Genomic DNA, 103,500 nt, shown 5'->3' on the forward strand with positions numbered 1-103,500 from the left:
TAACTAATCACTGTGTTTCATTAATTGCTCTATTAAATCAACTTTGCTACCCATGGTAATAGAGAATAAGAATGTACAAAATCCAGAATTTCACTTCAGGTAATAGTCTAACTTCCTTTAGGAAAAGAAGCTAATGAAAATAAAAAGAGAAAAAAATTTTCATTTCTGCTCACTTTGTCTCTGGTAAAGTTGAAATGTACCAAATATTAAATAAGGGGGGGGGGGGGGACTACATATTTTATGAGCTGTTGGTTCATCAACTCTCACTTAAATTGTTGGTTGTTGTAGATAAATGAGAAACAAGAATTCCTAAGCTTGCTCTTTTTTTTTTTTTTAAGATATTTTTATTGATTTCAGAGAGAAAGAGAGAGGGAGAGATAGAAACATCAATGATGAGAGGGAGTCATTGATCAGCTGCCTCTTGCATGCCCCACACTGGGGATCAAGCCTGCAACCCGGACATGTGCCCTTGACCAGAATCAAACCCAGGACCCTTCAGTCCGCAGGCTGATGCTCTATCTACTGAGCCAAACCGACTAGGGCCTAAGCTTGCTCTTTACATAAACTTTGGTTAACTCATTACCTCAATGTCTTGATCTGTAAGTGTACATATTTGGCCTATTGGAAGGGAGGTGTATGTGAGTTTTTAAAAAATATATATGTTTTTATTGATTTTAGAGAGAGAGGAAGGGAGAGGGAGAGAAACATCAATTGGTTGCCTCCTGTATGCACCCCAACCAGGGATTGAACCTGAAACCTGAGTGGGTTCCCTCACCTGGAATTGAACCAGCGGCCTTTCAGTGCACCAGACAATGCTCAACCAACTGAGCCACACCAGCCAGGGCTATGTGAACCTTCTGAAATGATTTTTCACTCCTTCAATATCACAACTTTTTAGGTCTTCCCTGCTGTAATAGTCAAGAAAAACTAACTCCAAGTGTGATGTGTATAGAATACCTTTGATGACCAACTTCAGGGAATCTTTAGACTAAATAATTAATTATTATTAATTTTTCCCCAGAAGTGATTTTTATAAAAAATACTGTATCTGAATATTGTCTTGACTTCATAGCACCTACTTAAGAGATCAAGCTTTTAGAAGTAGGTAATCTATTAATTGCTTTTATGATTTGCCAAGTAGAAAGCTGCTCTCAATCCTGTCCTTACAGGATAGTTTAGGGAAGTGAAGTCTACAGATATTACTTCAAGTTGCCTGACTTCTCAACTAGCATTTAGATATTAGATACTAACCCACTACTAAGAATAGTCCTTCTTAGAGTTCCTGCTTGCTTTTCTATCTTATAAATGACTAGAGGCCCAGTGCACAAATTCATGCATATTGAAAGGAAATTAATTAGAAGAAATATTTTAATATTGCTATTTGCCCTTTCTCTATAATATAAGTGTCAACCAAATTCACAATCAACAATGACAGATGGAAACACATGCGTGCGATTGGCACCAGCAAGAGCTTTATATATACAGATAAAGTTGCTTAATTAGACATGCTTTCTGATGTAGCTAAACTTTTTCCAGCCCAGTGAAGCACTCCAACTTCTCTTTCAGGTAATTGTCAGCAACACAGCAGTAAATATCAACACGAAGCAGATTACTATTGTAGATCATGCATGGAGAATAAAGAGTAAAATATTTAACTGCAGCAGTGTTTGACTATATTCTGTGCAGTGAGAAAACCTGAAGTCATTTTCAAGGTCCACCATTTCTTTCTTCTTTTCAGTCGGGTCAAGTTTCTAAGCTTTCTAAATCTCCATTTTCCACCTAATGAAAAGAAAATAGGATTCCATTGAGTCTCCTATCTACCTACTCCAGGACTTCTGTGAGGATTAAATGATATGAGGCCTGGGAAAATGCTTCACAGACATTTGGTTACAGTGTAAAATGTTCCCAAGTTGTGTTCCTGGGCTGAAGAAACTGCAAAGAGGCTAGTCGCTAGGGAGAGGAAGATGGGCATTGCTATGTGATGCCATTACCCAGCGCCCACAGCAACTGTTTCCAGGTGGGCTGGGCTGTGGGCCGCATTTTGTGCCATGGGCTCTGGGCAGCTTAGGCTGCAATTTGGTGGACTGTCGCTCTGGGGTGGTGGTGGGGACTGTGTCCCACTCAGGGGAAGCTGAGTGTTGCTTTGTGGGCACCAGATCCACAGTGCCGTTTCTCTGTGTGTGTCACGGCAGCTCCTGTGTTGAGTGTCTGCCCCCTGGTGGTCAGTGTGTGTCATAGCGACTGGTCAGATGGTCGGACACTTAGCATATTAGCCATATATATATACTTTCTGTGAGTGCTTTGGAAAAGTAAAAGTTATAGCAATTCTAAGGCAGTAGTCTGATACTTCTTTTCACAATTTGTCTCTGCTCATATCTTTTGGATTATAAAATGGTTTCGGCTACATCCATGTTTTTTGTTTCTCATGAGTTAATTTTAAAAGAAAATTTGTGCCTGACCAGTGTGGCTCAGTAACTGAGCATTGACCTATGAATCAGGAGGTCACGGTTCGATTCCTAGTCAGGGCATATGCCCAGGTTGTGGGCTCGATTCCCAGTGGGGAACATGCAGGAGGCAGCCGATCAATGATTCTCTCTCATCATTGATGTTTCTATCTTTCTCCCTCTTCCTTCCTCTCTGAAATCAAGAAAAATATTTTAAAAAATAAAAAGAAAAGAAAATTTGTACAAATAAATAAGGATAGTTGGGAATTAATAAAGAATTCTTTAAATATCTGTGCTAAAGTATATTCCATAACTAATATTTACTTTCAGACTATTAACAGTTTATATGAGTTTTATAAATTCTGGTGGCATGGTTAATTTTTAAAACACTGATTCTCAAATGTCATGTGCATATGAGTCACCTGGCCATCTTGTCAAAATACACTTTCTGACTGAGTAGGCCTGGCACAGAAAGAGATCCTTTATTTTAACAAGCTGCCAGGGACTGTAAGTAGCAAGGGGCCAAAAGACACCATTTAAAGTCAGTTGGTTGTGGCTTTGGCCCAGTAGCTCAGTTGATTAGAGTGTTACCCCAACATGTCAAGGTTTGGGGTTCCATCCCTGGTCAGGGCACATACAAGAATCAACCAATGACTGCATAAGTAAGTGGAACAACAAACTGATCTCTCCCTTTCTCTCTAAAATAAATAACTTTAAAAAATTTTAAAGTATTCAAGCTGGGTTGGTTGTACCTTTCTGCTGGTGGAGTGACCTATACATTAGGGTTGTTAACATGTTAATTAGTAGAATGCTCTTGAAAAGTCTTAATAAGGTAGGGTCTGATAAATTCAAGCATTCTCTACAATTGCTTTTAAAAAATAGAAGCTTGGTATTCAGTGTAAGCAAATTGAATTTTGCAAACATTATAGTTTTACATATCTTGTGACCTTAATGATGAGTCCAATTTTCTAATGCAACTGATGAGTTGTATTAAGAAAAATAAACTAAGCCAACAGATTTATTGTATGGGATGAATTCATAGCATGTGCAGAATTTTGGGGGTGAATTATCAGTGTTAAGTGGTTAATAGAGCATAATACAGTAAACTTTAAGTGAATTCAGTAACATGGTAAAATATTATGTACAATTGGGCAGAAGTTGTTTTATTGTTACTAGAGGCCCTATGCACGAAAATTCATGCAAGAGTAGGCCTTCCTTCCCCTGGCTGCTGGCACTAGCTTCCCTCTGGCACCCAGGACCCAGGCTTCCCTTCTTCAGCTGCCGGCAGGCACCTGGGACCCAGGCTTTGCTGTGGCCGACCTGGGACCTGGGCTTCGCTCTGACCCTGGCTTCATCCGGATGGACATCTGTTCTAATTAGCATATTACCCTTTTATTATAGATACACTGACATATACTAAATGCTCAGATTACATAGTACCTTATCAATAATTTCTTTTAATGTTAAGATTATGTTTATAAATAGTTTAAAAATATCCCCATCCTCCTTTAGCCTTGATCCCAATTGTTCATGTTTATTCTACTTCATATTTGGCCTATAGGCCAAAATATTTAATCCTAGTTGATTCAATAACAATCTTTTATTAAAAATTTTTATTTATTGATTTTAAAGAGAGAGGGAGGGGGGAGGTGGAGAGTGGGGGAGAGAGAGAGGGGGGAGAGAGAGATAGAGAGAGAGAGAGAGAGATCAATTTGTTGTTCCACTTATTTATGCATTCATTGGTTGATGCTTCTTGTATGTGCCCTGGGCTGGGGATCGAACCTGCAACCTTGGTGTATAGGGACAACACTCTAACCAACTGAACTGACCAGGGCTTCGTTAACTATCTTAATGTTTGGCTGAGACTGGTCTTCTTGAATTTGGTTATTATTTCATCCAATGAAACTGAATTTCCATTTAGAATTGATGAGTTTAAAATATGCCTAGACCTATAATTGAATGTACATAAACATATATATCAGACAAAGGTTAGTATGCATTCACATATGTAGTCGGGAAGAGGAAAAATCTTATATGGCATCTTGAAATTAAGTAATATATGTAGATAATCAAAATGTGATCATATTAGTTAATTCATTTAGTCTTTTTTTTTTTTTGACGGTCCCCCATTATTTATTTATTTATTTTTTAAATTAAATCTTTATTGTTCAGATTATTACATTTGTTCCTCTTTTTTCCCACCATAACTCCCCTCCACCCAGTTCCCACCCCTCCCTCCGCCCTCACTCCCCACCCACTGTCCTCATCCATAGGTGCACAATTATTGTCCAATCTCTTCCCGCATCCCCACACCCCTTTCCCCCGCCCCCCAAGAATAGTCAGTCCATTCCCTTTCTATGTCCCTGATTCTATTATAATCACCAGTTCATACTGTTCATCAGATTATTTATTCACTTGATTCTTAGATTCACTTGTTGATAGATGTGTATTTGTTGTTCATAATTTGTATCTTTACCTTTTTCTTCTTCTTCCTCTTCTTAAAGGATACCTTTCAGCATTTCATATAATACTGGTTTGGTGGTGATGAACTCCTTTAGCTTTTCCTTATCTGTGAAGCTCTTTATCTGACCTTCAATTCTGAATGATAGCTTTGCTGGATAAAGTACTCTTGGTTGTAGGTTCTTGGTATTCATCACTTTGAATATTTCTTGCCACTCCCTTCTGGCCTGCAAAGTTTCTGTTGAGAAATCAGCTGACAGTCGTATGGGTACTCCCTTGTAGGTAACTGACTTTCTTTCTCTTGCTGCTTTTAGGATACTCTCTTTGTCTTTTGCTCTTGGCATTTTAATTATGATGTGTCTTGGTGTGGTCCTCTTTGGATTCCTTTTGTTTGGGATTCTATGTGCTTCCTGGACTTGTAAGTCTATTTCTTTCACCAGGTAGGGGAAGTTTTCTGTCATTATTTCTTCAAATAGGTTTTCAATATCTTGCTCTCTCTCTTCTTCTGGCACCCCTATAATTCTGATGTTGGTGCGCTTGAAGCTGTCCCAGAGGCTCCTTACACTATCTTCGTATTTTTGGATTCTTTTTTCATTTTGCTTTTCTGGTTGGGTGTTTTTTGCTTCTTCGTATTTCAAATCTTTGACTTGCTTCTTGCAATCCTCTGGTCTGCTGTTGGGAGTCTGTATAATATTCTTTATTTCAGTCAGTGTATGCTTAATTTCTAGTTGGTTCTTTATCACAACATCGAGGGTCTCACTAGATTTCTTGAGGATCTCACTATATTTATCAGCGGCTTCTAGACAGTTCTTTAAAGACCTTAAAAGTGTGTGTTTTTTTAATATATTTTTTAATTGATTTTTTACAGAGAGGAAGGGAGAGAGATAGAGAGTCAGAAACATCGATGAGAGAGAAACATCGATCAGCTGCCTCCTGCACATCTCCCACGGGGGATGTGCCCGCAACCCAGGTACATGCCCTTTGACCGGAATCAAACCTGGGACCTTTCAGTCCGCAGGCCGATGCTCTATCCACTGAGCCAAACCAGTTTCGGCAAAAGTGTGGTTTTGAATTCTATATCCAGCCATTTGCTTTCCTCCATTTCTTTAGTTTGTGTCCTGTTTCTTTGTCTCGGCATTTTTTATGCTTCCCTGTGTTGAAAAAATGGTTTTCTGTGCTGAGTGTCCTCTAGGGCCCAGTGGTTCCGCCTCCCCAATTACCTGAGGAGGACACTCTTGGTGCACCCCCTTGTGGTCTTTGTGCACAGTCTTGTTGTAGTTAAGCCTTGATTGTTGTAGTTATCACTGGGAGGAATTGACCTCCAGGCCAATCGGCTGTGAGAATCAGCTGTATCTGCAGTGGGAGAACTTCTGGGCTGGAGACACCCCTCTGGGGCAAGACTTACTTCAATGGGGCGTTGGTGCTCACTGAGTCTGCCCCCTGAGTGTGTCCTTTATGTTTCCAGGGAGCTGAAAACTGGATGGTCCCACTCTGACCTCTGGGCTTCCTGGCTCCTGGGTCTCTAGGGAGGTGCTGATCTAGCCTTTGCCTGCGGCTATCCAGCAAAAGCCTCCCTGTAGGGCTTGGGCTGGGTGGGTCCCACAGGATCAACAGGGTGGGGCTAGCAATTATGGCTGCTCTCAGACTTGCCCTCAGAGGCTCTGCTTCTCAGTGTCCGGGTAATCGCTGCAAGCCCCTCGGAGCGAAAGCTGCCCTCGGGTTCCGACCGATGCCAGACAGTCCCGCTTCTCCAGTATGAGTCTAGGTCCCTAGAGACTTGCCCGGAACTGGAGCTCAGAGCCTGAGACTCCCTCCGATTGAAAAGGACAACCGTGCCCTCAGCGCCAGCCCGCTCCACATGCACCTCCGCACCTCAGTATTTTACTTCCGAACTGCGCCTCCTCTGAGTCTCGGTATGCTTTTCTCTTTCCTTCTAGTTGTAGAATTTCCACTCAGCCAGCCTTCCTGTGGTTCTGGCTGATGTCTGTTCCGTCTTTTAGTTGTATTTTTGAAGTGGTTATTCGAGGCAGCAAACTCCGGTGTTTACCTATGCCGCCATCTTGGTTTCTCTCTCATTTAGTCTTAAGTATTACTTTATTTGCAAAAGACAGAGAACATAGTAAGTTAAGGAGAGTATAATGATGTACATCTTTAAATATCTTCTCAATGCTATGGCCCCACTTCCTCTAAAATACAAACAGACAAAAAAACACAATAACTTTCTAGAATCTCAACCCCAATTTGCATTTTTCCAGTTGAGATTGAAGTGTGTAATTTAATGAATTTTTTAAAAATACCACTCATTTCACCTTACATTCCTATCTAATTAAATGTTTGGTAATAACTGTCATATGAAAAAGGTGTGTGGAAGAACATGGAAATCTTTATAAAACTACTCTCAATAAAATAATAATTTGCTTCAATAGCATCATAGCAGATTCCTCATTTATGTTGGTAGGGTAAAATACATAATTTTCTAACTTACTGCAATTGTTACCTCTAAATACTGCTTTGGCAAGAATTGTCTTATCTTTGAAGAATATATAAAAACTGTTATTTAATCCAGGCTGGGATTAGACTAAATTTTATTTGTAATTAGAGGAAGGTCAGCAGCCTCTCTATTTGCTAATTTATAATTTATAATTAGCAAATGGTTACTATATTTTATGGGGGGAAATAAGGTTTTGTTCCTTAGCAGTAATAGGCTTTTCATAAGTTGAGATCTTTCCCAGTACACCATTTGTTTGGCTGAAAAAACTGGACTCTGGTTTAAGAAAAGTGAAGTTGGGCCAATCTTTGTTTTGGTTAATAAGAAAGAATTTCTGTCCTTCTGTGCTGTGTGTCATGAGCTAGCACTTTGAATATGAAAAGGTGTTTTTTCTCTTCATCCTTCACCATATTCTTTTGTTTCTATGGTATGTGTAGAATTCTATTGATGTTAGTAATGTGGCTTCTGACTTGGAGTTCTAATGTACAATACTCCTTATACTCAAATACCCCTGCTGATGTACTCTTCACTCCCATCTTACACTACAACCTCATCTCCCCATGCCATGGTCCTTGCCTTCCCAGTGATCCAAAGCCAGCTATTTGAGTCTAGTCTTTCCAATAGCTAGCACATCATAGAGTTGGCAATGTCCATTTTCATTATGCAATATTAGAGGCCTGATGCATGAAAATTCATGCAAGAGTAGGCCTTCCTTCCCCCAGCTGCCAGCACTGGCTTTCCTCTGGCACCTGGGACCTGGGCTTTCCTCCTCCAGCTGCCCACAGGCACCTGGGACCCAGGTTGGCTCCCCCTGGCTTTGTCAGGAAGGATGTCCGGAATGACAGCTGGAAGATGACTGAGCTAATTAGCATATTACCCTTTTATTATTATAGATGATAGATCAGAATCTAAACATATTAATCAGTGTAGAGGTAATTAGAGGGAGAGAGGTTTCTAAAGTAGGGAGTTTTCCATTGAGCTAGAAAAAAGATCTTTTCAAAGAAAAAATGTTTTGAGTGGTAGGCAAGTTCCTAAATTGGCTATAAAAATAGCAGAGTGATGGCAAAGCAAGGCCATGGGCTTTGGAGTAAGGAGGAGGAGAAATCATTTCAACTACTTAGTCTATCATTCTTTTTAAAATTATTATTTTTTATTTTCTCAGTGTCCCTCAAATGTAAGGTTCCCTCATTTGTAAAATGAGGATAATAATTCCCCTCAGAATTGTGAGGATTGTGTGACAACCTCTGTATAACATTATTATAGGGATTTGTTCATGATACTCATGAACAAATTATGAATAAATGAATTAAAGAAACATTAATTTGTTATGCAGTGTAGAAAACAAATACACATAACTTAGGAAAGGTAATATAAAGAAGTTTAGTTGTAGTCCTCATTGTATTATTTATTACTAGAGGCCCGGTGCACAAATTGGTGCACCAGTGGGGTCCCTCGCCCTGGCCTACAGGATCAGGCCAAAACCGGCTTTCTGACATCCCCTTAGGGGTCCTGGATTGCGAGAGGGTGCAGGCCAGGCTGAGGGACCCCGCCAGTGTATGATTGGGGCCAGGGAGGGACACGGGAGGTTGGCCAGCTGGGGAGGGACTGAGGGATGGCTCCAGGGTGTCTCCAGCCCATCTTACTCAGTCCTGATCGGCCAGATGCCAGCAGTAAGCTAACCTACCGGTTGGAGCATTTGCCCCCTGGTGGTCAGTGCACATCACAGCGAATGATTGAGCGGCCTTAGCATATCATCAGCATATTACACTTTGGTTGAATGGCCGACTGGATGACCAGACACTTAGCATATTAAGCTTTTATTATATAGGTTAATAACCTGAAAACACTTGACCTTGATAGCAATTGGATATTAGAGAAATGAGCTATAGTATGTATAGAGCGACTCTATCTGTCAACAGTGTTCTATGTGTTCAAGATATTGCAGTGAAAAAATTTCTTATCTTCTTCGAGCTTAAAAACTAGTAGAGAATGAATGAGTTTCTATTAAAATACCCTAAATGAAGCAACCCAAAACATAAGATCACTTCTCAGAGCCATTTCAATTTTGTCTAGGCCTAAACACTGATGGGAACAGAGAAAAATAATAAAAAGGAAAGGATGAATAAGAAGATTACTAGCTTATAATATAAAATTTACAAGTGGTAGCTTCCAATTCTGTGAATTACAGAATCTCATAGGGTTTCTAGGGATTATATTTCATCACTTATAGAAATTGCTTAGTTATAAGTAGTGAATATTCCCTTCCTAAACAAACAAACAAACAAACAAAACCCCCCTACAACTATTACCTCTTAATATGGCTGGAAGGTTTTCAAGAATTCCTATTGTTGTTCCATGACATTTGATATTTTTTCCAATTTATATGTAGTATCTCTTAGAGAAATGTTCAATAATTATTTGTATGTTTGAATGCAGGGTTATATATGGGTTATATATAACTTATTATAACCCATTCTACTACTACTAATTCCTAACTGAAGAATGAGTTTTGTACCAAAAAATGTGTGAGGAACTCTAGGTTTGATGATTTGTAACTCCAAACTGAATGCATAGAAACACTGTTATCTTAGAATCCCAAACTATGCACAAGAAGTCACCTTGTCTCCTACTGAGGCTAAATGCTACTAGTATTTAAGGGTAGGGTTAAGCAGTGCAAGTTTTGAATGCAGATTTCTTCTTGCCTCATTACTTCTCTGCTGGCAACCCTGACAGTTTTCAATAATTCAATCACATTAATGTGGGACTAATATATTATTGTTCCCTCAACAATTATTTTACTTCAAAGAAATAACCGCACAGTGTGTTAAAATATTGAAATCAAAGCTAAAGGGGGTTGCAGATTTTTCCACATTTCCAAAAATCCTACTAATTTTCTATTCTGAAGTTTTGTCTTGTTCGACCCAGCTCTTTTCCATGTCTCTTCCATTCAAAGCTTAGAGATGAAGTCTGTCCCACACATCAATTCAGAGCCTCCAAGAAAGAGATGATTTTTGAGTCCCAGTCCGTTTGGTAGGGCGCTGAGAGGGAAAATGGGACTTGCTACAGTTCAATCTCTTATATAAATATAGACTAGTTAAAGATTCAGGTAATAGATCTTTCCTGTGAGTAAGCTAAATAGGAATTACTTTACTTGGCTTGTGAAAGATAAATAATTGTATTTAAGAAGGATGAGGTGCTTCGGGAGGAAGAGGGGAGTTAGTGGTGGAGGTGGCCGTGAAGCTAGGACAAGAAGCAGAAGAGTAAGTAGATTAATGTTGTCCAGCACATTTGATAACTTTTTTTTAGTCTTGGTAGTTTTGGTCAGAAGTGCCACTGAAAGGTGTCTGCTCTGCAAACCTATGCCTCATACAGCATAATTACGTAGGAGCTGAAAGGTATTATAAATACTAAGGTACTACAAGTTTGGTTTCACAACTTGACATATGATTTATATCCTGATTTAAATTGTTCAGTTCAGTGGCAGAGATGTATAAAAGTCTTGGAGTTAATTATTTGTATATGATATCTGGATGATACTAGATGCTTTTTTATCTAATCAATTATTATGAGCTATATTTACAGTAATCCTATCATTAGAACCACCCTTTTGATTTACAGATGAAGAAACTGAAGCTTAGGAAGAAGATCAATAACTTTCCCAAGGCTACATAGATTTGAAATTGAGTCTATTTATAAGCTTTAAAGTTAATTAGCTCAAATGGAATATTAAGCCTATGTTTTTTCACAGATTTTTTTCTCCCTAATTAGTTGGTTATTGATCTCAAATCTTATAGAATAGTTGGGTTATATCCTGGCTTTGACTGCCCAATTCAGTTAAACATGCAATTTGAGTTCTTTTTTTTTTAAATATATTTTTTTATTGATTTCAGAGATGAAGGGAGAGAGAGAGATAGAAACATCAATGATGAGAGAGAAGCATTGATTATCTGCCTCCTGCACATCAAAGGTGGCCTCCTGGCTCATAGGTTGAACCTATGACCACTGAGCCCCACTTGTAGGGCTATCTGAATTCTTTAGACTGGTTTTGACCATGAATGGAGTGCTGGGCCACATGGTCACCAAGATGTTTCTAATCCTCAACTCCTAAAAATCCCTATATTTTGTAGATTCAGTGTTTGAGCCTAGCTCACTTACTCTTTCCTAAATATAATGCCTTGTATTTGTTGTTAATATATGTATACTGTTATTAATGGTAATATACCACTTACCTCTAATGTGAGTTGACTGTGTAGCTAGTAATTGTAACCATTTATTGCATTTCTTGTACACCAGGAAATATATATATATATATATATATTTTTTAAATCTTTATTGTTCAGATTATTACATTTGTTCCTCTTTTTTCCCCCCATAACTCCCCTCCTTCCAGCTCCCACCCCACCCTCCACCCTCACTCCCCACCCACTGAGTTCATCCATAGGTGCATGATTTTTGTCCAGTCTCTTCCCGAATCTCCCATTCCCCTTTCCCCCCCCAAGAATAGTCAGTCCATTCCCTTTCTATGTCCCTGATTCATTATAGTCACCAGTTCATTCTGTACATCAGGTTATTTATTCACTTGATTCTTAGATTCATTTGTTGATAGATGCATATTTGTTGTTCATAATTTGTATCTTTACCTTTTTCTTCTTCTTCCTCTTCTTAAAGGATACCTTTCAGCATTTCATATAATACTGGTTTGGCGGTGATGAACTCCTTTAGTTTTTCCTTATCTGTGAAGCTCTTTATCTGACCTTCAATTCTGAATGATAGCTTTGCTGGATAAAGTAATCTTGGTTGTAGGTTCTTGGTATTCAGCACTTTGAATATTTCTTGCCATTCCCTTCTGGCCTGCAAAGTTTCTGTTGAGAAATCAGCTGACAGTCGTATGGGTATTCCCTTGTAGGTAATTGAGCCTCTTTCTCTTGCTGCTTTTAAGATTTTCTCTTTGTCTTTTGCTCTTGGCATTTTAATGATGATGTGTCTTGGTGTGGTCCTCTTTGGAATCCTTTTGTTTGGGGTTCTCTGCGCTTCTTGGACCTGTAAGTCCATTTCTTTCTCCAGGTGGGGGAAGTTTTCTGCCATTATTTCTTGAAATAGGTTTTCAATATCTTGCTGTCTCTCATCTTCTGGCACTCCAATGACTCTGATATTAGTCCGCTTAAAGCTGTCCCAGAGGCTCCTTACACTGTCTTCACACTTTCGGATTCTTTTTTCATTATGCTTTTCCAATTGGGTGTTTTTTGTCGAATCTTTGGTTTGATTCTTGCACTCCTCTGGTCTGCTATTGGGTATAATATTCTTTATTTCAGTCCGTGTATGCTTACTTTCTAATTTCTTTATCGTAGCATCGAGGGTCTTATTAGTTTTCGTGAGGCTCTGCACAAATTTATGGCAAGCCCTCAAAATTGCGATTCTTAGCTCCATATCCTCCATTTCTGTCATGTTTTTTTGTCTCCGCATCTTTTATGCTTTCTTGGTGCACCCCCTTGTGGTCTCTGTGCGCAGTCTTGTTCTAGCGAAGCCTTAATTGTTGTAGTTAACACTAGAGGGATTTGACCACCAGGCCGACTGGCGGTGGAAATCAGCTGTGGGAAAACTTCAGTCCTCAGGGGAGGTGCTAGTCCAGCCCTTGCCTGAGGCGATCGGCAAATGGCTCTGCGCAGGGTTTGGGCGGGGCGGGCTCAACAGGGCGGGGGGGAGGGAGCAGCTATGGCCGCTCTCAGTCCGTCCCCAGGGGCTCTGCCTCTCTGTCCCAGCAATCGCTGCAAACCTCGGAGGGGCCGTAGCCAGATAGTCCCGCTTCTCCCGTTTGAGTCTGGGTCCCTAGAGACTCGCCCGGATCTGTAGCCCAGAGTCTGAGACTCGCTCCTGAGTGAAAACGACAATCGCGCCCTCAGCCGCCAGCCCGCTTTGCGCGCGCACCCTCACCACCGCACCGCCGTACCTTTAAATTTTCCACACTGCGCCTCCGCTGAGCGTCGGAATGCTGTTGTTTTTGCTTCTAGTTGAAGAGACTCTCCTCAGCCAGCCTTCCCGTGGTTCTGGTTGATGTCCGCTCCGACTTTTAGTTGTATTTTTGAAGTGGTTGTCCACGGCGGCAGTCTCCGGTGTTTACCTATGCCGCCATCTTCGATTCTCGGTCTCCACCAGGAAATATATTAAGTGCATTGCATAGATGATCACAACAGCTCCATAAGGTGTATTTTAAAGTTCCCATTTCATGGAGGAGGAAGCTAAGGCTCAGGTTTTGACTTATCCAAGATCAAGCTATAGAGTGGCAGAGTCAGAATTCCAGTCCTTGTATGTTAGACAACAAAGCCATTATTATTATTATTATATTATTATTATTATATTATTATGTTAATCCTCACCCAAGGATTTTTTTTCCATTAATTTTTAGAGACTAGGACGAAGGAAGGGAGGGAGGGAATAGGGGAGAGAGAGAGAGAGAGAGAACATTAACATAGATTGGTTGCCTCTCCCACCTGAAACTGGTTACGTGCCCCAGACTAGGAATCAAACCCGCTACCCTTCGGTGCGCGGGACGACGCTCTAACACCACCGTCCAGGCCCCCTTGTATGTTTAGTGGAATATTAATGAAACTGTGTTTATTTTCTAATTCTGGTTTAAGCTTAAATATCATGAATATTGTTTTTTCAACCAGTTTTTTTTAGATTTATTAGTTGCTGTCTGATTTTACTAACTGCTTACTTCTTTCTGCCCGCTTTACCGAAGGGGAGAAAGTAGAGTGGGAAAGAGGTTAGATGCCTTTTTCAAAGTCCAACTTTGCAGCTAAGCGTAGTAAGAGGACTGAAGCTCTTGGCTTTGTGCCTCTGCAGTGATCCGCAGGTCTCCTTCCGCGTCTTCCCCACCCCCTCAGTTCAGCGGTTGTGCCGCTGAACTACGTTTCCCGGCGTGCCGCGCGCCAGCGAGCGCGGGCTTGACCAGCCCTTCCTTCTTTCTCGCCAATCATCCAGTCGCGGCGTGATGATGCAACTGCGTCGGGCGCTGGCGATGACGGTGTCCTGGCTCGCGACCGCGGCGGCGTGGTTAGCAGCAGCTAAATAGGCGCAACAACGGCGGCGACTGCAGGGACGGCGACGCCGGGGCGGGCGCTGTGCGCAAAGGGGAGTGGTAGGCGGGCGGCGCCGGAGGCTTCAACTGCGGCAGCCACGGCTAGGGCGGCGGAAGGAGGATCCCCATCAGCCGGCGGTCGAGTGAGGCCTAAGCAGCGCGTAGAGGCGCCCGCCGTGTCCTCGGCGGGGGATCTCCATAGAGACCGTGACACATACAGAGGAGGGGGCCTGCGAGTGTCTACCGGACCCGAGCCAGCGACTCGGCCTCTGTCGCCGCCGCCGCCTTCCCTGCTGCCCGCGCACATTTTCTCTCCACTCTGCTCGCCGCCTCGCGTTTCCTGGTGTGCCCGTACCCTCCAGTGTGGGCCGCGGGGACGGACTTGTGGGCTGGGGGTGGGCCGGGGGAGGCTCTAAGGCGGCCGCCTCTGCCTCTCCCGCCCCCTTACTTGCCCCGGAGCGGGAAGCAGCGGAGGCTCCGCCATGGCCTCAGAAGCCGGAGGAATAGGAGGGGGCGGTGGCGGCAAGATCCGGACGCGGCGTTGCCACCAGGGGCCAATTAAGCCTTACCAGCAGGGGCGACCAAAGCAGCAGGTACGGGACCCCCGACCCCCGAATGGTTCTGCGGGTCGGGAACTTGGCCGGAGGGAACCGGCGGTGAGGGGCCCTGGCGCCCCACGTGGGGCGGACCGGCGGGCCCGAGGAAAGGCCCGGGCGAGGCAGCGGCAGCGGCAGCCCGGGCCCCTGGGGTGGCGGCGGGAAGTGGGTTGAGACAGGCCGATCCTCGCCGCGCACACGTGTGGTTAGGGCCGCCTCTTCCCAACCCTCCCGGGCAGGGGCTTCCCCGGCCGGCGCATGGCGGGAAGAGACATTCTAGGCCTGCGGGGCGCGCTTCTTTCGGTTTTGGCGGGGACGGGAGTTGGAGGGTATTGCTCACGGAAAGGAAGGAGATGTGGCTGGAGGCCCCTACGCGAGTTGTTTTTTAGTCTCCTGCGTTTCAATGCTCGTGGGGAGGGAGCTGCCCCGAGGAAATTTGTCTCCGGGGCGCTGGGGATTGGCGGGGGCGCCGTTACTCAGAAAGTGGACTCACCTAGACTCGACCTAGTAGTGAGTTCCTCCTCTCCCCTGCCCGTGTACCCTCCCCAGTCTAAGAGCATTGGTTTAGATTTTTTTTTTTCCTTAACCGGGTTACAGTTACCTTGGCACTGGGGCATTTTGAAAGTCCCTCTCTACCCTTAACGTCTTTTATCCGCTTCGAGAGTCTTCCCTCTCCTTATCTGTCCCCGACCCCATCTGCCCCCCACCCCCTGTTATTTTGGAGGTTAGGATTGGCCATTATGCGTCGTTGACCGGGATGCCACTTCTGATCTCATGCACAAAATATTTTAATATTACGGGGTGTATTCCAGAACTTTTGACACCCAGGAATGTTGGTGGTGGTATATTATTTAACCACCGTGTGTGCTCTCGGGTGTTGGAAATTATGAAAAGGAATTTATCCTAATTGTAAATGAGATATTTGATTCTGAGGAAATTCCATTTTTAAGTGTTACTTGTTTGTTATGGGGATTGTGTAGGGAAATGCTAACTTATTTTAATAAAATCATTTATAAAACTTGGTGATACTAAGGTGGGAAGTGTGTGTTTCAAACTTGTTGAAAAGCAAAAATATATCAGAAGAGTCTGATAACTTGTTGCATGCTCTTAAAGGTAGACTTCCTAGATTGCTTTATGCTGGGTGATGATGAATATTGAACACTTTAATGTTTGCTGGTGGTGTTAAGTTGTGTCATTAAACAATTTTAAAAGTAAAGGCTTGAAGGAAATTTTTAATAGCAAAAATTGTGGTTTATAATATTTGGTAGCCCTCTACTAACGGTTAGAAGTCTAGGCATTAGTATTATTCCAACCACTTTTTCCCCAGATATGTAAAGGAAGTGCTTAGTATTCAGATTTCTTTGTGAGAACAGGGGTATATGCAGGCAGATTTAAGATTAGAATTCAGGTCACAAGCCTGGCCATTTAACCTAATCCTTTTGTAGAATGGAAGTTAGACACATGCTTTCTGTTTCTCCTGAAGAATAAATGTCTCTGAGTACTTTCTTAGATCTCCTTAAAAGAAAATTAGAACATAAAAAAATGAAACATTTTAAATACAGGTCATTGTCTGCACAGAGTTTAGAAAGGAGCTAATATATTTCAGGTGGCAAAAGTTAATCATAGCTTATTTTAAAATGTACATAGATTAAAATCTAAATTTGGGTAAATGATGCCTTAACAGCATAACACCTATCATCCAATCTGTCTTAGAGCTGATATAATTTTAGGTTGTGTAGTTTGTTTGAGAGCTTGATTACTAATTTCCCAATCTAAAATACTTTTAGCTTCTTGCCTCAGCCATTTAATTGAAAAAATAGATTTTTAGCTTTTGAATTGGTATTAAAGATGTTTGGGGATTTGTTGATCAACATTGTAGGTGTAACTTAATATTGTCCGAAATTACCAAAGAAAAGTATCCAGGAATATCCAAAATAATAAAATAAGGTGTTTGTTTACTCCTTACTGGAACTTTTGTGGACTTGGTGTCTACTATCCTAGGCTGTCACCTCTGTTTTGCAGCAGTGCTGAGTCATCATGAGCACCAAGCAACTTCATGACATGGCATGTTTTATATTAATGTTATTTGATTAAGTGTCCAAGGGTTTCTGAGCAAAAATGACATTTTTGGTTACGTAGTAGAGGGTTGGAATAAGAATGAGAGCTCTGGCACTTCTAGTTAATGGATGTTTGCCATTGCCTGTCAGGCCAACTGGCTTGTGCAGTCACGCAGTACCTGGGACTTTTGCATGTGTTCAACTGACTTGTAATTTCCTCTTTTGACTTTTCTGGGTTAACTCTGCTGAAATATATCTAAAGTTTGCATTTTTACTTTTAACTTCTGCTCTTTAAAATGCCATCTTGCTTGAAGTTGTGGAGACAGAAATCCATTGTCTTACTCAACTAACTGAAGTGTAGTAAGATTGTAGAATCATAAGTGAAGAACATCCCTTGAATAATGTAAGTTGATCATTCTCACTCGCCTTCTCGGCCTACTCCCTAATTCTTAGCCCATATGCGTTTAGGAAATGGTGTCATTTTTCTAGTTGGGAGTGAACAGGTCGCTTAAGAGGATGTGGTTAGTTCTTGTCACCTGTTCAGTCTCCTTTCCAATTTCCTTTTTATGCAGATTATCAGGTCCAGAAAGTGAGCTCTGGAAGGTCAAGCTGCTTTTCTTAATAACCACCACAAAACCCTTGAGCCCATTGGCAAACCAGAACCTTGCCTCTGGAAGAATCTACTGCCACCTCCTGGTGAGAGGGAACTACTTATTTTTGCCCTTTTGGGGGATGTGCTTCAGAGGTTTTGTCTTCTGGTTTGGAGCTAAGGGAATCAATCCACTTATTTTATCTTCCTACTAGAGGCCCAGTGCACAAAATTTGTGCACTGGTAGGATCTTAATGGCTGCTGGCTGGGTACTCCCTCCCCTTCCCCTGGCCAGCCCCGCCCCCTGGTCGAACTCCCTGACGAACTCCCAATTTTGTGTACTACATTTTCTATAGGAGGATATGTAGTGTTTGTCTAACAAGTCACTTCGTGCATTTAGCTATTTCAGAAATAGGGGGAGGAAACCCCTTTATTAAGTAGCTTTGATCAGGAGTCTGGGCAAACTTTCTGTAAGGAACTAGATAGTATTTTAGGTTTGTTGCTGCAAGTTCTTTGTTTTGTTTTTTTATAACTCTTTAAAAATGTAAATACCATTCTTAGCGTGGGGACTGTATAAAAACAGACCAAGAGCTGAATTTGGCCTATAGACCATAGTTTGCCTAACCTGGCTTTATATAACTAGAGGCCTGGTGCACGAAATTCGTGCATGGGGCGGGGCTGCCCTCAGCCCAGCCTGCACCCTCTCCAATCTGGGATCCTTCTCACAATCCAGGACCGCTGGCTCCTAACTGCTCACCTGCCAGCCTGCCTGCCTGATTGCCCCTAACTGCACCTTCCCTGCCCCCCGCCAGCCTGATCACCCCTAACCGCCTTTGCCTGCTGGCCTGGTCGCCCCCAACTGTCCCCCTCTGCTGACCTGGTTGCCCCTCACTGCCCCCCCTACTGGCCTTGTTGCCCCACGTAGCCTGCTGTTCGGTCATTCTGTCTGGTTGTTTGGTCTTGACACCCCCTGGCTTTTTATATATTAGGATGTGTTTGTTGGTTTGTTTTAGTACCTTCCACATGATACTTTGTTCCAAATAAGTATGTTATGCTTGGTATCTGTAGGCCAAAGCATGTTCTTAGTTTTGAAAAGGAGGGATATTTATTTATTTATTTATTATTTATTACTTTTTTTAATCCTCACCTGAGGATATTTTCCCATTGATTTTTAGAGAGAGTGGAAGAGAGAGGGAAGACAGAGAAATAATGATGTGAGAGAAGTACATAGATCGGTTGCCTCCTCTATGAATGCAGACCAGGGCCCGGGCAGAGGAGGAGCCTACAACCAAGGTACATGCCCTTGAGTGGAATCAAACCTGGGACCCTTTGGTCTGCAGGCCGATGCTCTATCCCAGTGGTTCTCAACCTTCCTAATGCTGCGACCCTTTATTACAGTTCCTCATGTTGTGGTGACCCCCAGCCATAAAATTATTTTCGTTGCTACTTCATAACTGTAGTTTTGCTACTGTTATGAATCGTAATGTAAATATCTGATATGCTATATGTGTTTTCTGATGGTCGTGACCCACAGGTTGAAAACCGCTGCTTATCCACTGAGCCAAACTGGCTAGGGTGAAAAGGAGGGATATTTAGAGGTTGAATATCTAACTCATTCCTGAAGTCACTAAGTAATTTTGATTTTTACTTTATCTTTATTTTCTTTATCTTAGATATTTAATTCTATTCACAGAAATAATAGAAATGGAAATAGTTGATTAGGGAAAAGTGCTATAATGGAGTCAGAGTATTTGGGTTGGGTCCATGTTCTGTCAGGACTTGGAATAAACTTGTAAATAAATACAAGTTATTTAAGTTCTTTGTGCTTAATTTACTCATCTGTAAAGTGGAAATTGTTGTGAGGGTTAAATGAGATAAGTAAAGCTCTTTGACCAGAGCTTGGCATATAAAGTAAGGACTCATTTGAAATTGTTGTGATTAAATAGAACCTTTTGGTTTATTTTATTTTATTTAAAAAAATATATCTTTATTGATTTCAGAGAGGAAGGGAGAGGGAGAGATAGAAACATCAATGATGAGAGAAAATCGTTGATTGGCTGCCTCCTGCACACCCCTTACTGGGGATTGAGCCCGCAACCCAGGCCTATGCCCTTGACCAGAATCGAATCCAGGACACTTCAGTCTGCAGGCCAGCGCTCTATCTACTGAGCCAAATTGGCTAGGGCTATTTTATTTATTTTTATGTTAATCCTCACCCAAGGATATATTTTCCATTGATTTTTAGAGAGAGTGGAAGGGAGGAAATGGGGAGGGAGGAGAGAAAAAGAAACTCACCTCAACTGACCAACGGGGCCTGGATTGAACCCAGGTACTTGCCCTTAACTGGGAATGGAATCCTCGATCTTTCCAGGCAAGGGCTGATGCTCTAACCACTGAGTACAGGAACCAGGGCAGAACTTTTTGATTTAAATGTTATTATTGTCTCTGAATGTTGCTGCCTCTTTGTAAAGGTTTTTTTTCTTTTATGTGCTCAAGCTCAATCTCTTATAGGTTCATATTGGACTTAAGGACTGGTTTGTTGAGTGATGAGGCCAAACCATAAACTATTACTACTCTCTTAAGTACTTTTAAAGTGTTTTGCTTATAGAAATGCCAGTCATTTAAGTGTATAGGAAAATAAATTCAGGTATTAAGTTGTTTCAAGCAGTTGTGATGAGAGGCTCTTATGTGTGATATTGTATCAGTTTACTTACTAATTTTTCTAATAAGATACATGACCATAAAGCCCACATGTTGTCTCCATTTCCTGGAAAGTGTCCTGAGGAGGCAGTTATTAGTTTGAAGTAAAGTGAACACTTTGATCTGGTTTGGCTCAGTGGATAGAGCGTCACTAATTAAAACATTTTCATTAGGTACAGCATATTGGAAAGATGTAATGGTCATGGTTGTAATATATTTTTAAAAGATTCTTCTGTTTTGGGAAGCACATACACAATTAATGTTTTGCCACCAGATACAATTTACTGTGTTTACTGTCAGAAACAGGATAGTACAATGCCTTTTCTGTCTATAGATATTTCAGTTTGTCAGTTTGTTAGATTTCACTTATCTTTTTCATTGTGTTATTTAAGAAATAAAATCTTATAGATGTGTAAAAGCGGCAATGTCTTACAGGCAACTGTGAGTGAATTAAGCTAAATTGCATTAGCTTTTTATTGGGTCTCCTATATTGCTGGCTTGAAGGTCCTTTTAGGGACACCTTTTCTTATCCTTGTTTGATTACTGTTAATTTTCAATACCACCTCTATTATATGGATAACTAAAAATAAGACTAAGCCAGGTCATGTTTCTCCTTACTGAAATAGTGATAGAGTTTTGAAGGAATTGGAAATGTGTAGCCAATTGTAGTTTTTAAAATTTTTTAGCAAGAATAATTTTTATGCTCATGTTTTTTGACTTGATCTCTTAAAGTTTAGAAGAGAAATGAAAAGTTTGGATTTCAAGCAGCTAGAAAGATTTGGATTAGTTTATAACAATTAATAGTTTAGATTTGTAGGTTAAATTCAGATCATTATAACTGCATTAGAATTGGAATACTTGATTACTTTAGAATGGCATCTATGTTTTTGCTATTTAGTGTTTTTATAATTAGTGTCATGTGAAGTCTTGGGTTGTTAGCTCTTGTTCTTCACTTGGGCTTGGACAGAGCAAGGGGGAACACCAATTAGTCAGATTATCTATCTATATTTATCTCTCTCTCTCTCTATCTATATATATATAAAAGCCTAAGCTAACATTCAGCCATTCAACTGGTAGCTATGATGAGTACTGACCACCAGGGGCAGACGTTCAACACACAGGCATGGGAATGTGGAACAGATTCAGAGGGAAGTGGAGCATGTGAAGAGATTAACCAAAGATCGTATATGCATACTTGAGGCCCGGTGCACTGATTCAAGCACCAGTGGGGTCCCTCGGCCTGGCCTGTGGGGATTGGCCCAAAACTGGCAGTCCGACATCGCCCAAGGGGTCCTGAATTGCAAGAGGGTGCAGGCCAGGCCAAGAGACCCCACTGGTGCACAAATCTGTGCACTGGGCCTCTAGTATATATATAAAAGCCTAAGGGACCATCTGACTGTTCTACCAGTAGCTATGCCGAGTAATGACCACTGGGGGGCAGACGCTCAGTGCACAGCCATGGAAACATGGAACAGACTGATGAATCTCAGAGGGGAGGGGGGGTTGGGGGAGGGCGGTTAGAGATTAACCAAAGATCTTATATGCATACTAGAGGCCCGGTGCATGCATTTGTGCACTGGTGGGGTCCCTCGGCTGGCCTGCGGGGATCGGGCCAAAACTGGCAGTCGACATCCCCGAGGGGTCCCGGATTGTGAGAGGGCGCAGGCCAGGCAGAGGGACTGCACCAGGCCTCGAGGCCTTTTATATATAAAAGCCTAAGCGACCGTCCTACCAGTAGCTATGACATGCACTGACCACCAGGGGGCAGACGCTCAACACAGGAGCTGTTGAGCTGCGGTGACTTGGCAGCTGTGGTTCTCGGGTGATGCACCTGGAACCAGAGAGGAGGGAGCCCGATTCCAGGGTGCGTCACCCGAGAACTGCCCTTTCGCAATCCGGGACCCTTGGGGGATGTCGGAGAGCCAGTTTGGGCCCGATCCCCGCAGGCCAGGCCGAGGGACCCCAATCTGTGCACCGGGCCTCTAGTATGAAATAGGACTTTTAAAAAGTTTGGAAAGGAGAGCCTGGTGGCATGGGAGTTCAGTGGGTAAGGAGAATGTACACAGAAACTTGAAAGAGAACTAAGTTAGTTACAGGCCTCAACAAAATAAAGGTACCTGAAAGACCAGACAGAAATCAGAACAGCTGTGTATTCTGGTGGAATGGAGCTCTAGAACCTGAAAACTGAAGATGGATTGTATTTGATATTTACAGTAGAGATCCAGTGAAGTTATTTGAGAAAGGATAGTCTATAATCTGGATTCTACTATTTAATAGAGGATCATGTGAAGAAAAAAGTTGAAAAAAATATATTTTCATTACAAATGAGTTCTGAGTTAGGATTGTAGAAGAGCCTTGCCCCTTCTCACCCTTCTTTCATCCTTGAACTCAGGTTAAATGTAATTTGAAAAACTAATATATTCACAGTCCATATACATTGAATATGTTTAATATGTGTGTAGTATTGAATTGAATTTATTTCTGATCCCAAATTGAGTGCTTATTATAAATCTCAGTGGCATTTTTAATGTGTTGTGCCACATGCAGAACCCTTAGTTCTTGGAAAGAAAACACCCAGTCAGTTTAACCAGCCCGAGTTTAAACATTTACTCCTTTATCCTTGAATCCAACTTCATTAGTTATGATTATCTAGTGTAAGACTTTGCTTTAGAATTATAAGGAGTATTTTTAAGATTTTAATACACCATTTATTTTGTTGATTTTTCTAAGACCTTCATTAATTTTGCTTTTTTTAGTTACTTTTCTGTTTTCTTTTATTTAGTTGGCTTTGTGTTATTTGTCATTCCAGAGGATGGTTCAATTTTCCTGTGCTCTTGGATAGCTTCACTTTTTTTTTTTGAGGAAGGGTTATTAGTGTAGCAATAAAAATAATATTTGCTTAAGGTGAAACTATTACACCATGCAAATGTATTATTTATTTTTAAATTCTAGAATTACTGATGTCCTTTTTAGAGTAGAGATGCATTGTTTAGAAACTTGTCATGGAATATTCATATGTGGGAACAAGAGGGTGGTTGAGTAGTGCAGTTGTAGATAAATTAAAACCATCTACCAACTGATCTGTGCCTTGTACATACCTGGTGCCTGCCCTCCCAGAACTGATGCTCTAGTGGAGGTGATGGACAGACTGTAATTGCCATCCTGCTTGACAGATTGCCATGGTGTAGAAAGTACAGGGCACTGTTGGCACATGTAAGGGAGTGACTGTCCCAGACTTGGAGAAACGTACAAGTTATAAATGTGCTTATCGCTGAAGCCTCTGAAAGTAGGGAGAAAGCTAATCTGGTACAGCAGGATTGAGTATTCAGGTCTTACTAGACTTTTACTCTATTTTTCCTTCAAGTTTTTGTTTGCTTTAAATATCATAAAGCATTTTTTGTTCAGGTTCTCATAGGAAACTGATTTGCCCTGATGAATCTTGTCTCAAGAACTCCTGAAAAGAGAGACTTTTTTTGGTAATATCATCAAAGGAACCTTTTCTTCAATAAGAAAACGATTCTTCTCCTTTTCTAACTCCCTTTACTCTTTCTCAGTTTTCCATTAGTGGCTGAAGTCTATCTTCAGTACTTCAAAACTCTTTAAAAAATTGCCAGTCAGGGAAGTAGTTCTCCAAATTTACTTCATAGACAGGGTCTCTTACCTCTTTATACTCTCCTGCCCAGTTCTGTGTGTAACGAGATTTCTTTTTCTTAGCAGCTTTAAAATTCTAATATCTGGTTGTTGGTTATTTACTGTAAGTGTAAAGTCTTTAACTGAAAAACAATAGTTTCAGAGGTATGACCTTTATGTCTACATTTGGTTTGATTTTCAGAGTAGATATTCATAAAAATTGGTGTAATATAATTTGATAGATAATGAGATAATCATGGAAATAGGATGGTCTTTTACGTAAAACTTTGTTGTATAAATCTTATACTCAGGGTTATGTTTACTATGGCCTTAATTGGGATAATAGTCATTGAGCTTTTAGAGAATTTTAGTACAGTGGTTCTCAAACTTTAATTGGCATAAGATTTGCCGCAGAAGCTTTAGAAAACAAGTTTCCATTTCTAACATGCTCGGGTAACACCAAAGCTGCTGGTCTGAATACTTCTATTTGAGGACCACTGTGTTAGTCTTTTTATAGTGACTAGATATGTAAGCTACAGAACAAAAGGTCCCACATAGATTCTCTAATACACACACATGATTAAAGGGGAATTTTGAGGAATAGTTATTTAAAGTTTATTAGGTTTTGCATTAATTAAAAAAGGTTACTGAAAGCTTGGTCAGCATGTACCAAGGACACTCCTATATTTGAGTCTTCGCACTTTTTGTTCCCTCAGTTTATATAATATTTCTCCACTAGAAATTTGCATGTCTCATTCCTCACTTTTTTTCGGTCTTTCCTTAAATAAAATACCTATGCCATTTTGCTTCCCTGCCTTATTTTTGTCCATAGCACCAAATCATCATATTATGTTACATCTATTTACTAGTTTGTTCATTTGTCTAACTTAGAATATAAGTTCTCAGAAGGCAGGAATTTGTTCCTTGCTGTTGCCTCAGTGTTTTGTGGCTGACATAGTATGCAACCAGTAAGTATTGATTGAATGAATTGAATGAAGAAAAGCAGTGTCTGCCTTTACAGCTGTGAGTTAGATAAGATTCTAAGCCAGCGGTTCTCAACCTGTGGGTCACGACCCCTTTGGAGGTCGAATGACCCTTTCACAGGGGTTGCCTAAGACCATCGGAAAACACATATAATTACATATTGTTTTTGTGATTAATCACTATGCTTTAATTATGTTCAATTTGTAACAATGAAAATACATCCTGCATATCAGATATTTACATTACAATTCATAACAGTAGCAAAATTACAGTTATGAAGTAGCAACGAAAATAATTTTATGGTTTGGGGTCACCACAACATAAGGAACTGTATTAAAGGGTCACGGCATTAGAAAGGTTGAGAACCACTGTTCTAAACTATTCACCAAAATTTACTCTTTTCTTGCCTATTTGTGTATTTTTGCAGAGATAAAAGTTGGATGTAACTTTCGGGTATAATAATATTTTTCCAAGTGTGGCACATGTGTTCATTGCTGATAAAGAAGATGCATCTGACAACATGGATAACTTTTTAGTTTTCATGTTAATTAGACCAAAAAAATTTTAGCAAGTAGGATAGGAACCCACCAAGAAACAGTTCACTCTGGATGGTGCAAGTGGAGTATCTTTAAGAGAGTCTACTTAGAGATATGCTGGTGGTTTAAAGGAATAAATACAGGATAGCAGGAGTCACAGAGACTAACAGTAGCAGAAGCTGCTACCATCCCTAGTACTGGAAGGTTAAAGGGAAGAAATGGTGTAATGAGTGGAGAAGGAGCCACCTTGCTGGAACTGTAGTTTTGGAGAGGGAGCACTTAAGCAGAGAGGGAGCACAGGAAGAAAGACTTCTCTTTTCTCCCCTCCTCTAATATCTGGTGTCCTCTACTATCTCTTGTAGGCCAGTTCTTCCAGAAGCCAGTTTTGTGGGACAGCCTATCAAGAATGGAGTGAGGGAAGGGCAAGTGAAGACCAGCATAGCATCAAGTCTGTGAATTGATTTTATTGTGTAGGAAAAGCTAAATTTATTAAGAGAAATTAATAGATAGAAAATCCTATATAATAAAAGCCTAATATGCTAAGTGTCCGACCATTCATTCGACTGGTCACTGTGATGTGCACTAAGCACCAGGGGGCAGGTGCTCCAACTGGTAGGTTAGCTTGCAGCTGGAGTTTGGCCGATTGGGACTGGGCGAGACTGGTTGGACACACCCTGGAGCCCTCCCGTGGTTCCTCCCTGGCCCCGATCGTGCACCGGTGGGGGTCCCTCAGCCTGGCCTGTGCCCCCTCGCAATCTGGGACCCCTTGGGAGATGTCGGAGAGCTTGTTTCAGCCCGATCCCTGCAGGCCAGGCCGAGGGACCCTCCCACCAGTGCATGAATCTATGCACTGGGCCTCTAGTCATTAGTGCAGGTAAAAAATCATGGCTAATCTGGGAAACACTGGGGAAATAGTACTATAAGCTGCATTGTATTCTGCAGTCCACTATACAATTTGTTTTTCTCATTCATTTTAGTACTAGAGGCCCGGTGCACAAAAATTTGTGCAGTGGCAGGGGAAGGGGGGTGGCGGGGGTGTCCCTCAGCCCCACTTGTGCTCTCTCACAGTCTGGGACCCCCCGGGAGATAACCACCTGCTGGCTTAGGCCTGCTCCCCGGGTGGCAGATGGCAGGCCCGATCCCTCGGTGCCTGCCCCACCTCCCCAGGTCGTGCACACGGCAGGGCCGATCCGGGGGTTGGGGCACCGGGTCGGGTTGCACATGGGATGCCCGGGCAGGCCGGCGGATCGCTGCTTCCCTGCCCGGCCGCCCTGGGTTGGGTCGCACACGGGATGCCTGGATGGAGGCCGGGCAGGCTGGCCGATCGCTGCTGCACCGCCCGGCTGCCCCGGGTCGGGTCACACACGGACGCCCGCCGCCCTGTGTCTCAAATAGCAGGCCCAGATGGCTCCGGGGCAGGCGGGATGGTGTTGTCCCGCCCTGCCTGCAGTATGCAAATTAGCCGCCATCTTTGTTGGCGGTTAATTTGCATATTGTGCTGATTAGCCAATGGGAGGTTTAGCGAAGGTACAGTCAATTACCATGTTTGTCTATTATTAGATAGGATATTTTATTATGATATACAGGGTGGGGCAAAAGTAGGCTTACAGTTCATATGGAAAAGAATACAATACTTAATAAATAATAATGGAAGAATAAACTTTTTAGTACTCAAAACTATAAACCTACATTTCCCCCACCCTGTGTTTTATTTATTTTATTATTTTAAAAATATTTTTATTGATTTCAGAGAGGAAGGGAGAGGGAGAGAGAGAGAAACATCAATAATGGGAGAGAATCATTGATTGGCTGCTTCCTGCATGCCCAACACTGGGAATGGAGCCCCACAACCAGGGCATGTGCCCTGACCTGGAATCCGAACCGTGACTCATGGTTCATAGGTTGACACTCGACCACTGAGCCACACCAGGCAGGCCCCACCCTGTATTTTATTGATTTTTTTTTTTTTTACAGTGAGGAAGGGAGAGGGATAGAGAGTTAGAAACATCGATGAGAGAGAAACATTGATCAGCTGCCTCCTGCACACCCCCTACTAGGGATGTGCCTGCAACCAAGGTACATGCCCTTTACCGGAATCGAACCCAGGACCCTTTGGTCCGCAGGCTGACGCTCTATCCACTGAGCCACACTGGTCAGGGCCCACCCTGTATTTTAATTGACTAGTGCTCCACATTATGTTTTCCAGATAACAATCTTAAGACTAAGTATACATAATTTTATTACCTCTAATAGAGGGACTTTCCCCTAAAATGTATTGTAATTGTGTTAAATGTATCTAATTTCCTACTCTCTTTAACTAGAAGGGTGATTCTCAAATTTTAGCATACATCAAAGACATTTGGGAGTGTTTGCTAAAGCAGGTGAGCCCTCTCTCCTGACTTTTGTAGAGCTAGGATAGAGCCTGAGATGGTGTTGATATTACTGGTAAAGGGACCACTAGTACTAGAGTATACTGAGCTTAATTTAACTTTTCTTGATTACTTAAGGTCACTTATCATACAAATATATACTGAAGTACAGTCATGTTTTTTCTTATAATGGTTCCAGGTCAGTTTTATCGTCTGTATTTCTTTTTACTGTCAAGTTCTTTGTGCTCTTACTGTAATTTTCTTGTTCTAAGTTGCTGTGGGCTGAGATAGATAAATTGGTTAGATTTTAGTTTAGAAAAGAGAAGGTCTCCAAGCAAAGTTCTTAGCTTTAGTTAATGAGCTTTATTATATCAATTTTGACTGTTTAGTTTTGATTACTGATTATTTTCCACAACATCTAATGCTGCCACAGATGTGATCTTTGGTTAAGTATGATATTAATTTAAGTTCTGTACTTGCCTCAGGTGAGTAGGGATCACAGGAATCTCTAATACTTTTAGTAGCTAAACACCTTAGAGGATGTCCACAAAAGGCTTATTTTACTAAATTCTTGCTGTGTAGTGCTTTAGCTAATTTATCATTTCATATCAAATATGTGTCTTACATTTTTCAGGTCTTATTTGAATTGTTGTAGCTTGATAGCACTTTCAAGTCTTTTGAAATATGAGGGGGGTAATTAAATATTAAGTATAAGTAATATGTAAAAACAATATATATGTATGTTTTTTATAAATATTACATTTGGATGTAGGTTTATAATCTGTTTCCAAAGTAATTAATACTATGTAACATTAGCGTAGAAAAAGGGAACAGTGCAGTTGTGTTTGTAGTAGTGAGTATTCTAGGGCTGCTGGCTTCTTGTGTTACTAGAGAGCTTACATTGTAGATCTGTTTAAAATTTTTGTTTGTAGAATACATTGAAAAATAATTACATATTTCCCAGTTGTTCCCTACCCTTTTTTAATCAATAAGGAAAATACGAGTCAAATTCCTGTATCAGGTGTCTTCCATCTTTTCTGTTGACAGGATTTTTCAAGGCCTCTTTGTCTTGGGTTTGCTTTCATGGTTGGTTTATGTATTCTGCCTTGACTTCATTGTTTTTTGTACCTGCCAACTCATTTTTCCCCTTGCTTGACTTTTTCTCTGAAATTCTACTAATGCTACTTCATTTAGGTCATTGTTGCCTAAAATTGGTTTTCTCACCCCAGTTTGTTTCTGATAGTTTTTTCCCATCATTAGTGATCAAATTATCAGTATATGTTTGTTATATTTTGTAAATTGCAAAGTGCTTTCACATAATTTCATTGGATTTTTATTATAATTCATATCAGGTAATAGCAGGAGGGGGTGTTACTCTTATTTTACCTAGAGTTAATAAAAATGCAGGAAGGTAGTACTGAAGCTTTATAGGTCCTGCCAATCTCCACCTATGCTTTTACTCTATCCTAGATATACCATAGTAGTTGTACTTGTATCTGGGGCAAGTTATTCAACTTCAATGTCCCTTCATCCATAAAGTGGCACTATTAATACCAACTTCAAAAAGTATTGTGAGGATTAAATTGAATAATATGTATAAATTGCTTAGAATAGTCCCTAGCACATAGCAAAGCAACACTGAATATTAATACTGATAAACATTTTTTCTCCCTTTAAAAGTTACCATAATAAAATTCTTCAGATTTTCAGGCAATATTTGGTATGAAAGTTTACCATCAAAAAGTATCTTATATTATTTCTTGAGTTTGTTATGATAGATTAGTTCTCTTATTGTCTGTCTTTAAAAAAAAGTCTAATTTTTATTTGTCTAAATTTTTGTTCTTTTTTTAAAGATTGTGCAATAAAGTAATTGCTTGAGGAAGCTGTTGACGGTATTGTTTATATTGCTTCCTTTAATATGCTGAGATCAAAATGGATGCCTTTTCTCAGATTTTAATATTTTAATGCATATCTTATTACTAAGTGTAAAACTTTTTGCTTATTCGGTGGCCTATTGGAGTTTCTTGAAGATTCTAGTATGGCCATTTGGGGTAATTATTGACTCACGGTTATACGCATATGGGAGAAAGAAAAAGTAGGAATTTGTCTATAGAATTTGTAAAATACCATTATTTCAGCATTAGCCCAAGTAACTGAATTTTAGGAAACTTTGTTGGAAGGAAATACTTGTGTTTTTCTTGGTATGGCTCTTTGTAAATTGGTACCTAAAAAGATAAATTACTAAAACTATCTCACATGTTTTTCCCCCAACAGGGCATTCTTAGCAGGGTTACAGAATCTGTTAAGAATATTGTGCCAGGATGGCTACAGAGATACTTCAACAAGAATGAAGATGTATGCAGCTGCTCAGCAGACACCAGAGAGGTACCACAGTGGCCAGAAAATAGAGAAGATGATCATCTGATATATGCTGATGAGGAGAGTGCTAATATTCATGATGGGAGAATCACTCCTGAGCCAACAGTCAGTAATACAGAAGGTAAATAGAACATGAATATTTTTTTATAAATGATAGGCTTTCATGTCCGTGAAAGCCGCAACCTGCACGGCTAGGTTTCAGGATCTAGAAAAGGGCTGCACACAAATGAATACACTAGACAAGAAATATGAATTTGGAAATCACGGGGCACCAGGCGGAGACCCTCTCTTTAGTGGACAGGCTTCACTGGGGCCCAGACCCTGTTAGCTTTTATTCAATTTTAGAATACACATCTTGCCCTTAGGTAGGCAGAAAATTCTGGTAGCATCAGACTATCTTAAAGGTCAGTAAATATTAGTAAAGATTTACTTTGAGCCTATTAGGTCAGGAAATTGCTTTAGCCACCATTGTCTTGACAGAACAATTGGTGCATAGCTTTTAGCCCTTGCCAAAGCTCAAGGTCCATCAGCCTTCTGGGTTCCCTGTTTGCACTTTCATGATAGTGTAGGTAATGGATAGCTTCTAGTACATGTCCTAAATATAAATATTTTTATATTATCTGGCTGTGGTAAATTTGGGTAATACATAATCAATGTAGGAGGAGGGTGGTTATCAGGTTCAAATTAGGTATCTTTTTTTGTCCGCTTTGTTTATTAAACTAAGGCTGACATACAGCTAAGAGTGCAAGTTCTGATTTAGACTTTGGTTTTGAATTTTCATGCCATCAGTTGTTAGCCTTGTGGCTTTGGGCAAGGTAATCTATTTTCTCCTCTGTAACCTCATAAATTCTTTTAAAAATAAACGTGAAGCCCTTAGAATAGGTCCTGGGACTAAGGGAGAACTGTATAAATGTTAACTATTATAATGAAACTAATAATGCCTCCCGCAGCACATGAATTTAGGTATGGTATAACTGCAGTTGGCTCCTGTCTTCTCTGCAGCAAGCTCAACTGGGTCATCTCATTAATCTTAAAATTAAGTGACTACATTTTAAAGGCTTGAACTTTTTAGGATCCACATACAGCATTAAGGTAGGGTTTACAAATATTAAAATTACCCATGAAAAGAATATGGCATCTTTTGGAAATAGTACTCTGTCATTTCACTTTAGATATTTTTTACAGCTTTATTGAGGTATAATTTATGTATCATAGAACTAACCCATTTAAAGTGTACAGTCCAGTGGTGTTTGTATGTTCACAGAGTTGTTCAGCCATCACTCTACTCAGTTTGAGAACATTGGGTGTCTAGATTATTTTCTGCTAGGTGAGTGGAATGAGTTGATGAGGAGAAATCATACAGTCTTTGTCCTTTTGTGACTGGCTTTATTTCACTTAGCTTAATGTCTTTGAGGTTCATTCATGTTGTAGTGTATACCAGAATTTATTTCCTTTTAAGGTCTGATTAATATTCCATTGCATATATGTAGCACATTTATTCATCTGTCACTGACACTTTGTTTCTACCTTTTGGCTATTCTGAATAATGTTGTTAGGAACATGGTTCAACAGATCTCTTTGAGACCATGTTTTCAGTTCTTTTGGTTGTATACCCGGAAGTGGAATTGCTTAGGTCATATGGTAATTCTATTTTAAATTTTGAGAACAGAGTCTGCACCATTTCATATTTCCTACCAACAGTGCACAAGGATTTCTCCACCTCCTTGCCCAAATGTATTTTCTGCCTTGCTGATGGTAGCTGTCCTAATGGATATAAGGTGGTATCTCTTCTTGGGTTTGATTTGTATTTCTCTAATGATGAGTGATGTTGAGCATCTTTTCATATGCTTGTTGGTCATTTGTATATCACCTTTGGAGAAATGTCTTGTTCAAATTTTTAATCATATTATTTAACTTCTTTGTTTTGTGGTTTTTTATATAATCTGGATATTGGCACCTTATCAGATATATGACTTGCAAATACTTTCTACCATTCTGTGAGTTGCCTTTTCACTCTATGGATTGTCTTTTAGGGCACAAAAGTGTTTGAGTTTTATATAGTTCCATATATCTGGTTTTCTTTGGTTGCCTCTCATGTCTAAGAAATCATTGTCACCACCAACATCATGAAGCTTTTCCACTCTGTTTTCTTCTAGGAATTTTATAAAAGTTTTTGGTGTTATGTTTAGGTCTTTAATCCATTTTGAGTTAATTTTTGTTTATTGTTTAAGATAAGTGTCCAATTTCATTCTTTTGCATGTGGATATTCAGTTTTCCCAACACCATTTGTTGAAGAGACTGTTCTTCCTCCATTGAGTGGTGGTCTTGGTACCCCGGTCAAAGATTATTTGACCATATATGCAAGGGTTTATTTTTGAGCTCTGTATTCCATTTAATCTATAAAAGTGCTAATTTATATTAACAATTTCCTAATGATGAATGATTGCTTGTGTCCCTTGATTAACTCTCCCCAGTGAATGTGATCCTAGGCAGATAATTTTAACAGGTCTGTTAAGAACTTTGGACATATTGAAATAACTATTTTAAAGCCTTTGTCTGTTAAGTATAACCCTGGCTATCTTGGGTTCAATTTCTTTTGACTATTTTTTCTCCCCACTGTGGGTAACAGTTTTCTTTTTTTGTGTGTATATCAAGTAATTTTTTACTAAATATTGTCATTTTGAATAATACATGTGGAGATTCCAGATTCTATTATCTTCCTCTGAAGAGTATTTTTTATCCTCAACTGAGGACATGTTTTTATTGATTTGAGAGAGAGAAAAACATTGATGTGAAAGAGAAACATCTATCGGCTGCATGTTGCACACACCCCAACCAGGGACCAAACCTGCAACCTAGGTATGTGCCCTGATGGGGAATCTAACCCACGACCTTTGGGTGTACAGGGTGATACTCCTACCAACTGAGCCACCTGGCCAGGGCAAAAATGCATTTTAATACACCTAATCTACCAAACATCATAGCTTAGCCTAGCCTACCTTTAAGATGCTCAGAACACAACATCCCCCCCAAAAGCTGGCAACACAGTATACTGTAGAGCAGGGGTCTTCAAACTTTTTAAACAGGGGGCCAGTTCACTGTCCCTCATACCGTTGGAGGGCCGGGACTATAGTTTAAAAACAAACTATGAACAAATTTCTGTGCACACTGCACATATCTTATTTTGAAGTAAAAGAACAAAACGGGAACAAATACAATATTTGTATTTGCATGTGGCCCGCGGGTCGTAGTTTGAGGACCCCTGCTGTAGAGTATCAGTATCAGTTGTTTACCCTTGTGATCTAATGCCTGACTGGGAGCCGCATCAGGAGAGGATCTTATCGCACATTGCTATCTCAAAAAAAAAAAAAGATAAAAATTCAAAGTAGTTTCTACTTAATACATATTGCTTTCTCACCATCATAAGATCAAAAAATCTTAAGTTGAATGATTTTTAGTTAAGTCAGAGACCATCTGCACTAAATTCCAAAAGACTTCCCCCAATGACATATCTATATTTTTGTACCAGTGCTATAATGTTTTAAATATGATAGCTTTAGAATACACTTAATGGCTCTAAAAGTATTTCAGCCTACCCCACATTCATTCCCCTTATTCTTTTTTAGAATTTCTATATTCATCTTCAAGTGTATTTTCAAAAACTTTAGAATCCTTTGTCAAATTTCCAAAAGACTCTTCCAGTTAGGTTGGAATAACAGGTTTCCCAGATTAGCAAATAACTATAAAGTTGGATAAAATACAAGAAACAACAACTTTCAGACAATAGAAAGTAGCGCGCGCGCGCACACACACACACACACACACACACAACTTCACAAAGTCAACCTTATCTCTATCTAGCTCTCTGGGAACATTTTCAAACTTGGCAGAGCACTGAAGTCCAAGCAAAAACACATCAGGCAGAAATGAGAATTAAGGGCATTGAACAGTAGAAAACGGTGCAGACCTCCATAAGTCCACATGGGAGTATCCAGAGAGGATGAGCCCACCTAAGGCTTACCAAATAACAGCTGCTAGAGAGTTGAGAAAACATTCTAGATGAGCAGTGCTTGGGAAAAAAGCAGTACTGAGAACACTGAAGTTTCAGGGCTGCCAGAATTTAGAAATCCTACAACACCTCCTTAAATCCCTAGCTGAGATACCAAAATACTATATGTCAACTGTAATTGAGAAATAGAAAGTGATTTTAAAAAACACCCCAAAATGAATGGTTTCAGCCAGCAGTGAAAAATTGTTCATAATATTTCAGATTATATTATTCTGATCTTACTGATTAAAAATAAATTTGATATTAATCTTAGTAATAAGAGTGTGACTCAATAAGCAATTAATAGAAGAAATATAAATTACCAATGAATATAGGGAAGGATGCTCAATATCCCTCTTATTTAAATAAATAATGATGCCATTTAACATGTTATGGTGACAAATCAAAAACAGTTAATATCCAGTGACAGTACAGGGGAAATGTACATTGTTAGTTGCTATGTGTGGGAGAGTAATTTGACGGGAAATTTTTGGATCACAATGTTATAAGCAAAAATGAGTATGTACTCTGATCCACTATGACAGAGCACTTTCCCATGTAATCGTGTATCCTATTGATTCCCAGGATACCTCCAACCACACAGGCTGTTTTATGGGCCCAACCTTAGACTTACAGAATCAGATTTTTAAAAAAATATATATTTCTTTATTGATTTCAGAGAGGAAGGGAGAAGGAGAGAGATAGAAACATCAATGATGAGAGAGAATCATTGATTGGCTGCCTCCTGCACACTCCACCCTGGGGATGGAGCCCGCAACCCAGGCATGTGCCCTTGGCCGGAATTGAACCTGGGACCCTTCAGTCCACAGGCCGATGCTCTATCCACTGAGCCAAGCTGGCTAGGGCAGAATCAGATTTTTTTGGGAGTGGCTTAGGAATATTTGTTTCATAATTTCTTCTCATGTCTCTCTTACATACTTAAAGAATCATAGCTTTATCCAAAAGAATACTCTTAAAAGTATGCAGATAAAAGTGCATGCATGTTTGATGGATTACTGGGGAAATAATCATAAATAATGAAAATAAATCAGTATGATACAATACAATGTGGTCTTTAAAGTGAATGTTCTGTATGTAGAGACAAAATTATATTGGTAAATGAAAAAAGTCACGGAACAGGATGCATAAGCATAATTATGTGATTAGGGAAAACATATATTTGTGTAGGCACAGAGTAGTGCCCCTTTCCTTGTCCACTGTTTTACTTTCTGTGGTTTTAGTTAACCACAGGTTTCATTTGTGGTATGAAAATATTGGAAAATTCCAGAAATAAACAGTTCCCAAGTTTTACATTGCATGCTCTTCTGAGTAGCGTGATGAAATTTTGTGTCATCCTGCTGAGACACGAATCATCCCTTTATCCAAAGTCTACATGCTCCCTGCTCGTTAGTTACCAGTTATCAGATTGAATGCAGTGCTCTTCAAGTAACCCTTATTCAACTGCCCCCAAGTGCTCAAGAGAAACTGGAAAGTACTTCCTGTAAGTGAAAGGAGAAAGTTCTCAACCTAATAGGGAACGAAAGAAAATCCTATGCTGAGGTTGCTAAAATCTACGGTTAAGAATGAGTCTTCTATCTGTGAAATTGTGAAGAAGGTAAAAAAAAAATTGTGCTATTTTTGCTGTTACAACTTTTGCGGCTTCAAAAGTTACAGCTTCAGTGCATTAGTGCTTAGTTAAGATGGAAAAGGCATTTAATTTGTGGGTGGAAGATATGAACAGAAAACATGTTCTGAGTGATAATATATTGTGCCAGAAAGCATTGAGCCTATACAAAGACTTGAGCAAAGTATCCCCTGAAATGAATGACCACATTCACATAACTTTTATTACAGCATATTGTTATAATTATTCTATTTTATTAGTTGCTAATCTCTTACGATGCCTAATTTATAGAATAAACCTTATTAATGATATGTATGCAAAAAAAAACATAGTATATATAGGGTTTGGTACTGTTTGCAGTTTCATGTATCCACAGTGGGGTCTTTGAACATAACCTCCATGGAGAAAGGGGGACTATTGTAAATGATCTGGGAGAATGTACACATTTAATAGTGGTTTCTAGAGGAATAGACTTACCCCCCCCCTTTGTCTTTTAAATCATCGAACTGAGGATATGTTTATTGATGAGAGAGAGAGAGAGAGAGAGAGAGAGAGAGAGAGAGAGAGAGAGAAACTGATATGAAAGAGAAAAATTGATTGGTTGCTTCCTGGACTTTCCCGACTGGGGATTGAACCCACAACCTGGGTATGTTCCCTGACCAAGAATCAAACCTGAAACCTTTTAGTGCATGGAACAACGTTCCATTCAACTGAGCCACATTGGCCAGGGCTATCCTTTTTGTTTTGTGAATTTCTTATATAGCTTCGATTTTCTTACGAATGGTTTTTATACTGATACTAGAGGCCTGGTGCACAAAAATTTGTGCACTCGGCGGGGGGGGGGGGGGGGGTCCCTCAGCCTGGCCTGTGCCCTCTCCCAGTCTGGGACCCCTTGGAGGATGTCCACCTGCTGGCTTAGGCCCGCTCCCCGGGGGGGGGTGGGATCGGGCCTAAGCTGCAGTCAGACATCCCTCTGGCATCCCGGGAGCCCTCGGGGGATGTCCACTTGCCAGCGGGGAACAGGCCTAAGCTGCAGTCAGACATCCTTAGCGCTGCTGAGGAGGCGGGAGAGGCTCCCGCCACCACTGCTGTGCTGGCAGCCGTCAGCCTGGCTTGTGGCTGAGCAGAGCTCCCCCTGTGGGAGTGCACTCACCACCAGGGGGCAGCTCCTGCATTGAGCATCTGCCCCCTGGTGGTCAGTGTGTGTCATAGTGACCAGTCATTCCCAGTCGTTCTGCTGTTAGGGTCAGTTTGCATATTACCCTTTAATTATATAGGATTAATTCAAGGAAAATCACTTTTGGAAGTTGGTATGTGAACAGTGAAATATATTTTGACACTATTTTAGGTAAATTAATTTCAGTTATTTTAAACTTTTTTTGGCTAAAGAATGTTTCAGTTGGGTTTATCATGGGAGGCCTCAGTGATTTGAATTGAAGTTATATTTAGTATATAGTATGCTTTCTCAAAGTAAAACCAGCATGTTGTTGTGTTTGTTTTGCTTTTTTTAAGTTATATATTCAATATTAATACTTTTCTTTTAAGAACCCTCAACAACTAGTACTGCTTCAAATTATCCAGATGTATTAACAAGGCCTTCTCTTCATCGGAGCCATCTGAATTTCTCCATGTTGGAATCTCCTACATTACACTGTCAGCCCTCCACATCCTCGGCATTCCCAATTGGCAGTTCTGGATTTTCCCTTGTAAAGGAAATTAAAGATTCTACCTCTCAGCATGATGATGATAACATCTCAACTACCAGTGGGTTTTCTTCAAGAGCTTCTGATAAAGGTATTCTTGGCATTTGGTAGTAAAATTAAATTTCATAGTATAATTTTTTCTAACTTAGTCTTAATTTTCATTTTCTATTTATAAAAATTACAATTAATGCTGTTATTATGCATTACATATTTTTGTTTCAGATATAACTGTTTCAAAGAATACTTCAGTGCTCCCTCTGTGGTCCCCAGAGGCTGAACGGTCTCATTCACTCTCACAGCACACTGCCACCAGCTCAAAGAAACCAGCATTCAACTTGTCTGCCTTTGGAACACTTTCCCCTGTGAGTACTAATTGGAAGTGATTTAATCACATTAATTTAGAGTGTTTATTGCTTATAACTTATCATTGTATTTCTGTGCAGTCACTTGGGAGTTCTTCATTCCTTAAAACAAGTCAGCTTGGAGATTCTCCTTTTTATCCTGGAAAAACAACGTATGGTGGGGCAGCAGCTGCTGTAAGACAGCCTAAACTACAAAACACACCGTATCAGGTTGGTTTGAAAAAAAGAAGGATTGATATTATTTAAAAAATTGATAAGTAACTTGGCACTCAATGAATTTTGGTTCAATCATTCTTTGGTAAAATGACAGAAGTGTATATTACAAAATTCTTTTCATTTAGGGACTATATGAACATTATTTTAGACCTAAGCATACTTTTTGTACATTACATTTGTGTGTGTGTGTGTGTGTGTGTGTGTGTGTGTAGGAAGTGTGATGATTCCTTTTTTTTAAAAAAAAAATGAGGTGTAAATTACATATAGTAAAATTTACCTTTATTAAGAGTATTTGAATTTTAACAAAACACATACAGTTGTGTAACCACTTCTGTAATCAAAATATTGAACAAACATTTTCATCACTTCAGAATATTACATTGTGCATCTTTAATGAACCACTCTTCCTATTTCTACCCTTTGGCAACCACTGATCTGTTTTATTTCCCTATAGTTTTGGTTTTTCCAGAATGTTATATAAACTTAATTATATATGTAATTATATGTAATCTTTTGAATCTGGCTTATTCTATTTAATATGATGCATGAATTCAATCTGTATTTTTGCATATATCAATAGTTAGCTCCTTTTTATTGCTGAGTTATAATACAGTTTGTTTATCCATTTGGCAGTGAAAGAACACTTGGATTATTTATAATTTTTGGTTATTGTGAATAAAGCTGATGTGAGCATTAATTTTCATTTCTTTTGGGTAAATACCTACAAGTTTTACTGCTGGGTCATATTAAAAAAAAAAACATTAAACTTTATAATAATCTATAACTGTTTTCCAAAATGGCTGGTACCACTTTGCATTCCCACCAGTAATGTCAGAGGCTTCTGGCCAGCACTTGTTTTGGTCAGCAGCTTATTTTCTGTTTTTTATTTTAGTCATTCTAATAGGCATATAGTGGAACTCCAACTGCTGTGGTTTTTATTTGTATTTCCCTAATGACATTGAGAATCTTTTCATGTGCTTATTTGCCATCAGTATATCTTCTTTAGTGAAATATCTCTTCAAATCTTTTGCCTGTTTTTAATATGCTTATTTTCTTATTAATGCGTTTCAAGAATTCCTTATTTAGGGTATAAGTCCTTTATTAGAAATGTATTTTGCAAATATTTTTATCCTTTTCTCTAACTTGTCTTAATGTCTTTTAAGAGAATTTTTCTTTTGATGAGATTTGACATATTGGGGTTTTTTTTTTTGCTTTTATGGTTCATGGTTTTGATGTAATCATTCTTATGTAACCCAAGGTCACAGAGATTTTCTCTTATGTTTTCTTGTAGAAGCTTTATTTAGGTTTCAGATTAGGCCTGTAAATCATTTGAGTTAATTTTTTTATGTGACATGAGATATGGATTAAGATTCATATTTTTAACATGAATGTCCAATTTCTTTAGTGTGTACCATTTCTTGAAAAGACTATACTTTCTCCATTGAATTGCCTTTGCACCTTTGTCAAAATGATTTGACCACATTGTGGCTCTATTTCTAGACTTTCTGTTTCTCATTGATCTATGTATCAATCCTTTTGCCAACACTAAACTGTCTTGATTATTATAGCTTTACTAGTGGCCCGGTGCACAAAATTCGTGCACGGCGCGGGGAAGGGTGTGTGTGCCCCTCAGCCTGGCCTACACCCTCTCCAATCTGGGACATCCCTCTCACAATCCGGGACCTCTGGCTCCTAACCGCTCACCTGTCTGCCTGCCTGATTGCTCCTAACCACTCTGCCTGCGAGCCTTCTTGCCCCAACTGGCCCCCCGCCGTCCTGCTCACCCTTAACTGCCCCACCCCCACCGGCCTGCTTGCCCCCAACTGCCCCCCCTGCCGGCCTGATGGCCCCCAAATGCCCCCCCTACCCCCTCCCTACCCCCTGCCAGTCTGCTCACCCCCAACTGTCCTCCCCTCCTGGCCTGATTGCCTCTAACCGCCTCTGCGTCGGCCCTGCCACCAAAGCTTTGTTTGGAAGGACATCCGGAAGGTTTCCTGGTCTAATTAGCATATTACTCTTTTATTAGTATAGATAGTAAGTCTTGAAATCAGATGATATGAGTCCTCCAGCTTTTTTTTTTTTTTTTTTTTTAAGCTTGTTTTGGCTTTCCTAATTCCTTTGGTTTTTTATAATTTTATAATCCCCATGTCAGTTTTTACAGTCTACAGGGATTTTGTGTGGGGTTACATTGAGTCTAAAGATCCGGAAAATATACATCTTAACAAAATTGAGTCTTCCAGTCCATGAGCACAATATGTCTCTTTATTTAGTTAGGTCTTTTTTTGTTTTGTTAATCCTAACCCAAGGATATTTTTTCCATTGACTTTTAGAGAGAGTGGAAGGGAGGGAGGATTGGAGGGAGAAAGAAACATCGATGTGAGAAAGACACATTGATAAGCTGTCTCCTGTACATGCTTCTGACCGACTAGGGCCAGGGATTGAATCCGCAACCCACGCACGTGCCCTTGACCGGGAATCGAACCCATGACCCTTTGGTGCAAAGGGCCAATGCTCTAACCACTGAGAAACTCCGGCCAGGGCTGTTTAGGTCTTTTACATTTCCTTTCATCAGTATTTTGTAGTATTCATCACACCAATCTTGTACATATTTTACTAAATTTATCTACACTAATAAAAGACAAACATGCAAATTGACCATACCTTTGCTACACCTTAAGCCACGCCCACCAGCCAATCAGAGCGACTATATGCAAATTAACCCAGCCAAGTTGGCGGCTGGCAGCCACGGAGCTGGAGCGAGCAAGAGGTTTGGTTGCCGCAATGATGGAGGAAGCCAAGCTTCCCCGCCTGCCGCAGCGGCTCTGAGCTCCACTCAAAGCAACAAAGTTTCAATTATAGAAGGTAAATAAACCCCAGATACCTGCTTTCAGCGGGCCGTGGCCACGGAGCAGGAGGGAGCAGGAGGCTTTCCTCCTGCCCGCCCTGGCCGGCTCTAAGCTCCTCTCAAGGCTACAAAGTTTCAATTATAGAAGGTAAATAAACCCCAGAATAAAAAATAAAAGAAAAAAAGGAGAGGCTGGGAGCTTCTGTTGCCGGAGGGCTTGGCCAGCCTGAAAACAGCCCTCAGCCCCTCACCCAGACTGGCCAGTCACCCCAGTGGACCCCCCCACCCTAAAGGGGGTGTGGCAAGCCTGCAAACAGCCATCAGCCCCTCACCCAGGCTGGCCAAACCTCCATGGGGTGGGGGTCCCCACTGGAGGGGGCTTGACCGGCCTGCAAACAGCCATCAGCCCCTCACCCAGGCTGGCCAGGCACCCCAGCGGGACCCCCACCCTGATCTGGGACACCCTTCAGGGCAAACCAGCCGGCCCCCTCCCATGCACCAGGCCTCTATCCTATATAATAAAAGGGTAATATGCAAACTGACCCTAACAGCAGAATGACTGGGAATGACTGGTCATTATGACACACACTGACCACCAGCGGGGAGCTGTCCCCTGGTGGTCAGTGCACTCCCACATGGGGGAGCTCTGCTCAGCCACAAGCCAGGCTGACGGCTGCCAGCACAGCAGCGGTGGTGGGAGCCTCTCCCGCCTCCTCAGCAGTGCTAAGGATGTCTGACTGCAGCTTAGGCCTGCTCCCTGCTGGCAAGTGGACATCCCTCGAGGGTGCCGGGCTGCCAGAGGGATGTCTGACTGCCAACTTGGGCCCGATCCCCCAGGGAGCGGGCCTAAGCCAGCAGGTGAACATGCTCCGAGGGGTCCCAGACTGCAAGAGGGCATAGGCTGGGCTGAGGGACCCACCCTGAGTGCACAAATTTTTGTGCACTGGGCCTCTAGTATAAAAGTAATTCATGTTATTTGGTGTTAGTCAAGAATAACTTGCCTAAATAGTCTATTCAATAAATTGAATTCATAGTTAAAATATCTCCCAGCAAAGAAAAACTTCAGGCCAAGATAAATTCCCTGGTGAATTCTACCAAACACAAACATTTCCATACACTTCTCAGTACATTTATGAAGCCAACATTACCCTGATAACTAAATTTGAAGACATTATAAGAAAGCTATAGACCAGTATTTCTCATGAATTACAGACACACACACACCTTCTCAACAAATATTTGCAAAATTAAACCCAAATATATATAAAGACTATTTCATCATGATGCAAGGTTGGTTCAACATTTGAAAATTGTTATCTACCATGTAAATAAAGAATAAAAATTATATGAATATTTCCAGATGCATAAAACGCTTTTGACAAAATCCAACATACATTCATGATAACACTTTTCAGGATACCTAGGAATAGATGGGAGCCTTCTCAACCTGAAAAATGGTGTTTACAGAAATTCTTCAGCTACCATCATACTAATTGTAAAAATAGAATATTTTCCTCCTAAGATTAGAAAGAAAACAAGGATGTCTGCTGTCGCTGGTACTGTTAAATGTACTGCAGTTCCTAGCTAACACAAGAAAAAAGAAATACAAGGCATACATATTGAAAGTGAAATAATGAATTTATTTGTATTCCTAGACAATGTGCTTATTGTCTACATAGAAAAATCCCAAGAAACTACAGTAAGATGTTATTAGACTTAAAAGTGGGCTTAGCAAAGTTATAGTATACAAGGTCAATCTAAAAAAATCAAATCAGTTGTATTTACATATACCCATTAGCAGAGAACATTTGGAAATTGATAACTTTTAAAAATATGTTATTTTAAGGTAAATTGCACCATTCTGTGTTTTGTCCTAGGAGTTTCTTGAGGCTCTTAAAAATTCTGTTTCGTGTATATGTTGTTATTCTACTTATATTATAGATTTGGACATTTTGAAAATGGAGGAGTAATACTTTTAAGCATGTAGGCAATCTGTGACAGACACAATTGCACAAAAACAAGTATATTTGAAGATACTGTCTTTAGAATAGTCTCTTGTTTTCCTAATTAGAGAATGTTTTCATAAATAGCAAAGTTACGAGTCATTTTTGAGTGTGTACATGAACGGCAATATTTTGTTTTTTAAGAAAGTGCTAACTGGATCTTGGAGTTACACAAGGAATTTTCTCAAGCTTAAACTGGATTATATTATTACTAGAAGCCCGTTGCGCGAAGATTCGCCCAATAGGTCTTCCTTCCCCTGGCTGCCGGCACCTGGGACCCAGGCCTTTGGTCTGGCTGCATCAGAGAAGCCAAGCCTCCTCAGTCTTCAGTCTTCACTCCGCCCCTGTGTATGCAAATTAACCGCCATCTTTGTTGGGTTAATTTGCATAGTCACTCTGATTGGCTGGTGGGCATAGCGGAATGACACAATTTGCATGTTTCTCCCCCTTTTTTTTTTTTTTTAAATATATTTTATTGTTTTTTTACAGAGAGGAAGGGAGAGGGATAGAGAGTTAGAAACATCGATGAGAGAGAAACATCGATCAGCTGCCTCCTGCACACCCCCCACTGGGGATATGCCCGCAACCAAGGCACATGCCCTTGACCAGAATTGAACCTGGGACCCTTGAGTTCGCAGGCCGACGCTGTATCCACTGAGCCAAACCAGCTAGGGCTCTCCCTTTTTTAATTGTTTTATTGCTTAATGCATGTTTCTCTTTTATTAGTGTAGATTTTTATTTTTTTAATCATCACCTGAGGACATACTTAAAGAGAAGAAAGGGGAGAGAGAGAAACATTGATATGAGCAAAAAACATTGATTGGTTGCATTCTATGTGTGCCCCAAAAGGGGATTGAACCTGCAACCCAGGTTTGTGCCCTGACCTGGAGTCGTACTGGCAACTTTTTGGTGCACAGGATGACACTCAACCAACTGAGCCATTCTGGCTAGGCAAGGATTATATTAATTTTTAAAAGACATTTTTACATTTAAAATAGATAGGTTAGCATGTTAGTAGAAGATAGATGATGATGCAAGCCCATGATTCATGGAGTAGTCCAAGTAAGAGTGTATTCCTGCTACTTTCTCCTCTATTTCTTATATTGAATCCTATACTTTTTAATGCTGAGTTCTGACATACCATCCTTCTCAGTACAGGCTTCCAAATACTTATTTTGACATTTGGGATGAATCTATTTGCTATTCCTTTCCTAGAGGGTTGAGTTAGAAGGTATATTAAAGGTTCTCTAATTCATTTCCATTTTATTGCATTGCTTCGTGAATCAGGGCACCGAGAGGCCCCTGGCCAGGAGAATCCAGTGACAGGACAAATTCTCATAATTTCCTAGAGGATTTTAATGCTGCCTCACATTCACCAAAGCCTCTGGGCTGAACAGCAATCCTAATGGGCACCAAGTTGTTAATAAAACTAATGTAGACTATTGTAGCTACTCTGAAAATACCATGAATGTTTGGTATCTGAGAGAGAAATGTTATTTAAAGTAGTTATGATGATTTAGTTTTTCAGATATGAGCTATTTGTAGAAACTGGGCCATATATGTATATATATATATCCCAGTTATATATATATATATATATATATATATTTAAATATATTTTTATTGATTTCAGAGAGGAAGCAAGAGGAGACAGATAAAAAAACATCAGTGATGAGAGAGAGACATTGATCGGTTGCCTCCTGCATGCATCCCAACCAGGGCCAGGGATGGAGCCTGCAACCTAGGTATGTGCCCTTGACCAGAATTGAACCTGGGACCCTTCAGTCCACAGGCCAACGCTTTATCCTCTGAGTCAGACCGGCTAAGGCTAAACTGGGTTATATTTTGATTGTAGTAATAATATCTTTTCTATATTAACCATTGCCAAACTACTTTGATTTGTGGTAGTCACTTGGTTATTGGAAAGTTGTATTGCATAAAAGGTAGTGTTTCTATTGGAATTTGTAAACATTGCTTTTGTATTAAAGGTTACTTGTGCCCAGTCGGTGTGGCTCAGATGTTGAGCGTTGTCTTAGGAACCAGGAGGTTGTGGTTCGATTCCCAGTCAGGGCACATGTCCGGGTTGTGGATGTGGGATCAATCCCCGGTGCGGGGGGTGCAGGAGGCAGTCACCAATGATGTTTCTCTCTCATTGATGTTAATATCCCTCTCCCTTCCTCTCCAAAAAGCAATAAAAACATATAAAATTAAAAAATGGTTACTTATCTTCTTATAAGCTTATTTCCTTAAGTTCAATTTTAAGAAAGTTAAATCATTTATTAAGAAATAGCTTGTGTATTTAAACTTTTTATTGTATTAAAATTTGAGAAACAATTCAGTTTAAAATTTGTAATAGAGTTTGTTTAATTATCTTGGAATTTACTATAATTAAATATTATTTAATACCCAGAATAACTAATATTTTAACACAGTTGTCATTAACTTACTGTTCTTTGGTTTAAATATTAGGGATAGCCCAGCCACAGCTGGTGTTACTCAGTGGTTGAATGTCAACCCATGAACCATGAAGTCTCTGGTTCGATTCCTGGTCAGGGCACATGCCTAGATTGCAGGCTTGGTCTCCCAGTGGGGAATGTGCAGGAGGCAGCCAGTGGATGTTTTTCATTGATGTTTCTGTCTATCCCTCTCCCTTCCTCTCTCTTTAAAATTAATACAAACATCTTAAAAAATATTAGGGATAAGTAGATCAAGATAATGCTAGAATGTTTTACCAGTTATCTCATTTTTCCCATTTAACATAGCTGGGAAAGCTTTAGAGTGATGCATGCTATAGTACCATTTTTTTTTTTTTCATTGTAAAAGTAATTTCTCAGGCAGAGATAACGGATTTTCAATAAAGACATCAAGAAAAAATTTGAATATATAATTAACGACATTACTCAGAGATAAATTGTTACATTAATCCTGTTTTGCTTTAGACTCCATTCAATTTTGTAAATGTTCTCATTTTCTGAAAAAGGTTTAGAGTTTACAGTTCCAACAAATAATATAAGTTTTACTTTATAGGTACCATTCAGAAGACAGATGAAAGCTAAACAAGTCAATGCAGAATACTATGGTGTGACTAGTTCAACCGCTCGACGAATATTGCAATCTTTAGAGAAGATGTCAAGCCCTTTAGCGGTAAATGTTTAAAATCACAATTAAAAACAGAAGTGTAACAAATTTGAGTTCAATGAAAAGTCTTAATTTTATTATTGTTTAAAAATTAACAGGATGCAAAAAGAATTCCATCTGTTGTTTCTTCTCCAATGAATTCTGTAAGTTGACTTTTTAACATCTTAAAAAATATATTTTTATATATTGTTGATGAAAGTAGTATCTTTCAAAGTTTGCCATCTATTCTAATAGTATTTTATTTCTTCAGCCTCTTGATAGGAGAGGAATAGATACTACCACAGATTTTCAGGCCAAAAGGGAAAAGGTAAGGCTTTTTTAGCATTTATTTGTGTAAAGTATCAGCAGCTTTTATTTTTTATTGATTTCAGAGAGGAAGAGGAGATAGAAACATCAGTGATGAGAGAAAATCATTGATCAGTTGCCTCCTGCACACCCCACACTGGGGATCGAGCCCACAACCTGGGCATGTGCCCTTGACTGGGAATCGAACCATGATGTCCTGGTTCATAGGTTGACACTCAACCACTGAACCATGCAGGCCGGGCAGTATCAGCAGTTTTGTTTTGTGTATTTTTTAGTTATCAAATAGACGAATTTAGTTGATACTCATGGGAAACGTGTTTGAAAAATAAGATTTTAAGAAATTGCACATTTTTGCCTTTTGTAGGGGACTTAGCACAATCCTTTAGTATGTGCTCAGTCATTAAATTTTGGTTATTTGGCATTTCCATCTTCAGCATCTTGGCAGTCTTTATGAGTAACTTTTACATTTTGATAAATAAAAATAGGAGTGAACAGAGCTTGAAGTGTTTAGCAATTATAAATTCAGTGAACTGAAGTGCTCACTGAACATAGTTATCTTTGCAAACTTTCCTTATCACCAGACATTATGTCAAGGCTATTGTGTGTAATAGAATTTCAGATTGGCATATCTTTCATCATTTAGCCAAAAATACTCTTCAAGATATCAGAGGTATTAAAACAGTGGTTCTCAACCTTCTGGCCCTTTAAATACAGTTCCTCATGTTGTGACCCAACCATAAAATTGTTTTCCTTGCTACTTCATAACTGTAATGTTGCTACTGTTATGAATCGTAATGTAAATATCTGATATGCAGGATGGTCTTAGGTGACCCCTGTGAAAGGGTCGTTCGACTGCCAAAGGGGTCGTGACCCTCAGGTTGAGAACCGCTGTAAAACATTATGATATAGCTTATATATTGAGAGCCCTTTTTAGTATATTCTTTTTTGTTAAAATTAGTTTTGGAGATTACTGTGGAAAAAATAAAATGCTTGAGAGTGTTTAAAAGATGTAAATTTTGTTAGTTATATTTGTGACTAGTTAACTTCAGGGGAAGCAGATTCCTAGGTCCTTACTTATAGAAGCATTTACTACAACACTATGTTCCCTCAGAAGTAATTGATTAAAATTGTCATAATTTTCTGAATTAATTTGGGGACTGTATTTGAGATACTGGTAAAATATAATTATTTTTACTAAAATTCTAATGCAGAATAGAAAGCTAAAATTGAGTTTTTTCCTCAGACAAGAGAGGGAATCCATTATTACTTGCTGTGGTGGGATTAATCCATTAGCTGCTTTTCTCAGATTCCTATTTTATGTCAGATTGCATAAAAAGAAGTAAGTTTAAAAACTTATGCCATAATAGAAGTTTTCATTAATAAACATTTTTATTAATGGTTGTGTGTAATGCCAATAAAATCTTATTAATGGCTGTTAAGAATTATAATGGACAGATACAATATTGTAGTTCATCTTTCACAGATGTAATCAGAGTTGCAGGATCACACTTGTGATGAGGATTTAGGGAAGAAGTAGTAACCATACAGAAGCTTTGCCTAGGAATTCAGTGCTGTTCACAGCTGCTGTTGAGTGAAAGGACTGTATTTATAGTATTACAATCTTTGGACAGAGTCGATGCTCTAGACCAGTGGTTCTCAACCTTCCTAATGCCGCGACCCTTTCATACAGTTTCTCATGTTGTGGTGACCCCCAATTTCATTGTTACAAATTGAACATAATTAAAGCATAGTGATTAATCACAAAAACAATATGTAATTATGTATGTGTTTTCCGATGGTCTTAGGCGACCCCTGTGAAAGGGTCATTCGACCCCCAGAGGGGTCGCGACCCACAGGTTGAGAACCGCTGCTCTAGACTTTATAGTTATCTTAAACCAACATAATTTTTACTGTGTTCAGTGTAGCAAAAGATTGTTGTCAAAAATACTTGTGTTCTTAGACAATAAAGCCAGTTGATTTTAAGATTTGGAATGCTTTACTAATTAGACTTAAATTGTAAGAATTTCATTTGGTTTTTAAAAACAATAGAGTAAAGTTAACTTGGACAGAGATTTGCTCACATTTTTATCAATTAAAATATTTTCATTGCTGATTTAAAAATATCTGTAGCTGAAGAAAATTTAGATAGTAATTTTGGGGGAAATGTGGCAAAATCAACTTTAGTTTATATATTTGAAATTCATCCTATAAAACCTTAGATTTGTAAAACAGTTTTGAATATAGTTCCTATTTTGTGTGTGTGTACATGTGTGAACAGTCATTAAGTCTGGAATAAATTAGTCTGAAATTATTTTGGAATTTTATATATATTTATAAATAGAGACACACATACACACACCTTTGGTTCTCTTACTATCAGTTTTCTTAGTATTTGTTTGCATTTACTAGGTATTTCTCTGAGAAGTACTCATAGTCTCTAGGTCACATTAGCTATTGTCAAATAATTTTTTTGCTATGCATCACTGATAATGTATGAAAATGAAGGTTTGTCTTTGATTTCTTTTTACCTATAAGGTGGTCTGTCAGTATCCCCCAGTTCAGAGGCTCATGACCCCAAAGCCAGTATCCATAGCAGCAAATCGAACTGCTTATTTTAAACCATCTCTGACCCCATCTGGTGAATTAAAGAAGACTAATCAAAGAATAGATAAAAAACACAGTGTGAGTATGTGTTTATTTTCACTAGTCTTTGAATATTGGTTAAATTGAATAAGAATAAATAATGTGCCCTGGCTGGTTTGGTTCAGTGAATAGGGCTAGGGCGTCGGCCTACGGACTGAGGGGTCCCGGGTTCGATTCCAGTCAGGGCACGTGCCCTGGTTGCAGGCTCAATCCCCAGTGGGGGCCGTGCAGGAAGCAGCTGATCAATGATTCTCTCTTATCATTGATGTTTCTATCTCTCTCCCTCTTCCTTCCTCTGAAATAAATAAAAATATTAAAGAAAAAAAATAAATAATGTGACATATAAGTACTCTATCATTGCAGATCATACCTATAGTTTGTGAATTAGTGATGATTATGAATTGGAACACTTTAAAATGGCTGGCACCATAATCAAATCCCAAGTTAGTGTTTATTAGTAAATACTAGTATGTACTAATGCTTTAGATTAAATAATTTTGCCGGATTTGCTTTATATGTGTGCTTTGTGTTTGTTGGACTACCTGAAAATAAATTTTAGACATCACATCTGTTTATCTCTGAGTACTTTGGCATGCATTTTCTAAGTACTTTCAAGTGTTTTAATTACAGTTTACATTCATGTTATTTTGTTTTAGTTTCAGGTGTACAGTGTAGTGGTTAGACCATTATGTACTTTACAAAGTAATCCCCCTGATATTTCAGGTCCCCCCTCCCTCTGGCACCATACATAGTTATTTAATATTGACTATATTCCCTATACTGTACTCTACATCCTCATAACTGTTTTGTAACTACTAATTCATACTTCTTAATCCCTTCACCTTCTTCATCCAGTCCCCCAAACCACCCTCTCCTCTGGCAACCATCAGCATGCTCTGTATCTATGAGTCTGTTTCTATTTTATTTGTTTATTTTTTAGATTTCACATATAAGTAAAATTACATGGTATTTGTCTTTCTCTGACATATTTCACTTAGCATGATACCCACTAGGTTCATCCATGCTGTAGCAAGTGGTAAGATTACATTCTTTTTTAATGTCCCAATTAATATTCCATTGTATATATGTATCACAATTTTATCTACTTATCCATTGATGGGCACTTGGTTGCTTCCATATCTTGGGTATTGTAAGTAATGCTGCATTACCCAAGAAGTACATGTATCCTTTCAAATTAGCATTTGGGGTTTCTTCAGATAAATACTTAGAAGTGGAATCACTGGGTCATAAGGCAGTTCCACTTTTAATTTTTCGAGGACCCTCTATACTGTTTTCCATAGTGGCTTTACCAGTCTGCATTTCCACTAATGGCACGAGGGTTCCCTTTTCTCCACTGCCTGGCCAGCACTTGTTTCTTGAGTTAATGATGATAGACATCCATTGTGGTTTTAATTTGCATTTTTCTGATGATTAGTGATGGTGAGCATCTTTTCATGTCTATTGGCTGTCTATATGTCCTCTTTGGAGAAGTGTCTATTCAGGTCTTTTGCCCAGTTTTTAATTGGGTTGTTTGTTTGTTTTTGGTGTTGAATGTATGAGTTCTTTATTAATTTTGGATATTAATCTTTTTCCATTTAGTAGGTTGTCTTTTTGTTTTGTTGATAGTTTCCTCTTCTGTACAAAAACTTTTTAGTTTGATAGAGTTCCATTTGTTTTTTTTTTTTTTGTTTCCCTTTCCTGAGGAACTATGTCAGAAAAAATATTGCTAAGAGAAATGTCGAAGATGTTACTGTCTGTTTTTTTACATTTAAGTTTTTAATCGATTTTGAGTTTATTCTTATGTATGGTTTAAGAAGCTGATCTAGTTTTATTTATTTATTTTGTTTGCATGTATCTATCCAACTTTCCCAACACCATTTAATTAATACTGTCTTTACCTCATTGTGTTCTTGCCTTCTTTATCATATATTAATTGTCCATATAGGCATAGATTTCTCTATTTCGTTCCATTGATCTATGTATCTGTTTTTATGTCAATAGGTACCCTGTTGTTTTGATTAGAGTAGCCTTGTAAATATATCGATATCGGGAGGCAGGATAACTCCAACTTCGTTCTTTTTTCCTCAAGATTACTGTGGCCTTTGGAGCCTTTTATTATTCTAGTTTTGTGCAAAAACGCCATTGGTATTTTGATAGATAGTTTAGATTGCTTTGGGTAGTATGGATATTCTGACAATGTTAATTCTTCCTCTCCATGAGCATGGCATATGCATCTATTTATTTGTATCTTCAATTTCTTTAATGAAATAATTTTTTGAGTACAGGTCTTTTATCTCTTTGGTTAAATTTCCTAAATATTTTATTTTTTTGATGCAGTTGTAAATGGGATTATAATTTCTTAGTTTATCAGTTCTAGTAATTTTTTGGTGGAGTCTTTAGAGTTCTCTGAAGTATCATGTCACCTGCAAATAATGACAGTTTTACTTTCCAATTTGGATGCCTTTTATTTCTTCTTATCTGATTGTTGTGGCTGGGACTTCCAGTACTATTTGAATAAGAGTAGTGAAAGTGGACATCCCTGTCTTAGTCTAGTCTTCAGATGGTTATCTGGATTGATTATTTTATAATTTAGTTATAATTTTATGTGCTTCTGGGAAGAGGTAAGATTCTGAGAATCATTTCAAAAGGACTATCCTTATGAATTTGCACATTTAATATGTCATAACAAGAGATAAGTAAATGTAATTTTGTGGTTGGTGAGTGTATTAACTTTGTATAGTACCATTTTGTTTAAAGTACATTTGTACTCTGACATTTTATGTGCTTATATAATCACACTAATGCTTAGTTACAATTCAGAAGGCTGGCTCTAAGCTGTAAATTTTAGAATTCATTAACTAAACAACCTCAAATTCCTGATTTAAAATACTAAAATTCACAGATAGGATGGCATTAAGAAAATTATGGGGGTAGGGGTGAGGCTAGGGATGGTGGAAGGATTGAGCAAAAAAGAGAACACATTGACTGGGACAACAGTGTTGTGATAATGGGTGGTAGGGGTGGTGGAGGTTGAAGAGGGTATGGAGAGATAAAAGAGCATGATGGAAAAAAATAAAATAAAAAGAAATTTAAATATGCCAGCGTTTAAATATGGTTTCACTTTTTTCTAGACTGGATATGAAAAAAGTATGACACCAGGACAAAATAGAGAACAAGAAAGGTAATGTCATCTTTATAGCAAAACTTCTTTGTATGTAAATTTTTAGTTCTGTATATGATTTTTATGTGCCTTTTGGAAAATTAAGACAGGTTAAAAATAGAAACTTTATGCACAAAGTATTCGTCAGCTTTTAAAAATAAAATTCAGCTGTACATTTATTATTTGTTAGCAGTTCTAATTTTGGGGTTATTCGATTAGTTACCAAGTTATTGACCTGTGTAATATATCATTTGTTTTGATTTTCTTTTTTTCTTTCTTTCTTTTTTTTTTTGTTTAGTGTTTTTTCTTACCCAAATTTCAGTATGTCTGCAGCCAATGGTGTATCTTCTGGAGTAGGTGGTGGAGGAGGCAAGATGAGACGAGAAAGAACACGTTTTGTGGCAACTAAACCTGCAGAGGGGGAGGTAGGGTTATATACTTAATACTCTTGATGTTTATTGAAAGCTTTGTGCATTGTGGTGGTGAGAGGAGATCTGGAGAGGTGGGGTTTAAGGAAACTCAACACAAAAATAACCTGTCATTGGAACAGTTCCTTCAAAGTGTGTGTGTGTGTGTGTGTGTGTGTGTGTGTTGTGTGTGTGTGTGTATAATACTAGTAGACTTTTTAAACCACCTTCACTGTGACAACACAGAAAACCTAACATAGTACTAAAAATTTCATGAGTGTCATTAAAAAGCCTTAATTCTTTTTAAAAAAATATGTTTTCATTGATTTTTAGAGAGAGGAAGGGAGGGGGATAGATAGAAACATCAATGAGAAAGAGAGACATCAATCGGCTGCCTCCTGCACGCCCCCTATTGGGGATTGAGTGGACAACCTGGGCATGTACCCTGACTGGCAATCAACCAGAGACCTCTTGGTTCACGGGCCGACGCTCAACCACTGAGCTACACCAGCCAGGCAAAAAGCCATAATTCTTTTAGTAAAAGAATTACAATTGAAATTATTTGACTCTTAGAATATTCTATATATATAAAAGGCTAATATGCAAAGTGTCCCCTCGGTAGTTCAATTGCTCGCTATGACGTGCACTGACCACCAGGGGGCAGCGTGGAACGAAGGGAGGCCCATCCGGCAGCTGGAAGGCACTGATCCGCCCTGATCGCCAGCCAGGCCTAGGGACCCTACCTGTGCACGAATTTTGTGCAAGGGGCTCGGCCCTTGCAACCCCAACTTTATCTGGAAGGACATCGGTCTCGTTAGCATATTATGCTTTTATTATTATAGGTTAGGTTTTGCCAGTTTTTGAAACTTATATAAATGGCCCTAACCGGTTTGGCTCAGTGGATAGATCATCGGCCTGTGGACTGAAGGGTCCCAGGTTCGATTCCGGTCAAGGGCATGTACCTTGGTTGCGGGCACAGCCCCAGTAGGGGGTGTGCAGGAGGCAGCTGATCGATGTTTCTCACTCTCTATCCCTCTCCCTTCCTCTCTGTAAAAAATCAGTAAAATATATATTTTTTAAAAAAGGTTATTTAAAAAAAAAAGAAACTTATTTAAATAGATTAATATGGTTTGTATTCATCTCACTTTCCTTTTTCATATTATTTGTGAACTTTATCAGTGTTGTGAAAGGTAACTCTAGGTTATTTAATTTCACTATAGTATATGTTTATCCAGTGTGAATATTTACCAGAATTCATTCTGCAGGATACATTTGGGTTGATTCCTAAAACATGCTAAGGGGAATATTAATGCACTTCTCCCTTGGCACACCTGCAGTATTTGCTTTAGGCTGTTTTTCTAGGAATGGAATTGTTGGATTATAAGGGATGATACACATCTTCAAATATCTTAGATGTTGCCTCATTGCTCTTCAAAGTAGTTTTATAATTTAACATTCCACATGACAGTAGGTAGATCTGCTTTTTCTTTACCCTTATTAGCACTTGATTTTGTTGATTTAAAAATTTTTACCAATGTGATGGCTGTGAAGTGGCATGCCATTGGTGCTTTAGTCTGCATTTTGTTGTTTACTAGAGGAGGAGAGCTACCTTTTTGTGAATTTCTTGGCCATTTGGGTTTTCTCTTTATTTTTTTTTCTGTTGGGTTATTTCTTTTATTAGGAAGAGTTCCTTATATATTCTGAACATAAAAGTTTGAAAAAGAGGGACTGATTGAAGATTGATTAAATTTTTTTTTTCTATAGGTTGCTCTATTTGTTTTCTACTTGCTTTGAGTTGAATGCAGGTCTCATTTCAGTCTTTTTTTTTAAAAATATATTTTATTGATTTTTTTTACAGAGAGGAAGGGTGAGGAATAAAGGGTTAGAAACATCAATGAGAGAGAAACATCGATCAGCTGCCTCCTGCATACCCCCTACTGGGGATGTGCCCTCAACCAAGGTACATGCCCTTGACTGGAATCGAACCTGGGACCCTTCAGTCCACAGGCTGTCGCTCTATCCACTGAGCCAAACCGCTTAGGGCAGTCTTTTTATAAATGAATTTCAGCCTAGCTGGATCATTTAAGTTTTGATACATAGTGCTTTCATTTGTCATTTGTTTTTATTTTTTTTTATTTTTTATTTTATCTAATTTTATTATTAGGTTCTTAAGTCATATTTATTAATATAACCTTGTTTTCTTTCCTACCTCAGAAAGTTTATTACTTTTTTTAAATTTTATTAAGTCATTTGTTTTTTAATTAAAATTTCATTTGTGACTTTCTCATTGATTCATGACTTTTTCAGGAGTATATATTTAGGTTTTTAAACATGCGATATTCTCTAACAGTTTATGTAGACTGTGAAATCATGCTTTGATTGAAATTGTTGTATGTACTATAGTATTAATTTTCTTCATGTCTATTGCAAAGCCTGGGAAATCTTTTTCATTTTTTCCTTATCTCCCCTTTTCCTTTTTAGTAGTTTTGTACTTGCGCCTCTCTCCAGAGGTACAGCTCACCAGAATCATGACCTTTTTGACAGTTTGGACTTTCTGCCATATAATCTGTTTTGTGATATCTGTGCCAGGGGCCTTGGTTCAGTTACTGGTGTTGGGGCTCTGTTTTTTCCCTTAGAGTCTACTTGTTGCTCTGGTGGAGTGTTGTAGAGGGAGGGAATGTATTAATGTATTCTACTATTTAAAGAAAAGGCCATGCCCTGACCGGTTTGGCTCAGTGGATAGAGCGTCGGCCTGTGGACTGAAGGGTCCCAGGTTCGATTCTGGTCAAGGGCATGTACCTTGGTTGTGGGCACATCCCCAGCAGGGGGTGTGCAGAAGGCAGCTAATCGATGTTTCTTTCTCATCGATGTTTCTAACTCTCTATCCCTCTCCCTTCCTCTCTGTAAAAAATAAATAAAATATATTAAAAAAAGGAAATTAATATCTGATTAATATTGCATGAATTTGTTTTTTAGACAGGTTTTTATATTTCTCAGTAAAATTTGTGGCCTTAGCTTTTTAAAGTTTCTTCCTGTATGAGAACAATTATTTGTTTGCTTTGTTGTTTATCAAATGACAGATTTGTGAATTTTGCTTATTTCCCTTTAGTGTGAACTTCTAATGATATCGTTCCTAAGATATTCAGCCGAAATCTCAGGTTGATACTTGCAGTTTAATTTAGTTGTGTTGTAGATTTATGTTTAGTGTGACTTTGCTGTATTGAGACATTTTGGGGGAGTTAAAATTAATTTCTTTACTTTAGCCCTTACTACCTGGTATATTAACTGTTAGAAACTTTATGAAAATCTAACTCCCCAGACCTCTTTATCACCTTCTCCCTGATCTGGGCTGCCTCTCTTCATTCTGGCCAACTGCCAACTGCCAATTTCACATCCCAGGATGCCTCACCCAACTCCTCTTGCCCTGAGCTGAACATTGGAGTTACAGTCTCCACATTTCTGAGGAGAGAGGTACTAATGGGTGGCTTCCTCAAATTTTCTGCGTATCCTGTGTATGTTTGTGTTTTTAATAGATAAGTAAAGATTGCATTTGGGGACATTTAATTGCTTGATATTGTCATGTCAGATACAGTTGTGCCCCTTACTGGTATGAATGACTTTGATCAAATTAACTTCTTGTGCATCAGCTTCTTTCTCTTTAAAATAGGGATAAGAAGAAGAAATATATTTGGCTTGTGTCTATAGGATGTCTGCCATTTCATAGCTGTACATTAGGCCATATATCTCCGTGCCTCAGTTTCCTCATCTACAATAATAGGCCTCTACCTCACATGAGGTAACCTATGTAAAGGTATTATAAAGATAATACATACATATATGTGTGTGTGTGTGTGTGTGTGTGTGTGTATCCTATACAATCCTATATAATAAAGAACTAATATGCTAATTATACCAAACAGCAGAATGACCTTCTGGATGACTGTCTGGATGACCTTCTGGACAAAGTGGGGTTGTGAGGGCCAGCTGAGACTGTGAGGCCCGATGCACGAAATTTGTGCAAGGGTGGGGTCCGGCCAGCCAGCCCCTCCCTGGTTGAACTCCCGGTCGAACTCCCAGTCGAGGGGACAATTTGCATATTAGCCTTTTAGTATATAGGATAGTAAGTCAGATTTGATGATGGTTGTGTTTAACTTGAGGCATCTCTATGCATCCAGTTATAATTTTTGACTTTCTCCCAGATTTGTGGAAACTACTTCTGATCAATCAAGTCAAAATTTTGGTGACTACAACTCAAATTTAAAATTGGTTCAAGGTAACCTTGGCTGGTATGGTTCAGTTGGTTGGGCATCCTCCCATGCACTGAAAGGTTGCTGCTTGGATTCCCAGTCAAGGGCACATGCCAGGTTATGGGCTCAATCCTCTGCAGGAAGCAGCCAATTCATGTTCTGCTCTCCCATTGATGTTTCTCCCTCTCTCTCTCTAAAAAGCAGTTTTAAAAATCTTCAAAATAAATAAAGTAAAATTGGTTCAAGGTCAGTAATATAAAGAACTAGTAAGTATGTGGCTTAATGAGTTGACAGGAGATTTAAGTTATTCAGTTGATGTGTCCAGGTGTTGTAAAGGGTCTAAAGCAGTGGTTCTCAACCTTCCTAATGCCGCGACCCTTTAATACCAGCCGTGGGCAAACTACGGCCCGTGGGCCGGATCCGGCCCGTTTGAAATGAATAAAACTAAAAAAAAAAAAAAAAGACTGTACCCTTTTATGTAATGACTAGAAGCCCGGTGCACGAAATTCGTGCACTGGGGGATGGAGTTCCCTCAGCCAAGCCTGCCCCTCAGTGGATGTCCTACTGATGGCCACAGTCTGGCAGCAGAGGCTCGGTGCAGCCGTCCCCATGTGTGTGTGTGTGTCTGCTGGGGGCCTGCCCCCAGCCCCGCCACATAGGCTCCGAGCAGTTGCCGGGTGTGTGTGTCCACTGGTGGTCTGTTCCCAACCACATTGGAAGCTCAGAGTGGGCGCTGTGTGTGTGTGTGTGTGTGTGTGTGTGTGCGCATCTGCTGGAGGCCTACCACCAGCCACACCCTGAAGGCTTCAAGCAGGCGCCCCTCTCTGTTGATCACTCAGGCTCCTGGCCTCCACTGCATGTTGTACTCTCCCCTGAGCTGTGGCCAGGGTGGGGCGCCCTTCCCTACTGTGGGATTCCCAGGGATACCTAGGGAAAGGCACACACGGGGGCTGGCTGCAGGCCGCCCTTTCCTGCTCCGTGATCGCTGCTGCATCCCACAGGCAGGTGCACACAGGGGCTGGCTGCAGGCTGCCCTTTCCTGCTCCGTGATCGCTGCTGCGATCCCACGGGCAGGTGCACACAGGGGCTGGCTGCAAGCCGCCCTTTCATGCTCTTGATCGTGGCTGCGATCCCACGGGCAGATGCTCACAGGGGCTGGCTGCAGGCCGCCCTTTCCTGCTCCGTGATCGAGGCTGTGATCCCACGGGCAGGTGCACACGGGAATGCGGGTCCAGGGCAATCCGCCAGGCCTGGTCTGCCAGTGGGTTGGGGGCGTGAGTGAGGGCAATCGCCCCCTCCCCCCACCCTCTCCCCGCTCTCACAGGTTGGGGGCGTGACTGCGGGCGGACGCGGCAGCCACCCCGCCAGCCTGGGTCTGCCCGCGGGAATGCGGGTCCCTGGCAACCTGCCAGCCCCAGTCTGCCAGCGGGAGCAGGTTGGGGGCGATCAGGCGGGTTGGGGCGTGAGTGCGGGCGATTGCAGCAGCCGCCTCCCCAGCCCTCGTCTGCCAGGGGTGGGGAGGGGGGAGCGGGTTGGGGGTCTCTGCCTCCCCAGCCTTGGTCTGCTGGCAGCAGCGGGTCTGGGGGGCGTGACTGGGTGGAAGCCGAAGCCGCCAGGCCAGCCCCGGTCTGCTGGTGGGAGAGCCGGTTGGGGTCTTGGCCAGTTGGGGACAGCTGCGGTCACGCCCCGCCAGCCCTGGGTTGGGTCGCCCACCATCCAGGTCACAGATAGCACGATGGCGCTGCCCCATCCTGCCGGCAATATGCAAATTAGCCGCCATCTTGGTTGACAGCTAATTTGCATATTGCCGGTGATTAGCCAATGGGAAGGGTAGCAGTCGTACGCCAATTACCATGTTTCTCTTTTATTAGTGTAGATGTTTACTTTGAATTTATATTAGTTCACACAAACACTCCATCCATGCTTTTGTTCCGGCCCTCCGGTCCAGTTTAAGAACCCATTGTGGCCCTCGAGTCAAAAAGTTTGCCCACCCCTGCTTTAATACAGTTCCTCATGTTGTGGTGACCCCCAATTTCATTGTTACAAATTGAACATAATTAAAGCATAGTGATTAATCACAAAAACAACATGTAATTATATACGTGTTTTCCGATGGTCTTAGGCGAGTCGTTCGACCCCCAAAGGGGTCGCGACCCACAGGTTGAGAACCACTGGAAAGGGACGAAAATAAGGCTGAGGTTGGCGATGGGAAGAAACATCCCTATAGAAATCTGTAAATGAGTCTTTTGTTTCCTTTCGTCCCCCTCTTCCACAGTTGATTATAAATTTCAAACAGAAGAATGTTCAAAGAATTGTCCAATGAACACATATTCTTAGCACTTAGTTTCTAATATTTTCTTTTTTTTTTTTTTTAATATATTTTATTGATTTCCTACAGAGAGGAAGGGAGAGGGATAGAGAGTTAGAAACATCGATGAGAGAGAAACATCGATCAGCTGCCTCCTGCACATCTACTGGGGATGTGCCCGCAACCCAGGTACACGCCCTTGACCGGAATCGAACCCGGGACCCTTCAGTCCGCAGGCCGACGCTCTATCCACTGAGCCAAACCGGTTTCGGCTCTAATATTTTCTTTAACAAATAAATATTCATCTTATTTTTGGGATGTATTTCAAAGTAAGTTTAAGACTTAAATCTCAGAATACTTCTAAATACTTCAGCATACATTGCAGGAACTAAAATATTGCTTTTTAATTTAGCAAGAGTTTACATGTAGTAAAATGTAAAATTGTTAGGTGTGTACCATTTAATAATTTGACAGATGTTTACATCTGTGTAACCCAAACGCCTGTCGAAGTGTTGAACATTTCCAATCCTCCAGAAAGTTTACTCATGCTCCTTCCCAGATAATACTCGCTGCCTCCTACCCCTGGAGCAATCACTATTCTCATTTTTTTCACTATGTTGGTTTTCCTTGTTCTAAAACTTCACATCAATGCAGTTATTCAGTGTGTGTTTATTTTTGTCTGACTGTTATGAATAAGCTAATGTGAACATTTTTATACCTTTTTTGTAGACATGTTTATTTTTCTTAGGGTAGATACTTAGAAGTGGAGGTGGGAGTAACATTTTATATTCCTACCAACAGTGTGTGGGCATTTCTGTTACTGCGCATCCTTACCAGTAGTTGATTGTCATTTTTCAAACTGTAGCCATTCTGCTTTGTGTATGGTGTGGTATATCATTGTAATTTGAAACCTTTGCTTCTCCTTAGGCTTCAAAGAAATTCTCCTATGTTATCTCCTGGAAGATATTAATAGTTCTTCTATGAATTTTTTTTAAAATTTATTTTTTAAAAAATCTTTATTGTTGAAAGTATTCCATATGCACCCCCCCTTCACCCCTTCTAGCCCACCCCCACCTTAACCACCCTATTGTCTGTGTCCAGTGGGTTATGCATATATGCATACAAGTTCTTTGGTTGATCTTGTCCCACCCATCCACCCTCCCGTGCCTTCCGTCTATTCAATATTTCTATGTCTCTGGATCTATTTTGTTCAACAGTTTGTTTTGTTCATTAGATTCCACATATGAGTGCGATCATGTGATACTTGTCTTTCTCTGATTGGCTTATTTCGCTTAGCATAATATTCTCCAGGTCTCTCCATGCTGTCTCAAAGGGTAAGAGATCCCTATTTTTTACTGCTGCATTCCATGGTGTAGATATACCAAAGGTTTTTTATCCACTCGTCTACTGATGGGGGCTTGGGCCATTTCCAGATCTTAGCTATTATAAATTGCACTGCTATGAACGTAGGGGCGCATACATTTTTTCTGATTGCTGTTTCTGGATTCTTAGGATATATTCCTAGAAATGGGTTCACTAGGTCAAATGGCAATTCCATAATTAATTTTTTGAGGAGATGCCATACTGTTTTGCATAATGGCTGCAGCACTCTGCATTCCCACCAGCTAGTGTATTAGGGTTCCCTTTTCTCCACATCCCCCCAGCACTTGTCATTTGTTGATTTGTTGATGGTAGCTATCCTGATGAGTATGAGATGGTACCTCATTGTCGTTTAGATTTGCATCTCAGATGATTAGTGACTTTGAGCATTTTTTCGTGTCTCTTGGCCATCTATTTATTTATTATAGAGCCTTTACCCATTTTTAAATTGGATTGTTTGTTTTCCTTTTGTTAAGTTTTATGAGTTCCTTATATATTTTGGATAATAACCCTTTATGAGATGTATAATTGCCAAATATGTTCTCCTATGCAGTGGGCTTCCTTTTCATTTTGTTGATGGTTTCTTTTGCTGTGCAGATGCTGTTTATTTTGATGTACTCCCATTTGTTTATTTTTGCCTTAGTTTTCTTTCTTGTTCTTTTTGAAAGCTGCCTTCTTTTGTGTTAATTGAATGTTTGTTAGAATTCCAATTTAATTACTTGTTGGCTTTTTATCTCTGTCTCTTTATGTTACTTGTTCCTCTTGGGATTATGATATATGTTCTTTTTACATTCCACTTTGTGTTAATTTTGTACCACTTTCTGTGAAAATTTAAGAATCTTGCAACTTTATAGTTTGATTTACCACCCCTCTTCCTTGGCATTTTATTGCTGTAATTGTTATTTGTATTACATTTAGATAAATAGTCTAGAAATCTATCATATATAATTTTTGCCTTACACAGTTAAAGAAATTAAGAGAAAAAAATGTGGATTTTAAAAAAATGTTTGCTCCCTTGTTTTCCATTTCTTCCAGAAATCTGAGTTTCCATTTAGTATCATTTCCATTCATCCTGAAGAACCTGTAGAGCAGATTTTATGGCAACAGATTCTCTTGGTTTTCTTTTCCCTAAAAGAGTCATTATTTTCCTTTTTTGGGTGGTAGGGTTTGACTTTTTTTACTGAGTTGTGATTTATGTATACTGAACCTCATCTATTTGAAGTATTCAGGTTGTTTTTGTTGGCAGTGAACTCCCTCCTCTGTGCTGGGCAACAGCGGAAACTCTTTAGTCTTTGTTGGCTACTTGATGTCTGGTCTGCCTTACAGACATTTAGTTTACAGTTCTGCCAGAGAATTGGACAGTTTATATGCTGACTTGGGAACCCTTCTGTGGTTCTTCAATCCTGTATCTCCCTTCATTTTCTAACTGCTGTGGTCACCTCTCTGTCCTCTGATTTCTCAGCCAACACCTTAGCAGTTTTCTTTCTGAATTTCAACTATCCATTGGCACCAACTCATAAAGAAAACAAAAGAAGCTCACTCAGTGCTCTTCTTCCAAGTGTCTTATCCCCTCCGGTTTCTGCTTGTTTGTGGTTGCTCTCCAGTGTTTTGTTTGTTTTTTTTAATATATTTTATTGATTTTTTTACAGAGAGGAAGGGAGAGGGATAGAGAGCCAGAAACATCGATGAGAGAGAAACATCGATTAGCTGCCTCCTGCACACTCCCCACTGGGGATGTGCCCGCAACCAAGGTACATGCCCTTGACCGGAATCGAACCCGGGACCCTTGAGTCCGCAGGTCGACGCTCCATCCACTGAGCCAAACCGGTCAGGGCTGCTCTCCAGTGTTTTTAGATAGCTGTTTTTAATCATTTGTCCAAAGTTTATAATTGTTATCTGTCAGAGCATTGGTGAGATATGAACTACTCCACTATTAGCAGAAGGGGAATTCTTTTTTGTCTGTTGTAAATGTGAGTCATTTGAGACTTGGGGTGGCCTTTGCTATATTGGGATAAAAACCAAGGCAGTTCACCAAAGTTATTAGTACTGACATTTATTAAATGCTTGCTTTACATGCCAGAACAATGTATAACTTTGTGTTTCATGTTAATATCACAACTATGGTATATTATTTTTTCCTAATTATGACCATTTAGGAAATTGGTGTTGAGGGCAGTTAGGTTCACAGACTCACATGGCTGGCTTGTGGCAGGGATTCAAGTCTTGTTTAGTTTGATTTAAGAGCTCACATTGTTAACATTGTGTGGTGCTACCTTCTTTTTATTCTAAAGTTGCCTGTAATTATATAAATTCTACCTGAAAACAACAGATAAAAGAATGACATGAAAGATGAACTATATAATTTTAAAACATACTGTGTTTTAGGAAATGGAAGTACCAGTATTACCGAATATCTCTCTACCCATCACCAGTTCTTCACTGCCTACCTTCAATTTTAGTTCCTCGGTGATTACAACTTCTCTATCACCAATTAGTCCTGCACAGTCATTAACAAATAAGGTATAAAACCATTGTACAAATAGAGATGTTTTTTATTTTTCTTACTGTTTATTTTAAAAAATCTAGTATCAGTTTAAAGCTGTAATTAATTTTCACTATAGAAATAACTCAGAGTAAGAAGATGAAAATGGTGTCTTGCTTTTTTTAAAAAGTGTACATTATAATGGGATTTGTTATAATGGGAGTGCTCTTCAATTCTTATACAATGCATTAAAGAGATATTGTTCCCAATGTTTGCAGTTAAGATACTTTGTGTATAAGAATAGATTTATGTTTTTTATTTTTCAAGTAGGATTAATGTCTTTAATCTGTTCCTGAAATTTTTATGCTTTTGTTTTGGCTTTTAATTTTTCTGAACATAGCTTATGAATGTTATTTTTCTTTAGACAAATATCCATGTCTAAAATAGTGTATACTCCTCTTCCAACAGGAAGCCAAATTTTATAGCAGTTACTTTTAAGTATTTTTCAGAAGTTAAAAAGTGTTTGTTTTTAATCTAAAGGGGGCATTTGGCTTCTTTGGAATAACTTGCTTAAGGTCTGTATTATTGTCAGTTTCTTTTCCTAAAAAGCTCTTTATGTATTTTTTTTTTTTAATGATTCGGAAAACCAGGTACAAATGACCTCTCCAAACAACACAAACAGTCCTATGTTTAGATTTTCATCTCCAATTGTAAAATCTACAGAGGCAGATGTACTACCTCCATCATCTGTAAGTAGCAAACAAGGAATATTTCATATTTATTTATTTCAAAGGCATGCTGTATTTTTATCAAATCTAAGATGCCACCAGTGGTAAGAAATAACCATTATTTTTCTTCCAAGTTAAAAACAATTACAACAGAAAACTTGAATGAGTGAACACGTGTATTTTTCACTGTGTGCATATACACATACACACACAAGCATGTGCGTTTTCTCATGTACCATTTGAAAGTTAAGATGCAGACTTCTTAATTACCTTAATACTTTACATGTATCCCCTAAGTAAAAGAACATTTCTTTGCATATTCACAGTACAGTTATGCCCACAAAATTTAACGTCGTATAATAATAACAGTTCATTTTCAGATTCCCCCATCGGTTCCAGATTGTCCTCTAATTGTTGCTTTGTTTTCTCTTGGCCCTAGATACAATTAAGATTAGGGACTAATCAATTAAATCATAGTGCATTTAGTTAATGTTTCTTGAATTGTCTTTAACCTAGATAAGTTTTGGATTTTTGTTTCATAAGATATATTTGTGGTTTTTTGTAATAGAAATCAGTATTTTGGGTAAGAATAATAAGTTCAGCATTTAAGTTGCCCCACTCTTATTTGGCACGTGTGTTATTTTGACCTGTTGCTCTCTGTTTTTTACTCTGTCCTTGTTTTCTGTCAATTGGATGTTCCAGATCATTTGTAGTTTCCCTGCTGCGTGCCTGAAATCTGTCTGTTGTTCAGAAAGTTTCAAGCTTTTTATTAGAAAATGACATTTAGAGACCCAGATGTGGCCATTAGGAACACATTATTTATATACTGCTTTGAAAGGAAAATTGCCTTAGAGATTAAAAATGCTGCTGTTAAACTGTGACCCACAATTTATTACAAGAAGCATTCAAATTTTAAAGATGATAAAATGTGATAAACTGTGAATCTTAGAATAAGTGAAATTCAACATTTTTTTCACTTGGAATTTAAAGAAGCTCTATATTTGAAAGGATAACTTTTTTCTTTGCAGATTGGATTTACATTTAGTGTGCCTGTTGCAAAAACAGTAGAACTTTCTGGCTCTAGTACTGTTTTAGAACCAATTACAAGTAGTGCAGGTAAGTAAAAACGTTTCATAAATTTTTACATAAAAATAGTTGCATGCATTAAATTAATATTTCAAAAAAGTTTCCCCTTTGGCAGTTCTTATAAGTCAGTGGTTCTCAACCTTCCTAATGCTGCGACCCTTTAATACAGTTCCTCATGATGTGGTGACCCCCAATTTCATTGTTACAAATTGAACATAATTAAAGCATAGTGATTAATCACAAAAACAATATGTAATTATATATGTGTTTTCTGATGGTCTTAGGTGACCCCCGTGAAAGGGTCGTTTGACCCCCAGGTTGAGAACTGCTGTTATAAGTGCTTTCATTTGAATGAAATTTGGTCTGAAAAGCAAACGAGCAATCAACCATTAAAAAAAATATCCTCACTGGAGGATATGTTTTTATTGATTTTAGAGAGGAATAGGGGGAAGGGAGAAAAAGAGAGAGAGAGAGAAACATTGATGTGGAGAGAAACATCGGTTGGCTGTCTCCCATATGTATCCCTGCTGGGGATTGAAACCTTTTGGTGTATGGGACAATGCTCCAACCAACTGAGCCACTGGCCAGGGTTAATACCAGCCTTTTGACATGTTTTTTAGTAATTATTCTCAGAGATACTTAGCTCCCTAAATGTAAATGTTAACAGTTTAATTGTGAGGGGGATAGTCACAATAGCAAATTTATCTATTGTCTCTTTTCAGTCAAATTAAGTATATTAATGAAGTCATATAAGAAATTCAATAGATTACTTCTTTAGGTTTACTGTTCAGTTCACAGCATTTTTATGTATGAGGGTTATGCTGGCCTCTGCAAATAGTAATACATAATTTCTGAACTCAAGAAATGTGCATAGCCCTGGCCAGGTGGCTCAAGAAGTTGGCGTGTTATCCCAGGCACCAAAAGGTTCCAGGTTTGGTTCCCAGTCAGGCACATACCTGGGTTGCAGTTCTATCCCCAGTCAGGGTATGTATGTATGGAAGGCAACCGATTGATGTTTCTTTCACACATGGATGTTTCTCTCTCTGTCTCTTTCTCCCCCACCCCTCTTCCTCTATCTCTAAAAAAAAAAAGAAAAAGAAAAAAAAAACCTCAAGTGAGGATTAAAAAAGAAAGAAATGGGCTTAATTGAAGGGAGATGATGAATAATCAGATGATTATTATTTTATTGGTTTATTTAAAATATTTATTTTTCAACTTCAGTTGACATACAGTATTATGTTAGTTTCTGGTATTTAGACATTTATATAACTTATGAAGTGGTCACCCCGATAAATCTAGTACCTATATGATCTCATATTTTGTTATTACAATATTACTGACTATAATCCCTTTGCTATACTTTACCTCCCTGTGACTATTTTATTTCCACCAATTTGTACATAATCCCCTTCCCTTTTTCACCTACCTTCCCTCCCCCTGCCCAGTTTGGTAACCATCAAAATGTTCTCTGTATCTCAGTTTGTTTCTGTTTTGTTTGTTTGATTTTCTGTTCATCCATTGATGGACATTAAGGTTGTTTCCACCTTTTGGCTATTGTAGACTGTGCTGCTGTGAATATACATGTACATGTATTTGTTTGAACACTGGTTTCAATGTTTTGGGGTTGGGGTATATATATATCTAGGAATGGAATTGATATGCCAATGGTCTTTTGAGGAAACCACAAAGTTGTTTTTCTCAGCAGATAGCTCATTTCACATTCCCACTAGCAGTGTATGAGGGTTCAAATTCTTTACATTTTTATGACTCTTACTACTTTTTAAGGTTTTTTATAGCCATCCATTTGCATTCCCATAGTGATTAATGGTGTTGACCCTCTTTGAGATGCTTGTTGGCTCTTTACATATGTTCCTGGGAGAAATGTCTAGTCAGGTCTTAACCATTTTAAAATTGGTTTGTTCCTGTTGCTGAGATGTAAGCATTTTTGTATAGTCTGGATACTGTATCCTTATTAGACATGAGTTATGAGTAATTTCTCCAATTCAGTGGATTGTCTTTTCACATTTTTTTGATAATGTCCTTAGATGCACAAAGGTTTTTAATTTTGGTGAAGTTAAAATTATTTTTCTGCTTGTACTTTTGGTGTCATTTAAGAATCCATTGCTAAATCTCTGGTCATGAAGGTATACCTCCTAGGTTTTCTTCTAAGAGTATTATGGTTTTCTTATATTTAGATCATTGATCCATTTTGAATTAAGTTTTATTTATAGTGTGAGATATATAGGTAGGCAGGATTTGTTTTGAAACTACTTTTTAACTGAACAACACTCAAGAAAAACCTGGTTATTTATATTTTGTTATAAAAAATTTCAAACATTCTCCAATATTGAATGGTAGACTGATTCCCCATATACTCTTTTTTTAAAAAAAATATATTTTATTGATTTTTTTACAGAGAGGAAGGGAGAGGGATAGAGAGCTAGAAACATCGATGAGAGAGAAACATCGATCAGCTGCCTCCTGCACACCTCCCACTGGGTATGTGCCCGCAACCAAGGTACATGCCCTTGACCGGAATCAAACCTGGGACCTTTCAGTCTGCAGGCTGATGCTCTATCCACTGAGCCAAACCAGTTAGGGCTCTCCATATACTCTTTACCTAGCTTTACCCTTTCGATTTTATGGCCAATCTTGTCTGTCTCTCCTCCCTTCCCTCTTTACTACCTTTCCCTCTTAGACATACAAACACACCTATCAGGTTACTTGGAAACAGTTCCACACATAATTTCATATATAAACAGAAACGCCCCCCTTAAAAATATAACCACAAAACTATTATCATATATAGATTTCTTAAGTAAAGGATATGTTCATTTTGGAAAATATAAAAGTAAAAGCAATAAATAAAAGACACTCATCATTAGCAGCACCATTACTCTTTAGATGGAAACATTCAAAATCTTTTGCACTTTCTAACCTGTTTTTACCCATAACTATGCTTTCAAGAATGATTGTTTTGTGGCTGTGTAGCATTTCATGTCAACATTCTGTAATTTATGTAATCAGCCCCTAATTAAGCATTTATCTACCTTCCAGGTTTTCATTGTTAACTGAAAGATAGTTTCAATCATAGGGTGAATTTCTAGAAATGAAATAACTGCTTTAGTTGAATATTTTTTAATCAATAGTGTAAATTGCTATGTAATTGATTACATATTTCATGAGGGGTAGCTGCTTGCCCCAGTTGCCATACCTCCTTTTTTTTTTTTTTGTATTTTTATTTATTTCAGAGAGGAAGGGAGAGGGAAAGAGAGATAGAAATATCAATGACGAGAGAGAATTGATTGGCTTCTGCCTGCATACCCTCACACTGGGAATAGAGCCTGCAATCCGGGGAATGTACCCTGAATCAAACCCTGACCTCCTGGTTCATAGGTTGATGCTCAACCACTGAGCCACACCAGCCGAGTGCCATATCTTCTTCAGTGTTTCAACTTGGTTTTCTTGATTACCAGTAATAATTATAGTTTATATTTTTTGCCCATTTGGAGGAGAGAGATGTATAGTGTGGGAAATAGTATTTTTACTTCCTTATAATGGCAGTTTAACCCTGTATTATTAAGTAATTTTTTCATTATCTTTGAATTTCACACTTTTAAAATGATAATTTAGAAGTTGATTCAAATTGTCTTTACAAAATCTTTTTTTTTTTTTAATTTTTAAAATCTTTATTATTGAAAGTATTACATATGTCTGTCCTCTTCGTTCCCCTTTTGACCTCTCTAGCCTGCCCCCAACCCTTCCCCAAGCCTTTACCACCCTTTGTCTGTGTCCATTTTACAAAATCTTTTTAATGCATTTAACTTGAGTCCAGTGTTTTTTCTAGGTATAATATCTTTTATAATTAAAAAAATATTACAGCTCAAGATATCACTGCAATGAACAGTAGAAGCTGTAAGAAGCCAGATGAAGATTCCGAGGGCCTTTTTAGACCTGCAAAAACCCTGAAAGAAGGAAGTGTCCTAGATGTTCTGAAAAATCCGGGTAAGATAATGGCTGCCCTTGAGATAGTCTAAATTTTTAATTACAAACTCATGATCTTATTTTAATGTCATTTGTGGTATACTTTAGGCTTTAAGAGAATTATGGCTAATTTGATAGGAGATTGACTTTTGAATATAGATGTAATCAAATGTTACTCTTTTAGGGGAAAGATCTTAGAAACTCTGCTTATTTCTCTAGAATTCAAGGACTTTGTACTAAAATGAAATTTGTAAGAGGAAGTATAGAAGGAGAAAATGAATTGCCTATTAATAGAGATAGGCCAATATTGAATGAAAGTAAATAAACAAACTTGATGATGATATACTTGGACATTTCTTTCTCACCAGTGTGTTGAAACTGCCATGTTGTTCTCAGATTATTACTATACTAGAGGCCCGGTGCACGAAATTCGTGCACTGGGGATGGGTGGGGGGTCCCTTAGCCCAGCATGTGCCCTCTTGCAGTCCGGGACCCCTCCCTTGTTACTGCCCACCTGCTTGCTGCTTCCTACGGCTTGGCTTGCTGCTCCTTAGTTCTGCCACGAAGGCCTTGGGTCTGCTGGGTGCCGGGCCTGCGGGTTTGTGTCTCTGATACCCCCAGCAGCCCCAGCACCAAGGTGGCGGGCCTTGGGGCTGCTGGGTACAGGCCCCCCATTGCGTGTTTGTGTCTTCTATCAGGCCCCCAGCAGCCCCAGCAGCCCCAGCACCACCTAAATAACTTAAGGGAAACTTTATTTAGTCTTCTTTTAAAAGCAATCTAGTTTAAAAATGAGTTGCAGTTAAGACAGAACAAAGAACATGGTACCTAAGAGTGAGATAGACTGACAGAGGAGAGGCTGGGCACTGGTCAGGGGCTTACATGCCAACTGTTCTCCACCTGAGAAATGATGTAAAATCGGTGTCTTTAGTTTTCTGCTTAATCGTCTTCTCCAGCACTGAGGTCAGAGGAGCCGCCTTCCAGCCTGTAGGCTGCTTCTCAGAGTCAAAATTTTCGCCATAGGCCTCTGCCTAGGACAGGACCTCTGCACCCCCAGGGTGCATAAACACACAGGGCTTCCATCAGGCTCTGCTGATCCCCGGGCGGGAGGCCTCTTGGCTCCGCTGATCCCGGGGCGGGAGGCCTCTCGGCTCCGTTGATCCCAGAGCCGGGAAGCCTCTGGGCTCCGCTGATCCAGGCGGCCGGGAGACCTCTCGGCTCCGCTGATCCCGGGGCCGGGAGGCCTCTCGGCTCCGCTGATTCCGGGGCCGGGAGGCCTCTCGGCTCCATTGATCCCGGGGCCAGGAGGCCTCTCGGCTCCGCTGATCCCGGCCTGGCTGCGGTCGCCATCTTGGCTGACAGTTAATTTGCATATACTCACTGATTAGCCAATGAAAAGGGTAGCGGTCGTACGCCAATTACCATGTTTCTCTTTTATTAGTGTAGATATATAGTAATATATATATATATATATATATATATCAAAGCCAACAAATGTACTGATTCTAACATATATAAAAGACAGTACTCATTTGAAACAAGATATGCAAGCTAGTATATAATAATTTGAAGGCAATGACTAGAAATCCTCAAAATAGGAATAAGTTTTTAGTTTGAAAATCAGAGAGTATAGTCACAAGTTTGATTGTGATGTGTACTGTAATAATATAAAGGTGTTTATAAGATAACCTAGTAGCTCAAAAAGAATTTAAACCCAGCAAAGATGTTCATGTATGATTGAGTAGAAATTTTAAAATAAAGCTGGCTTCTACAACAAGATTTAGAAGGATTAGTTTTTTTTTAATTATAGTTGAGTATACTGCATACAGGAGTCTTAATAATTTAGATGATTTTACACAGTTATGGTAGAACTCCAAAATGCCTGTACTAGAGTTAACCAAATAGTTAGGTAAGCATCAAATTCTTATAGTTTATCTTCTTTAAGTTATACTTTGTATTCATAATGTCCACACCTTCTCCCCCCCACCCCCCCTTTTTAAAAATATGTTTTATTGATTTTTTACAGAGAGGAAGGGAGAGGGATAGAGAGTTAGAAACATCGATGAGAGAGAAATTTCAATCAGCTGCCCCCTGCACACCCCCAACCGGGGATGTGCCAGCAACCAAGGTACATGCCCTTGACTGGAATCGAATCCGGGACCTTTCAGTCCGCAGGCCGACACTCTATCCACTGAGCCAAACTGGTTAGGGCCACACCTTCTCCCTTTTAACTTTTTTTAAATAGCAAGAATTTGAGGAGATCATATCTTCTTTTGAAGGAGAAATTAGGAAAATTGGAAAAAGTGGGAGGAATAGAAATCTGTAATACTTTGGGGTGGTTACTATTAAAATTTTGACAACCTTAGTGACTCAAGTTAATCATGAACAAAATGTTGACCACTGGGCGTAACTGAGATATGTGGGATTATTTTGCCATTATGTTAAAAATAGCCCTAGACTGAATTATTTCTTGGTAGCAATAGAAAATCTCTAACAACTTTCTATATCTTTTTCCCCTCCCAATTTTCTTTTCCTTTGGTGCTGAAGGCAGGAGAAACAGGGTCACTGGGTTTGTTTGTATGAATAAAATAAAAATTAATTGGTTCAAAGGAAAAAATTGAAACGTCATTCCCACAAGTGAAGTATAGTTTCAGTGAATCAATTTAATGACCACAGTTTTAGTGTAGTACAAAAACTTAATCTTCCTATTATTCCCTCATGGTTCTACATGAATACCTTAGTTGTCTAAATATATCTTCAGAGGTTACAAAAAGGTATACTTACAATGTGATAGGCTCTGAGATTATATTGGAGAGATATTTGAAGCAATTTTGTTAGAATCAGTGTTTGGTAACTTTGCATAGGCCTGTATTTGAGTAGCATGGGCTTGTACTCCATTAGGATTGACTGGATCTTAATAAGTTTTGTATTTCTAGGCCTTACCATATGGTTTGGTATATCTCTGTTGGAATTTTATCATTTGTCATTGAATTGTTGATTTTTTAAAGCTCTCTATGAGTTTAGTATCATTATAAAATAATTTTTACCACTCTGTGGTACTTTGGAGGGACATCTGCCCAGTGACCATATACCTACACAGCTCAGCTGGTTTTTACCGAAAGTAAAGGATACCACAGTAGTGGATTATGATGGGACAAAATTTGAAAATTAGATTTTAAAGTCATTGGGTATAGCCTGGGGAACACTCAAAAGGAGAGACAGGTGGGGGAAGAAGGCTACGAATGTAGGTCAGTGTTGCAGAAATGTAGAGTGTAGCAAGACACTCCACAAGACATTGATGACAATAGTATAGATCAATTATTATAATTAAAGCCTTAAATTAGGTTTTTGTTGACTTATAATAAATAGAAATTCCCTAGAAGAGGAAGGTGATATATTATAAATAAAACATCTGTTGTAGAATTTTAACTAGGTCTAAGTATCCCTTATTATTTACTAGAGGCTTGATCGCACGAAATTCGTGCAAGAGTAGGCCTTCCTTCCCCCAGCTGCCAGCACCAGTTTCCCTCTGGCACCCAGGACTTGGGCTTCCCTCATAGCTCCAGCTTCATCCGGAAGGTCATCCGGAAGGATGTCCAGTCTAATTAGCATATTATTCTTTTATTATTATAGATGCTATTAATTAATAGTGCTTAGGTAAAAATTACCTTAAGTAGTCCATTTTGGATTATAATAACTCAGCAATAAGGTAAATGTGTTCCAGTAATAATATTTCAGTTAATGGTTTGATTAGAAAACATTCCCTAACTTTTTTTTTTTTCCAATTCTCCCTACCCTATAGGTTTCACATCACCGAAGGCAGATTCTCTTGCTGCTATTTCTACCACCACAAGCCCGGTAGTTTATACAAGACCAGCAATAAGTAGCTTTTCTTCTAGTGGAATCGGGTTGGGGGAAAGTTTAAAAGCTGGATCATCATGGCAGTGTGATAGTTGTCTACTCGAGAACAAAGTTACAGACAGCAAGTGTATAGCCTGTCAAGCGACAAAATCGCCACTAAGAGATACTGCTAAACAGACTGGAATTGGGACACCAAGTAAAAGTGTCAAACCAACTCTTTCTGCATCAGGGACAGGTTTTGGAGACAAATTTAAACCAGCAATAGGAACTTGGGATTGTGATACCTGTTTAGTGCGAAATAAGCCTGAAGCGATAAAATGTGTAGCTTGTGAAACACCGAAACCTGGAACTGGTGTTAAGCGTGTCCTTACATTGCCAGTGGCTTCAGAAAGTGCTGTCACCGTGGCTGCTTCATCTTCCAGCTGCACTGTGACCACTGGTTCCTTAGGATTTGCAGATAAATTCACAAAGCCCAAGAGGTCTTGGGAGTGTCCAGTATGCTGTGTTCCTAATAATCCAGAGGACAATAAATGTGTGTCCTGTATGTCTGAGAAACCAGGTACGTTAATGGCTGTTTGGAATAATTTTGCTCATTATGTTAGTAGAACATTTTAATTCTCTGTAAAACCACTAAGAACAACCTAGAATATTTTAAGTGTTTCAGGATGAGAATTTTCTCATACGTCTTAACTTTTTAAAGCTATATTGAGATTAAAATGACTTGTTTGGGGCTAGATATGTATGGTTTCTTAGGATAGGCTGTGAATGGCTACTTTGATCTTTGTATGCATTTTTATCATAAAATTTTTGTTCTTCAGGATCATTTCAAAGTTGACTGTTATAGATGCTAAAAGGTCTTAGAAGGGGGCAGTCTTTCTCAAACCTCTATACAGAATAAAATATTAGTCTCTTTTTCTCTAAATAAAAGTGAGGATGGCTAGTGGTCATTTCCAGGGAAGACTTTATTAATGGGTGGACAATATTGCTTTATGAAAAGGCTGTTGCTGAGTGTTAATGGCGATACCTGTACCTGTATGCTCTCTGCCAGAGTTTGCAATGGTAGTAAGTTACTGAATCATCAGTGAAAAAATTCTAACTTAGCTAGAAAAATGAAGTTAGGTTTGAGTTTTTTCTGTTTTTCTGTTTAAATTTTAAAGAGTTAATAAAGATTCACATCTGGAAATGACTCTTTGCTGTTTTTGTAATATTGTTATATAATTATTTGGTACAGATATATGGTGACATGAATACTAAATAAAACATATGGGTATTTTGGGAATTATATGTGTAGTTTTGTGTCTGCAATGAAAAGCTCTTGAGTTATTAGCCTAAATCTCTGTCTGAACATAAGGGGTGACCCATATATCTAATTCCTACTGGATGTCTCTGAGAATAAGATTTCAAAATCTTCATTCTGAATTACCTTTCTCTTCCCACCTGACACCCCTCCTTCCCTATTGGAGACAAATTTAAACCAGCAATTTGTTACAGGCAGGGAACTGAAATTCTGAGTTGATGGCAGAATAAAATTTTGAGTCAGGCAGTGAATTGTTGCACATAAACAAAGGAAATTCATGTATTAAAGAATGCTGATTTCATCCTATAAATGAGCCATTATTTTAAGCAGAGGAGTGATGCAGTCAGATTTGTATTGTGATAAATCACTTGGTGGCTTTTTGAAGGATAGACTTGAAGGTGACAAAATTTGGAGACCAAAGGACAGATTAGGGAGGTTGCATCAGTAATATAGGCAAAGATAATGGTAATGTGTACTAATGAAACCAAATAAGGATGGGAGGGATGTAGAATAATGTGTAGTTGAAGACATGATGATTTCAAGCTGTTGAAGTTGACTTTCAGATATATGTGAGGCCATTATACTGATAATGGACCCTCTGGCCTAAAGATACAGATTATAGTCATTAGCCCATAGTTTTCTAATAAGTCATGGGAATATAGGTGATGGAAAGTGAGTGGAGTGAATAAAGAAGATGGTCTAAAAATGGGAGCTCTGCCAACTTAAGGAAGTGGCAGGAATAAAACTTTGGAAGCTAATTTTTTAAAGGAATAACCAGAGGAAAAACATGGCACTGGTTGCTTCTTGGAAGGATGGATTTAAGGGAATAAGTCTCAATACTAAAGCTATTATTCAAGCAAACAATGAGAATATCAGTAGAAGGGTTCAGAAAAGAGAATGAAAAAGATGTGAGAAATATGTAAGGGAGGAAAAGCCATCTAATCAAGTTAATTAGTTGGATAGTGGAACTACCAACTAAGGAAGAGACCACAGGAATGAAGCACAAATTGTAGATAAAGATCAGGAAACTTGTTGGTGATTAAAGTTATCAGAGTAGATGAGAACTTGTGAGCAGTGCAATGGACCAATGATGGAACCTCAGGGAGCAGTTTTATTGGCATGATGGAAGAGAACATACCAGTAAGACATCAGATAACTGGGAGAAGTGATGACAACTGGAGAACATTTAGAGAAGTAGGGATACCAGAATGGATGTCTCACTCTTAACACAATACAGGATGGTGCAAAAGTAGGATTACAGTTGTGAGTACATGAAATAGTTTATTCTTGTATTATTATTTATTGTATTCTTTTTCATATTAACAGCTGTCAAGCTACTTTTGCCCCACCTTGTATTTCTTTATACACTGTGCTTTGCTGAGCCATCCTTGCTATGCAGCCTCCTCTCCCCATAGAACTTGCTAATTCTGCTTAAAGATTTAAATCTCACCTCTGAGGATCCTTCTCCTGCTCCTTAGTAATTTCTCCTTCCTTATACTCTGGCATTAAATCATTTATTGCTTTCCTTCTTGGTGATGGTGCTACTATGCATTTGTTTTTACTTTTCCCTTTTAAGACTGTGAGCACCTTTAGAAGTTAAGCAACATTTTATTCATCTTTTATGTTCACAGAGCCCAAGTAAATTATGGTGTTTAATAAATGTCTGTTTAGGCTAGCTTATAACAGAGATGCCATGAACATATAATAGGTGGTGTCAAGTAGAATTGCAAAGTGAATGATAGAATACTTCTATGCAAAAATGATCATTTCAAAGGCAGAGACCTGTGCTTTGAAATCTTGAATTTAATATGGTGTGGCTATATATTTTATCTATTGCGATATTGTCTACAATTTTATGTCTTAATGCTGTACTGCTTGAAGAAATTGGACAAAGATTTTTAAGGAAAATTTAGTCCTAGGCTTTGATTTATAATCATGATCTTTTTTTTAAATCATGGCTATTCAAACTTGGGGTTAAAGGGTGCTTATCTTTAAGCAAGGTGAGTATGAGCTGTTCATTTATAAGATTGAATTTTTAACAATGTGTAGTGTTTATATTTCTGGCATTTTCTCTGTCTTAATAGGAAACACTAATAATAATTGAACATTTAGACTTAGTGATGTCATTACGATACTGACATAATGTAAATGAGAATTTCCATGTGTTTCTGCATTGTTTTTAGGAAGTTCAGTACCTGCTTCAAGTAGCAGCACGGTTCCTATCTCTCTGTCTTCTGGAGGCTGCCTAGGATTAGACAAGTTCAAGAAACCCGAGGGAAGCTGGGAGTGTGAAGTGTGCCTAGTGCAGAATAAAGCAGATTCCACCAAATGTGCAGCATGTGAAAGTGCCAGGCCAGGCACAAAATCTGAGTTTAAAGGTAAGGAGTTGGTAAAGAGCTTCCTTGAATTGCCATTATAAAGTGAAATGTTTGCAAACGGCTTTAGTTTTAAATCTACTCATTCTCTACTTAATGTAATTGAGGTATTGCCCTGGACTTTTAGTTCATATCTGTCTCTGAATTAGTGGAAGGTTGAATTATTTGCTGGTCAGCAGTGAGGTATCTTTTCTGCAGCTGGGTAAATGATCTATATTTTATTATTGAGTCTGAGAGAGTTTTAGCTTTTTTAACTGTTAACAACCCATTGGCATCTAGATAAATTTCCTGTCTTTTATTTTACTGGCAATTTATACCCCTGGAACCTTATTAGAAGCAATCCAGACTTGGGCTTTGATTGTCCCAGAAAAATAACTCTCAATATTTGTTATATAAATGTAAAGGAAGAACCTCTCAAAGTAATCCGAAGGCCAGATTTTTCAGGTCTTCATATTTTTGTATGAATTATTTCATACGAGACACTAGTCAAAATTTTGAGAAATGCTTTCAGATCACTGCTATTCAGTCCATTTTAGTTCCTTTTGTAGCTGATACGTCATGGCTTCTTTTCCATATTCTCGACTTGTAATACAGTAGTTGCCATACCTTTAAATATGTCCCTTTGAGGCAGAGGTGATAACTAATCTGGTTTTTGGGACCTTTGTTTTTAGCTTTCTGTGTAATATCACTTAAGATATCTTAGAGACCATGTGGATAGCTATTTGCTTTTGAGATTCTGATACAGTTTTTCAGTTATGATTCTTAGGGAAAGAAAATAGGGTGGGTAATCATTAAAGGTGGAAATCTGAAGATGAGGGCTTACAAAGTGTGGCTGTCATTTGTCTTTATTTACATATGGGTAAGCAGAGTAATAGATAAATATCTTAGACCCTTTAATATTTCCTTTTTGAGGCAATCGGTCAAGCATTCCATTTCTAGTTTATTCATTGCAGGAAAGCATTATGAAATCAAGACTTTGATTTTGTCAATACAGTATTGTTTATCTTTTTAAATATTGTTTTCACTGATGTATTTCTGATTTTTTGATGCTAAATTTTTTTTTAAATGCTTGAGTAAATAACACATTCACAAGACTTAAAAATCAAATTATGCCGGAACCGGTTTGGCTCGGTGGATGGAGCGTCGGCCTGCAGACTGGGGGGTCCCGGGTTCGATTCCCGTCAGGGGCATGTGCCTGGGTTGCAGGCACATCCCCAGTGGGAGATGTGTGGGAGGCAGCTGATTGATGTTTCTCTCTCATCGATGTTTCTAACTCTCTGTCTCTCTCCCTTCCTTTCTGTAAAGGATCAATAGAATATATTTTTAAAAAAAAATCAAATTATGACGAGATTGACAGTGAAAAGTCTATCTCGTTCCCATTGGCTTATTTTTTTTAAATTTTGTTTTATTGCTTAAAGTATTACAAAGAGTATTACATAATGTCTCCTTTTATTTTTCCCCTTGACATTCTCCCAGCCTCCCCCCCCCCCCCCCCCCCCGCCCCAGTGTCTTGTGTCCATTGGTTATGCTTATATGCATGCATACAAGTCCTTTGGTTGATCTCTTACCCCTTCAACCCTCCCCAGGCTTCCTGCTGTAGTTTGACAGTCTATTCAATGCTGCTCTGCCTCTGTATCTATTTTTGTTCATCAGTTTTTAATGGTCTTTATTATCCATAAATGAGTGAGATCATGTGGTATTTTTCTTTCATTGACTGACTGGCTTATTTCACTTAGCATAATGCTCTCCAGTTCCATCCATGCTGTTGCAAATGGTAAGAATTCCTTCTTTTTTACAGCAGCATAGTATTCCATTGTGTAGATGTACCACAGTTTTCTAATCCATTCATCTGCTGATGGGCACTTAGGCTGTTTCCAAATCTTAGCTATGATAAATTGTGCTCCTATGAACATAGGGATGCATATGCCTTTTCTTATTGGTGTTTCTGGTTTCTCAGGATATATTCCTGGAAGTGGGATCACTGGGTCAAATGGGAGTTCCATTTTTAACTTTTTGAGGAAACTCCATACTGTCTTCCATAGTGGCTGCACCAGTCTGCATTCCCACCAGCAGTGCACGAGTGTTCCCTTTTCTCCGCATCCTCTCCAGCACTTGTCGTTTGTTGATTTGTTGATGATAACCATTCTGACAGGTGTGAGATGATACTTCATTGTTGTTTTGATTTGCATCTCTCGGATGATTAGTGACTTTGAGCAAGTTTTCATATGTCTCTTGGCTTTCTGTATGTCCTCTTTTGAAAAGTGTCTATTTAGGTCCTTTGCCCATTTTTTGATTGGATTATTTATCTTCCTTTTGTTAAGTTGTATGAGTTCCCTATAAATGTTGGAGACCAAACCCTTATCGGTGATAACATTGGCAAATATGTTCTCCCATGCATTGGGCTTTCTTGTTGTTTTGTTGATGCTTTCTTTTGCTGTGCAGAAGCTTTTTATTTTGATGTAGTCCCATTTGTTTATTTTCTCCTTAGTTTCCAATGCCTTAGGAGTTGTATCGGTGAAGAAATTGCTTCGGCATATGTCTGAGATTTTGTTGCCTTTGGATTCCTCTAGTATTTTTATGGTTTCCCGTCTTACATTTAAGTCCTTTATCCATTTAGAGTTTATTTTTGTGTATGGTGTAAGTTGGTGGTCTAGTTTCATTTTTCTGCATGTATCTGTCCAATTTTCCCAACACCATTTATTGAAGAGACTGTCTTGATTCCATTGTATGTTCTTGCCTCCTTTGTCAAATATTAATTGAGCACATTGGTTCGGGTCGATTTCTGGGCTCTCTATTTTATTCCATTGATCTATATGTCTGTTCTTGTGCCAGTACCAGGCAGTTTTGAGAACAGTGGCTTTGTAATACAGCTTGATACCTGGTATTGAGATCCCACCTACTTTGTTCTTTCTCAGGATCGCTGCAGCTATTCGGGGTCTTTTTTTATTGCAGATGAATTTTTGGAGAGTTCGTTCTAGGTCTGTGAAATACGCCGTGGGTATTTTAATGGGAAGTGCGTTGAATTTATAGATTGCTTTGGGTAGTATGGACATTTTAATGATGTTGATTCTACCAATCCAAGAACATGGTATGTTCTTCCATCTCTTTATGTCTTCCTTTATCTCTTTTTTCAACGCTCTGTAGTTTTCTGAGTAGAGGTCTTTTACCTCTTTAGTTAAGTTTATTCCTAGGTATCTTAGTTTTTTTGGTGCGATGGTAAATGGGATTGTTTTTTTAGTCTCTCTTTCTGTAACTTCACTATTGGTGTATAGAAATGCCATAGATTTCTTGGCGTTAATTTTGTATCCTGCCACATTGCCGAATTCATTTATTAAATCTAATAGTTTTTTGATGGAGTCTTTATGGCTTTTTATGTACAATACCATGTCATCTGCGAATAAGGACAGTTTTACTTCTTCTTTTCCAATTTGGATGCCTTTTATTTCTTCTTGCCTAATCGCAATGGCTAAATACTTCCAGGACTATGTCGAACAGGAGTGGTGAGAGTGGGCATCCTTGTCTTGTTCCTGTTCTTAGGGGAAATGGTTTTAGTTTTTGTCCAGTGAGTATGATGTTGGCTGTGGGTTTGTCATATATGGATTTTATTAGTTGAGATCTTCTTTTCCCACCTTGCTGAGAGTTTTTATCAAAAATGGGTGTTGGATTTTGTCGAATGCTTTTTCTGCATCAATTGATATGACTGGTTTTTTTCTCTCAATTTGTTTATGTGCTGTATCACGTTTATTGATTTGCAGATATTGTACCATCCTTGAATCCCTGGGATAAATCCTACTTGGTCATGGTGTATGATCTTTCTGATCTATTGCTGGATCCGATTTGCTAAGATTTTGTTGAGGATTTTGGCATCTATGTTCATGAGGGATATTGGCCTGTAATTCTCTTTCATTGTGTTGTCTTTACCTGGTTTTGGTATTAGGCTGATGCTGGCTTCATAGAATGAGCTTGGAAGTGTTCCTTCCTCTTGGATTTTTTGTAGTAGTCTGAGGAGGATAGGTTTTAGTTCTTCCTTGAATGTTTGCTAAAACTCCCCTGTGAAGCCATCTGGCCCATTGGCTTATTTTTAATCTTTCCTCTCCTACCAGTCAAAAGGCTATGGTTAGTCTTATTACTCTTTCAAAATTTCTTTATTCATATCATAAGAAAATATACTCTGATTCTGCACATCCTTATCTCTCTACCTTGTTTGACTAAATGCCCTACTGCCTCTGTGCTTCCTTGATTTTATCACATTAGCTTGGACATACATTTGTTCTTCATTCACAGCTGCCCAGATTGTCTATGGCATTTTGTATGGCTCTGAGTTTAGTTTGTCTTAATAAAAAAAAAAAAAAGACATAGCTGTAGGATTACTAAGAGGAAATGTGTTTGTAATTTTTCGGTACATATTGACACAATGCCTTTTATAACTTTGTGCTAATTTACACATCCACCTGCAATGTATAAAGTGTCTGTTATTCCTAGTAATACTGTTTTATCAAACTTGTCAAATCTCTGCCAGATGAAAGGGGGTGTATCTAGTTGCTGAGGATTGGGAATATAGTTCTCATGCTGAATTTTTGACAGTTTGGTTTATGTTTACTGCCATTGCTAATACTCTTCAAAATAGGCCTTTTCAGAGTTATTCGCATGTCCCTTTGGTTTTCAAGGTTTGCATTTTGTTTGAGTGGATAACATTAACTCAGTGTCTTTTTGGTGTCTTGTATTTTTGAAGGCTTTGGCACATCTTCCTCATCTTCAAACCCAGCATCCTCATCCTTCAAATTTGGTATACCGTCATCCTCTTCTGAGCCTTCTCAGACTTTACCAAGCACTGGAAATTTTAAATTTGGAGACCAAGGAGGCTTTAAAATAGGTATGTCATCAGATTCTGGGTCTTTAAACCCCATGAGTGAAGGCTTCAAATTTTCTAAACCAGTAGGAGATTTTAAATTTGGAGTTTCATCTGATTCTAAACCGGAAGAAGTTAAAAAGGACAGTAAGAATGATAATAATTTTAAGTTTGGACTTTCTTCTGGTTTAAGCAATCCAGCTTTAGCCCCATTTCAGTTTGGGATGACTAATCTTGGGCAGCAAGAAAAGAAAGAGGAACTGCCTAAAGCTTCATCTACAGGCTTTAGTTTTGGTACGGGTGTTATTAACCCCACTCCTGCTGCTGCTGACACTGTGGTGACCTCTGAGAACAAGAGTAGCTTCAGCTTTGGAACTATCGAAACCAAGAGTAGCTCAGTGGCTCCTTTCCCGTGTAAGACGTCAGAAGCGAAAAAAGAAGAAATGCCTGCCACCAAAGGAGGGTTCCCTTTTGGCAATATGGAACCTGCCCCTCTGCCATCTGCCTCATTGTTTGCTTTGGGAAGGACAGAAGAGAAGCAAGAGCCTGTCACTTCTACTTCTCTTGTGTTTGGGAAGAAAGCTGACAATGAAGAGCCAAAGTGTCAACCAGTGTTTCCCTTTGGGAATTCAGAGCAAACCAAAGATGAGAGTTCTTCTAAGTCGACCTTTAGTTTCAGTATGGTAAAACCATCTGAGAAGGAGTCTGAGCAGCCAGCAAAGGCCACTTTTGCTTTTGGAGCTCAAACCAGTACTACAGCTGGTAAGTATTAAACATTTTCTTTTACAAGGTGTCTTTGATATCTCAGAAAGTCAAGGAATGGTTTACACTAAACATGTAAGAGAGACTAGTAACAGAACTCTCAGGAAAGTAATCTAGAATTTTCAGGTTTAATTTCTCCAGTCCCTCATGATTTTGATGATTTACTGATCTAATTTTGAGAAAAATAGTTCTAATGGAAAGCCCACAATATTGCACATTTGTTTGTGTCTTTCTCCCTTCTGTGAGCTTTATAATCAGAATTGGCATATACTATTCAGGAAAATAGGCATTCTTTCTTATGCACGTGAATATTTTCTAACTAATGAAATTTTTATATGTAGGCTTTCATTTACAAATAGAGATAACCAGTCATTATCAGCCATGTAAGGGAACATAGACAAATATAATTAATCTCTGAGAAATAGGCAATTATGAAAACTTAAATTTTGAAGAAAAAAATGAAATAGCATTTTTAAATGTTAATGAAACAAAATCATTTTATGGACTGAGGAGCAGAAAAAACATAGTTGGTAATCAGATTAGTGAACTGGAAGTTTTCAGGGCACAGTGCAAAAGTACAGAGAGATTGATCCAAGCTAGATTCACAAGTGACATTGGAATAAGAATGCTTAGAAGATGAGAGCGTGAAGGAACTGTCAAAGAAGTGATAGAAGAAAATTTCCTAGATGTAAAGAGAGACATTGGTCTTAAAAATGGAAGTAGTCCACTCATTGACAAAAGCCAGTAAAATTTCATGACACCAAGCCAAAATCCTGAATGCTTTCAGAGAGAAAAAAAGCTGTTTGCCACGAATAAAGTTATATTAGCATCAGACTTCCATTTTGTAACATCAGATGCTAAAAACAGGGCAGTGTTCTCAAAGTGAAAATGGGCTTTGAACCTAGAATTCTGTAACCAGCCAAATTTCATCAAACATAAAGGCAAAATATAGATGTTTTCAGATAAGCAGAGAATCAAGTTGAACACCCATGTCCATTTTGGAATAATAAATTGGAAACACAATCAAAATAAAAATTAAACCTAAAAAACAGTATAAATACAACAAATAGATGTGAGTTTTTTGTGTATTGAATTTTTACTTGGAAATTTAAAAACACCCTTTAAAGAAAATAAAAGCTAAATTATATATTATTTGGAAAGGAATAAAAATTAGATAGGGTTTAACCAAATGTAATCATGGGCTTTTTCTGTACCAGCAGTCGCCAATCTTTCGGACCTCACCGACCACCGGTTGGCGATTGCTGCTCTATACTGTTTCCATTGAAATAGACCTCTTAACCCTCCTCTATACTGACTTGAAAGTGAGCTAAAATTTTAGCTCCATTTTCCTAACCCATGCTAATGCCCTTACAATAAAGTGACCAGCCATGTCTAGTAGACCATATTGAAACTGAGACATTATTGGAACAGTTTCCAAAAAAAGTCTTCAATAAGGTGGTTGGATTCAGGATCATCATATAAAAGTCAATAGCTTTCCTCCAAAATCAGCAGTAAAGTGTTGGACAACATATTTCATTTGTATTTTCTAACATTTTAAATTTGTATTTTATAAAAGCTACAGAACCTGTTACATGCTAACATAATAAAAACATATTTAATACTTGTTCCTGAGTGAGAATATTTCTCTTCCTCCCAGTCCCAACCCCCAATATAATTTAAGTTCTTAGAGGAATTGTTGTGGATCTTGAAGTTTATATAAAAGGAAAATGCACAAAAAATTTTGGGGAGAAGGGCAGGCACACAGATAGGTTTGCCTTACTAAATATCAAACCATACTGTCAAGCTATAATAATTAAATCTATTTAGTAACAATAACTGTATCAGAAAAATTTGGAATTTAATATGTCATAAAGGTGAGGAAAGGATGCGCTAGTCAATACATGCTACAGGAAAATTAGCTATCATTTGGTTAAATTAAAGTTTTAATCCTGCTAACATAAGTTGCAAATTATATTTATAAAAGTAAATACGATTCAGGTATCTTCCACTGTCTGAATTTGTTATCCAAACACAGTATCTATACAGTTAAATTTGGATATAAGGCATATTTTTAGTAATCTGAATGATGAAGATTTTCCTATTAAGACAAAATCTATAAAAGATGAATGTATTTGACTACATCAAAATTTAATATAACAGATATGCCCATTTGATGAATAAATTTATATATATATATATGTAGTATATATATTTTAAATATTTTTATTGATTTCAGAGAGGAAGGGAGAGGGAGAGAGAGATAGAAACATCAATGATGAGAGAGAATCATGGATTGGCTGCCTCCTGCACACCCCCCAATGGGGATCAAGTCTGCAACCTGGGCATGTGCCCTTGAGCAGAATCAAGCCCAGGACCCTTCAGTCCGTAGTCCGATGCCCTATCCACTGAGCCAAACAGGCTAGGGCACAAATGAATCTATATTAAAAATGTCTGTTTTCTAATGACTTCTTAGATTGTAGGATAGGAAAAAATGCTTTCTGTGATTACTTGTTCTTACAAATTTTTGTTTGTTTCTTAATTTTCGTCATACAGATCAAGGTGGAGCAAAGCCAGTTTTTAGTTTCTTGAACAACAATTCCTCTAATTCAAGTACACCAGCCACTTCAACTGGTGGCAGCTTATTTGGTAGTTCCACCTCTTCATCCAGTGCTCCAGCGAGTGCCTTTGTGTTTGGACAGGCCAACAATCCTGTGAGCAGCTCTGCCTTTGGTAACCCTGCTGAATCCAGTACATCTCAACAATCTTTGCTGTTTCCTCAAGAGAGTAAACCAGCAACCACATCCAGCTCGGGTACAGCTGTTACCCCATTTGTCTTTGGTCCAGGAGCCAGCAGTAATAATACTACAACCTCTGGTTTTAACTTTGGAGCTACAACCACATCTAGCTCTTCAGGTACTTTTAAAAAGAACAAAAACCCATTTGTGTACTTGGATTGGCCTTAATTATGAGTATATCAACTCTTAGGAATTAATATGGCAGCTTATTACAAAATGGCATGGGTGCCTTTACCTGTTCTATACTAGGGATGTTGTAGTTATTCACTCTAAGGTGTAATGTACATCTTGTGTTTAAGTTTAATAGAATTAACTCTTGAGAGCAATTTTTCTCATTTCAGCAAGAGTGTTATTTTAGTTTTTGCAAGTAAGTAACCAGACATGGGTTATTTTATGAGACATTAGTCCTCATTGTGCAGTGTGTACATGATACAACATTAGCTGATTTCTGCATGTGTTAAATTTCTGATGAGGTTAGTTGTTGTCTTCGATATATTCCATCTAAAATTTTTTGACTATGAAGATGGGGAGTTTTGTTAATAGTTTTTTGTTGGTGTTATTTTTTTATTAATCCTCACCAGACACTTTTTCCATTGATTTTTAAAGAGAGTGGAAGGGAGGAGGGGGAGAGACAGAGAGACAGACACATTGATCGGTTGCCTATTGTATGAGTCCCTACTGGGATTGAGCCTGCAACTGAAGTACGTGCCTTTGACGGGAATCGAACCTGAGACCCTTCAGTCTAAGGGCCAACGTTCTATCCACTGAGCCAAACCGGCTAGGGTGAAGTTTTTGTTTATATGGATTCTGTGTAGTTTTGCTAAACAATGATAAAGAGATTTGCGTTCTTACAATTCTTACAATCATTATTCAAAACTTGGTGGGATTTTTTCCAGCAAGGTAAGAATCTGAAAGGAAGCTTTGAATTTGCTTTTGGCTTCTTAGAGATTTCTTGAGAATTATCTCTAACTATCCTTGTGATTTACACAATTCTTTGGGCCTGTAGGATGCTCCTTTGTGTTTGGCACTGGACCTTCAGCACCATCTGCCAGTCCAGCATTTGGTGCTAACCAGACCCCAACATTTGGACAAAGTCAAGGTGCCAGCCAGCCAAATCCCCCAGGCTTTGGATCTCTATCATCTTCAGCAGCTTTATTTTCTGCTGGTTCTCAGCCTGCACCACCTACTTTTGGGACAGTGTCAAGCAGTAGCCAGCCTCCTGTGTTTGGACAGCAGCCTGGTCAGTCTGCATTTGGCTCTGGAACAGCTCCAAATTCTGGTGAGTGTGTGTACTAGTTATGTACTTTGTATCTGTACTTAGGTTTAGTATGTCTTACATATGATATTTTTCTTTGAACTTTGAAACATGCATGCCTTTTTTGAATTGTCTGTCATACTCAGTAGACTAGAGAAGTGTATGTTTAGTCTTACCTATAAACCACATTCCCAACTTTGGCACATTAAGTATCTTTTAACTCTTTGAATTAGATATTGGATTCATTCCATCCCATTTTTCCCCTTCCGGATTTTGGGGCATTCTAGCCTAGATTTCAACTGTGGTGTTTTCTAATCCTCTTTGTGATCAAATTTACTTCAGGAATTTATGCCTCAGCTCTAGTACTCTTCCTGGACAGTCCAGCCGAATTGTCTCATGACACTTCTGTTTGGTGACACAAACCTTTTCACTTGTATATTTAAACAAATGTTTCTGTGTTTGTTCTTTTAATATAGTTAATCACATGTATTATACAGGGTGGGGCATTGTTACTTATTAATTGTGTTATTTTCCATAGGAACATTTGCCCCACCCTATAATGACATATACAGTCACACTGTACAGTTAGATCAATATTCTGAGTATGCAAATACCATGTGGTCTACTGGGATTATTCCCACACAAAATTTTGTTTTCTCTGGCATTAATGATTCCCCCTTTGTTAATGATTCCCTCTTTGCATAGATCTCTTCTCAATATTTTCAAGTGCATTGGCTGTTTTTCAGGATCTGAAAGAAGTTTCCCAGGATTTTCTAAACTGCTCCTCCCACCAGGCTTTCTATAGAGGCTTACTATTTAACTAAGGTCTTGGGGATCCTTTTTACCAATTATCTTGGAGATTCCCTGTAGCTTTTTCTAAAAAAGCATCTCTCTTTCCTTGGTGTCTTCTTCCCACTTCCATGTTTTGATAGAGCAGACCTTCCAGTGATTTTTTTTTTTAAGTACTCAGGGAAGAAAATTTTGAGACCATACATTTCTGGAAGGATCATTATTTTGCTCCCATGTTTGGTAAGATTTTTGGTTGAATATAGGTTTAGATTGGAAATCCTTTTGATAATTTTGAAGGCATTTCTCCATTGTGGACTTTCTGAAGATCCACAGTGGAGAAAATACTCGGTTTTCTTTAAGTGGTCATAAGAGAACTTAACCCTTCACTGTATTTTGCATTAAAGGGCAGAGTCCTTTCTAGAAAAAAAACTGTCACTTTTATCTTAATGTTTTTTTGCTTTAACTATTGTAGGTTCAGTTTTCCAATTTGGCAGCAGCACTACAAATTTCAATTTCACAAACAACAATCCGTCAGGAGTATTCAAATTTGGGGCAAATCCGAGCACACCTGCAGCCCCAGCCCAGCCTTCTGGCTCGGGCTTTCCATTTAATCAGCCGTCAGCGTCATTTACAGTGGGGTAAGAGACTTTTTGTTGAAATGGAGAATTTAGCATGGTAAGGACGTGTGCTTGTGCATGAATGTGTGTGTGTTCTGTTTTTAAAAGCACCAAGTGCAGTGTAGTTCAGGTAAAGGCAAGTATGTTCTCTAATATCAATTTACCATATTATAGTGTGGGAGGATCATAGCCTGAAAAAAAGAGCAGGGTGTGTATGTGTCCCGTGCGGCAGGAAATTTGTTTACTTGAACAATGTCTCTTTTCCCCCCTTGTCACTGGTCACATTTAGAGTTATATTATGACTAAAATTTTGTGCATCATGTCACATTTTGAAGTTTTTATTTTTCACAGGTCAAATGGGAAAAATATGTTCTCTTCTTCTGGAACTTCAGTTTCTGGTCGCAAGATAAAGACTGCTGTTAGACGCAGGAAATAAATGTTGCAGTGGTGGTATACACAAGTTTTAACAAAAGCTGGTGTCCTGCTTTTAGATACTGGATTGTACTACATGCCAGAGTTACCCTGAAGTCAATCTGCTTAAGGACTTCTTTGATTTTGGAATTTTCCTCTTTGTTTCTTTACAAAAGCCCTGCCCTCACCTCTCGCCATGCCCTTTAAAAATAAATAATAGACTGATGACTGATTCTTCAGCGAAAATATTTTATGATCCAGCAGATTATTCACTGATTTGGCTTAGGCTGGCTGAATTCAGGAATGGAGCCTGCTCAGTGAATGGCTTTGTATAGAACCTCTTCGTCTGCACCATTATGTGCGTTGATATGCGTTTATGGAACGCATTGATATTGTAATTATATCTGAGGAATTCTGTATAGATTAGAGGATGTTGAAATGAATGATTTCTATGCTGAGTTTGTGCTGGTGTATGTGTGAAGTGAGTGAGTTTGGGTGTATTGTGTACTAAAATTTTCTGATAGAGGAAGCCTGATTAAAGAATGGTCTATACTAAGGACTTGTTAGCTCTAGTTCCTTCTCCACTTAATAATTATATGCTATTTCTATATTTTCATTCTTCTATCACCTGTCTTGCCTTTTCCATTATTTTATTATGAAACTTGTGTAAATACAATTTTGTTTCTGTACTTTTTGGCATAACATAAATCTGTGAACTTGAAATTTTAATTTTGTGTTAGAATTTTTTGTTGTTTGTTTAGTCTTGTCTCAGATTTTATTATGTAAATCCCATTATTCAAAGTTGCCTAAATCCATTTGGAAATCTTAAAAAAAAAAATTGGGGATTCTTAAAGTGAATTTATTGGCTTTTCTGATCCAGTTTTGTTTGGACCAAAAACCAGTATTGTACAAAGTATTAAGCATATATTTTTATATATTTACTGAAATGGACTGTGGTGACTTTGGATAATAAGGAAAAGTTTAATATTAAAGCCATGTTTATTACAGTATAATTAACATGTTAAACCATGGGATAAATGCCATCAATAAAAAATTGTGAAATCCTTTTTGTTCTAGTGTTAACTCTGGAAGGGAACCTTTTTATAAAGGTTAATTAAAGGTCAGTTAGAAGATAAACTTCAGAGAATGCTTTTAAGTGATTTGGATAATTCCTAAGTCAATGGGAAAGTGTCTGAATTTACAACATATTGAAAGGTACCTGCTTTTTTGTCTGGTGCTAGGAATCATGCCTACTTTGCATATAAATTGACGTAATTTTTAAAAGTTGGAAATAAACACACAGTCATTTCTGTTTGTACTTGTATTTTCCTTGATAGGTGACTAGACACTGGTTTTTGATGGAGTTCTTGGAGATACATGGCCCCAGCAGCCCACAAAAACTTGAGTGGTCCTTTTGTGTAACTTTTTAAAAGTTACTTTAGTGATTTTTTTTTTAACTGGATTTCTTTTCTGTGGTCCATAAAAGAGCTGGGTGGAGAGGAGGTGGTGATGGTGGCAGACAACATTTGGTAATTTTATTCTTCAATTTGAATGCACAATTATATTGTGCTTATTTTGCTGAACTTGTGGTTGGAATGTAAACTCAGAACTTTTAAAAATGTTTTAGGTTTTTGCCGTTATTTATAATGAAAAGATAATTTTTCAGAGTCAAATATATTAGGCCATCATCAAATGCTGGTTTGGGGGTAGAAATTTTGTATTATAATACATATTTGATATGGATCTGTGATGGTGAAGGTTAGAAGTGAACTGGAAATTTGTGGTTTCACTGCTGAGAAGTTAATGCCTAACTAAATTGCAGGTTCATGCATTCTCAGCCATTCTTTAGGCCCATACGGATGGGAATTAGTCATTCTGCTGCGCTAGAAAGGTTGTTTTTTTTTTTTTTTACTTAGTACCTTTTTTATTTTTTAAATAAGTGACTAAAAGCCATGAAGTGGCTTTTCTTAAAAATGAAATCATCTGCGCCCCGGCCACTGAAGTATACAGGGCTTGGAACTTGTTTTTTCCATCTCAGTGGTTGAAATTCTCAGGCTGCATATGGCAACTTGAGTACATTCATGGTAGCAGCTGTAACTTCCAACCTATCCCTATTCAAGCTCAGCAGAGGTATCTCCTTATCAGACTGGCTCAGGCTATAGAACCACTTCTGATACACTCCCTGTGGCTGTGATAGCTTATATGTTCCATACATAAGTAAAAATTGGGGGCTGCTTGTGGAAGGGTGGTAACATGACAAAACAATACTGGTCCACTTTTCATGCTGGACCAATGAGGAATTGTATTTTTTTTGTTGTTGTTGTTTTTTAAATATGTTCATATTGATTTTAGAGAGAGGGAGGGGGGAGAGAAACATAGATCGGCTGACTCCTACTGTGCCCTGACCTGGAATTGCCTGCAGCCTCTCAGTGCATGGGATGAAGCCCAATTGACTGAGTCACACCAGCCAGGGTGAGGAGGAATTGTTTTTAACTGAAAACAATCTCTGAAGAGAGAAAAGCCTTATGTAGAAAGATTGAATAATCAGGTTTGTTTCTATAATTTGGTCAATAGACAAGATGGTCAGTAGTTCTCACTAAATGTACATCCATATAACTTGTATTAGATGTATATTCTAGGACAGTGATGGCAAACCTTTTGAGCTCGGCATGTCAGCATTTTGAAAAACCCTAACTTAACTCTGGTGCCATGTCACATATAGAAATTTTTTGATATTTGCAACCATAGTAAAACAAAGACTTATATTTTTGATATTTATTTTATATATTTAAATGCCATTTAACAAAGAAAAATCAACCAAAAAAAAATGAGTTTGCATGTCACCTCTGACACGCGTGTCATAGGTTCGCCATCACTGTTCTAGGACCTCCTCATCAGAGATTAATTCACTGGGTCTGGGCAGGGTCCAGAAATCTGCATCATTAAATAAGCACCTGGAGGACTTGCCACTTTAAGTACTATGTTTTGAGTAATTTATGATTTCAGGCATTAAGAAAATTCAGACAATGGGAAAATTTGTCTTTAAGCTAGCTGCTTATTTTTTTCTTTATCCTCATCCGAGGATGTTTTTATTGATTTTAGGGAGAGAGAGAAACATCAATCAGTTGCCTGTCATACACACTCTGACCAGGGGTTAAACCTGCAACCTAGGTATATTCCCTCACTGGGAATTGAACCTGCCACCTTTTGGTTTACGGGATGATGTGCCAACTAACTGAGCCACCCAGATGCTTATTATTTGTTAGAAATTCTCCCCTGAAATTGTGTTAAGATTTTATTTTAAATAAAAGTGGTGGACTAATTTTAACAATTTATAATCAAGCCTTAAACTTTCTGGTTTAGCCTGGGAAGAATTTGTATTTGCTTCAATTTTATTAGTACAGTCATGCATTACTTGACCCCGGATACATTGAACAATTTGTCATTAGGTGATTTCATTGTTGAGCAAACATCATGTAGTGCATTTACACAAATCTAGATGGTATAGCCTACTCCACACCATGGCTATTGCTCCAAGGCTACAAACCTGTACAGCATGTTACTGTATTGAATACTGTAGGCAGTTGTAATGCATCATGCTATAACATAATGGCTGTCTCATTACTAGGCAATGGGAATTTTTCAGCTCCATTATAATCTTAGGGACCACTGTTATACATTTGGTTCATTGTTGACCAAAACATCATTAGGCAGGACATGACTCCATTTCATTTCCTGGGTCTGTTTATGTATCAAGTTTGAAACTCAATGGAAATTTTACAAAGGCTAGCCTGTGTGTGTAATGGAAATTGACAAATTTGGTATAGTAAAAATAAAGAACTGGGTGTGTTGGGTCCAGCTACACACAGCTGCAGTATGACCATGTCAGTGCCTTTGTTTCCTTACTAGAGGCCCAATACACAAAACACACGCATAGGTAGGGTCCCTAGGCCTGGCCAGCAATTAGGGCTGATCTGTGGGGCAATCAGGGGGCCTCCTGCTGGCACCGACCTTGGCTGGCCTGGTGGCAGCTCCTGCGTTGAGCGTCTGCTCCCTGGTGGTCAGTGTGTGGCATAGTGACTGGTCGTTCCGCCGTTCGGTCGATTTGCATATTAGGTTTTTATAATATAGGATAGGATAATATAGGCAACTTTTATACACTTACCTTAGAAGTCCAGTCCACTCTAGTTCCATGATGGGCTGGACTCAGAACAGCACCTTGTCTGTCTACAGGACTCAGACCAGGCCATAAAGCTACATTTGAGTTTATCCTTCATTATCTTTGCCTTTGAAGAACTTGTTTTGTGTTCTGTCTTCTAGATTTATAAAGATTAGAACAGGAAATGCTTGTGAGATCAGAACTAGGTTTAAATTGCCCAGCTGACTCATTTATTAGTTATGTGACTTGAATTTCTGGTTCCTCATGTGTATGGGCCCTTACTATGTTGCATGATAGTTGAGGTGGTTAACCACTTAAAGAAGGAAAGTTTAACATTAAGCCTAATCATCTATGGGCAACTTTTGAATGACTTGCTAAGATAATATATTCCAAAAGTGGGTGATGATTTTGGTAGTCTATTTCTGCCGTGGCCACTCTGAAGGCAGAAAGCTGTATTTGGAAGGAAGTTCTTCCCTTTGGAGATTCTAAAACCTCAATGAAACAGGCAAAACATAAAACCATTGGTGACCAAGTATTTATTGAGACAAAGAATACAAATTGGTGGCATACAAATTATTAAAAATAGAATGCTGTATTTATTTATAGGCCAGGCCATCAGGTATTATTTGTGGATCAAGTCCTACTATAATGGCTGCAAGGATATATACAGTTTGAAATGACAAACTTCACCCAGTCAAGTACTAGTACATGAAAAAATTTCAAACTTTGGTATGGGAGGTGGGGAATGGCAAGTAATTGAAATGATACTTGTCAGATTTTAGGAATACTGTTATTTAGAAATATTCTTCAAAAGAAACAAGAGCCTGGGATAGATGCAGAATGAAAATATTTAATGCCCCCATTCCTCTCAAAAAGCCCTTTATTCCCAAGTAACAAATTAATTTCCAACTCCTACCTTCTTTTTGCTGGAAATATTTATGCATTAGTGAAACATAAAGGAACATCTTTTTTTTAGAGTTAAAATATTTTACTACCATTTGAAACAAAAAACACTGAAGATGCATTTTTAGAATTCAGACAAAGTGGCCCTCTAATATAATACATCCCCTCTACCCCCCAATCCTACATATTTGGGTAAAACTGGAAGGTAAATGTTTAGGTAGAAAGAAGAAACTTCTGAACCAGTCCTACTCAAGTATCAGTTGGGCAATATTTTAAAGGCTTACTTTAAGAAGTGTTGGCTTTATTTCTGTGGTCACAGATTAGTCTAAAAACAAGGCTTGCCATCACTCACACATACCTACTCTAGGCCCAGGGTGAATATAAGTGTCAGACTTTCCCAAGATGAACTAGACACTCAAGTTATGTTTGGTAATGAGTACTGAGATTTCCTAGAGGCCTGTGGTTTTTAGGGGACATTCATAGAGTGTTCTCGCTCAGCTCAACTCCTAATTTTTGTTTCATTATTTGTTTATGTTACAAAAGTGATGAATAATGTTTGTACTATGAAGATAACTTTCTGCCTTTAGGCTAGAGCTTCAGCATGAGAATTATACTTTGACACAGAAAAATCAGCATTTCTATAAGACATATACTAAATAAATAGAAAGTACTGAAAAGAGGGATTCTCCACTCTTCACCACTCCAAGAGAAAAAATGGCTCCTCCATCCTCCCCGTTGTTTTGTCACTTTTTCAATTATTTGGGAATCAAAATCTTTTCCTCAGAGCTGAATTCATACATAGAGTTGGATTTTTTTTTGTTATAAAAGCAGACAAAATAATACTATATAGTTATATAGTATAACTTGAATCCTGAGATGGATCTAAATGAATCTACACATATGTACAATGTTTTAAGTATAACAAACCAGACTACTTGTTTGCTCTGTTTTACTATATAAATAAAAACAGCCTAGGTGGTAAACCATCCAATACCTGAGAGGAAATGATACATTAAAGGTAAATTCCAGAATTAACATGACTGAAGGGCATTTCAACTTGAATTTCAATCAGCGCCAAAAATGTGTGTGTAAACTTAGAGTGGTAAGTTTATGTAACATTTCCTAATTTCTAGTCTAATAAAATTTTAGTTTTATTACTTTTTATTGTGAAGGGCCATCACAACTTCCCAGAGGTTACAAGTGAATGAACTGTTTAATACTATGATACACTTAACTGACAGGCTATCTGTGATGATGTATTTAATATAACTTATTTTGAAAAACATGGTTTATGCAGTTTTACAAAGGGTATTAAGGATACTGTTAAGGTTTCTATAACCATTAAATGTGAATATTTTCAGTTTTAAATATAAAAAAAACCCACTTTAAAAATTGATACAGTGATAGACGTGTCTTCCATTTGCTAATAAACTTAACACCAAAAGTAAAGCGTAGAATGACCCTTTAAGCAATCTATTTATGAACTTGTCCAACACAGTTTAGTGTTTTGTTTTTTGAAGATTATCAGAGTTGGAGAAATGTCTAAGAAACAAAACTTTTAGCTCAGGTGTATCTCAACACAGCTAACTGGATCATCTAACAAAAGCAACCACACACTTGAAACAACTTTGCTTCAATAGGAAAATAAATTAAAATAGCAATACACAGTGTTACTTAGCTTAACTTTTCCTTCAAAACATCATCCATGGCAGGCCCAAAACACAAGCTTTTGGCTCACACAACCAAAGAACTTAGAGTTATGTCTGGAAATGCTACTCTTCCTTGTTTTAGAACAGTCCATATGGGGAAATTGCTAATATTTCACAGGTTACCAGTATTCATGAAATACTCGGATTATTTAACTTGTCGTTTCAAAAGTTATGGAACTATATAAAATTTAAAAGGAAACTAGTGTGTTGATATCCTGTGTATAGAGAGAAGTTATATTCAGAACACTGAAAAGCACTAATACTTCATGCTGCACACATACTGGGAATATTGTTTTTACAGTAAATATGCAACAATTTTATGGAAGTAATTCCCCTCCCCCATATTTATAGTTTGATTTGGAGCACTGAAAATACTTGCACAATGAAAAATTACCCCCCCCTCCCCATTGAAAGCAACCATTAACTTAGCTTCTCTTAAAAAAAAAAGTTAATATAGCAATGACAATACTTTTTCATCATCATGCAAAACTCTGCCCCAAAATACATATCGAAGCATTAACAATAGTTGTAAAGTTACATCATTCCCACAGTAAACTGCAGTGCAGATTTCAAAACTTTAGGTAAGGGATCTGCTAGGCCTGCCTCACTTGCCCCTTTCTCTTGCGGCGAACTCACCACCTCCTGGGATGGGAGATAAGTGAGTTATCAAATTTGTGTCCCCATTCTCCCCCAAAATCGAAGACAACAATTTTCCCAAGAAGTGTTAACTAAAAGATGAATAATGTGTTTATAAAACACAACTGGACATTTTCCATCATTTTGGGATAAACCAAAATAAATTCTTAAAGTTTCATTTAGAGATTTCAAAGCTGAAAATGCTTTCACAGCAAATTCTAATGCCTTAGATCCTAGTATATTTTGTCCATTGTTGATTATGAAACCACTTGACTTCTTTTTGATCTAAAATTTTAACACTTGAATTCAAACAGGTTTTTCTTCTGGAAAAGTTCTTTGGCATTCAAGTAAAATCAATACTTTCAGAATAGTCACCTGTATCACACTGGAGTGACTGCTTTAATTTCTAAATCATCAATTAACGTAACCCAGGGATACTGATGGCCTTGATACATAATTTAGTCTTGTCATTATTCCAGAAAGTATGGAATTCAGGGCTTTTGGGGGCATCATCTGACCCCATTTCTTTTTACCACAATGGTTCCTGCTACAATGTCATAGGCTGTTCGATTATGCTGAAAAAACAGCAGTGTGATGAAAGCAGGGAAAAAAGAAGCAATAGAAAAATTCTTGATCAATGCTCGTATAGTGGACCTAAAAATAAAGGAAGTAAAAAATATCAGATAATTTATATACACACCACATACAGACGAATATCTTCCTATCAAGTCCAAAGTATGTATTTAAAACATTCATAATTGAGAGAAATTTTACCTTTGATATCTGAGTTATTTTCAAGTATCCTATCAAACCATCTCAGCTAGTTCTAAAGACTTCATCAACATAAAAGACTAGAACTTTCACATGAAAAGCAGTAATATGTCTTACAATGTGAACTAAAGTTTATAGTATTTTCTAGTATTTTGCCAGAAGAAAACTATTTACTTGCCTTTTTAAAAAAATATTTTATTTTATTGATGTTTTTACAGAGAGGAAAGGAGGGGGATAGAGAGTTAGAAACATCGATGAAAGAAAAACATCTATCAGCTGCCTCATGCACACACTCTACTGGAGATGTGCCCGCAACCAAGGTACATGCCCTTGACCGGAATCGAACCTGGGACCCTTCAGTCCGCAGGCCGATGCTCTATCCACTGAGTCAAACCGGTTAGGGCCTTGCCTTTTCTATAGTCATCCATTCCTGTGTTTCTGTATCTTCTAAACTCAGTATGCTTATTGCAGTCTCATTTTCTACCTTTTATGAAGCACTAACATTTTAAATTACTGTGTATTTTTTTATCAGCTTTTTGTGGGATCCTGTGATTTAAAAAAGCTTTAAAGGCTTTCAACAATAGCTTAGAATGGAGACTTATCCTACTAATGTTAGGTTTCTGCTTCAAAGGCTACAGAAAAGCACAGTGGCTAAGAGTGGGCTCTGGATCCAGACTAGCAATTAGATCCATGTTCTAGCAATCACAAGTTGTATTCCACATCTGTAAAAGGGGTAAGAGTACATATAGTACCTATCTTGTAAGGTTGTTAAGATTTAATTAGTTAATACATATGCACTGTTTTTAAGTTTATGCTCAATAAACATTAGCCATTACTGACATTAACAGTAGGATTATTATAAACACAAAATTATAAGGAAATTTTGTATGTCAGCAAAAGTAAGTTTCTAGAGTTTTGTTCATATTTCCTTTTTATTAACAATCCAGCTCTGAATCATTCTGGCAGCAGTTCCAGCCAGTATCTTGTTTTGCTCAAATGATTACCACCTACTCCCCTCCACAACTTCCATTTATCACTATTTGTACCTTGCCCTAGAGCAGTGGTTCTCAACCTTCCTAATGCCGCGACCCTTTAATACAGTTCCTCATGTTGTGGTGACCCCCAACCATAAAATTATTTTCATTGCTACTTCATAACTGTAATTTTGCTACTGTTATGAATCGTAATGTAAATATCTGATATGCTATATGTGTTTTCCGATGGTTGCAACCTACAGGTTGAGAACCGCTGCCCTAGAGGCAGATGCTAACAGCCTCTTGGGAGTATTACAAGCAGGTTGCATGTACAGTTCCCAAAACTCTCACTGCTTATGCTAATGGCATGATGACAGGTATTACCAAACGGAGACTGATCAGTAATTGACCCATTCATTATCCAAAGGTCTAGACCAGGGGTCCTCAAACTACGGCCCGCGGGCCACATGCAAATACAAATATTGTATTTGTTCCCATTTTTTTTTTTACTTCAAAATAAGATATGTGCAGTGTGCATAGGAATTTGTTCATAGTTTTTTTTTAAACTATAGTCCGGCCCTCCAACGGTCTGAGGGACAGTGAACTGGCCTCCTGTTTAAAAAGTTTGAGGACCCCTGTAATTGAAAAACACTCAAACTCTTGTTTTAAACTTAATAAACGTAAGCCCATTTATTACAGTATGTCATAAAGAAAAAATACCAACATCTTAAAAATACTATATTAAATGGTATAACTTATAAACTGTATTGATTACTTAAAAATTTATCATTTTTATAAGTATATAGTAGATTAAGGTAAGAACTTACGTTGTAATGCTAACATTTGAGGAAGGAATCACTAAAACCCGACTTGGTGCAATAAGCACTGACGTGTCACATGTCACAACTCGAAGCCCCAGCAGGAACTTCCCTGGGGTGGCTCCGCCTGCTCCCCAAATGCAAATTATCTAAGGAAAGAAGGATAATTTAAAAATAATTTACTAGCTCAGCCATACCAATTTTAATTTTTTTCAAACTGATTTTAGAGAAAGAAGAGGGGAGGGAGAGAAACATTGATTTGTTGTTCCACTTACTCATGCATTCATTGGTTGTTTCCTGTATATGCCCTGTCTGGGGATTGAACCCACAACCTTGGCATACTGGGAGGACCCTCTAACCAACTGAGGTACCTGGCTAGGGCTCAACCACACCAATTTTAAGGTTAAGTTTTCCTGCCATATTATTCATGTTTTAAAAATTTCAAGTTGGAGGAATTTCACAGAATACTCAAAGGTTAACCTTTTAATGCGTATTACTGAAGATATGAGATCATTTTCAATACTACCAGTTGTCTACTATAATATTTCTCTATGAACCAGTTGTTTCTATGGAAAAATACATCTCAATTTCCACAACCAATTTATAAATATATCTTTGGACCATGAGACTAAAATATATTACAACGAAATTATAAAATGTCTCCACTCAGAAAGTTTTAAAAATAAATCTATTTTTTAATTCTCACTCAAGGATATATTTTACTGATTTTAGAGAGAGAGAGGAGGGGGGAGAGAGAAGAAAGAGAAAAAGAGAGAGAGAAAGAGAGAGATGGTTGCCTCCTGTACGCACCCATACTAGGGACCTGAACTCAAAACCTAGGTATGTGCCCTGACCAAGAATCACACTGGCAACCTTTCAATGCATGGGATGATGCTCCAACCAACTGAGCCACACTGGTGCCCAGGGCAGAAAGGTGTTTCTTTTTTAACTTGAGAAGTTTTATGTTCAAGAAAATTTGAAAAAAGTAGACATTTGACAAATACATGATTAACTAAATTTCCACTGGTTTTGGGTTGATAAACTAAAATTAGACAGTTAAATATTAATATTTGCTGAAGTCAGTAGCTTACCTCATAGAAACAAACTAGTAATCTGTATATAAGAGCCACAACCATCATTTTCTGCAAGTCTTCCATTGATGTGTCTTCATCTATTTCTTCTATTATATAATGCATAGCAAACTTAGAGATATCCCTACACAAAATAATAGTGTTGGGTTATAAAGAATTATCAGAGCAGTTGCATTGATTTTTTTCCCCATTAGTGTTAGTCACAGACTTTATTTCAAATTCTAAACTAATCTTTAGGTGTTTCACAAAACAGCTTATTCAACAAATAGGCAGCACTATCATGAGCAGGCACTGTACGAGCCCTGGTGAGTGAATTCAACATGGTCTCTGCTTTCATGGGACTCTAACCAAGCAGGGAGGGTAGAATAGTAAGTGGTAATAAAGTGAGATGAAGACTTGCGATAGGAAATTATAGTGTACTATGGAAACACATACCAGGCACATTTAACTTGTGAAGCTCCCCAGAAGTGACATTTAAGCTGAGATCTGAAGGATGAAGAGAAGTTAGCCAGAATAATAAGGGAGAAGTTTCAGATAGAGGGACTAACAAAGGGAGAAAAACTTGAAGCAAGAGTGATGGAAGCTATAAGCAGTTTGATATGACTCAAATCTTAAGTATGAGTGGTAACAGTGATTAAGAAATAAGGGCATCTTACTTAAAGTTAAACCATATGAAAAAAAACTTTACCTGATGGCAATGAGGAACCACTGAAGGAAGGATTTTAAGGCAGGAAAGGAGCAGAATCAATTTATGATCTCTTTGGTTTTATATCAGAGACTGGATTGAGATAAAACAGGAGACAAGACTGAGATACCAGTTAGAAAACTTCTGCCATAATCCAGGCAAGGCATGACAGTAACTGGACTAGGGAAAAGCAATGATGATAAAAAATGGTCTGGGTTGAAGGCTATTCAGGAGATTCAACAGAAAGGAGTTGGTATTTGGATATGTAGAGGGTAGGAGAGGAAGAGAGAGAAGGAACCACAGTAACACTCAGGTTCCTGGAAAGAGCCCTGAAATCTGACTACAAGGGTTTGTATCTTGATTCTGTCACTTATTATTACCTTTGTAACTTAGTAAATTCTGGGCTTAACTTCTTGTAAACCCAAATTTCAATCTCTATAAAATGGAGGTATTAAGCTTTGTGGTTCATATGGTGGTAAGATTAAGAAAGAATCCCTATAAAGAGGTGAGCTCAAAAGAAAGTTGTTCTTTGGGAAGGGGGAGGTGAGAAGACACTGAGGTCAGAGCAGTTTTTAGAGCATTAAAGGGGTGAGAATGCTGGCCTTGGGATCTAAAGGCTCAGTGAGGGGTCCCTTCCTTCGCCTTGTCATAGAGGGGCTTTGCGAGAAGACTAAAGTTGCCAAAGTACCAAAGTTGAGTCCCTAGTGAAATTCATGGAAATCACAGATAAATTTAAGTAATTTAAATTACTTAAGCCAAAGTACCCAGCAAGCCCAATAAAGGAGATATTTTTTGTCTAGAGGAGGGGACATTCATGGAGGAGACAGGCATTTACAGTCTAAGGCTCTGAAGAAAAAAAGAGGTGAGTTCAGTGCCTAACATGTAGAGAGTACTTAGTGAGTAATAATTACTATGATTATTAATGTGAAGGGGGGATTATTTAAACAAATGGCTTACTTTGCAGTTCACTTGGGGACTTTCCTGATAGTATAAGCAATCCCATTTGGAAATGCCATCTAGCTGATTATTAATAGTTCATCTACCAAAACCTCTTTATGCATAGTAAGAGGGAAACGAGTTCTGCCTAAGAAAATAGCTGAATAAAATCAAGCCAGGCTTTGGGCTCCTTTTACCTACTTTTGATAGGTGAGATTCCCACAGATCTGGCAGAATTTATTAAGTGTTATTCTCTTTTCTGTAGTTATTTCTTAAAACTAACAAGAAAAAAAATCTCACAAAGCTCCTATAAAGAAATCATGACATTGGCAAACCAATTATCCATACAGTCACATGCAGGCATAAAAAGAACTTAACAAAATGAGATCTCTAGATAGTAGGTTTTAATAAACCTTCCTGCAAATAATCTTAACTTACTTTATTCCACTGAGGTGCATAATGCTTAAGACAATAGTTGCTTTTATAAAGAAGAGAATGAAGAAATCCACCATCTCTGCCATAAATCTGTGGGCCAAGGATGGAATAACATACTCTCTGCCTGTAAAAAAAAAAAAAAAAAAGTTAGGAAAACTAATAATTTCACAAGCCTTGGGACCCAACCTAGGTAAACAAATGGGGAATGTAAAGTCAAGATACAACTTATTAATAAAAAACAACAACCTTGCAACAAGCACTAGCATTGGCTCCACTGAAAGTACATTTTATTAAAATATAGCATACTCCACTATTTATGAAGAATTTAAAAGTTTGCTTTCACCTCTGTTTAAAAAGTGATTTCACAGATAAATTTAATTACTTAAGGTACTCCATGAATTTCACTAGGGACTCAAATGAGAATCCAGGTGATCACAAGCCTATGACACAAAACCAATGTTATATATAGAAAATTAGTACAAAGTAAATCCCTGTGTTATCTCTTACTCATTTAGTTTGTTTTGCTTTCTATGTAATAAATCAATCTGTCATACTAAATTCTGAATGGGATCAAATTCAGAAACTTATTCTAATCCCATATATATGTAAGCTGAATAAACAGAAACTAAATGAAAAACTATAACTAATGCAAAATATTCTAATTCCCATACAGACATAAACAGACAACATAAAGATCACTCAGCTAGGCCCAAAGGTTCATAACTCCATTTGTATTTACATAAATCTCCTTTTCTATCCATCAGTTCCACTGTACCTAATATAAAATATAGAATTGTTATTTCTATATTACATATTCTATAATAAATCCACGCCTGGTTATTTCCAGTATTGCCGTCAACTCCCTAACCCCCACCCCCACGTAGGTTTGCCATCTGAGAATTCAGCTGTGAATCTCATTCTCCAGAGCGTGGAAATCAAGAGGATAATTTAAGCAGCAGAAATTCCTTTACACGCGTTAACAGGAGTAAGGGCATCGATTCGGAACGCCGGGCCTAAAGGAAAAGAAACGGTATAGCCCGCCGTGCACTTTGGGCACCGGCGCGAGTGGAGGAGCGCCCCTCGGAGGAGCACAGCAGTTACGCGTGTAAAACCGACCCTGCCCCGCCGCCCCGGCAGAGCCCCGCAGCCCCGCCTCTCGCTCGCGCTGCTCACCTGCCTGGCGCCCGGTCTCGCTCGGGGTTCGAGAAGGGGCGGCGGACCCCGCCCTCGTTACTGGGGTGGCCCGGACGGCGCCCTGAACGTGAGGAGCCCGGGGCCCCAGGCCTGGGGCTGGAGCAGGAGAGGCGCTGCCGGGAGCCGCCCCCGGCCCGGGCCCCGGGGCCGCGGCGCTCAGGAAGTAGAAGGGGCTGTAGTAGCCCAGCGGCAGGGCCGGCGGCGCCCCGGCCGCGGGGGCGGCGCCCCCCGAGGGGTAGCTGGGCGCGGGCAGCTGCGGGCCGCAGTAGGCAGGGAAGGCGGCCAGGCAGCTGTGCCAGGTGAGGTAGCCGCAGTAGGACTGCCACAGCCACTCGTGCACCTGCCGCGAGTACTCGCGGGCGCTCAGCCGCGCCGGCTTCTCCCGCGGCCCCGCACCCGGGTCGGCCGCCGCCTCCTCCAGCATCCCGGGCTCGCGCAGCGGCTCCGACTCCCCGGCGGCCGCCGCAGGGGGCGGGAGGCCCGCGGCGGGAGGCCGGCCCGGGGCCTGGGGCTCGGCTGGCGGCCCGTCCCGGGGGCGTGGGGCGGGGGCCGGGGCGGCAGCGGCAGGAGGGCCTCTCAGGGAAGGGACGGGTTCGCGGTCCCCGTCACCGTCGCCCTGTCCCGGGGGGCGGCCTCGCGGCTGCTCCGGCCCCTCTGCCATCGCCTCAGCAGCACCCGCCGCTGTCTGGTTGCTGCGCCTCTGCCTTCCCTGCTAGCCCCTCCCCAACCGCCCCGTCGCCACCGCAGCAGCCGAGGGCATCAACAATCTGCCACCGGAAGCGGAAACCCCGCCCCTCCTCAGCGTGGCCGGCGCGGGGGCGGGGCAAGGCGGGGCGGAGCGGGCGTGGGAGGGAGAGGGCGGTGGGGCTGCGGCCCTGGTCGCTCGCCGGGAGGCGCGTGGCTCCGCTGCTGGGAGTCCTCAAGGTGTAGATTTGGGGCCCAGCAATCCCCACCTCTAAGGCATTGATGACGCCCAAGGCCGAGGCCTCTGCAGCTGGGCCCGGGGGCGGGGGCTCGGCCGGCGGGGAGGGATGCTGACGCAGGAAGAGGGTTCCTAGAGAGCTCCCGGGGCCAGCGCCGCCTGTTCGGTCACCCAGCCCCGCCCGTCTGACTCCCCGGGCGCAGGGCTCATTGCTTATTTCCGCTCGAATTCATTCCAGATAGCCCCCGGCCATTTGCTTGCCAGATGGTACGAGACGTA

General features: G+C 39.0%; 2 protein-coding genes across 5 annotated transcripts; one reads left to right on the forward strand and one right to left on the reverse strand.

Moving 5' to 3' along the window:
- Positions 1 to 14,515: 14,515 nt before the first annotated feature.
- On the forward strand, positions 14,516 to 94,341 carry NUP153 (nucleoporin 153). 4 transcript variants are annotated; one of them, XM_070405682.1, is made up of 22 exons: positions 14,516 to 15,063; positions 30,206 to 30,431; positions 37,528 to 37,776; positions 37,908 to 38,047; positions 38,129 to 38,257; positions 46,139 to 46,255; positions 46,348 to 46,392; positions 46,500 to 46,556; positions 49,091 to 49,237; positions 52,330 to 52,379; positions 52,657 to 52,783; positions 63,086 to 63,220; positions 63,833 to 63,931; positions 64,939 to 65,026; positions 68,879 to 69,001; positions 72,780 to 73,397; positions 76,319 to 76,513; positions 81,243 to 82,121; positions 84,675 to 85,034; positions 85,923 to 86,195; positions 87,433 to 87,598; positions 87,929 to 94,340. In XM_070405682.1, exons 1-22 carry the CDS (start codon positions 14,953 to 14,955, stop codon positions 88,011 to 88,013), a joined length of 4,419 nt encoding a protein of 1,472 aa, XP_070261783.1. In that variant the 5' UTR covers positions 14,516 to 14,952; the 3' UTR covers positions 88,014 to 94,340. The 4 variants fall into 4 exon arrangements, with proteins under 4 accessions (XP_070261783.1, XP_070261784.1, XP_070261786.1 ...); XM_070405683.1 differs by having other exon boundaries at positions 52,681 to 52,783; XM_070405685.1 differs by lacking the exon at positions 49,091 to 49,237 and having other exon boundaries at positions 52,681 to 52,783; positions 87,929 to 94,341.
- On the reverse strand, positions 92,669 to 103,050 carry FAM8A1 (family with sequence similarity 8 member A1). The gene is made up of 5 exons (XM_070405686.1): positions 102,279 to 103,050; positions 101,109 to 101,229; positions 99,050 to 99,173; positions 97,968 to 98,107; positions 92,669 to 96,049 (listed from the first exon to the last, which is right to left on the reverse strand). Exons 1-5 carry the CDS (start codon positions 102,958 to 102,960, stop codon positions 95,905 to 95,907), a joined length of 1,212 nt encoding a protein of 403 aa, XP_070261787.1. The 5' UTR covers positions 102,961 to 103,050; the 3' UTR covers positions 92,669 to 95,904.
- Positions 103,051 to 103,500: the final 450 nt, after the last annotated feature.

This window comes from Myotis yumanensis, unplaced genomic scaffold, assembly GCF_028538775.1.
Source record: "Myotis yumanensis isolate MYYU_CA2020_CCGP unplaced genomic scaffold, mMyoYum1.0.hap1 SCAF_2, whole genome shotgun sequence".
Classification (NCBI taxonomy): Eukaryota; Metazoa; Chordata; class Mammalia; order Chiroptera; family Vespertilionidae; genus Myotis; species Myotis yumanensis.

Bases quoted from the DNA above. Each gene is read 5' to 3' on its own strand.
- NUP153 (XM_070405682.1), top strand. From the start codon at position 14,953: ATGGCCTCAGAAGCCGGAGGAATAGGAGGGGGCGGTGGCGGCAAGATC. The intron at 63,221-63,832 runs GTATAAAACCAT...TCGGAAAACCAG, and splicing joins CACAGTCATTAACAAATAAG to GTACAAATGACCTCTCCAAA. The intron at 69,002-72,779 runs GTAAGATAATGG...CCTACCCTATAG, and splicing joins AGATGTTCTGAAAAATCCGG to GTTTCACATCACCGAAGGCA.
- FAM8A1 (XM_070405686.1), bottom strand. From the start codon at position 102,960: ATGGCAGAGGGGCCGGAGCAGCCGCGAGGCCGCCCCCCGGGACAGGGC. The intron at 98,108-99,049 runs GTAAGCTACTGA...TTCTTTCCTTAG, and splicing joins TACTAGTTTGTTTCTATGAG to ATAATTTGCATTTGGGGAGC. The intron at 96,050-97,967 runs GTAAGTTCTTAC...CTTTATTTTTAG, and splicing joins TCAAATGTTAGCATTACAAC to GTCCACTATACGAGCATTGA.